This window comes from Rhipicephalus sanguineus, chromosome 4, assembly GCF_013339695.2.
Source record: "Rhipicephalus sanguineus isolate Rsan-2018 chromosome 4, BIME_Rsan_1.4, whole genome shotgun sequence".
Classification (NCBI taxonomy): Eukaryota; Metazoa; Arthropoda; class Arachnida; order Ixodida; family Ixodidae; genus Rhipicephalus; species Rhipicephalus sanguineus.
Window position 1 is genome coordinate 156,783,992 of NC_051179.1, and position 135,890 is coordinate 156,919,881.

Below are 135,890 nucleotides of genomic sequence, written 5' to 3' on the forward strand. Positions count from 1 at the left end.
AGTCGCGCAACGAGGCTAACAGCAGCATGACTGTTACCAACACCAAACGCGGTAAGCTGATATGTAGTGCTTATATTCTTCAATACTTGATAGCGCGAATCCGAACAGGACAAAGAAGGAACACAGATGCACAGTACAGGCGTTACTCGCAGCTAAGCTTCATTCAGGAAAGTTTCCCTAGATATATACACAGCCGAGGGGCACGCGCAGGCGCACTGCACGTACGTTAAAGTTACAGGTACAGTTGTTATGCTTATACTTGTCCGTTATGACGAAGAACGCACGCACGTTTCACGAATCCGCGTGTATGTTGTGGGAACCACGCCCACCGGAGGCGGTGCGCGTGGCCCAGCTGCGCGGCTTAAAAGGGGCAGCCTGCGCGCTGCCCAGGGTATAGGTGCCTTGGCTGCCAGGAAGGACGGATGCTGCCACCCGCGCTGGCCGATTGCTGTTGCCGGTGATCATGGTCGCCGCCTCGCTGTCTCGTGTCCCTGGCCCGACCCCGTGGTATGCAGCGTAGAGTTAAATAAATTATTGCTGTTTGTTGTGAGTTGAAGCCTCCGTCGTCCTTGCTTTAACAACGGACGGAAAGCAGCAAGCCCAGTATTTACAGTTGGCGCCCAACGTGGTTTTTGCTCCCGCCTGTAAGAATAGCACGGTGGACGTAGGTCCGGTCCCTTGTCTTGTTCTTTGAGTCTTCGTGTAGCACATTCTCGTGTGTGGGCTTTTGCGGCGCGGGTATTTTTTTCTCTTCATGGCGCAGGCAGACGGAATGCATCTCCGGTCCGGGACAATCTTGCCTACCGGCGGTGAGCAGGATTCTTCGCACGAGCAGGCTGACCAGCTGCTGGCACAGCAGCTGAACACATTTCAGCGTTTCGCTGAGTTGTGCAACACTGTCATGGACCGCATGGGCACTCAGGCCGGCGAACCACAGCTCCTACCTCCGGCCACGCTACCCACGTACACGGGTTACGACGACCCAAAATCAGTGGCTGACTTCCTAGAGGGAATAGACAGGTACGTCAGAGCGACCGGTGCCTCGGGAGCGCACGTGATGGCTCGAATCCTGCCGTTGGCTTTACAGGATGCCGCAGGACGGTGGTGGAGGCTGCAAACGCCTTTCACCACATGGGCAGAATTTGAACAGCACTTCCGAGAGGAATTTCTGCCCCCTGGCTACGAGGTGCGAGTCCAGCGTGAGCTCGAGCTGAGAACCCAGCATCCGCACGAAAGTTTCCTCGAGTACGCCCGGACGATGCAGGAACCGTATCGCCGAGCAGCACCGACTGCCTCGGAAGGGGACCAAGTAGCTCGGGTCATTCGACAGTCATCCCAGATTCAGGCCATTCCTTTATGGGCGCATGTTCGAAACCCTTGAGTATCTCGCACGGGAGGCCCGCGGTGTACAAGACGCCCTGTTAGCTGAGAGCACTTACCTGCCACCGCCAGCGCCGCAATCTGCTCTTGAGCCGTCACTGGCGTGACGCGCCCCCGCTGTTGAATATTCAGGAATTTAACTGGCCTTGAATAGGTTGTAATGCATGATATTGCATTTGTAGCGCGTGATCTGTTCGTTTAGTTTTTATTGTGTTAACCGTCTGAGTTATATTGTGAAGTTGTAACTGGTACCAGCCGAGTGTGCATGTTTGTGATATTTGCTTAACTGAGAATATATTTCGTTTTCGTTGTGTTTTCAACTCTCGGCTCTGACTCGATCTTTGGACCACAACCGGCGTTCGCTGGCGCACCAAAAGGACCAACTCTAAGTTGTCCGCGCTTTCGTGGTGCGTTTCGCGGGAGGGAGGGCGGTACGTCCGCCTTTGGAATCCGCCCGGCGGTTGCCAACAAAGACCTAAAGCTGAAAATCAAAGAAAAACAAAGAAAGAATTGTGGCTCACCAACGCATTCCGTGCTCGCGCAGTAGAAGCTGGCAAAGTCAAGCATTAGTTACCTCGAATTTTGCTATTGGAGGAAAAATGGGGGAAAGCGAAGCTCGGCGTGTGCTTGTCTGATGTTTTCTTTCTTTCTTTGTTTCTTTCTTTCCTTGGCGCCGCCGCTGGTAAGTCCGGCGACAAACCGACTTCCGCAGCAGCGTCTGCTTCCAGTAACGCATAGCTCAGCCGCGAGAGCGTCGCGCCCAAACTTGAGCTTGGGTTCCCTATACAGGCAGCAACTAGCTCATGCGTGAGACAATGAAGTACAAGAATAAAGTACAACGATTAAATGCAGGAACATGAAATGACAAGTGTCTTTGATAAGACATCAGATTATCGTATCTGCAATGGCTGAGCGCCGAGAAGCCCACGATTGAGAGAGCATCAATATTTGAAAAACGGCGCATAGAAATGCGCATGTGACCGGCGTACCTTCGATGGCATTATGTGTACGCCCGCATTTCTGTACACTCGCCAGCGCCGCGTTTTTCGTGAATTATCCTGCCGCCGCCGCCAGCAAAATCTGACTAAGAGTTTCGCTTATATAAACGCTGCGTTTCTCGGGAATAGCCACAGGCCCACCAGTGGGCTAGAGGGGAGACGCGCACGTTCCTGCGCATCAAACTTCCCCTCTAGCCCGGACCTGGTAGCTCATCAGCAGTGACCCCATATACCGAGGCCCGGCGCTGCCATAGACTTTCTCGAGTTGAGGTTTAAGTGAAGGGATGTTCTAAAACACGGGGCTTTAGCAGGTCGAAATGCCGCTCGTCGCAACCGCCGTCGAGAGGGATCGGCTATGGATGAAGCTGCCGCACAGGCCCGGCAATAGTAACATGCGGCCCTGTGGCGAGGGTATGGGAATGTAGTATTGGTGTAGTATTGGCTTTGGGAATGTAGTATTGGTGGAGAGAGGGGCAGGATCTGCCGGATCGACAAGAACTTCAAATGGAAGTCCCACCAGCGCCTGCTCTATTATAACAGAGGCGGCGGTGGTTCTACACTATTCTACACATTTCATGGCACCATTTAAGATATAACAGATTCGTAACAGTCACTTAAACGGCACCATTTCACAAATTTTGAATAACTCGCCGTCGTTTGGTGAAAGGATGAAATGGAAACGCGGTTTCTAAATTACAGAAACTGTTGTTGTGCAGGCTGTAGTAAAGCTTTATTTCGTAGGCAGTAGAAGTCCGCAATGTAACCAGGTCGAGCTTGGAGGTTTTTCAGGATGGCTTAAGCTGGCGTTCCCCTGTACGTTCGGCTCCGTGCACGGTTGCTGCACTGATGTACGTAGTGCGGTCAGTTCACCAAGAAACTCGGTATACATACATGGTTATAGTGCGAGAGCATTGCAAGTATGAAGCAGTGATGCCAAGCCTAGGGATGTCTTCTGGGCCCTAGGCAAGCTGTTTCATTACAGCGTTGAGCCCAGGAGACCTTCCAGAATGTAATGTTTTCCTTTTATTCTGGAAAATAAAGAGAATGAATGAATGAATGAAAAAGTGTGAAGCAGTGATGCCAAACCTAGGGATTTATCCCTAGATGTAGAGGTTTTCGGTGTCTTTCAGGGATTTGGCTTCATTTTATTGAACACATGGATTTTTTAAGGGTCTAGAAACGTTAAATTACACGGCCTAATGTCAGGTGTTAATGAGTAATTGCGCTTTTCCAACTGGAAAGGCTATAAAAAACGATCATTCTCGCTATTTCCTGTTTTTCATTTAAGAGAGCTTTGTTGTTTTGCTGGGCCGAAAGGGCGCTATAGCAGCTCTGGGAAGCGACATTATCGTAGGCTGAATAGTTGGGGGGAAATGAAACCTTGTAGTCGTAAGCGTTTAGCATGCACGCGCATACGACTACCGTGAGCGCTCTGAGTGATTAGCGAGTTTTAGTATAACGGAAAACAGCAAACGCAAGGATTTAGCGTTAGCATTAGCGTTACGTGCTCCTAACCGCGCATGAGCAGAACGTAAACGTACCCCGAGCACTTACGTACAAACTCTATTTTTGGAATATAGCGTTCAACGCTAACGCACGCAAGAGATCCCGTACGTAGGGCAAGATGGTGGCGCCAGCTGAAGCGAGAGCCGTCCACTTGGAATCTTTCTAGTCGTCGTCCTGCATTATTAAACTCATTCATTCCCAAATAATGTTCGTATTTGATTTAGATTTGAGTAATGAGGCTTCGCCAACCGTGTACTGCCGCTAAAATAGCTCCGTTTTTCAAATGCAAAGTGGATATGCTGTACAGAATCCTTAACAAAATTTGTTTACAAGGACCGCTCGTGTTTTCTGTAGCCGCGCAGAGATGGCGACGCTGTCTTCAGTCGCCTCTTTCCAAGATACGGCCACAAGTCAAGCCGAGACATGTCAAGATTCGTTTCCCTTCATGTTTTTCGCGGCAGTGCATGAATCTAATGCGTGATGCGTGTGCGTTTCACTTCTGCAAACGCGACATGGAGGCGCAACAACGGTGAATTTGGATCAGCGCAACTTAGTGGCGCGTCTAGATGTTTTATGTCTATACTCGCCGACAACTTTTCTTGGCACTGAAGGGAAAGCTACGAGGCGGAGCGTCTGCACATGTACTGCTGCGCGAAGTAGTCCGGTTTGGCGCGCGTCTCGTAACGCCGCGGAGTGTGATGGCTAGCGTTGCACTTCGACGCAAGCGCTGCTTAGCGTCTTAGGTGCGGGTAAAAGGCGCGACTTTTTCACGCACGCAAAAACGCGAAGTGACAACGTGTAAAGTAAAAGAAATGCAGATATCTCGCTTGTGTGCGCTGTGTTCCGTCACAAAAAGCTACATGTAGAAAATGAAGGAGCATTTTATATATCTCACGCAGAAAATACGGACGCAATTGTGGGACTACATTCATTAGCGGTAGGATACGTGCATTGTGGCTCTGTAGCCTTCGCTTCAATGCCAAGAAAAGTTGTCGGCGAGTATAGATGACGCCGTGTGTGCTTGCGTTAGCGTTAGCGGGAATGCCTTCCACTGTACTAAAGGACCACCAGTTGGCACGCAGCGCGTTCCGTTTTAGCGTGTGCGTTGAGACGCACGCTAACGCTAGCGTAAGCGTTTCCCGCTATCCGCCTTGTGCATCGGTATGGTGGCGCCACCGCTCGGCCAAGCCGGTGGCATGATGCAAGCTTCGCGTCCGGGCCTTCAGGTGTCGCCTCCATCGAAACGACGGCAGCGCACCGCCGGCAGCGGTAATGGAAATGCCATCTAAGCCTTTTTTTTCACCGATTTTATTTGTAAGACTTCAGGTCAATATGCACAAAATACCGTTTCTCATTTAGTTTTATGCTGTCAGAAGCGTGTATAGCGCGAAGGCTAAAAAGATTTGAAAGTGACGCACTTTTGTGGCAGCGCAAACCAGAAAACAGAAGTCACGCCGCGCTGGTGGCCGTGAAAGGGACGCGGATATGTTCATATCAGTTACAGACAGTTTGCTGAATACTGTGAACGAAGTGGTGCGACATCTTGAGCAGCAGAAGTGCAGGGACTTTAGCGGTATACCTTTCTTATACCAGTGAAGGCTTCGTGCAGTTGGATCTATTTATCATCCAACGCTGGACAGCATCTGTGCTCCGGACATCTGTGGTGGGGCTATGCGTAGTACGTACCTTCTTTGCATATAAACAATTATGCATGCATGTTATTCGCTGGTATACATGCTAAAACGCTACTTACATGTCCTTCATTTTGTGTAACCATCGATGCAGTCGCAATAAAATAATTTATTGCAGCAAGTTTGTGTGATCAGCGTTGTCATTTCGCTCGGCCTGTATGCGGCAGCACTGCCCTACTAAAGTAAGTATGCAAGATACTTGTGAGTACCTAATGAGTAACTGACTATAGTGTACATTACGGAAACGAGAAAAATTCAGGTAGGGTGGAAAGGGGCTGCCGGAGCGAGCGTGGGACAACGGCGACGCAGAAGCAGACGACGACGGCATCGTCTGCTATGCGGAACGCCAGCCGCCATATCAAAGTGCCCTTGCGCGTTTCAAACATATATCATTTTATACACAGCTATAAAATCTACAAACAATATTCGTAGTTCTTAAAACTAAATTGCATGTGAAAAATAATAAAAGCTTTTTCTGTTGAGAGCAAGAGAACATTTTTAATTGTTTTTGCAACTACCGTTAAAATCCAGACGGCGCTACCACCGCGTCCAAATTCGTCCCCATTGGCTCTATGGACATGTCACTCGCTTGGCTCGGCTCAGGCGGTTGCACCCTCTCCCAACCCCCCATAGGATCCCATGCATTTTGAATGAAGTTTGCGATTCCGTTGCGCAAAAACAAACTAGCGCCATCTCTCGACAATACGCCACACCGACGACGCAACACTTCCTCTTGCTTCCACGGATATGCCGTGCTCTAAGGTAACCCCTCTCTCCACTTTCTTTTATTTCTTTCGGCGGCCGTGAGAGCACGCGCTCTGCACTGCGCAGTAGGGCACCCGACAAGACCGGCTGGGCTCGTCGCTTTCGTCGCGTCTTCCTTGAACGTGGCAACGTTAATATTGTGTTAAGGCGGTGGCCACACGTCGGACGATGAGCCCTGATTTCGTTCAGCTGCCATCTCATCAACGGCAATGTTTCAGACGCCTCAGTTGTGGACTTTTGTCCGTTGGTTGCGGGACAAGATGGCCTCCTGCAAGACCGCGTTTTTCCAAGTCAGCTGTGTGTGTAGTTCGCGGCGTCGTAGCAGTTTGATGACGCGAGGACGTCAACTGGAGCTACATTGTGGGAACCGCTGAAGTGAGTGCAAGCTTGACGACATTGTGCCAGAATATTCTAGCATACTGTACGCGCACGATTGTGCTACACTTAAAATACCATCCTTGACCTCGCGCGTCAACCTGATACGCCTGTGTGCAACAAGTGTGTTGTTATCGTTGTTGCGTCGGTTAATATTGAATTGTAATTGGAATACCGTTTCTACAAAGGTAAGTGCAGCTGTAAGTAGTTGCCCTTCTATATGCTCGCTACTCCACGAACACTACTTCTAGAATCGCATTTTATGTTGAACTGCACGTACCAAAGGAGAATCTAGCATACGAGATGCATTACACGCGTGCGCATTTCCTATATAAGTCTGAGTAATGCCATGCTCAATTTAAAGCGCATGTGTTAGAGGATTGTCGCGTCAATGGTGAAAGTGATTAGATATTCCGAAATATGTGATTGCAATGCAGTTAGAACTTTCTCATATGCCAACACGGTCTGCAAACAAAAAAAAACGCTGTGTGGATGTTTGTTGGTTATTTGCTAAAGTACTTTCACGCATTATTATGCAGCTGTGTGACGGCTGTTAAAACGTTCAGCAAGTTAGATTTTGGTTTTCTTGGCCTAGTTGAGTGCTACGAGTGTTGGGCGAAGATAAAAACGCGTGTCTTTTGTGCGTTTCTTAAGCAGGCATACAGCCATAATAGTCATTGTTGTTGTACTGTTTGGGGTGTTCAATAAAACAAGAATACTGTCTTGTACTGCAACATTTTTTATTTCATCTGTGTTAACATATCACGCAAACAACTTGGACACATGCACGTAAGAAACGTACGCAGTGCATCGCGCGCACGCATAAAGAAACGGGCCTGTCATTTTAAAACAAATAATATAGAACAATCGACGTAACAAACGGCTGGCATGGTTGTCTAGTGGAGCAGCGTCGGCAGTACAAATATCAAACCAGAATGAAAAATGAATAGAAAAACGGCGAGTAACGGGCGCTTTGCCCACGGCTTCGATGAGCCGCGCATATCCACCTATCGCCACCGTTCGCCGTTGGTGGCGCCACCAGTACAACTCAAAGCAGCAGCGCACGAGGCGGATACTAAAACTCGCTAATATCGCTGCTCTGTGAAACAACGAACAATATTGTCTCGTAGTGCACAGGTGAGCGTGCTAAGTTCCCGCGTGCCTTCGCCGAGCTAAGTTCTTCCATGTCGAGGGGGCGCCACTGTCTCGGCAGCCGAGTAGGTCGTGCTCTACATGGGCTCCGTACGTTTTCACGCGCATCCCCGGAAATTCTCATCTTAGCGAATTTGCACCAATACCAGTGGATTCCTGACGTCTCCGGGAATCTCTGGACGCCTTCCTCGACGTGAGTCGACCGTTTTCAAGTCTTTTACGGCAAGTTTTCCGTCCCGCCACGCCCCCGGCCAGTTAAGCCTAACGCGCCGTGTCGCGCTCGTCATCTGTCGACGCGGCCTCGCCGCCCGCTTCGTTGGGCGTCGAGCGCGCTCGCGGGCTGCCGGCGTACCATGAAGGAGATCGTCGCGGGCACGGAAATTACCCCAGAAGAATTTGAAGCCAGCGAATGGCTCACGCAAGTCAACAAGAGCCGTGAAGCCCGCACATCGAAAGGGACCACCATCCCCCCGGCTTCCGACACCCAGGACGGACGATCTACGTCCCATAAGACCTCAAATGCCTCGAATGATGATACAGCAGCGACCGATCGTTCGCTCACACCACGCCAACGTGGGCGGCGACTAGCTCTCAACTCGGTGGCTTCAAAGCAGCCTCGACTGCCCAGCGATGCCCTCAAGCTCATCGTCCGCCCCAGGGGAGGACTCCTACTCTCCAAGACATAGGCGGAGAGTTTTCATTTTACCGGAGGGGGCGGGGGCCCGACTTGCTCTTCCACATTTCTCTCTCACTCTCCCTATATATATATATATATATATATATATAGGGAATGAAGAAAGAAACTACGACTTTCGTTGGTTTGGCACTGTATATTTTCACTAACGTTTCGTCTGGTGGACCAGACTTTGTCAAAGAGTGCCAAACCAACGAAAGTCGTAGTTTCTTTCTTCATTCCTTATTCTATCGGGGTCCGCGTGATTCTTTTCCCACTACTATATATATATATATATATATATATATATATATATATATATATATATATATATATATATATATATAAGTATGAGAGGTGGCACTTCAAGAAAACTTCATTTATTACGTCGACGTTTCGGTCAGAGCCTGACCTTCTCAAGACGAAATGTTCGTGCATATTTCCGTGTTTATATGGACATCAAATGAGAGGGGAAGGAGGTGGACAGAGAGAGAGAAGGAGCGGGAGGGAGAAAAAGGTTGCTTAGGGTCCATCAGGAGCGAGGAGTACCACGCCACCGCCGACAGCGGAGTGCTTCGCGACAGAGCTTATACTTATGCGGCGGCTATTACTCATCGTTAAAATTCGTCGCTCTATTCTGTCCCGTAGGGCTGGACGAAGAGCCGGCTCGAGTTAAAAACAGCCGGTGTGCGATTCAAACAGGCTGACCGGAGAAAAAAAAAAGAAGCAAAAAAAAGGGGGGGGGGGGGTTAAGTGGGTGTCGGTGAGCACTGTTGACGCCGCCGCGTATTGTACTTTTGGGCCATGCCGAGGAGTCTTGTATACCATCTGACGTGTTGCCGAGCCACCTCCTTCCCCTCTCATTTGATGTCCATATAAACACGGAAATATGCACGAACATTTCGTCTTGAGAAAGGTCAGGCTCTGACCGAAACGTCGACGTAATAAATGAAGTTTTCTTGAAGTGCCACCTCTCATACTTATACTTATACGGCAACCAAAGGCAACCACTCCTTCAACTAATATATATATATATATATATATATATATATATATATATATATATATATATATATATATATGGGTCATTCCATGCCAAATCACCCAGCTTTTTTCCGACCATCACAAATATGGCTGAAAAAATTTCCACGCTTTTCTTGAAGTTCAAAACTCGTTCTGCTCGTTTATTTCCGTTGCCAAAAATTTTCCCGCCTGTTTGTGAGAGTCTGTAGTTTTGTGCCGACTGAGCTAAAAGACATCAAACAACAATTTTTTTCAAAGGGTGTTTATAGGATGCACTCAATAAAATGGTATTTCCGGCAAGCTAATGAAGTGATGTAACTGTTAAAATAATGACTTATTTATGTATATCGATTCTTCGAGGGCTTTTCGCACGAGCAAAATTGAATAAAGTTGCAAAGTTTGATATTTTTTTCCAGGAACAAGGCAAACTCAAAGGGTAGAAATTAATTATATACTGGAAGCCTGTTCGACATACTACAAAAGAAAAATAATTTAGTCGCTGAAGGTGTAGCAAAGCGTCTGCAAAAAAATTGCGAATTTCACTTTTTTTGTGAAAAGCTCTGTATTCATCCTCAAAAAACTTGCCTTGGTGGTCGCACTAAAAATATGCAGGATACTTCATTTGAAAGCTCTATGTATTAGCTAAACATAGACAATGTTGCAAAAGGGTATTATTTTTTTAACTTGAGAAATATTTTTTTGAAATTTTGTATCTCCACCAGCTTTTCGCTGACGTAACTCAAGCGGCATGAAGCAATCGCAAAGGCAATCTTCAGCCCATGCCCACTGACCTGGGATGCAGACGTCAAACATGGTGCTGTCTATAAAGCAACCCCATTTCCTTTTCCATTACTTTCGTGTCTCGGCAACACTGTCGCTGCGCAAGCACTGGTATTGGACGGAGTGCCCTATGAATTACTCCTTTCACGTCCAGCCATCAGTGACCTTCACCTTAACATCTACTGGACTGGAGAAGTTACTACAGAAGAAAAGCGCCACAGCCTCAACGCTTCAACTTCAACTTCACCTTCGAGGACTCTAAGGAAGCCATCGTCAGGTGAAGATGTGAAGACGCTTTACCCGGAATTGATATGCTTGAAAGGATATCCTACGGCAACTACAAAGTTTGAGGTACCATTCAAGCTAGGTGATACGACGGTGGTGAGAAAAAAGCCCTACAATATGTCAAGGGAGAAAATAATGTGGCTTCAGAACGAGATCCAAAAGATGTTGGATGCACAGATCATTCATCCATCCACATCTCCATTCGCGTCGCCCATCACCATTGCACCTATGGAAGATGGAAGTCTTCGACTCTGCACAGACTATAGACAAATTAATAAGCAGACAGAGCTTTTTCCGTTTCCTATGCCACGTATAGACTATCATAGATGAAACGGGTGGATGCAGAGTGTTTTCGCGCATTGACTTATGCAAAGGTTTTTGGCAAGTTCCGCTATCTGAAAAATACAAGAAATATTCTGCATTCATAACGCCCTTTGAAATCTACGTGTATAATCGACTCCCATTTGGATGGAAGAACTCACCCGCTTGGTTCCAGAAGATGATGAATGACGTTTTGCGACCGTTTCTTGGGAAGTTTTGTAACGTCTACATTGACGATATAATTGTTTATTCCCGCAACGAGGACGAACATTTGAACCATCTTGCTAGAATACTTCAAGCACTTTGTGATGCCGAGCTCAAGATTAACGAGAAGAAGAGTGAGTTTTTCCAAAGAAAAGTTGTGTTTCTGGGTAGAGTATTTGATGGCCAAACCAAGACAACGAAACAGGAATCCGTAGAACGAATAGCAAAAATGCAGAAGCCGTATGACTTACACTCTTTGCGGGTATTTCTGGGTTTGGCCGGGCATTTTCGGTCGTTCATTAGAGATTATGCGACAAAAACTAAATGCCTCACAGAAATGACTAAGAAGAATGTTCCATTTCAGTGGACAGCAGAGTGTGAATCCGTTTGTCACAGCCTTGTGAGCATCATTTCATCTGATCCAGTTCTCACTCCTCCAGACTTCAAGTTGCCCTTCGAGCTGAACACCGACGCTTCTTATTGTGGCACAGGTGCAGTGCTTTACGAAAGAGATGCCGACTCTCCGCGGAGCCGGCAACAGAGGGTCGTCGGATACTATTCGTACACCTTCTCGAAAGCGCAACTTAACTACACGACTACAGAGAAAGAAGCCTTGGCAGTCCTAATGGCCGTACGCTATTTTAGACCTTACCTGGATGGCAGGAGCTTCACGCTCTTCACGGATCATCAAGCCTTGACTTACATCCTTAACCTCGCAGAGCCTAGAGGAAAGATCGCTAGGTGGGTGGCCGAACTCCAGCAGTTTACATTCGTGGTCCATCACAGGCCTGGGGAGCACCTAAAGGATGCAGATGCACTTTCGAGACTTGCGGTCATTCCTGATCAAGAAAACACCAACGCAAACCTGTTGTGGGAGGGAACTGAAGAACTACAGTTCCTCAACGGAAATTTCGCAGTCCCTGAAACAATGGTGCCTCGAATCTTGGAACTTTATCACGACTCCCCGCACTCCGGCGGACATGATGGCTTTTGGAGGACTTATCGCAAGATCCGTCAACGTTTCCAGTCGAAACACATGAAAGATGACGTCCAGCGGTATGTTCAGTCTTGTTATCAATGGCAAGTTCACAAAGCCAAGTACCTTCAGAGAACGGACGAGATGGTCTTGCCTCAACACTCCGGCATACCGTTTGAAGTTGTCCACGTCGATTTTGCAGAGCTCAAGAAAAAGGCTGCTGGAGTAGGAAGAACACAGTCTTTCCTAGTGGCAATAGACCAGTGCACAAGAACAGTGGCTGCACGGCTGGGAAGAGAAGACGCGAATAGTGTGATTGCTCTCTTGAGCCGTGAGATGTTTAAGAGTACAAAAGTAGTGATATCAGACAATGGACCAGCGTTTCTAAGCCAGCGTTTGCAAGAGTGGGCGAAGCAACGTGGAGTTACTTTGCGACGCTGCGCGCCGTACCATCCTGCGGGAAATGGCATGGCTGAAAGAATAATGCGAGATTTGAAGCAGTTCATTTCAATGTGCCCAAGCTTTCAAGGCGAATGGAAATGCTGCTTGGAGGCAGCTGTTGCTCATCACAACCGATCGCACACTGCGAGCATCGGCTGTAGCCCGTATTTTGCGGCATTCGGAAAGGCACCACTGATTCCTGCTGATCAACAGCTTCGCATTGCTGACCGCCTGCAATTGTGCGAAAAGCGAAAAACTTCGGAAGCATACCAGCGATATCGGGAAGATATGAAGAGAAACTTCGACCGCCGCCACAACACGCGGATACCTAAGATACAGCTGAACGATCTCATACTCGTCAGAAAGGGCCTTCCCGGCACGAAGCAGGTGCATTTGGGACCTTATCGAGTGGTGCAGACTGCAGTGCAACAAGGCGTTCTCAAGAGGGTTGGTTACGTAAACGGTGACGGTGTGTTGGAGTTTGCGACTGTTGGAAACGTCTTCATGTATCATCCCAGGAAGGATGAGTCTTCAAAGAGGGGGAGTGTACGTGGACGTGGTGAAGAAGTTAGAGAAGTGCTGAGGGAAGACGAGGAAGATGAGGGTGTTCTAAATAAAGAACATGGCTGACACCATAGCCTAGCCCAACGTGTATTATTACAATATATATATATAGAGAGAGAGAGTGAGAGAGGAGTCCAACTTCCAAACTAAAGAATTTAATGTAACTTTAGTCTCTTAGGTGCCCTTAGGTGTAATGCCCTCTTAGGTGCCCTCCTAGGTGCCCTCTTAGGTGTAATGAAGATCTGTAAGTGGAAGACCCTAGATTTATTTTTCAATTTACACAAAGACATCGATCCACATCGTAACTCTTGGCTCGAAGCGAAAAAGGTCGCCTTCGTTGACTGCGTCGCGTAAAATCGATTCACGCAATGCGTGGGGTTAGGCTTTACTTTGTTAAAACATGCGCCACACATTATATGCCAGTGAGTTCAATTCAAGATGGCCGAAAGTAATTCTGAGATGGTAGCAAATACCATTTGCTACCACTACACCTTGTGCGAAGCTGCGGTTATGAATCTGGACGAGTAATGGAGTTGCTCATTGGTGGCCGAACATTTAGTAAAACCCTTTACTGATAAATCAAAAGTGCGTACAATCTTTTCTCGGCACTTTTATAACCAGGCATGTCGAAGGGTACCAATATGTAGGCAACCAAGAAATTACCCGTTTTTTTTTATTGGCGAGTAAGCTTGTGCCAAAGCGTTCACTGACTGGCTGTGTCGTGATTGCTTTGTATTCTCAGTATCATTTTAGGGGCGAAGCTCCTTAAGGCGGCACCCGTTCGTCCGTCGTAGTCGTCGTAGTAGTCGTAGTGCGTAACCAGTCTTACAGTTTGACCTCCAAGGTGGTGCCGGTGGGAGATTTTTCCTGTCCGTTGTTGAACAATAAAAAATTCGCTGCGTGCGCGTTAACTAAAAGCCGAATTCTTCTGTCTCTCATTCCCCATTAGCAGCCATTGGCATGTTCCAGTAGGAAACGTTAGTAGAAGTAGAAGTGTAAGTGTTAGCTAAAAGCCGACTTCTTCTGTCTCTCATTCCCATTAGCAGCAATTGTTTACCTCCAAGGTAGTGCCTGGTGAGATTTCTCCTGTGCGTGATTAAACAATAAAAATTTTGTTCAAAACGCCGTTGATTGATGAAATAAACCAACGAAAGACGCCAGATGTTTTGTAAAAGCAAAACGAAAGAACGCCAGATGTTTCTAAAGCAAAACGAAAAGACGCCAGCTGCTTAACAAAGACGCGAGATGTTTTCTTAAGCAATGGTTTTCTAAACAATGAAAATTGACAGCGTACGTGTAAAATTAAAGTGAGCTGCAAGTCGTCATAACTCATCGAACCTTTAGTATAAACGCGCCCGATCTCACGTCGGTGATGATGTACTGGGCAGAATTCACGGAAGATTCACGGTTTACCGATGAACCTTCGCAGCTTCGCCCACTCATCATCATTCACTCCGTGGATATGCTGTGATTTTTTTGTGTTCTCAGAACCACTCACTACGGGGTTCAAGACAATTAGAGCGCAGCTCTTAGGCGTCCGTTCCTGCGTTGAGCGTCATCGCCGTTGGCGTCGGCGGCGTAACCGATAGCGCGAACGACGACGAAAGAGAGCGAACGCGGAGTTTGTCGATATCACGGGATACTGGCCTCTAACCTTGCTTTCTTCCTCTGTCGCGCGCGCTGGCCCCTCGGTCGGAGCTCGTGCGCATGCAGGGCTGGCACGTGCACTGCGGCTGGCTTCGCTTGTCGTAACGGGGCTGTGGGCGTTTCACTTGTTTCGCGACAGCTGCAATGCACAGAGTATAGAGTGTGCACAGCACTCGAGCGCTGGCAGTTTCTGTGGCAATATGTAACGAATGTTGTAACGAACTGCGGATAGTCAAAACTTCAAACAAATCTGGTGTTGCCCGAACACGAGGCTGCGCTCAGCGAATTAGGCAGTATCGTGATCGCCGGTGAATTTTTTAATTTGTCGTAGGTTAAATCGTCGCTTCAGTTGTTCATTAGCACAACATATTCTGCACGTAAAAATCCGTTTGAGGGGCATTTTTCCACTGAATGTTTGACTTGTCACTGGCCCATGTGCCGAACTTTAAATGGCTGAAATGAAAAAGAAGCGGGCATAAACAGCCTCCTGTGAAATAGCTGCCAGACAGGACGACCCGGGGACCTAAGCCAAGCTCTTAAAAAATACCCTGGGCCGGCGCCAGGGGGGGCTCAGCCCCCCATGAGGCAGTCTGGGGGGGGCCCAAGCCCCCCAGCCCCCCCGTACTCTCCGCCTATGCTCCAAGATTAGCAACTTTATACTATTCGAAGCGGTTTGCACTGCAGCAAACTTCCCCAAGTCCTCAGTTCGCGGCGAAGACCTCATTCAAGTAAACCCCAAGCAGAACACGTTCGCCTATTGCACCCCGTCCGTCGAACGAGCCGAACGGGTGCTGCGACTTAAGGAATTGGTGATTGGCACCCACACGTACGAAATTTCAGTGTACTGCGCACCCGATGAAAGTCAAGGATGCGGTGTGATCCGGGGCGTTGACCTCCGCCTAGACCGCCAAGGTATCCAAGAAGAATTAGAAGACCCCCGTAACCCTCCCATCGTTGACTTTCGCCTCTGGGGAACACCACCGCCGTGCTGTTGACCTTCAAGGAACCTCGTGTTCCCATGTGCATCTACCTCTGCAATGCCCGTCACCGTTGCAACCTGTACAAGAAGTTCGAAGTATGTTACCGGTGCAGTGAACTTGGCCACAGAGCTGACGTGTGTGCCAGTACAGTGATCAAGTGTAGGGGCTGCGCCATCCCCGACCCACCCAGTGATCACGTGTGCGTCCCGACGTGCCGCCTTTGCGGAAAACAGCATATCACCGGCGACAGCCGTTGTAAGGAAATCTACAGGACCCCGTATATCATAAAGCGGCGCCAATGGGAGGCCCTCCAGCAGGAAGAAGACTCCAAGCAACAAGATCAAGCGAACCAACGGCGGGTCACCCTTAAACGCTCCAGTCGCTGGGACCGTCAACGGTCTGGTAGTACCCAGCGCAAGCACAGGGACCGTTCTGCCTCGTTCCCACCACTTGAGGCCGACTCTTCCCACAAGTCATCACGGCCATCGTCCAGCTCGAGGGCGCCTACCTCTGCTACTGCTCCGCCAGGTCTACCGGCGGGGAAGCCACATGGATCCACAGTACCCGGAACTCCTTCTGCGGCGCCGCCGGTGAGTACGCAGGGAGGGACTACCAACACTACACTTGAAAAAGCCATTACTCACCTCACTGCGGTAGTCACACAGCTAGTGCACAGGGTTACAACAATAGAACAGCGCATAGGGTCATGTGCTTTTTCACATCCACCTTCCATGACAAAAACATCCACATCCACCCCCATGGACACTGAATCGTTTGCAGGCACAGCTACAAAACGAAAGGCCTACGAGGTGGGCGGTTCACAACCGGGTGACACTCAGGCCCAAATTGAACGCCTTACGTCAGCTCTGACTATGAGTGAAACACGCACAGACCAACGCTTCGCGGCTCTGGAAGCCACTATGGAGAAATATTTCGAAACACTCACAGCGCAGTTCACCCAGCAACTTGACTCGTTGAGTAAAGCACTAGACGCTCGGTGCAAATCTTATGACGCTGCCCTTGGCCCCGCTTCGTCCTCGGTGACAGGCGGCACAAACTCTCATCCTAATCATGGCGGGCCGCTCGCGTAACACCACCATCTGGCAGTGGAACTGTCGGGGCTTCGCGCGTAAGCGTCCTGTTCTCCAGCAGTTTCTTGCCTCCCGCGATCGTCCAGAAATCATAGCGCTTCAAGAGGGTGGCAAGCACGCTCAGTTAGCCGGATACAAGACGTACACGTCGGGGCGCGCCAACTCTCAGGTGGCAACTCTAGTGAAACGCAACATGAATGTCATCCCCCATGACATTGGCTCTAATTTCCCAGATCACGTACTTTTAGAAATTTTGCCCCGCCCTTCTCGTAAACCTGGTCACTGTCTTTTTGTGCTCAATGTCTATAGTCCTCCCCGGGACCACCGTGTCGAATTCGGCCCCCTATTTCTCCGTGTTCAACAACTAGCCCAGCACCAGCCGCATATCATAATGGGGGACTTCAATGCTCCCCACCCATCGTGGGGTTACCACTACGACTCTCCCAAAGGCCGTTCTCTATGGGAAGAGTGGCACTCGCTACACCTAAATCTTCTTACCGACCCAGCACATCCCACGCGTAGAGGGGTGGGAGTGGCCCGTGACACCACACCGAATCTCACCTTCGTGGGGCCCGGAGTAAATGCCACCTGGTGCAATACACTAGAAACTTTCGGCAGTGACCATTATGTTCTGGAAATAGTCATCCAGGAGCCCACGCGTGAGCGTCTTCGTTCAGCTAGACTGACCGACTGGGACCGCTTTCGTACCCAACGACAAGCATCGGGGACCTCTCAGCGTATTACTGATATTTCCAGCTGGTCCGCTACCCTCCTTCAGCACGTCGCGGACGCCACAACGGACATCGAAGTCGAGAAGTCGGTGCCTAGCTGTGACCGACACTACGCCAAGCTTTGGGCGAGGAAACGCAAACTTGAGACCCTTCTGCAGACCCGAAAATGGGATAAAGACATCCGCCGCCGGTTGGCTCGAGTGCACACAGACATTGAAAACTATGCCATAGACCTCACCCGTCAGAACTGGAATGATATTTGTTCCCAAATGGATAAGGCTCCTAACTCTAAGAACACATGGCAACTGCTCCGTCACTTGCTGGATCCTGATGGTGGCAAGCTGCAAGCTAAATATCAACTTGAACGTATCTTTCGTGAATATTCCGGCTCGACCGCTTCCCTGCGTCAAGAGCTCATCAACACCTACATCCGTCCTGGACCCGTCATCCCTCTTCCTGCATATCAGGGGGTAGCTAACCCGCTCCTTGATGCCCCTATAACTAGAGCAGAGGTGCGGGCGGAACTAAATCGCCTCAAGACAAATTCTGCAGCTGGCCCCGATCGAGTCACCAATCGCATGCTCCGAAACCTGGACGATTTTTCTATCCAAGCCCTCACGGACTATATACAGCAATGTTGGGAGCAAGGCACCATTCCCCAGAGCTGGAAACTTGCCAACCTCATTCTGATTCCCAAACCGGGAAAGAGCCCCACGCTAGCCAATTTGCGTCCCATCTCCCTCACATCTTGTGTGGGCAAACTGATGGAACATGTTGTCCAGACCCGTCTTATCCGCTACTTGGAGGATCATCATCTACTTCCCGATACCATGTTCGGCTTCCGCCCACACCTGGCGGCGCCGGATATTATGCTCCTACTCAAACACCAGGTGCTCTACAACCGCACTCTAGACACCCAAGTCATTGTTGGTCTTGATGTTTCCAAAGCCTTTGATAATGTACATCACACCGCCATCCTGCAGAATTTACAGGCTTTGGGAGTGGGGAACAGGACGTATACATATGTGAGGGATTTCCTTACCAATCGCCAAGTGCAACTTGACACCGGTGAAGGAGAGCTTTCCACCATCACGCCCGGCAGTCGTGGAACACCTCAAGGCTCCGTGCTATCCCCACTCCTCTTCAATGTTGCACTGTTAGGACTTCCCGAACTTCTGGCTGACATCCCAAATCTGCATCACACACTCTATGCAGATGACCTCACGCTGTGGGTTACACGAGGTAGCGACGGCCAAATCGAAGAAACCCTACAAACAGCCATCGACCGCGTGGGCAGCTATCTCTCTACGGTTGGCCTGTCCTGCTCGGCAACCAAATCCGAGTACATTGTTATTCCATCACAGGGACGCAAACCTAAACAGGTCTCTTTCCATCTCCAAGTACAGGGGATGCAAATCCCTCAAACAGATCACATCCGCATCCTAGGACTGCACCTACAGGCCAATGGTGGCAACTCCACCGCTCTTCAGCGAATCGACCAATCTGCCATCCAAATTGGTCGCCTTCTCAAGCGGGTTGCCAACAAGCACGCAGGCATGCGCGAATCCAACCTTCTTCGGCTGGTTCAGGCATTTGTCTGCACAGGCGTCACCTACGTGGCCCCCTACCTCCGCCTTACGCGCGCTGATCTCGATCGCCTCGATGCTTCGCTTCGCAAGGCATACAAGACCGCCTTAGGACTCCCAATGTCCACTTCTACCTCCAAACTTATGGCCCTTGGGGTGTCGAACACGGTCAACGAGCTTATCGAAGCTACCCTCACGTCCCAGTACCAGCGACTCTCACTCACGCATGCGGGACGCGCTGTATTGCACCAAATTGGACTCATCCCCACGCGGGCGGCCACCACTTACCAAGACATACCGACAGCCCAACGACTCAGCCTCTGTATTCCTCCACTCCCCAAACACATGCACCCCGAACATCACGCGGATCGCAGGGCCGACCGTGCGCGCCAACTACAGAAACGTTTCGCAAGTCGCCCCGATGTCACCTACACAGACGCCTCTCGGCACCCACATCGTTCAACAATGGTGGCTGTCGCCCTGGCCCCACACCGCGGTTGGAGCACGGCATGCAGTGTAATTCACTCCACCGATATAACAGTTGCTGAAGAGGTTGCCATTGCTTTGGCAATGACTGACCGTACAACCAAGGTGATCGTAAGCGATTCCCAACTCGCCATCCGAAATTTTGACGCGGGCCGTATCTCTACACAGGCATACTCAATCATAAAGGACCACACCCCACCTACCTCACCTCGCCTTCTTATCTGGGCCCCGGCCCATGAATCTCTTAGTGGAAATTTGCAGGCACACACTCTCGCCCGAGATCTCAACTACCGGGTGGAGTTCCTTACGCCTCACACTTCCCATTCTTCGCCCTCGCAGGCCTGCGAAAAACAAACTCCTTTGTTTACTTACACAGACATTTTACAGCACTACAGACTAGGCCGTCTCCACTACCCTCCAGCTCATAAAGACCTCCCCCGACGTGATGCCGTCCTGTGGCGCAAGCTTCAGACGGGTGTCTTTCCCAACCCCTGGCTTTGTAGCAAGGTATACTCACACCTCGTGACACCACACTGCAGATACTGCTCACAATCAGCCACCCTCATACACATCGCGTGGACGTGCCCACAGTACGCTGACGCTTCACACACAGAAGATACGTGGGAGTCCCTTCTGCGTACCACCGACTCGGCACAGCAACGCCGGGTAATCTCACGCGCATTGGAGGCCGCGGCGTCCCAAGGCATTCCCGCTGACCTCCTCTAAGCAGCGTAACCGATCTTTGAGTCGGTCCCCTCTTTTGGGTGAAATAAAGTTTTGATCATCATCATCATCCTCCATGTCGAATAACTTCTGGGCCAGTAGACGTTGACAGAATGAGAATGAAAGTAGGTGCGACAATCGGGCAAGCTGGTGCGGATGTGTTATGATGAAAACTACGCGACAAAAACAGACGAATATTTTCAAGTGTTTTCAGTATTTCTGCCACGCCGTTTACGTAAGAGCGAAAACAGTGGCAAAAATATGTGGCCAAGTGGGAATCTGATCGAAAGTGCACAGGACAGCTATCGGCCTGTAAAAACAGGTAAACAACCCTACCAGCAGTGGCCGATGGCCGATGATTGCACACACATTGGATTCCCATCGGCTTCCGTTATCATTGGCCAATGCCCTGACTGCGTGATAGAAAAGGGCATGGCCTACGTCCAAATTATGGGCAAGATGGTGGCGACAGAGGCGAACGTGTTTTTTAAGTGTGTTTTTCTCTTAGTTGTTGGCATTCGCCACATATCAGAATGAACAAAGAGGTTTCGGAGATATCTGCAAAATTTTATATGGTAGCCAAGGGCTTTCCTTTAACATACCATCGTCGCGAGCCATTGTTCTCGGAATGATTAAATTTGGCCATCAAGTACACTCACTTCTGCGTGTTAGTGTGGAAATTCGTAGCACAGGAACATATATTAATGGTAAAAAAAAAGTGATGAGGAAGCGCGGCTGTACCTGTCTGTGGTACATTTGTCATGATGTAGTACAAAAGCTGTACCGGTATGACCAGAAATGTGTGTTTTTGCGGTCATTAATTAAGTTCGCCCTGGTTGCTGTACGAAATACTCCACTTTTTTTTTTACCAAGAGAGTCAGAGCTGTAAGTGCGCGCATAACGTTTGCGATGTTTGAATTCTGCGCCTTTTCCCGCGCACCGTACACGTCGGCCGCTGTACAGAAGTACTGCGCTAAATAAAATAGTTCACAAAAGCAGCCGAACAGGTATTTTTCACGAACTAACAAAGTGCAGCAGTTCTTAAGCGCTTAAAGGCCAACTCCGGCGATTTTTCGAGGTCGATGGATCTCAGTGAAATTCGCTGGGTACGTTCCTTTGCACGTTTCCGTCATTTATGCCAAATTACAGGCTTGAGACATGCGCAGATTGTTTGCAAATGAATTTTAAAGATTGTCTGCAAACGCCCTCCTGGCTTCCCACAATTATTGGCAACATTGCGTCTGTGACGTCAGTATTGGCAAGGCGGCGGAAGTGACGCAGCCGAGGGCACCACTAACTTCGGTGCTTAGGCCGCTACAGCGAGCGTCTGCTGCGCACAAGGCGATAGACAGCGTTGGTTTGGCCGGCGCTTCGCTGGTCGTCCCGGCTGTCACAGTTTTCACACTCCGCGCCGGCGTGACCGGCATGCCTTGCACGACTTCCGGTTCGTTCGTAACAACGTCTACATCACACGTAGACAGTACACTCGGTTGGGCTTCGGTTTCGGTGTTGCGCTTTTTTGCTTATTTAAAATTATTCTCCAATTTGCCGAGTATTTCTGCTATCGGGCCCGTAACAGGAGCGTCTCAGGAACATAAAAGCACCATTACTTTGACGTGGCCAAAAAATCGCCGGAGTTGGCCTTTAAGTAATCGCACATAAATCGTCAAGTATATTGCATTTGATCTTGTTTTAAACATGTATTGGCCTGCACATATTTGTATGATAGCACGCGGGTTTTTTTCCCGACTTCCCCCACGACTCCTACCACGTTCACCTTTCTTCTTCAAGCGTTGCTCGCACGATCTCATGTTGTACAGCGACAAGCTTCCGCTGATATATAAGGTGAGTATACTTGAGTGGTCTTTTTCATTGCTCTTTTCGCTCAATGGAATGTGCGATTTGATGACGAGGTGCTAAGACAGAAATCGCGGACGTTTTTGTGTATTCCTAGCGCCTTTTATTGCACATGCCGTCATGTTACCGGCAGACACGTGCGAAATGTTCTTAGATACGGCGTTCGAGCACCGATTCAATTGGCCTTAGGTTTTAGTGAGCGATCCACGTACCGTTTTCGGGAAAAACAATGTGCGATATGAAATAATCTCGACGGACAATCTTCTGTTCGCGCCATGCAGATGTACGTATACATGCAGTGGAATGCATCGGCTACGCGCGATGTCATCGCTCCTGTACACTCTTGCTATTTTTTAACAATATCGCGCAAATGTTGACTCTGTTGACCACGGGGTATGGTAACGTCCAATATAGGCGAGAAGTAATAACGATCGAGATTTGCTCTACGATGCACAAATGCTGAAAACACACTTGCGTGCGATGCACTCTCTGTCACGCTATTTACTTAGCGATGAATGCACTTTGTCAGCGTTATCTGTGCGATCGTGCATATATAAAGCCGGTGTGAAGCTGATCGTCGTATCGCTGATCTCGTTGATTCTCGCCGATATTAGAAACTACCGTACCGTGACCTCCACGCCCTCACATTAAAAAAATTGCAAGGTTGTGCCTGCATTTATGTGCATGTGTATTAAATGATGCTTTGGCACGGTTTGCAGTGATCTTTTGACCGTGAGCTCTATCGAATACCTTTTTAATGTAATAAAGTTAACATTAGTAGCAGCAAATAGACCAACAAGTCTAGACAAACTGTGGTTTGACGCGAAGTAGGTGCATTCCTGCTGATGTGTCTGCAGTTCACTAAATGCCCACGGATAACTTTAAATAGCGTGCAGGGGATAAAAATAAAACCAGTATTTGCCCACCTCAAGCAACCACCTTTTAATGGCTTCAAGCTGAGAAGTGTAACCATTCGCTTATTTCAGTTAAAGTGCAGTCCATGTTTTGTACTGTCGCTGTTGGTGCACCTTGGCTATCGTTTTTAATAGTGACTCCTGTTTTCAGGTTGAGAATGAGCCTGGAGCCACCTTCCCAAGACTGCCGGAGGTGATATTCAATTCTATTGTTATAGCGCTGCCATAATTAGGTGTACTGAAGCTGAGAGAACACGTCGCAAGGAGCAGAGGAAAATTGTTGATGATGCAAGCGCAAGCATTTCCCGCATTGATCATTTTGTGCACACTGTGTCCAGCAGCAGGCATGATGACTTTACTGACAAGTCAGGCCCGTATTCACAAACCAACCTTATCCTTACCTTTTGCCCTCCTTACCTTTTCGGCTCCTTAACGCGTTTCATAAACAAACCTTATGCCTCAATCCAACCTTTCCTTAACCTTATCACCGTGATAAGGTGGCGTTTCATAAGGTAGCCTGACAGGTACCTTAAGGCGGCACTTATGCGACGCAATATGGCGGGTCATGCAAGGAGTTTTTCCGATGTGATCGACTTCGTCGCGCTATTAGGAGAGGTTGAAGCTCGCAGTGCGCGTCCGTACTCGCAAATACCGCTGCGTGTGCTGAGGGACCGCGAAAATCCCATGGAAATCTTCAATGAGGACGAGTTCCTAAGCAGATACCGCTTCTCGAAGAGAGCGGTTCTCGAGCTTCTCTCCGTGCTGCCGCTGGAACCGAGCCTCGACCGTCGCGGTTGCCCTGTGCCGCCACTTCTGCAGGTTCTGGTGGCCCTCCGATTCTACGGCGCCGGCACTTTTCAAGTTGTGAGTGCGGACTTGGTTAACATATCGCAGCCGACAGTGTCCCGCATCGTTAAACGAGTGACGAAAGTTATTGCGGGTACGTTGTTCCCTGCGCTCGTCAAGTTGCCGGATGTCACACAAGCAGGGCAAGTGATGGAAGAATTTTATCGCATTGCCAATTTTCCTGGCGTGACGGGATGCATCGACTGCACTCATGTCAAGATCAAGAGCCCGGGAGGCGACGATGCGGAGGTCTTCCGCTGCCGGAAGGGATATTTTTCCATCAACGTGCAGGTTTGTAAAAAGTGCATATAGTGTTTGCTGCTTTAAAATAATTTGATGAAATATATATGTGCGGCTTCTAAAGCTATGTACGATATATACGCTACACTATACGCTATACAGTATACACATAACAAACCATTCGCAGCACGCTTTGCCGTACTCGCCGTGTTTACTTAAACCCTTTGTTTTCCTCTCGCCATTACAACTGAAGTGGGGCCTAATGATCCGATCGAGTGACGTATGCACTAAGGATATAATTTTAGTGTCGAAGCAAGGGTGGTTTTTCACAATTGTAAAAGCTATGACATGTATTGAAACTGAAAATTAAGTTTATTTTTAACATATTAGCTCCATTTGAACCGTGATTCGCAGTAAGTTCAATGGCCTTACAGCATTGTTTATCGCCAGGGCTCACCAGCTAAATGAGTGACGTTATGGTTGCGCATTTATACGTCACCGCGAGAGTAGTTTACCTGATTGCTGTGATGAATGTGCGCAAATGAAAAAAAAATACATATTAGGATCGGCTTACAAGCAGACATCACGCCTGGCTTTTGCAGGCTATCACGGGACCTCGGCTGCAGTTTTTTGATGTTGTGGCCAGCTGGCCCGGCTCGAACCACGACAGCCGAATATTTGACAACAGCCACGCTCGAGTTCGCTATGAGCAGGGTGATGTTCCTGGCCTGCTTTTGGGAGACATGGGTTATGCGTGCCGTCGCTACCTGATGACTCCACTTAAGGACCCTGAAAACGCCGCAGAGTTCAGGTAAGTATACTGGCGGTAGTAGTGCAAAGCATTCACTAAAATTTATCTGTAATACTTCAATTAAAAGTGCATATGTTTCAGGTACAACCGCTCCCACAAGAAAACGAGATGCTTGGTGGAGAGGGCTTTTGGCATTTGGAAGAGGAGATTTCCGTGCCTCGACATGAGAATGCAGATCAAAGCAACTACATCTGCTCTGGTTGTAACAGCGTGTGCTGCGCTACGCAATTTCAGCCGGCACATGCATGACCCTCTTCCCCAAGACGACCAGGTCGTGCAGCCGCAGTCGTCTTCATCGCCCGCCCCTGCTGCAGCTCATGGCTCTGCCGCACAGCCGAGCGATGCATTGCCGCCAGGCGAGCCAGTGGACACGGAAGACGGATTCAGAGCCCGCAGGCGCATTATTCGGGACTACTACTCTCGCTAAGGACACATCGAAAGCAAGCAGTTGACCCTGTCATAAATGAATGACGGAATAAACTTTATTCTATGTCACTCCGGCAGTTTCTTTCGGGCGGGGTGGGGGGAGAGTATGTAATTTATTGTAGCTGCTTCTTCAGCAGCTCCACTTTTAACTTCAAGAGAAGGGACTTTGCTTCTGCATTCTTCAATTTTTGGTCATTAATTGCCTTTCTTTCTTTTCCATCTGCTCGCATCATGCGCATGCGAAACAAGTGTTCCTTCCGCCTTTGCCTTCTTTCTTCCGCAACAGCCTCTAGACGTGCATCGAGTTCTTCCTCCAGCTTTGATGCTCGAGCTGTCTTTCGTCCTGTGCGTGTTGTCTCACCAGAAGCACAGAGAGTACTGTGGGAAATTTTTCTGCTTTGTTGAAGTGCGTTCGAATCATTCGAGGCTGGCTCAAGCATTGGTGCTGGATGTGAAAATACGACTTCATTTGCTGGTTCGTCTTGTACATCCGGGTCGAACATATCCAGGTCCCTTGGGGTGTCTGCAAGGCTGCCCAAATCTTCGGCGTGGTTAGAAGCTGGAAAGAAATAAACAATTCTTATTTTAGACACATTTTTCTTTGCAATAAGCGTTCGCGTTCATTAATATTTACACAAAAATTGAAGTTGACATTAGCAAGGTAGCACCTCTTTGCAAGCATCACTAGACAACATTACTGCAGCAGGCACTGGCCATATATATGGAACATGATTACGATGAGAGAAATATTTATGATTTCTTTCTGTGACGAGAACAGGTAGCAAATTGATACGGAGCGTGGATATGATTGCCTGCTGCATGAACACTCTTTGTCTTTATACGCTTCCCAAAAGTGCACAGGTGTAATGATTTCAAACAGCTATCGGGCAGTTTGTGGCAAACACACGAAATTCAACTAAAAAAATTAAAGCGAGGTATTTTGCGTCACAATATTTTTTTTCAACTTCACATCATTTTGCAGAACGAATTTTAGCTGATCGGTTGAAAATATGACCAGCAGCACACTGCTATTTTCCAAGAGAAAATACAAGATGTCACCTGTGAGCTGAGCGACTGGAACCGCCTGCATGGGTGCCAGCAGTGCTGCCACAGCTGGAGTGCAGCTATGGTCGTGAGTAGCCTTGTGCCGCGCCCGGTCGCTGTCGAATGGATTGTCGAGGCGGACTGACATATGTGAAGCCACAGCGCCGACTCTTTGCAGCTCGTCTGTCAGCGCACTCTCTGATGCTTGGCCGCCACCTGAAAAGCAGGAAGCGAGTGTCATCGTTACCGTGTTATCAAATTATTCAAGCCGCGATAGTCAACGCCTTGCTAGTACGTGTGGCACAAGTTGATTTATGCATAAACAAAATTGTGTACGTGGCTCAGCACCTTTCTCATATCGTATACTCGTTACGCTACGCCAGATCAATTGCGACCACTCGATCACTTTCCGATAGCCGGGGCTTAGCCAGGGGGATGGCAGTGGGGGGGGGGGGGGGGGGGGGGTTCAGACCCCCGAAAATTTTCAATTTTGCTTGCATATATATGCACGCACACATACGAATGCGCCCCCGAACATAGATAAAGTATGGTTGAGCTCCCCCCCCCCCTCCCCTCCGAAAAAAATTTCTGGCTGCAGCTCTGTCCGAAAGCATAAACGTGCATAACTACTGGTATCCGACGTGCAGTGCAATTACAGAGATTGCTTATTTATACATTTATTTATTTATTTATTTATTTATTTATATCCTACACGCCCGTGACGCACTACGTGAGTAAAATTTCTTCAAATTTATTGTATAACACAATATGACTATAAGTGCATCCAATGATCCAAATGTACGTAAATAAAATCAAGTGAAACAATTATAATTTTATAAGATCAAAAATCCCATTTCGTACGTTTGCTGTGGCATACGTATATACCCGATTTTAACGCATTTAGGCTCTAGAGAACGGATGTCGGAGGGCTTGCCTCGAACTCGGTGTCGTGTGATGCTCGCTTGTACTTGCGAGTTGCAGCGCGCGGGAATAACTAAAACTTATTTTGCATTGTACTAGCAGTTCGCTTTGATCAGCTTCCTTTGTTTCTGAAGCGTGGATTGGCGGAAGAAGCTTTCCAGGTCCTTGATTTTCAGGAAACCGCGCCTCGACACCAACGAAAGAGGAGGGTTATATTGCGGCCTATGCACATTCGCTCGTGGGCGGCTCTCTTTGCACTACCCAGTTAGTGCCAGGGCTACGATGAGGGCGCTGGTGGCGGTGTTTTTCGCAGCGCCGCCTGGGCAGAGTCTGACGTCTATAACAAAACGGAGAGAGAGAGAAATGTACGCGCGCAACACACACGCACGCTTGCCGGGTGCTATAAATAACCGCGCGTCCGTCGGTTGCCATGGAAACCGGCGGTTCGAGACGCAGGCGCGCGTCCGCATGGAGCAGACGGCATGGCGAGACGCGGCGCGTGGAATTAAGGTTGGCAGCTTTTTCGGTACTCGCACGGGCATGCTTTCCTGTATTTATTTTATTGTTTAGAGGAACATGCAGCTATTGTTTTTTGCTAATAAGCCTGCAAAAGTTCATAGCCTCGCTCCCATGCTCGTTCCTTATCACGACAAGGCCGCCTTCCGTAAGGCTACCTTAAAACCGAATAAGGCGAGTTTCTGAAATGCACTGCGGCCTTTTCTCATCCTTACACTTTTCCCTTCCTTATCAAAGGGAGCCTTATAGCGTTAAGTTAAGGTTGGTTTGTGAATACGGGCCAATTTAAGAGACTTTGCAACGGTTCAGATGGTGTTCATATCGAGGACACGTCCCTTAGTGCACATGAGGATATTGCATATGAGGACATTGCACATCACGACACTGCACAAGAACAATTGCCTATTGAACCAAACAACCTTGCAAGTGCCAACACAAGTGGAGAATTGTGCACATTGAATTCGAGTTCATGTGCAAGTTCATCTGATGATGAATTGATGGTTGTTGACAGGCACCATAGTATTGTTTCATCACTCAGAGGCTGGGAACTTAGTGGAAATAAAACGCATGGAAGTCTTGATAGCCTTCTCCATAAACTAAAACCCCATTTGTCACAGTTGCCAAGTTACACTTAGTAAATTGAGCACTGGACAGTATTATCACTTTGGATTAAAAAGGAGCCTTAGTGCTCTGCTTGAAAGTATGCATCGCTTGCCTTGTTTAGCTTTTCAAGTGAGCTTCAATGTTGATGGCCTTCCGCTCTTCAAAAGCAGTGGAACAGAGTTTTGGCGCATACTTGCCGAGCTTCATCACCCACAGCATCCTAGAGAGGACAGTGTGCACATCGTTGGTGCTTACTGTGGCAACTCCAAGCCTCTTCTAGATGAATTTATTAATCCCTTTGTAGCTGAACTGGCCGAAATCTTGAGGGATGGATTTGTCCACAGGGGAGAGCGCTTCGTTTTGTCAGTACGAGCTTTCATATGTGATGCCCCCGCCAGATCATTCATAAAGGCAGTGAAAGGCAGTACAACTGAAGGAGTTTATCACGGACGAATAACGCTTCCCGACAGCACAGCTCCTTGCCGTACTAACTCCGGCTTTGCTCAGCAGACTGATGATGGCCATCACAAAGGCCATTCACCACTTACGTCTCTTGGACTAGGGATGGTTTCATTGTTTCCACTTGAGTATATGCACCTTGTGTGCTTAGGGGTAACAAAGAAACTTGTGCTAACCTGGCTGCATGGCAGCCTTTCAGTGAGAATGCAGTCTGCTAATGTACAACGGCTGTCAGGCCTTCTTTGTGGACTGAGGCTTCAGATTCTTAGGACAGACTTTCCCAGAAGGTGTCGTGGGGTTGATGAAGTCAACAGATGGAAGGCAGCTGAGTTTCGCTTTTTTTTCTTTATGCTGGTCCTGTTGTTCTCAAAGCTGTTTTATCCAAGCAGTTGTATGAGCATTTCCTCACATTACATGTTGCAGCTTCCATTCTTGTGAGACATTCCTCCAAAGAACATATTAAGTATGCTGAGCTGTTGTTGAAGTTCTTCGTGGAATGTGCAGTCGTGTTATATGGAAAAGAATTCTTAGTCTGCAATGTACATTGCCTGGTACACCTTTCTAAGGACTGCATCACATCTTTTAAGGTGCCTGCCATCACAGATATTTCACAATGCCATGTAGACCCACTGTCACAGCACTCAAATGGTCCTACTTGTGGGCTGCTTGGAAAGCACAGTACCGTAAAGTTCACTTTGGGACCACAGTATTGCGTACAGAGTGCCAGGACAGGTTTGTACTCCTGAAATGTGGTCGTGTGCTGTGCATCAACAACTTCCTACTTTGTGACAACGAGTTTTTGTTGTGGGCCAGGAACTGGAACAAACTGAAGACCTATACTCTCATCCCTGTCATTCATCACTTGTTTCTGTGTTTTCTGCTCATGGTGCTAAGCGGCAGTTATCCAGTTTCAGTGCTTCTGACATTGCTTGCAAAGGCATGCTTTTCAATGGTGAACGCAAAGTTGCTTTCTTTCTGCTTTTGCACATGCGTTGTGTTTAGTGGTGTAAAAGCACATATAGCTACATTTTTATATAAGTGCTGATAGTAAAAGTAGACATATGACCGTTTCATGTTATTAAAGTAGTGCAAAAAGGAATATGGATTAGGCTAACAATTTGATAAAACGAAGTTGTTTTTGTGAAAGCAACAACCACTTGTAATCGTGCCAACGCTCCATTTTCCTGTGATTCTCCTGTTTTAAATATTTAGTGTGAGGTAAAAACAGTACGCTGAAGCATACCCTTGTATAACTTTGAGCTTATATCTTGTTTAGATTTACCATGACTTTTGCCACCATCTCATTGATATTGTAAAATTTATCGTTGCCAGGAACATCTTTATGGATTACAACCTCTACGCCATACTCCGTTCTAAGGCCCACTCTGGAGCGAATGATGTGCTCATTAATTAACAGTCTGTTCTTCTCCTGTTTTTCAAATCTCACTATGGCTAATGATATCCCACTTTGTGCCTCAACTAGCCTGGCGAGTCCAGCTTTAATTTGAGAGTTAGTACATCAAATGTCGCCTGGTTCAGTTTCCAATGGCAGCCTGTTCGTTTCCAATTATTGTAAGCATCCTCTGCTGCTTTGCGAACCTGACAGCCACTGGTCAGATGCTCCACAGTTTTCGGAGGTTAAGGGCCAGGGTTTGATGTTGAATGTGATCTTCATTTTTTAGGTATTTAATAGTTGAGTTTCTCAGCGAAAACACCCGCTATGTCGTGCCATCAACATGGATTATTGAGAAGACAGCAGAACGTATGCCTTCTGGCGTCCAGCGTCCACAAAGTTGGACATTGTGAAGGCTATGACATCAAAAAAAGCTGTTGATGCTTCATGAACACTTCAGGAGGTGATGATTATTGGGCATCGAGGTATGAAGCAGTGTTTAATGGGGCCCTTCATGCCCTAACACTTCACTATTTCATCATGTGAAAATATGCCTTTACATTATGTGTTATTTCTTTGCAGATACCTTAAAGGAAGCTTTTGATAAGCTGAATTAATCAGCAGACACGTCAGACATTCAGAAATCTGATCCAGATGAAAAACGAAGAACGAGAAAGTATCGAAAACGCAAATCAAAATGTGACTCCTCAGATTCTGACGCAGTTGACGAGCCAACAAGTAAGGACTCACGGTCATCGCGTTGCGCCAAAGGTACAATTTTTTCCATTTAGCGTTTGACAAAATATGCGACTCATCATTTGAATTATTATAGCCCATCACACTGCTTATTTAATGCAGCTGTTTTTTAAAATCACATATGCAGTGACTACAGCATATCCACTGAATAGAGGGTATCTGTATGTTTTGGTCAGGCATTTTTTGGCAACTTTTTTATGGAACCAGGTTTGTCGACAGCTTCCAAGTTGCCACCTACACCAAAACCCCCATCAGTCATCTGTAGCTCAACTATAGTTGTGCCACCCAGTCCATTTGAGCTGGCGCAGAGCCAGTGACCAGTGGACAACTGCAGCTGTCTGCCTCCTCTGCTGTTGAATTGCACCCAGGTATGGTAGAAAGCAGTTATTTACAATGCGTCTGCAAGTTTTCACCATTTTTCACCCAGTGTAATTTAAGCGATTCTGCTGAGAGAATAATTTTGAATATATTGCGGTTAATACCTTGACCCACACAGATCATACAAAACGAAGATAATTCTGACAGGGAGAAAATGAGCTTTATTAAATGCTTGCATTCATTGAATTGATGTTGGATAGTTGGCAACATTTAACCAGTCATTCACATGGTATTAGTCTGTATTCACCCTTTTCAATACTGTACGGCACCTTTGTGTTTGCTGCACCAGTTTGTGCTAAAAACGTATTCGAAGTATTATTTAATTGCCAGCTTAGCTGTTGCACTGAAATGGACTGGCCAGCATAAAACGAGTAGACGAGGGATGTACTTTACAGCGAAAGGTGTTATGAGATCATTTCACCGGCCGTTTTTGGCGCCGTAGTTGTCCGCCGCCGCCGCCGGTGTCCGTAACCAGTATCGCTCGAAATAAGAAAAAAAATTCCAGGATGGAACGAGGTTCGAACCTGGGCCCTCTGCGTGGGAGTCCAGTATTCAACCTCTGAGCCATGCCGGTGCTTGAAACTGCTTTGTATAAGGGTCCTATACAGGCTTCATGTCGGGAAGGAACCACATTAGCATATGAAATATAGCGTGGTCGCAGAGTAAAATAAGCACCAAGCGTCGCACAACGCGAATTCTGTAACCAGGCTTCACACAATGCGAATTGCGCAACGTGTAGGTTGTTGAATGCTTCCAACCCATTACAAAAGGATCTGCCATAATTCTTCATCGTCATCATGCACAGCATCAACAAAGTGCGCATTATGCCTTACATGCGTTTAGCAGGTACCAACGCTCTCCGTAGAATGACGAAAAATGGCACAGTGCCTGCTGCCCTACTTCTCAAAAATTACAATAATTTATAGCGTAGTGGGTTCCTCGCAAGTGCACTTGTATTGGTTGCCAAGGAAGCCCATAAGCGCATGTTCCATTTCCTCGGGATCTCAGTAAAATTACAATGATTTAGAGCGTAGTGGGTTCCTCGCAAGTGCACTTGTATTGGTTGCCAAGGAATCCCATAAGCGCATGATCCATTTCCTCGGGGTCTCAGTAAAGTTCTTCGCCCCCCCCCCCGTCTCTTTCCCACGTCAACGTATGTTATACAGCATGACGGGAGAGGGAAATAGCGACCGGGCGTCAGCCAATGCAAATTACATAACTGCTGGGCCGTTTAAAGATTCCAACCCATTACAAATGGCTGAGCCATAATTCTTCATCGTCATCAGTCGTCGCGTCAACAAAGTGCACATAATGCCTTACAGATGTGTAGCTGGTGCCTCGCTTCTCCGCAGAATGACGAATAATGGCTTAGTAGGTGCTTCCCAACTTCACAAAAATTGTGATTTATGGCGTAGTGGGTACCTTTCTAATGTACTTGTATTGTAGCCCCAAGAGAGCTTAAAGGGGCCCTGCAACACTTTTTGAGCAGGGTCAAAAAGCGCTGCCAATCGGTAGTCGAGGCTCCCGAGAACACGCGAGCCAAATATTATAGCGAAGCGAGCGGCCTGGAATTTACAATAAATTCTCAAAGTCAGCTGAAAATCGCTCCATCTTCTGTCGACAAATGATGTATTAGTCCGGAATATATGACGCGATTGTCGGCAGTTCCACCAGTGGCTGATGTTTTAATCACGATAACACCCTCATTATTACCTTAGTTGTTAATTTTGAGTTCAATAAGTAGATAATATGTATGTTTATATTGTGTTATGCCGTTAAAACACCGAACAAACATTAATATTAGCACTTCCGGTCTCACCGACAGCTCGTCTGCTCGTAGTTGCGTGGTTGCGTTTTCTTCACCATGTGCAGTGCCGAAATCGTGAATATTTCTGTGCTTTTGACCATCGCCGGTTGCCGTTGAGAGTGGCAGCCGTTCGAGTGTTGCCTCGTCAGCTGGAAACTGCATCGTCGGCACGTTCTCACGACCGACCGAGGCAGCGGTGCAGCATTTCTCCGATAACAATGCTGGCGCCGGCTAGCTTAGGATACCTGTCTTCGCTGTATGGCGAGAGTCCCGTTCGCTGTCTGTTCAGTATGTCATCGAGCCGTACCTCGGCGTATCCTCCCCGTAGTCTCAGGTTCCCGAGAAACCGCGACACAGCAACCAAGCAGATTCGCATTTTCACGGTAGCTGCAGACAGCCGGTGGATGGGTCCGCGCCGGCCCGATGCCCCACGATCCTTTCTTCTAGTCTGTAGTTCTTTGTTGTCAGCCCGCACTCGCTGTGCGCCCGCATTCGAAGAGCAAACAGCATCGAAGTACCGCCACTGGGAGAAGGGTGCACGCAGCTTTGCCGTGTTGAATACGATTCAAGCGCGAGCAGTGTGAAGAGGCGGTGTATCGGAGTGTGGGTCGAAACCCATGTCAGCTGTCATTCGTTCCAAACGCGCACGCAAGTTTGCGTCCATGCTTGGCAGAGCGATGAAAACACTACGGCAGTTCGAGGTGCACACCCAACGTTACCAAACCGACTCGCAGTTTTCAAGCACGCGCGATACACGGTGCCATGGGCTCCGCCGCTCGACGACGACCGCGCGAGCCGACCGGAAGTGGCGCCACAGACCACGTGGTTGCGCCGAGACGCCAGAGAGGAAAAAATGAAAAAAATTCCGCCGGCGCTGACGTCGCCTCCTTGCACCTCCGCCCTCCCCCCCTCCCTTCACGCCGCGCGCAGCTTTCCGCGCGCTCGCTGCGTTGAGTTGAGGGAGAAAGCTGCGGAACGTGATCTCTGTAATTTGGTAACACCACTTAGACTTGACGGATTCGAAAAATTTTTGCGGCATATGACTCGTGAAGAGTCGTACGTCAATAATGAGACTATTCCAATGTAACTAAGAAAGGTGTTGCAGGGCCCCTTTAACGGGCTCTAGAAACGCCGCTCTTCCAGCTTTCGCTGTGACTGTGCTGCGGTTTCAGCGAAGGCCTGGCGTTTTTTATCTTAAACTACACTAAATCAGTCAGGCCGACTCGCAGTTCTACTCAACTTGCATCAATGAGCGTCCTATGCAACATTGCTGTCTTTTGCAATTTCCAGGTGCGGACACCATCCCAAAGTTCTCTTGCTGGACCCTCACAGGAGCAAACGCGTTCTGGTGCGTGGTCACCTAGCATCATGGAACCTCCAAGCCCCACACGGGGTTATACACCAGCTCCATGCGAAACTCCCAGTGCAAGTCCCTCTCAGCAGCAAACAGGTACTTCCAACATGATTGGCTATCTGATTATTCTAAATTTCTTGGTATGATTAGAAGAAACAGTGCGAAAACCACAGGAACCACAGAACGCACACAGCACTGTGTGCGTTACCTTTCTGTGTGTCCTGTGGTTTTCGCGCTGTTTTTTCTAATCATGTACAACCAACAAGCCAAGCTCTCCCCACAATTCTTGGTATGGCACAGTATGTCTGTCACCTCTGTTTGGTTGCTTGAAATCCTTAGTGTTTGGATCGTCGAAACAAACTTTTTTTTCTTCCATTGCTGTGCACAACTAGGCTCTGTGGTCACATTACTAGGGGTTTGAAAATATTTATTATTTGTGATACAATTCAAGTCCTCTTTGCTTTTTGATCTGTAACTCATTATTAGAAATATACTTGTTCAAGAGAATGGAAAATTTAGCGAGTTTGTTAAGATTCATAGCAATCAGTGGAGTGAATGACTGGAATGAAAATAAATCACACAGCAGAGGCACTAACTTCAAATAAAGATTGCTTCACAAAATTCATTTTCTGGAAAACTAAGCCCACTTATCACACATGACAACCGACAAAAGAAGGGCGATAAAGACTAAATTTCATCACAAGAAAACCTATATTAAACCTATTATGCGCATGCAACACTGTGGTGACAGGTTCATCATAGTTAATTTGTGTGACACTGCACGTTCTTAGCCTTTATTCAACAGGATTATTTCACAGTCTAAAAAATGCATTCACTCCCTCTTTTCCTAATATGGCGTGCCCCTACCATCTTCCATGCCTTTCAATTGACATGCTGAAAATGTCCACTTCTTTAAAAACTTCTGCACAATGAGTCAGCGCAATGATTACAGTTTATTTTTACCATGGAACCTCACCAACACGCCCAATTTGCATGTCTTCTACAGTTAGTGCTTGTGATGTGAGTAATACAAAGCGGTTCGCTCGGCTAGGCAGTGCTCTGAACAGTAAGAAGAAGCATTCTTCCTGTCTTGTGTTCTTTCTACCTTTTCCTATTCCATTCACGTGCTCGAAATATAGACCAAAACGTCCCGCGAGATTTGTTTCTCTTCACATATAGCACATACAATTCAAACGACAGGAAGAAAGACAAGTATATGTGGACTGCTGAGTGACATTTATTATGTTGTAAATAGTTTTTTCACAACCATGATTACAGCCTATTGTTGTGCAGTTGCTTGGTGAAAATTTGTTACATAAATATAAGGTAGATGAACAATTTTATTCTTAGTTTTGCAACATTGCTTGCCACTATATAGAAAATTTCACATGACACAGATCAGCTGTCACTTGCTTATTGAAGTTACATTTGCAAGTACGCTGTACTGCATTTCCCTGTTGTCAAAGTTAATATTATCACACAGTACTTTTGTCCTGTATCACTTTTCTTGATTACAGGGCGCTCCAGCCGGCCCCCTGTTGGTCAGCACGCTTCTGCCTCAGGAAACCAACTTCAATCTGGCAGAGGTAAGAAGAAACTTGCATTTATGCACAAGGAAAGCCTGGGCGCTGACAGTAAAGTAGCGTCATCTTCTGTATTTTTACATAACGTTGCGTCTCTACCAGTGGCCTGATGCCTGGACTACAAGTGGTACTAGCTCATATACTTCCAACCTCCGATCTTTAGATTAAAAAAATCTTGAAACCAGTGCACCAAGCATTTTTTGCAATTTAGCTAGTCCTAGCCATCAGCATTGGCATAGTTTAGAGAAGAGTAGCATGTAAGTTTTAATATGGAAACAGGAAAAGATTTAGGTTTTATGTCACATTTTCTGCATGTATACTTTTAATGCATATTATACAAATATATAATACTTAATTTTTTTAGTTTTGCAGCAGCAACAAATGGTGCTATTCCATTAATATACGCGTCTATGTAAATTAGCTTGACAGGACATCCATAGCAGCTGAGGTCTTTAGTAATTGTCTTAGGTTTACACATGCTGGTAACAATTGGTCTGAACTGCTCTGATATTGTAACTTAGAAGAATAGACTGTAGGGGAGTTGGTAATTGACGATGAATAAAAGTAGAAAAAACGTGTGACAAGACGAAGGTTACAGGACAGTGCGCTTGTCCTGTAACCTTCTCCGCGTCGTCATACATTGTTTCGTGCTATTTTATTTATCTCATATTGTTGCTTACAGATGGAAGCAACCCGTGCCCCACCCTACAAGAAATATTTGATCTTGTAAAATGGCTTCATGCAAGACAGCTTGGTAAGAAGCACATATAATTTGCAATACTTCATGAAAGAGACGCTGATAAGTACTTTGTGAAAATAAATGTTTTTGAATAGGGGTGTGCAAATAATTCAACCTTCAAATATTTTTAATAGTGTTTGCTACTCAAATTGATTGGAACCGCATTTTTAATATTTGAAGTATTTGAAGTTCTTGCAAATTAATACATTGGTCACACTCTTGAAATATCACATTGCAGTGCTTCTAAATGATGCACTCCTCATTAACTTAGGCATATTGGAAGGGGTTAATGATCGTCACCGCGCCCTGACACTTCAAACAAGGCAGCTCAATCAGTGTGCACAGACTAGAAACATAATTGGGCAGATGACCAGTACCTTTGCTTTGAAAATTTTGATGTTAAACCTCTTTCAGGGTTCGAAAAGCAGGTATTAAGAACCCTTGGCGACATCCTTGTAAATGTGAGAAGCATTCGCAAGAAGAATTCCTGCGGCAGTAACGTTGTGATGCAGCTACCAAAGGACTGCCCAGCACTCCCTGTCAGCACATAGATGAACTGGTGGAATTTGACAAGTATTTGTCAGATCAAGCACACATGGAGTCATTGGTAAGCCAATGTACAAAAGGAAATCGGCTTCATTTCAGCTGCATGATTATGTCGTCTACATTTTTGTGCATTATGGACATTGTTAAGAAAAACGGCTCGACAGAAAGACTTTTACCACAAGAAATTGGGGTAAAAGTCTTCTCGTCTTTCTGCCGTGCCACCTCACCCAACCTCGTCCTACCTAACATTATGAAATGTAAATTTTCGATGCATTATGAAGGCAGTACATGTTGTTTAGAAAATTGGCTCTGTTTGAATGTTGTAGTCAATAAGTACGCAGAGTTCGTAAGCCATGCCATACTGGCTGCAATGCATTTCTTCTGAATTTGCATCACACGACTCATACTTTGAATTTCCTGTGGACCAAATTTGAAAGGAATGTAGTAAATTCAGCAATATTAAAACTGAAGCTCAATGAGATTTCAATGTAAATGAGCTATCAGCTGAATGAATAATTGGTTGTCCTATTTGCTCAATTATACACTTTCTGTATCCATTTTCTTGGATGGAGTGAATGCCATTTGTCCAAACTCAGTTATGATTTGCACAAACACACAATTCTTACCATTGCGCGAAAGAAACTTCTATAAATTTACAAAAAAGTGCTGTTCATCAGAGTTGAACGAGGCCTAAATGCTTAATAAGTTTTGGCTTTTGATCGCAATTTTCCACCACGAAGGCATTGCTTTTGTGAGGCCATGGAAGTATCCATTAAAATCTTTAATGCATTTTTCAGGTGATAAAATAGCGTTCTTTTCTATCACTGCAAGATTATCTTTCCGTTGGCGCCACAGCCTCAGGATATAGTGCAGACATTTAAGTGCGTTTAGGCATGATGTAACTATGTTGAACTTATTTATGTATGACTTTGTTACAGACTAGCTACTTCTCCCTGAAAGGGGGCAGCGACTCGAAAGATGCTGTGCGAAGACTCCTTCGGCACATAACTTCGAAGGCAGCTGCAGTGCAGTGCAGCTGGGCTAGATTTTCCGGAAACAAGTTTCCGTTTAAGAGCCTCTCAAATGTTCTGTTGCTTCTGCTTGGTAAGCGTAATTAAAATAAATAGTACTTTTGTCTTCTTCTGCGGCTTTCGCTGGCAACATCTTCATTATGAGCTTTAGCGTTATCTAGAATTCTCTATGCTGTGATAATGTGGTTTTAGTTGTTTAGAAAATGCTTCATCGTGATCTTGTACTGTATTAGGGATGTTTGTTTGGCAGCTGTGAATCAATTTAGTGATACTGAATCAATGTTTTCTTAGTTTGATGTACGCTGGCGTCATGAATAATGCTGACCTCTGCCGACTGGAGGTAGAGTCAGCAATGAAAAACGTTCCCTGGCACCATGTAATTCACCAGTTCAGTGTTTGATCTCCTTAGTTTTTGCTTTAATCAGTTTTCCTATCTTTAGAAGTTGAAAACTGGAGCTCATAAACAATTTCATGGTTTACTATTCTGCTGCACAGCTGAGCAACACAACTGTCGACTGCCTAAAGCGCTTGCTTTCAACATTAAACATTTTTAAATGAAAACTGGCTCACGGTATTTTGTGTAATTGTATTTTACAGGTGCAACACACATATTCTTCAGTACTACTGATGCTGTTGTTGCAGACACTACAAAAAGGTGGCTGATGTTTGCCGCCGATCAGGAAGGTGGACGCACAAAAAGACGGCGTGCTGCCATGAGTAAAGAATGGAGTGACAGCTGAAGAAACATTACGTAATCTCTAGAAGAATCTCTGGAGGTGTATTTAATTGTGTAAATAAACACGTACCAAAAATACTCGCCTTGTGATTTGTCTGGGCGCGACTGACAAAAACTTAGCAAAAAGCTGGGCATGAAACTGAGCCAGGATGAAAAACTAAATAAAGTACTAGAAATTGCATTGGCCAGAATGCTTGAACCCCATATCAACATGTTAGCTATGTGTAGTATTCCACTAAAAAACCTACAAAAATCTAGCTGGGCATGAAATTGTAGCCAAGATAAAAAAGTAAAATAAAAGTACTAAAAATTGCATTGGCCAACATGCTTGGCCCCCATATTAAGAACATGCTTGGCTAGTGCATGGTACTTCATTTCCAATCATGGCAAGGGGTGTTTCCAATCATTTGCCAAGCACGGCCTTCCTTTGCTTGGCCAATGGCAGGCTTGTCGCATTTTCCAAGCACATACCTCACTTGGCCTCCAATACCTTTCCAATGATGGACAGCTTGGCCACTGATGATTTGCCATGCTTGGCCCAAGCAAATTTTGCTGGTAGGGAAGAGCCCCTGTATTTCTACTGCAATTCATGCAACGCTGATTGCAAATGTGGTAAATTAGAAATTGACCGTCGCCTCGAAATCTGCAAGTGCAAGAAAGGACCTACAGACTTGCAATCGACCAGGACGATCACATCTAGCTTTCAATGAGAGGGTAAAGGGAACCTGACAAATCTGTACTGTCTGTCTCTGTAGCAACTGCAGCCATCTGCAAACACTTTATGTGCAATCACTCTACAGAAAATGTCGGGAAAAAAGAAAACACGGCTGATCCCCCCGTCATAAGAATCGGTACAACACGAAAGTGAAACGTGTCTTCACAGAAGTAGTTAACTGTTTATTGTGCACTAATCTAGAAGAGCTTGTACAATGTGTGCTGGTATTTAGTGGCTACAGCACAGTTTGACGCGGATGCACCAACGTTGACGGCTAGTGGCACATGTCACATTTTAGTGACTGCAGCAAGCGGGCATGTCCGTACTGAAAAGTTGGAAACAGTCGCGTTTCTACAGTTCCACTTCGAAGTATTCTACTACGATTTCAAATGCAATTTCAATTTGCATCATTACGCGTGCAAGGCGGTGAGGATCGACGTAAAATTCCTCCCTGATGTGACGAGCAGTCGTTGGTTCTTATCGGCAGCTGGTAGTAAAAGGGCGACCGTAATCAGCTTTGGCTATACCTTCGACCTGTTTTTGAAGACAGTGGTGCGATTTCGTAAGTCACGTAAGTGGCTTAGTGGCATACACGGTATGGACCGGTGGAAGGTAATAACAGCTTTTGGGAAAGCCTGACACGACATGCTAGTGACCAAAGGAGGGCAAGAGATCCAGGAAGAAATTGGGTGTTTCTGTGACGGATGTCATAACAAGATTGTTGGCACGCATGCGACTTGGTTAACAGAACGCGCTTAAATGGACGTGCGTGGCCGGCACGGACATTAGCTACTTAGTAGGTAGGAACGTGGAAGAAGGCACCGTCGTGTCCATAAGCAAAGTTGGATTTCGGGCGAATATTAGAAAGAAAGCTGAATAAGCAGCGGTCTCGTACCGCGACGTGTTATACGCGAATGTGACAATGTTGTGTCCGAATCTTGGTGGTCGGTCCATATTTACATTACCGGCATGTCGGTAGGGTTCAGTTCATCTATTCCGTCAAGCTATTGGTCTGTGGATGGTAGGCCGTAGACAGCTTATGTTAGGTCGAGGGAGACGTCAGGATGTAATTGATGATCCTCGAAAGAAACTGTCTGCCCCGGTCTGTTAAGAGCTGCCGTAATGCCACGGTTCGAAGGATGGCGTTGTGAAGCAAGAAGTCTGCTACGTCAGGCGCGCCGCTAGTTGGAAGTGGGCACGTAATCGTAAACCATGTGGCTGTCACGAAGCTAAAACGCTTCGGTTTTGTGAGAGAAAGTGATGACGTAACAGTCATCGAAAGAAACGAGGCCGTTTGTTTAAGAATGAGACGAACAGATTATATTTACAAAGCACAAATACAATAAAGATAGCATAACAGCAAACAAAGGAAAATAATACTCGCATAATAAAGGGCGACAAGTTTTCAAAGAAAGAGTTTCGCCGTTCTGTGTAAACAAGCACAGACGCCTCAGGGGACAGGCTCAAGTGCCCGTGGTGGTGGCTTACGACGTGCGAGCACTGCAGATGCAAGCGACGACTGTAGACGCCGGACCCGGTAGACGGCAATGGCCAGATGCCCTTTCGACGTTCGCCAGCCAAAGCTCCGTCGTCGTCGTGGAGACGCAGTGTGGCAGGGATCGCGTGTCCTTGCGACGATCCGCAAACGCCAGGCACCGGGAGGAAGCTTGACGCGGTGCCAGGTGGGAGCCTGCAGCGGCCTTCAGCCAGAAACTCGGCAGACCGCTATTCCCGCACCCTGGGCACTGTCTTCTCCCAACCCCGTCAGCCTTGCTTCTCCGTTCTTTGGAATCGTTTCCACCGTGGCGGGCGCTCATTCGTTGAGCTTCTCTCTTGCACCGTTACGTACCGCAGGTGCAGCGTGTCATTAGGCTCTTTTAGCTGAGCGTCGCTTACGCTAAGCCCCTCGCAGATGTAGCGTCCCGAGAGAGTGCAGGAACTGCAAAGATTTCGTGTTTTTGACGAGCGCGTCTTGCCGAGACGCGGTGAGCTTGGCTGCAAAACGACGGCAAAACCATGTGGACGCACCTTCACGCTCCGGTCAGTTGGCTGACCTTAGGCTGGACGAGCGGAGCGAGAGATGCATTCTACGTTCCGCCGGTCACACGATCGTTCTGCGCACGCGAACTACAGTTCCTTCAACGTGTTTGTGTGTTAATTGAGTCACGCACACTACAGTTCCTTCTACGCGTTCGTGTGCATTCGCCGGTCTGACCGGAGCGGATCGTAAATGCCCAGCTAAAAGTGCCTATTTTCGTCTTCTTCTAATTACAGTTGTCGTTCCTCTCGCGCACCACATCACAGTGGCATAGTCTGCGGCAACGGCGATCCATCTATTTCCAGATACAAACGTAGCAAGCGGACCAAGTAAGTTGATCCCGACACGATGAAACGGCTCATATGGAACGTCTTACCGACCAATACATTCCTGGCCGGTAGAAACGACGGCGTGCACGATCACAGGTGCAGGAAACTCCGAGGTGCCCCGATGTTGGCGCATGGTGAATCTGGGCCCGCACAGACGAACAGGCGTGCCGGAATCACATGCAGGAGGTAAGGACCGTCAGGTAGCAAAGTGAGACGAAGCAAGGTGTCATTGTGTGAGCACGAAGCGACGAAAGCAAGGATCAGGAGTCGGTGAGCTGAGGCGATGGATGATCTTGCGTAAAGTGGGGTCACGACGTTGCACAGCAGAAATCAGTATTTTTGTTGAAGTGAATTGCGCAGGACAAAAAAAGACACTTTAATAGCGTACTCCGCGAGTGACAGAAGTGCGGTCGCGAGCGAAAGGTGAGAGACTAACTTGTTGCAGGCATATTTTGTTTGTTTTCTCTGCAGCCTCTGTATGTTGGTTAAAATTAGTTCTGCATCCTGAGTGCACATTTATGACTGGCTTTGCAACACACACAAGGGCAAGGATACTTTACTTCACTTACTACTATTTTACGCCGCTGTACTGAAAAAATTACACATCATCTCCCCCTACGGACAAGCATGGTGGGATGCAAAAGCATCGCGGGGTTGCGCATCGAGTTTCAGTTTCTCTTATGTGACTTATGAGACGGTGGTTGTCGAGGCGTTTGAATTACCGCTTGCAGACGCTGACGTTTACGTTCGGCTACCCGAGCCTTCCTCTGCTCCGCAGCGGTGGCGCTGCCGCTGCAACTAGCGCCGACGTTGTTCATGGCGTTTCACACACCATTGCAGAGAGAGAGAGAATGACGGAAGCACAGCGATCGCGCGCTTTCACTGCTGGTCACCAAGCTGCATGCCCTCCTCGCCAGTGGCGTCGATGTCTCCCTGCATTGGGTCCCATCTCATATGGGTATTCAGGGAAATGAGCAAGTAGACGCACTGGCCACGGAGGCGCATCACTCTACCGTCGCTGTCTGCCGTGCTGTGGTCGACTCAGACTATTCGAGGCTGACCTTGGGGCGGCTGTTGCTACGCTGCCACCCCGACGAACGTGTGGCCAGACTGGAACCTCCGACCCGGCTGCCTGACAGGGGCCTCTCTAGGAGGGAGCGGTCCCTTCTACTGCGTCTACTCATCGGCTGCTCCTGGCCTGCGGGACGATGTCATCGGCTATGCAGAGCTTCGTCACCTGCGCGCAGTGTGTGTGGGGCAGACGAAACAATAGCTCACCTGTTGTATTGTCGTGTGTCTGCCCAGCGCTTCAAGCACAACGAGCTGCCTTGCTCGCCGCACTCCGTCGCCAGGGTATTCCCGCGGCTACACAGAGGGACCTCCTATTCCCTGCACAGCACCACACCCAGTTTTTCAGGGCAGTTCTTCGCTCCTTGAGGACACTGTCTGGCCAACCGGTTATAGTAGCCGCCCGCCGCGTCCTCGGTCATGGACACCATTCCTCCTCTACTTGTCCTCCCTCTTCTCATCTTTCTCATCTTCTCATGATGCAAGAGAGAAAAAAGAGAGAAATTTGGCACAAATTTTCGCAGTTCCGAAGATTCTTTTGCGTATTTCTATTTTTCATATTTCTTCAGAGTGCAATCCTGTCTACATTTAGTTAAATTTTTGTGTTTAATGACATTTCTCATTGTGCCACTTTAAACTATGTATTTGGGTTCGTTTACATGTTTAGATGACTTCATGAATGCTGTCACTTTTCTGCCTTGTATTGCTGGGATGTGGGGCTAGTCAAGCTGCGTTTGTATCACAGCTTTTTTCCCACGTTCCACACTACACATTCTATCTTTGTTTCATGAATGACTGCAAAAATGGAAAAAAATTATGTAACACTCTGGTGAAATAAACTTAAACTTCAACTTTGACGACCGCCCTTGACGTAACGCCGTGTTCCATCGTAACCAATGGAATTCAGCACGCACTGAGGCACGGATTTTAGCTTTTTCTACTGTTAGCTCGTTCAAAAGGGGGCGTCGCCAGAGCTCGGAAAAATTTTGAGTCGCCAAACTCGGGCCATCCTGTATAGCACCGCAGCCTGTGCTCTCGCGCTTATCTCGTTTATCGCAATGTTTGCGTTAGACCACACGAAGGTCACTTCGGTTGCTGCAGCGGCCAGTTTGCTAAAGGAGGGAGCCGCTACCCATTCATCGTGTGATCTTCAGATTCATTGCTATCGCATTTATTGCTTCGGTCTTCCGGCGAAACTCTGACTTTTTAACAGCGAAGCTGTTCTTGCTCGAACCTTTAATGTCCGGGATCCGTGGTAACGCTTGTGGGCATCATAAACGGGTATGCTCCACAGACATTGGGTAAATCCCACTACTCACCACTGGTCCGCGAAAAATGAAGACAACAGTTAGCCCAACAAACGGGTATGTGCCACAGAAATCTCTGCAGCCTATCAGAAAACTATCATCATCCTAAACGCGTGTGCGCCACAGATATTGGGTAAATTTCACAACCCACAACCCCAACTAAAAAAGAAGTAAGCAGCAGTCAGCCCAACAAGTGGCGTGCGCGTCACCACAGTCACACCACTGCCAAGTGACACTTTGTGATTATAAAAGGTGGTGGCTGTACTACCACCCCAAAGCTTACCAAATAGTTTTTTTAAGAAATAGCAGTGGTACAACTTATCGGAGCATCTTGAGCGAAGGCTTCTTTGTAAACCTGCGTATAAGAGTGGTATGGTCACGATGCAATGAAACTATACTACCACCTCAAAGCGTAGCAAAGAGTGTTTAATAAAGAGCAGTGATGGAACACATCTGAAAGACTTGCAAAACATAGAAATGCGTTAGCCAGACGAAGGGAAGGTCGCCAGCTTCGCAGTTTCATCGGTGCCCGCGAAGCGCAGCTGACTGAATTTTTCGCTCACGCGTGACGTCCCAAAACACAATGTGGAGGCAGTAGAAGCGTAGATGGCGCGCTAGCGCAATTTTTCTTATTTTTTTCATGTATGTGACACCGCTCAGACGACGTCGACGAAGTACGCGCGCAGCTCGCTCGCTCAGATAGGTGTTCTTTTTCACAATAATTCGTGGACGTGAAACTACCTTGGAAGACGTAGACATTTGTTATAGGTTTTCGTTTTTAGAACCAGATGATTTTTTGCACAGATGTTTAATTCGGAACCGCCGCACCGGTCACAAACACCGTTGTTTGGGTCTCAACAAATCTTTAGCACTTACATCAAGCTCCGTCACCTTTCATCAATGTGGCCAGTGCGAAGGGATGAAAATGAACATGACAGCAAACCAACCGGCAACATGAGTGATAACACAGTCACAGCGCGAGAACAGCCGCTCGGACGCTGCAGACATCGCTGCGATCGACCATCACTTTGTTTTGAGTATAGATGTGCGCACTGGAAGGGACGATGAAGGAGGGACATGAATCTTCTTTTCGACTTGGTGTATGCTTGTGCAAGCAGCATATGGCAGGCCATATATCACCGTGTAAATGACCTCAGTGAGCCCTCTGACCATGCACCCTGCGTATAACAACAGACTATCTACCCCTTCGTTAGAATCCTAAGAGCTCTTAGAAAGTGGAACTCATGCTTGCCTCATGGAACCCATGTTTGCCTAATGACCCCTGCTAACTGTTTCCTTCACCCGCCACGGTGCTCTCGTGGTTATGATGCACGACTGCTGACCCGCAGGTCGCGGGATCGAATCCCGGCTGCGGCGGCCGCATTTTCTATGGAGGCGCAAATGCTTAACGTCCGTGTGCTTAGATTTACGAGGACGTTAATGAAACCCAGGTGGTATGAATTTCCAGAGCCCTCCGCTACAGCGTCTTTCATAATCGTATCGCGGTTGTACGACGTTCAACCCCAACAATTATTATTATCAACAATTATTATTATAACTGTTTCCTTCCTCCATGATGGGAATCAGACCTTCATGCAGGTGCTTGGTGTCGCGCAACACTTCAGTTGGTGCAGGCAACAACGACGGCCGTGCATTCATATCCAAGCAACAGTGAAATGTGGCAAGTGAAATGCCAAGTCACCTCAATAAAATATGACATTTCATTATGAGAAATGGCTGATCGCCTAAAAGGCCACGATTAAGAGCGCATATATTATTATAAAACGGCACATACAAATAGGCTGGTTACCGGCACACCTCCGAGAGGCGCATTTTTGTACGCTCGCCAGCACAGCGTTTTAAATGCGAAGCATTTCTTAGCGAACCTCTGGCACTTTGAGCGTTTCTATCTACGTATCTATCTATCTATCTATCTATCTATCTAGCCGCCTACGTCTGGGTGCTCTCATGATCGCCTCCTTAACTTGGTGTAGACCAAAATTTGCACGGGAGGGTAAGAGGATTTGACGAACACGATTGCCGGGTTATGACACGAATAACGTTAAAATACTGTCGCGTACGTCGTCACACCCTTTCCACTAGACACGTGTGGCACATACTCGTTTACCACGGGCCGCGGTGTACGGGTATGCGCCAGGAACGCCGAGAACAGACATTGGTAACTTAAATGCTAGAGAGTTAAGGAAAACCAACATCGGCAGCGTTGACTCAACGAATGGAAAGAACGAAAACTAGGATCCCAGCAGGAATCGAACCCAAGCATTCTGTGTGGCAATCAGGTATTCTACCACTGATCCACGCCAGGTCTATAAACTGTTTTGTAAAAACAGCCTACGCAGGCGTAATATCGGTGCAACATCAATTGTGGTTGTGGTGCTGGCTATCTAATTTTACAAGAAAGCAATAAACACTACATGGTACTCCTACGATGTGTACTCCTACGATACAGACGTCATATCATATTAACGTCTGTAGTTCCAGCGTTGGCTCCGCTTTTATAGCCGTCTAATAAACATTATGTTTGTATTTCTATGATTCAGCAAGCTATATTGAAGCATTGCTCGACCCCGGAGGAATATATTAACGAAAGTTACATATGATATACACATCACCGCAGCGTAAGGTGCATTTCGTGCACCAGAAGGACGCAGTGTCCTCTTCAATTCTTACGAGGCTGGGCGATGGCCTCATGCTGACCGAGGAAGATGCCAGACTGATAGACAGCCGCTTTGTAGACTAGGCTACGTAGGCCACATACGCCCAGATAGTCTACGAATACGACAAACACCATCCACTAATGTTGATCTACGTAGCACTATCCAGGCCTACCACCTCGACGGCCTATACCTCACCAACGCGAAGGGTGGCTTCAGGTTCCGACATGTCGCTGGCTCTGTCGACAGACAATTTGTCGACGAAATGACTGAGGCATCCACAAATTCCAACAGCTCTATTGTACCACATACTTCCCTACACATAGACCCCTCGTCACCATGATCACGACCGGATCTATATATAACAAGTCATGACCAGCTGCTGGTGCTCACTGATCACGGTGATGATGCCCGTGTTCAAGAACTGTCAAGAACGTCTTGCACACATGCACACGGGTTGGTCAAATGTGCATGCGTTCTCGGGACACGTATAAGCACTACATATCAGCTTACCGCTTCTGGTGTTGGTAATACCCACGTTGCCATTGGCAGCTTTACCCAACCGTAAACTACTCGTTATATAACACATATGCGGCTCTTCAACATATATATATATATATATATATATATATATATATATATATATATATATATATATATATATATATATATATATATATATATATATGTGTGCGTATAAAATATATAGAAATCTTTAGCGTCATTTTGTAACGTGTCGCTAAGTAAAAAAAGTTACGCCACAGTCACCTATCCGCCGCATGCTTCGCATAACATGACTCCCACGGTACGTGGGATCTGCCGAATTTTTTCGCGTACGACGCCGCCACTGAAATCTGTGCGTTCGCTTAGTAGTGATTTTCCCCGAACACGCTCCAGCTCTGCATGCAAAATTGCACGGAAGTTCATTTTTACAATAATACGTCTATTAAAAACTAGCCCATACCAACGCTTTCTCTCTGTAAATCGTTAATCAAATAGCTCGTTCGATAAAGGAAGCGCGGAAAACGACTGCATTTTATCTTGCTGCATTTTAAAGTTGCTGCGTCTTGCTGCATTTTAAAAGGCTCAAAACACCTGAAAATCGCGCTCAAACCTGCGTTGTGTGCCGAAAACAATGAAATTTGAAAATCGCCTGTTCTCTAAAAAAAGGCCGCTTTTATTTTGTTTTTATCTTTATTGTTGAAATCATGCGCATTATGTACCATTCTAAGTAAAAACAAAAAAAGAAAGAAAACATTGCATTATTTGAGTGCCTAACATGTTATAATGCGATAAATGTGGCCAATGCAGCCTAGTGGCTATGCCGTTGATTTTTCTTTGCAAACCGGATACAGTTTGTGTAAAAGTACGTGCACACCACATCGTCACCGAAGAAGCTGTAAAAAAAGGAACAGATGCGCAGCCAGGTTGCATGGGTACTTGAGTGGACGATGCTTAGAGGCGGCGCTCGTATCATATGAGTGCCGCTTCTATGGGGCACGAACTCCACTTGCACGTGATAACAACGTTCAGGGGGTGAAGGAGATAAGGAATGCGTCAATGCAACAGGAACTCTGCCGGTAGTTTAAGCGAGCGGATTTGCACTACAACAGGCAAGTGTTTCTCGCTCAGCCATGACAGCCTAAAACTTATTAGGTACACTTTATCAGCAGCAGATGACCCTGAAAGCCAGCCTATGCTGCAATACTTGTTCAAGCTCTTCGAATAACACAAAGTGCAGTTGTTCCGCATCTCGCGCTGGCACACATGCATGGTTTCAGGCAGGCGTGGCCTTGACAGAACAGTATTTGGGTCCTTCTGTACGTTATAAAGTACAATTGATACTGCAACGGGCAATCAACAAGACAGCACTGTGCGCAAATACCTTCCGAATTATTTCACTGCTCCAAGGAAGCTCTGAACGTCTTTCTTGGTCTTTGGCACAGGTTGGTTTAAGAGGCATTTTATCAGGTCGGGATTAAGCTCAATACCTTTAGAGCAAATTTTATCGCTCAAGAAGGTGATTTCATTTGGTCCAAAAATGCACTTTTCCGCATTCAAACTAAGGGCCTCATTAGAGAAGCGAGTTGGGCTAGTTGTTGCGTATTAACTGCGAACATATCTACTAGCGCGAAAAACACACAAAGGACGAGGTAAAGACGGCAGAACGCCTGTACAAAGCGCTAGCGAGCGCACGGGCCTCAGCCTGTGCCCTCGCTAGCGCTTTGTGCAGGCGTTCATCGTGTTCCTTTTCGCTAGAACCCCACACAAGCACGTCATCGATGTACTACACACGCGTTCCTGGGAGGTCATCGAATATCTGGCTCATGGTACGCTGGAAAACTTCGGGTGCAGGTGCAATACCGAACGGCGATCTGTGATACCGATAACGACCGAACGGCGAACTGAATGTGCAGACTTCTGTGGTCTTTTTATCTGGAGCAATTCGATGGAAACCGCTATTTGCATCAAGTCTGCTGACATACTTTGCTTGCGCTAGCTCACCATTGATTTCTTCCCGGCATGACAACTGATAGTGTTCTCTTTTCACTGCCTTTTTAATTGCCCTCGATTCCATGCAAACACTTTATGTCTCCATTTTTCTTACGCACGATAACCAAGGGACTTACCCAGTCTGACGGCTCTTCCACTTTCTCAATTATGTTCGCGGCACACATCCGGTCGAGCTCTGTCTTGGGTGGCTTTCTGAGCGCGTAAGGCACACGCCGGGTTGTCTGTACTAGGGGACAGCGTCCTCTCGAAGCACCATTTTGTAATCGCGCCGCGTCCTTCCAGTGCCGCTGAATAGCTTTGGGAATGTACGCTTTAGGCTTGCGTATCCGTCATTGTTTTCCACCGCGTTGACTCTGTTGACCAGACCATGTTGCTCACTAGCCTCTAGGCCCAAAATTTCTTGCTTCCTCTTTACTATGAAGAACTCAGCCGGAATATGGCGCTTGTCTAACTGCACGGCGAGACGAACCTTCCGACAATGAAGCGACATGCAAAACATTGCAGCTTTCTGCTTCTTACTGCGTAGTTTGACGGGCTCCGTAGCTATCAGGTACATCGGCCACGGTGGTATAGTGGTTATGGTGCTCGATTGCTGACCCACAGGTCGCTGGATCGAATCCCGGCCGCGGCGGCTGCATATTTTGATGGAGGCAAAAATGCTTGAGGGCCGTGTACTTAGGTTTATGTGCACGTTAAAGAACACCAGATGGTCAAAATTTCCGGAACCCTCCACTAAGGCGTCTCTCATAATCAAATCGTGGTTTTGGGACATTAACCCCCCCCCCCCCCAAAAAAAAAAAAAAACTATCAGGTACAGCTCGATGCGTTGCTTGAATGTCTGCCAGGACGCCGCTGCGTTGTCGCCCAGTTGCAGTGGCTCGGGCGGCCGTAGTCACGGTGGCGTCTCGCTTCCACAGGTCGGCAAACTCACTCATGAGTCGACTCACTCAGACTCAGATCAAGCCATGAGTCTCAGTCCGAGTTAGTCCAGATGAGTAATATTTCGGTGAGCTTGAGTCCGAGTGAGTCCAGTTGAGAAACATTTTAGTGAGTACGAGTGAGCCCTAAGTGTAAAATATATTTCTTGAGTGAGTCTGAGTGAGCTCCGTACTTGTTTGCCGACCTATGGTTCTATCTACTCAACTTCATCATTACTATCAGCCGTATGTGAGCTCACGTTTATACTCCCGCCGACTCACACATACTTCAAAGCACTGGCGTTGATACACCAGCGCTATATTTATTATTCAGAGGCGCGAGTTACGTAGAAGGGGGGAGGGGTGCAGGTTGACCTCCCCCCACAAACTCTTTCACAGGAAGTTCTTGATAAAAATATCTCGTGTGAGTCACCATTTTCAATAAAAATATCCTTAATGGATTGCGACTGATAACTCATATTTGAAGGTTCGAGATCAAAAGCCGCCAAGTAGAGCACCAAATATGCGAGATATTGGTGTTAAATAGCATAAACAGCATGATCAAAAATCCAATTATACGCTAATGTACTCATAAGTCGACTCAAAGTCACTCAGGCTCAGATAGAGGCGTGGGTCTGAGTCTGAGTGAATTATTTTCGGTGAGATTGAGTCCGAGTGAGTCCAGCTGAGACAAATTTCAGTGAGTCTGAGTCCCAGTGAGTCGAGCTGAGTAAAATATTGGCGAGTTCAAGTCCGAGTGAGCTCTAAGGGCAAAATATACTTCATGAGTGAGTCTGAGTGAGCTCCGCATTTTTTGCCAACCTATGGCCACTTCTGACAGCATGCGTTCAGTGTGTTCTGCGTATGGTATGGTATGGTAAACTTTATTGAGGTCCTGCAGGACGCGTCTCAACACGTAGCGGGCCGCTCCCACGTAGGGACCGGAAGGCCAAGCCTCTCGGCCGCATCGTGGGCCTGCTGGACAGCCCAGAGTTGTTCAGCCAGAAGGGGGCTACGGAGGGCCACATCCCACCTGGCCGAGTTATTATCGACTGTAGAGTGTGACCGGGCACACCGCCAGAGCATGTGTTCTAAAGTGGAGTTTTCTCCGCACGAGGGACAAGAACTGTCGGTATAAATATCGGGATAGATCCTGTGTAGGAGACACGGGTTCGGATATGTATTCGTTTGCAAAAGCCGTAGTGTGAGGGCCTGAGCTCTGTTGAGCCGCGGATGTGGAAGAGAGTAAATTCTGCGAGCGAGGTAGAAATATTTTGTAATCTCGTTGTAGGTAGAAGGAGTGTCCCTGTTCTCGGTGGAGTCGTCTCCAAGCTGTCCGGGGGAAGCGCGGTAGGTTAGGTCGCGCGCAGCCCCATGAGCCGACTCATTGAGGTTGGGGGGAACACCCTCTATCTGACCCTGATGTGCGGGGAACCAACAAATGAAGTGGTGTGTGATTTCCTTACCCTCGAGGAGCCGAAGGGCCTGCTTAGAAATAACGCCTTTTTCAAATGCTCTTACTGCTGACCTCGAGTCGCTATAAATAGCGTCTCGCGTGTCATCAAGCAAGGCTAGTGCAATTGCCATTTGTTCCGCAATTTCCGAGTTCCTGGCCCGAACCGAGGCAGCATTGGTAATTTGTTGGTTAGAATCAATGGTTACAATTGAGAAGGCTTGGCGTCCTCTATAGGAGGCGGCGTCCACAAAGCTGACCTGTCGCTGATCACTGTATATTTGCTTAAGGATGTTAGCAGCTCTTGCTTTTCTTCTACCACTGTTATAATCGGGGTGCATGTTTCTAGGGATAGGCGCCACCGTAATGCTTTCGCGAACAGAATGAGGAATGTTGGAAAAGTCTCCTGCGATCACATCGGGGCAATGACCGAGATCCCGTAGGATGCATCTACCCGCTTTGGTAGTAGTGAGACGAGCTAGTTGTGCGCGTTCCTGAGCTTCCGCGATCTCCTCTAGGGTGTTGTGAATGCCGAGCTGAAGTAAACGCTCTGTGTGAGCAAAAATCGGTATTCCAAGAACTCGCTTGGTGACTTTTCTAAGCAGTGTGTTCAGTTTGTCTCTCTCTGCCCGCTTCCAGCGGTGCATAGCTGCTACGTACGTGATGTAGCAGAGTACAAAGGCATGCATTAAACGAAGGAGATTGTCCTCCTTGAGTCCACAATGTCGATTGGAAACCCTCCGAATAAGATGAACGGCGTTATCTGTTTTGGCAACACGCTTGGCTATAGTCTTACAGTTCGAGCCGCCCGACTCAATGGTCATGCCTAAGATATTGATTGAATCAACTCTGGGTATGTGGCCGCCACTCTTAGTGAATAGCTTAATGTTGCTATTCTCGAGGGGTACCCAGCCCTTAGGCCGCCGACCGCATTTTTTGGGTCGATATAAAAGGAGCTCTGATTTCGACGGAGAGCATCTAAGGCCTGAGGGTTCGAGATAGGCTTCGATGACGTCTATGGCTTCCTGAAGAGCACTCTCTACCTGACCATCGCTACCACCGGTGGACCATATAGTGATGTCATCAGCATACATCGTATGTCCGATGCCCTCAATTCTGAGAAGCTTTCTGCAAAGACCAATCATGGCAATGTTGAATAATGAGGGTGAGATAACGGCACCCTGTGGTGTACCTTTCTCCCCCAGATCTAGCGGTTGCGATACAAGTTCAGCAACTTTGAGAGTAGCTTTCCTGTCAGTGAGGAAGGACCTAACGTAGTTATAAAAGCGTTTGCCTAGATTAAGGGAAGATATTGAGGCTAAAATATGCGAGTGAAGTATGTTATCAAAAGCTTTTTCAAGATCGAGGCCTAGAATGGCTCGTGTGTCACTGGAGTTGCTATCAATAATCTGATGTTTAATTAATTTCATGGCGTCCTGTGTAGATAGACCTGCTCTAAATCCGATCATAGTATAGGGGTAAATGTCATTATCCTCCAAAAACCGCGAGAGTCGGTTGAGAACCACATGCTCTGCAATTTTGCCCACGCAGGATGTTAGCGAGATGGGTCGCAGACTGTCAATGCTGGGCGTTTTTCCCGGCTTGGGGATGAGGACTGTAACAGCAGTCTTCCAAGCTAAAGGGACGTTTCCGTTCTTCCAAATTTCATTTATTTCATCCGTGAGGTATTCCACTGACTTATCATCTAAGTTGCGCAATGTTTTATTTGAAATACCATCCGCGCCTGATGCAGATCGGCCATTGAGTCCGTGCAGGGCCCGACGGATTTCCTCTACTCCAAACTCCGCATCAAGAAAGGTGTTATCCTGACCTTGGTAGTCAGGATGCGCTGGAGACTGACCTGATTTGACTGGTAGGTATTTGCTAGCCAAATTACGTATCAACTCCTCCTCAGAAGTTTCTCGTACGGCTTTGTGTATGGTTCTGGCTATAACATGCCTCTGATTGGATTTAGTATTAGTTTCATTGAGTAAGTGCTTGAGTAAGTTCCAATTTCTGCCGTTACGCATTTGACCATCTACGGAATTGCAGACCGCATCCCACTGTTGTTTCGAGAGGATCCTGCAATGCTCTTCAATGTGTCTGTTAATCTCAGATACCTTTTTGCGAAGCCTACGATTGAGACGCTGTCTCTTCCACCTCTTAAGAAGGGACTGTTTGGCCTCTAGTAGGTGAGCTAATCGACTGTCCATTGTTTCGACGGGGAGGTCGGTGCATATCTTTGAGGTAGCGCGCCTGACGTCCTCTCGAACCTGAGTCATCCATTGTTCTAGGGTGGGCCTAGAGTCGGAAGGAGGTCTGTCGTCCCGCAGCTTACGAAATTTGTCCCAATCAGTGTAAAAGAGATCGCGCAGTTTTCTTCCTGCGATGGAAAACTGGGTCGCATTGATATAATGATCGCTGCCAAGGTCCTCAGCCAAATTATGCCATTTAGCTTCGGCAATGTTTTTTACAAAAGTGAGATCAGGGGTAGAGTCCCTACATGAGGACGCACCGATTCTGGTAGGAAATTTAGCATCAGTGATCAGTGTCAGATCGAGATCCGTAGCATTCTGCCAGAGCTCCTTGCCCTTATTAGTATCGTACCTGTAGCCCCAGGTGTGAAACGGGGCGTTAAAGTCCCCGGCAACAATGAGGGGGTTGGAGCCTGCTAGGTTCACAGCTTTACGAAGTAGGGCCTTGAAGCGCTGTCTCCTATCATTTGGGCTACTGTAGATATTGAGAATATATATGCTGCGTCGGAAGATGCGGCCAGGAATAATCTCTGTCATGACGTATTCAATATTGCTAGTGGTCATATTGAGATCATGAGTTATATGAGTGAGCTTATTGCGAACAAAGGTGCAAACCCCCCTACCTCCACTTTGACTAGGGGCCGGGCGAAACCCGGTTAGCGAGACACTAGGTGACATGGTTTCCTGTAAGAGAATAACGTGAGGTGGTTTTTCACAGCTACGCAAATATTGCTGTAGAGGAGCTTTCTTCTTAGTGAAGCCTCTACAGTTCCATTGCCAAATACAAAATGTTTCAAGGGGCGCTGCCATCATGTATGGGCTGTGGGGTGCTCCTAGTTGGAGTAAGGAGCGTGGCTATAGAGCCAGCATCGATATGAGTAGAGCGTACGGGCGGTACCGGTGGGAGAGCCGGTGCCACCACATTCTCGAGAAAAGATTCCATTTTGGCTAAGCGCTTGTTGGTACCCTCGTCTAAGGCGGTTACGTTATTCTGCAGTGCAGAGAATTTGTCACCAAGCTGCTTCAAACCCTCGCTAAGCGCGGTTAGCATTTCGCGTATCTCAGATTTCGCTCTGCCTGACGCATTTTCCTGCTCGCGAGCAATTGCCCTCTTTTTCTGCGGTCGACACTCGTCACTGCTCTCGGCCATAGGGACCTCCATAGCTTCTATGGTGACAGTAGCAGGTGGTTGCGCGTTCCTAGCGTTCTTAATCTCGGCTATTTCGGCCATTAGTTTAGCAATGGTATCCTTCATACGTGCGTTTTCTTGCTCTAATTTTTTTATCTTTGAGAAATTATCATCATGCTCCGGCAGTGAACCCGAAGTCACCTCTATCGGTCCTCCACGCACCCGATCGGCCCAGCTGGAGAGATCCCCCTTGTAGGCAGCCGACGACTGTTGATGCAGCTGGCGGCCCTTGGACCTGGAGCGGGATCTGGAGTGACTCCTAGACTCGAAACGAACCGAGGAGGTGGATCGCCCTTTAGAACGACCTTGGGAGTGACGCTTGGAGGGGCCTCTGGAACGACGTCGGCCCCTGGATCGTGATCTGGAACCACGGCGCCCCCTCGAGCTGGGACGGCATTCCTTGTCTGGTCGTCCATCAGGGCCGGCTTGTCCAGCATTAGAGGCATCCCTGTTGCGTTGGTCAGGCGAAGGGCTTCTTGTACGGCTTCTTTCGGCTCGGGCTCGTTCTCGTCGACGGCGTCGAACGACGTATGGGATTTGGAAGCGTTGTTTGCATTCCTTTCCTGCCGTGAGGTGGCGCTCACCACACAGTTTGCATTTGGGCGTGCATTGATGCTCTTCATCGGGGCTTGAAGCTCCACATCCCCTGCATATGGCTTCACTGGGCGACGGGCATACATCGGCACGATGGCCGAGTCTACCACACACGTAGCAGATATCAATCTGTTTCCGATACAGTGTGCATCTGACTAGTGCATTTTCGTATCTGACGTAGTTAGGCACCCGGTAACCGTCGAAGGCGACTATGACGGTGCCGGTCTCCTTGATTCTTTTGGCCGCCAAGGCCAGGGGGTTCCTTGAGTTAACGATCTTGCGTTGCAAAACCTCGGGTCCGTCACAGCGGGGGATGTCCTTGATTATGCCTTTACACGTGGCGTATGGTGCCGTGCGGTAGGCCGCTACCTCGTGCATGCGACCCGCCACCAAAATGCTTCTGATTCTGACATACTTGGTAGCATTCTCCTCTTCGGGAGTGCTAACCACGATGATATTCTGTTGGAAATTAGGGCAAATCGTGTCCAACTCACGTTTCGATGTCTCAATACAGGCGGCTGTGGTGACAGCATCAGCCACCATAGTCGGGCCTACTTTGGAGATATTCAGGCCTCCTCTGATTCTAAGCACAATCTTGATATCCTCTCTGGGAAGCGGCGGCATCCTGCTACGGCGAATAATGCGATTCTTGATGCTTGCTCCATTCTTGGTGCGCTCACTTTGCTCGGACGTGGCGTTAGCTCCAGTCCTATGGTTCGCTCCGGCGACAGCGGCGTCTTGCCCAGCTTGCGAGGATTTGGGTGAAGGACGTCTCTGACTAGCCAAATGCCAGCCAGAATCTTCTGAGAAGTCTTCGGGGTGGAGTTCTTCTCCTTCCACGACGTATTGCATGGTAACAGAGTCCACCAAACGGCCCAAGGGCCGGGAACGACCTCCCGTTGAAAGATCCAGCGGTGAGGCTTAGCTCCGCCGGTGGCGGAGTCGAAGTGAAAATAGGTCGTAAAACTTGAAAAAGTCCACTTACTGCTAAAAGTCTGGTATCCAGTTGTAGCTCACAACATCACGGAACCGATTATAGCAAAATCGGACGCACACAAGCAAAAATCCGTTGGAAGCGTCCCATAAAGCGAGAGCCGACGCGGAGGCGTCTTTACACATCGGCGCACCCAGCGTCTCCTCTGTGTTCTGCGTGTTCAGTGTTTTTTGTGTGTTTCGTCTTCAATGAAAAGAGGATGCAACGGGCAATCAACTGGACAACACAGTGCGCTGTACGCAAGCGTTCTTTTTGTTATCAATAAACTAGTCTTGTTGTGTCCACCACTCTATGCAGACGCTTTCTAGAAGACGCTCGATACAGATACATAATTGTATTCCTGCGTATCTAGAGATATTAAACAAAATGCACACGCTTCTGTCACCACAGCACAAAAAGGAGAACATGTCAGCTGTACTAGAGGCGCTCACTCTAAATCGCCGACGCGGTTTTCGTAGCCTAAAGTGACACTCCTAGCAAAATGAAACTTATCCTCAGAGACTGAAGAATGAAATCAATTTCTTTGATTGGGTATTGCACACCTGGCAGCTGGTAGTTCACGTCACCACGCAGAATGCTCCCACTCTAACCCTTGTCTATGTCTTTTGTTGTCATTGCCTGGGTGATCAGTTGTTGATCTCCTAAGCGATCAGCAGATTCTCTAGCACCGTTGCTTTCGCACTGTGATAGAACCTTAGCATTGTCCCGCTGCACATCCTTCACGCGCGACACGGTACATGAATGTACTACATTCCACGCATTTTAGCTGAGACCCCCCTGGCTACCACAGCCGGGATATGCGCAGCTAACAATGTGGTACAAGCAGTGGACGCTGGTGAGCACCCGATGTCCGCCGCGGTAATGTTCGAGACCTATGGAACTGCACCCGCCCACGGTAAACAATACGCCACACCATGTAACCATAAGAACCATAGGCGTCCGCAGGATTCCCCATCAGGGAAGGGGGGGGGGGCAAAGGTTCATCGCAGCGCCCCCCACCCTACTAAGTCAATGTATGGGGCGGATTTTGCGCACCCCCTCTTAGTTGACTAGAAGGGGCATCAGATTTCGCGCCCCCCCGCTTAGGTGATTAGGGGGGGGGCGGTCACCCCCTGCCCCCCCACCGCCTGTGCGCACGCCTATGATAAGAACGCCACCATTGTTCTTAGAAAATATGGCCGCTATGACGTCATTTTCCCGATATGTATTTCCGAGCGTGTAGGCAGGGCAGTAGCATAAGGCTAGGCTGGCCCTCTGTCAAATTTTTTCTTCTTCATTGGGATAATGAGAGTCACTGGAAATAATTGTTTCAGTAATTACAGGGCTAGCCCGCCGCCAGATCCGCCCGGGTAATAGCTGCGTTCACGCGGCATAGTCTAATTGCATCTGAAAAGATCAGGGTCGCACGACACGAGCACAAATTCCACATGTCATGTCATTGGTAGAGCATAGTGTTGTTGTATATTAACGCGATAGCGTTAAAGAGCTCGTTTCGCAGAAATTCCTGTGTCGGCGTCGGTGTCGGTGTCGGCGTCGTTGGTTGTGAGCGAAAAATCAGCGCTGTCCGTGACCGAGAAATTCAGTGAGATGTAAATAAGATAAATAATAAAAATCTTTGGTCCGAGTGAGAATCCAACCCTCACATTCTGCGTGGCAAACAGGTGTTCTACTGCAGAGCCACGCCGTTGCTTGAAACAGCTTCGACAAAAAAACACTATATGAATGTAATGTTGTGGGAGGAGCATGCTTAACGCCTGTAATATTGCGTGGTAGAAGCGTACAATCACGCCAGGCGTCAAAACATGTGAATTGCGCAACGAGTGGTTGTTTAAAAGGCCTACCCATTACAAAAGCGCTGAGACATATTTAATCATCATCCTGAGAAAAAGCATCCGCAAAGTGTGCAGCTGTGTAGGCTCACGTGTTTTCTTATGGACGCGTACAGTAGGCCGTTTCGCTGATTCCAAAAAGGAAAAATTGCGGTGTAGTGGGCGCTGCGCAACTGTACTTGCAGTAGACGTTCTAGGATAGTTTGAAACGGTCAATATTACACGCACAGGCATTTGTTTCCTTGCGGTGCGGTTCAGGCATACATCGAGAACTCAAGCCCGGCTAGCAATTGAGAAGGCGCCGCGCACGGGTCCCGATTACGCTATCGCGTCCTACTCTTGAAGGCGAAGCTCAAGCGTCCTCCAAGTTTGTTTCTTTCTTCATTACGCGTGCATCACGGTCACGATGAGCTATTCTACATTTATGAAAAGACGACCTATTCGGATTGCTCAGGTAGCTCGTCCGAAATAGTGCAAGATGCATGACTCTTTTAACTAAAGTCGCTAATCGTGTTGAAGCAGAACAACTGTCACCTAAATGACGCCTTTTTCTCGAGACAAGTGTACGGTTATAGGTTTATTACCTATTTGAGCGGCAAAATCAGTTTTCTCATACACCATTAAATGCAGAGGCACGTGGATGTTCCTGCTCGGTCGAATGTATTGAAATAATGAATTGTATCGCCCACGATCAGCTGAACAGGGTTAAGGCAGAATTAACTGCCTGGAGCGCCGTCATAAATCAATACAGTTGACCGCAGCGCATTCTGTCGATATTTCAAGCAGCCTTGCAACTGTGCAGCTATCGGATAATACAAGTACGCCCTAGCACGTACCTGTACACACTGCTGTGAGATAAGACCTAGGGTGCCCACTGTCCTCCACAGCACAATGTGCCTTGTTCTCGCTTTTATTCCGTGGAATCGTAGCTTCCTTGTGCGTGAAATCGCTTCTTGCGCGGGAGGAACTGAACATCAACTATCTGTATCAGCTCCTGCGCTTAGTAAACTGCCGCATTTCGAGATGCAGGTACATTTACACTAAAAAGCTCATCAAGTTGATTTTTTGGAGAAGCGAAGGTCTCTTTATGGTCGATAGAGGATCAGGTCACGCTGCGTGGAATTTATGGACAAACATTATCGCGCACTGTTGTGATAACGTCAGTGCATACATACATACATACATACATACATACATACATACATACATACATACATACATACATACATACATACATACATACATACATACATACATACATACATACATACATGGGCTTACTGTCCAGAATCGCATCGTAATCAACTTACGCAGAAAATAGAAATTACGAAAATATAACGTCCATAGATATATTCCGTGACGCCTTTACAGAATATAGACCACAGGTGCGATATTACATGGAAGTGTACAGAACGGAGACCAAAGTGATCGTGTTGGCTAGACAACATTCAGTGACACCCTCTCGTGTGAAACGTCGCTTCTTAAATTCTGCGAATGCGCAAAAATTGTGCACACTATTGCTAAACACTAAAAAAACCAAGCACATTGTTATTTTAGGTTATTCTATAACACTGCCGAGGAACAACGAATCATAATTGTACCGATCGATTCGCTGTAAGAATTGCGTTATTCGTTTCAGACTTAAGTACTATAAAACAACATACCGGCTCCTATACTGTGCTGTTAATACTGACAGAGTCATTGCGTTGACTTCGGTTAGATATTGCGGTTAGATATCTAAGCCGGCATCTGCATCAACTGGAGTAAATAGCAGTCTCCACGTATTCATTCTCACAAAAGCCATTTCTATAGTAGCATAACCAGAGGGGAGGTATAAAATAACGTGAAAGATAAGGTATTGATCCGGCCTCTTGGGTTTCCGCGTCGACTCTTGTTATTCCAAAGAAGCTTTCACGGGCGCTTTTCTCCTCTGTGAGGAAATGTTATTGTTTACGAAATTATAATTGGTTTAAACCTCTTCAGTTTGTTTCCACAGAACCCAGTTTATATGAGACATGTATATAATGTCGTGAAAGTACTTCCAAATCAACGCAGAGAATTTTTTAAAGGAAGGTTCCCAATTTGCTATCGTGGGCTTCATCACATGAAGTCTACAAATTAACGAGGTGAACTCTTAGTCCAACCTCTGAAATTGAAAGCGCACCCGCCGTGCATTCAAGACGTTGCATGCAATAACACACAAGAAACATAAAAAAAATAGATGTCAGCCTTTGTACCCCCGTGTTTTGCGCTTTTCGCTCAGAGCAGTCCGTGTGAAATGGCATTGCCTAGGCAAGATTTACTTGGCTTACTTATTTTTACCGCTAAACCCACTGCGTTCCTGAGTAGCACATAGAGACAAGCCTCGAAGCGCTGAACACGCACAAACGTCAATAGCATGAAATATGACAATGACATTGGGTGGAATGTATTTGTACCAACTGTATGATTGGAGCCGCAGTGTAACCTCGATTAGAATTTCTCGAACAAAAGAAGCCACGTTTGTTTTGCGAAGTGATACCCTCTGTACTCAGAATTTCACGCCGACGTGGCTCGCAATGAAATCAGCCGGCAGACGTGATTAAACATCCGCCTGCCAAAGCCCTCTGAATAAGTAATTGAAATGTGGGAGGCGTCATGCTCCAGTGCAAATGCGCGCGTGGCCGTGGTGGTTTCAGGATATGTTATCTATTGCAACAAGTGCAACAATTGCACCCGCTATAGACAAGGGCTACTTCAAATATAAAAAGGCCACGGCCACCTGATCAGCTCCAGTTAACACACTGACGAAGCAGTGTCAGCAATGAGGTTTCAATTAGCAGTCGCCCTTCTTGTCACAGTCTTCGCTTGCCTTGTTGCGTCCTCAACAGGTATGATTACATGTGTTCAGTGTATCAGCACATCATTTGCTGGTTCTATGTTTACGTTATATAGCTTTTTCGCCGGGCGGTGCTTAATTCCACTGAAGATTGATGCTCCCTGGGCGTATCGCACTAAAACGGGGTGTGTGAAGCAATTGGGCATGCGGGTTTGGCAGAGTAAATGTGTGGACACCGTCCGTTTGGAAAAAGGCGGGGAACAAACTTAAGAGTTGCGTACCCTATTTCCGAATTTTTCGAACCGGCTTTGGAAAAACAGACATGTGATTATTATTTGATTATTATTTAGATTTCAGAATTTCCACGGCAAAAATTTTGTTTTTCGTTCAACCTGAAATTTTCCCCTTCAAAATAAAAAGCTCTGAGAAGTCTTCAAAATTCAGGGATCCCATTTTTGCATTTGTCCTCTCATGTCCCACACGTCTATTATTTCACACTATTGGTATGCATTGACCTAATGTATTACGGAAAATGTGAGCAATTTTAGCGGGACACCACAGTGCTATCTACATATTCTTTGCTGATTCATTTGATGCATCATTTCCGTTGCATGCATTTTAGAATAGACTTCTTAATCTGTAACTTGTTTTTTCTTTAGAACACAGGGTATTTTTTGTGTATACACTCAGCGAGGTGTGAAGTTTAATATACCTGTATACTCAGTGGCTTTTTAGTGTACTGTAGTTTATTCACTACCGATTTACAATGGTCCTTGGTGTACACGCCAAACAGGACAATATCAAACTTGTCTACATTACATTGCCTGCTTATGTCGATGTCGCGAACCCGTCATTCAGCTTGTTGCCGGTAAAGTCCCCGCACGTACTAAGTGCCTCTAAAATATGTGACACCGTGTACCGCAAAACAGGTCATATAAGCATTTATACATTCCGTTAATGTATTCGCGTGAGCCTGAACAGAGAATTTTCTTTCGATTTGATGGCACGTGTTTCGCATACACTGGATGGTCGCCGTGAGTTCTGATAACCTAGGATGCAGTAGTCAGTAGTGTCTCACACTGTGCAAATTAGGAAGACAGCTTGTCGTATTGAGCAAGAATCAAGGTGCACGACGTAAAAGAACACCACATGGTTAAAATTTCTGCAGCCCTCAGCTACGGCATCCCTCATAATCATGTCGTGGTTTTGGGACACAAAATGCCAACAAAAATTGTTATGTATTGAGCAAATAATATTGTCGCATTTTTTATTGTAGGTCGCGTAATGTGTCATCTACTTCTAGTATTTTTCTTTCTTCTGATGTTTCATTGCAAGTTCTGAGCGATATTTTTTTGGTCGCATTGAAAAAAAGAAAGGTAACGATGTCGTTCCCCATGTCGTTCCCCTTAACTACGGCGCCACTGCGGTTAACCTCACTAATCAAGAAGCTCGCGTCAATATGTGGCCTATACTTATAATCGTCGAATCATTATTGAACGTCGCGGAGTCTGTGATAATGAGACACCCAAAAGTTGCATATTATTAAAAGAGGCAGAAGAACATTTTCTTACCCTACTTTTCGGTAACATTTGAACATGCGGTCATATATTCGTCGGCACCCAATGGTGCCAGCAGAAAATGTATGCATCGCCGCCCAGATAAGGTAAAAATTTTACCTTCAAACTCTGTTGTTCAGCACAAATATGTCACTATGTAGAACACTTTAAGGTACTGCTCTATTAACTGAAAGTTTCGGTTTTTCATTCAGGTCAAGGAGACGAAAGGAAATGTGCCCGAGCATTTCCGCTGCCACCGGTAAGGGAGGAATATTTGTCACCATGGACGACTCATTAACTAACGTGAAGCAATGAATAGCAACTTTATTGTTCTAAGGCCCAGTAGTTTTTTTTTCCCTTGTAGTTGGTTGATATCGCCATTATTTTCAAAGGATTATATTCTAATATCGATCATTCCTGACATTTTTATTGTGTGGACGATAGTTATGGCTGTTCTAAGAGTGCAAATACGCATTCAAGTCGAATGGTAGTAATCACGCAGTAGGGGCTGTAAATATCACATCAAATATAAAATCTTTCCAAATTTCCAATAAAAAAAGAGATGAAGTGTCTGCAAATGTCACATTGCAATGAAATTGGGGCAGCTAACGTGGTTATGTTTGCGCGCACGTAAGCAGCAATTTTCACTTAAATGTACGGAGAGCGGAAAACCAATAAATAAGGAGCATCTGCTTTTTGCTACCTGTGCAGCGAAAGTTTTACAAACTAAAAACTGGGCGAGAACACGTGAATCTAAACGTGTGAAATATTCATTACTGGAAAGATATTCGAAAGTAGACCTAGCGAGATATTTGAAATACAGTCAACCCTGCATACAACGATGTCTTACTCGTAGCCAAAAATTTCGTTAAATGTCGAGTTTCGTCTGCTTCTGAAGTGCAAATAAAGATGATAACGCTTCTGGCATATGGCACCTCGTAGTGAATACAATCGAGCTATAACAGCGATTATGTCGCCTGCGTGTCCTTTTCATCACCACAATCGTGGAAAGATAAAAAAAAAACATCAGAGTTTAGCCGCAAGAGCGACGCAATAAATGCGATGGCAGCAAATTCTAATGCCACACGAAGAACAGCAAGCAGTTCAAAACTTCCGGCGCGCTGCTCAAGCACGAAGGATGCACGGAAAAAACGCGCAGATTTACACAGGGCGAGCACCAACTAACAACTGTCACACTTCTTTGTGTTTGAGCAGCGCGCTGGAAGTGTCGACTATGCACAACCAACTAGCCCCTACTTTGGCTCTTCTAGCTAGCAGCTCACTCATTTCGCAAACGCGGACTCTCGTACGAGTGAAGTGACCTTCGTGCGCTATATAACTTCAAGTTTAAGGTGAAAGCACAAGACGTATGTACAAACGGCCCCCCTCACGAAATAAGCGTGCGCGCACGGGTGAACACGCCCTGTAGGGCCAAGTACAGGTGGTCCAGGTAGTAGGCGCGCGCATCGCGATTCCGGCGGAAAACGAGCGGGGTAACGACCTTTATAACGCGTCCTTCGTGCCACCTCGCTGGTGAAGAAGAGTAGGCTGAAGCGCCTCCGAGCTCTGCGTAGCGCCAGCGGTAAATGGTGTATATATTTAGCTCGCCGTTATTATGCTGAAGGACGTATGCTCCGTGGCCAATTTGTTTAACGTGGAGCACTGCCGAGCGAGGGTCGAAGCTGGAAATTGAAAAAAAAGGTTACTCGATGGTTTCGTTAAATCGCAGTTCCTTATATGGAGCTTAGACTGCGTATTAAAAAAGTGACTTCATAGCACTGGTACCAAATCGAAATAAACGCGATTATACAAAACTAATTTATGAAGGGCCGCCTAAAAGCAATTCATTTACTTGCATTGAGCAACTTACAGAAAATAATTCAGCTGTTATCATCCACCCCTTGGAGAAGCTCAAATTATAATTCCTAGGTAGTGACAGCTCAGCTGCTGAGAACATTAATTACTCAAAACAGTACGTGGCATCATAGAGAGCGATCCCCTTGTTCAAACGCATGATTGGAACAGGGAAGATGAATTTCCTGCATATGCACACATCAGCATGGTTACAAGCGCTGCAAAGTAACAAGTGAAACTCGTTCGAACTATTTTCATACATTTCGTTATCGCGTGTCGAGGTGCACCTATTACTAAGTCTACATCGCAAATGAAACAAGCACAAGAAATAGTGGGCACGAAATACGCTATTCGCGCTGTAGTATTGATCGTGTTGAACCAACCAGCCCAACCTTGAACCTAACTAACTGTGCATGTTGTTAAGCAGAGCTTAGTAAGCCTACTTAACATGATGAGAAACAGCACCACGAACCAAGTGAGGTCGACTCGCTTCTTGCATCTCGTGGTGAAATGAATGAAAAACAACTTAATTAGGTCCTGCAGAATGCAAATGATGAACAATTCTTGAACGTGGTGTGTCGCTGCTGCCGAGGTTCGGACAAGCGGTCTTCTCTTCTTCGAGACCGCAGCGTTGTGGAAGAAACGTTGACTCCAGCGACCCACCGTGTCCACTAATTTGTCATCCCTTCCAGCTTCCATCTGAGCTCCTCCCTTGTTGTGGATATCATGTTAGTGTATCATATGCGAGCCAAAGCCCTGTGTACGTTTTGTGGATTACGCTTCGTTTTTCATCCATGAATTACAGTGGCAGTTCTTGTGTCATCCGTGGTAATTTTACCTCTCTGCGCGTGCAGTGGAAATCGTCTTACAGGACGGGGTGCACGTACCTATGCCGAGAGTGGCCATTCCGGTATGAAAACGAGCCCGATGGAATTCATTGTGGGGTGAGTGGTGTTCTTCTTACCTTGTGAATCCTAGAATGCCGCAGCATCTATATATACACACACACACACAGACACACACACACACACACACACACACACACACACACACACATATATATATATATATATATATATATATATAACTGAATGAGATGCTCTTGGAAAACACGAGCAGCTGAAAGTTTTCTTCCCGTCCCGGAGCCTTTACCAGAAATGACGAAGGCCGGAGCCCGTAAGAGGATTGCCTTCGTTGTATTACTACGCCCACGGCCACTTCACCACGTCGCCTGCCTTACAATATATATATATATATATATATATATATATATATATATATATATATATATATATATATATTTATATATATATATATATATAGACATATACGAGGGTTATGCAAAACGTAAGGGCTGTTTAGTCCCCCAAAAGTAAATATGCCTTTGTAAACGTTTTCATTGGATGGTTTAGTTTAGCACAAGACTACTTCATTTTCTGCATAATCACCGTTAAATTCTAAGCCCTTTTTGTACCGCTGCACCAGTTTCTTTAGTCCCTCTGCATAGAAGTTCGCCTCCTGGGAATCCTTTGGTGTTTGAGTTGGTCTGTCAGCATTTTTGAATCCACCTTTCACACACTGTGATACCTGCGCTTTTCAGTCACAATCGTCCAAACTGTAGTGCCGCTGACAAGAGGAAATTTAATGCACGGTCCGCTTGCTGAACAGTTTCATTGGTCTGGATTCTGGCCCTTCCGCTCCGCCCTTAGTCGTGCACATTTGTGCGGCCATTTGTGAAGTCTCGACACGATTTTATTACCTTTCCTTGACTCAGCACTTCATGTCCATGAACTGGGCACAATTCCGCATAAATTTGAGAAGCTGATGATCCTTTTGCAAGCAAAAATTGAAAACGGCTCGCACTTCACAACAGGTGCAACCAACAATTTTCGCAGACGTTGTCGTTTGCATTTCCCGACAAGCAGACGAGTACTGACTCAGAACAATGAGTTCATTACCTTCGCTAATAATTAAGAGACGGCGCTGCACAATTAAATCTTCATTTTAATGTATAAATATATAAATATTTGCAAACGGCCCTTACTTTTTAAATAGCCCTCGTGTAAATATATGCGCCCGGTGATTCTTCGACCATATCCACTCATGCTGAAAAAAAAGTAGTAGGCTATAGGATTAGGAGTACTAGTTACTCGGGCGCAAATGTTGGCAACCTCAGTCATGATAAGTCCGCGCACTCAGACTCACATAGAGCCGTGAATCTGAGTCTGCATGAGTCCGGGTGAGTAATAGTTGGATGAGTTTGAGTCCGAGTCCGAGGAAGTCCGGTATAGCAAAATTTTAGCGAGTTTGTGTCCGAGCGAGTCCGTTTGAAGAAAATTTTGGTCAGTCTGGGCTTCTATCACAGAGCCACGTGCAGACTCACCAAAAGTTTCGGGCCTACGACCAGGGGCGACGGAGCAGGTAGATTTTCTCCTGACGTGCATTGACTGTCTTTCTAATAAAGTTTTTTTCTCTTTCTCTCGTGGTGAGTCTAAGTCCGAGTGAGCCGAAGGCCAAAATATATGTCATGAGTGATCCTGAGTAAGCATCCTATTTCTGCCGCTCTATTCTGGGGCGTGATGTCTCGGGAAAAAAATTTTCTGACGCTTGAGGGCGCTTCGAACTTTGTACAAGGAAGTTAAACTTTTTCACGCAAAATAATTTCCACAAAATTACTTTGGGTCTTTACAAGAAAACAGTCTTTTTTTCTTATTCTGAAGGCTCCGACCTTTCCAGACAAAGATAGTTTATTCATTTTTATGTCAGTTTTTATTTTTTTTTGCCCATGACGAAACAACGCAAAATGCTCGAGGTTTAGCGTTTTTTAAACAAAGCACAATTTGTTTATAAGTTCATTATAAGTTCATATAACACATTATAAATGTACTCTGGGAAAGAATGGCGCAGAAACATTGTCACACATCATACATAGTTGGGAAAAATACCATTTTGACGCATACTACGGCTTCATATTCGCAGTGTAGCCTTCCGGGTAAAAATAAGACTTTTGCATCGTTGCGTACTATGCTTTATTTGTATTATATAGAGACATTTTGAAAAGGGTAATTTTTGTTTGGAGCGAAAAAAGCATGTTTTGAACTGAACTACCACAAGGTTGTGCAACTACCACAAGGTTGTGCGCGTTCTCACAGCGACTAAAGCAAGTGCTAGAACCGCTTGTCACTTATTTGAGTAACATCTCGGTACACAAAATAAAAACGGCAATGACACTTCAAAAACACGCCAAGCGCCTCAGCGCGCGGGCTGGCATAGCTGGCTTTCACGTGGGTCATTTTCAAATATCGTTTATTTAACTTTAAAGCACCTGCGGCGTTGTGGTTACAGCATTGGGCCTCGTCACTGTAGACTATAAATCTAAAGGTGATTGTTGAAAGACTTCGATTTACCTATTTATTTATTTATTTAGGAGATCTATGTCACCGGTGCTCCCTTTCATCTTCTCGAATCTATGTTTTAGTGCACGGCTGTACGTTTCAAGTTTGCTTAAAATGTACTGATGGGCTACTTGGTGAGCCATGATTTTCGAATAGGCAGCGCACATGAGGGCAAGGAATACGTACACATAAAAAACAGCGCTTGTGTTTGCGTCTTTTTATGAGTACGTATTCGTTGCCCTTTTGTGCACTGCCCATTCGGAGAGTACGTTTTAAGTATTCGTGTTTCTTTTTTCTTTGTGAGATCGAACCGAAAGGCCATACGAAGCCTTTGACTTAACTGACATCAGATTTATTGATAAGTACTCAAATGTACCTAAGTACTATTCGAAATACTTTTGAAACAGCAGTTGCCCTTATTAATATTATCAATACGCACGTCGGCGGCTTGTACTTTATTCGTATCTTTGTAGAAAAGCAAGAAATAAACAATGCCCTTAACATCTCTGTGTCCACCCAATTTATCAGGTTTTCATTATAATTCTGCGGCAAAGTCGATTGGCCGTCCCATTGGACTACGCCTTACTTAGTTCTTTTGCGTGTCCTATCGACTGTTTTAACGCGAGGTGCCTTCGCCATTTTATTTCCATGCAGGCCTTGGCAGGCTTTATTAAAACACATGTCTGCCGTGGCGGAAAATGCGTGAAGGCTGAATACGTTCAAACCACGGCTGCTGTTGAAGAATACTTCCGCACTAGGCCTTCGACCAGCACTGAGGCACCCCAAGAAACCGAGTTACCCCAAGAAAGCGAGGTACGCCAAGACACCGAGGCGCCCCGAGACACCGAGGAGCCGCAAGAAACCGAGGCACCCCAAGAAACCGAGGTGCCGCACATCACTGAGAAGGTTACCGTTATTCATAGTGACACTACCACCAACGAGCCCACTGAAGATCTGCAGTTCTCAGAGTGGTCTACGTCTCAAAGCAGCGATCTTGAATAGGATTATCGACACCTACTTCCGGCGCCACTATGCTAAAAATTACTTAATATTACTTAAATTTCCGGTCAAGAAACCTCTAGAAAACGTTTTGAATAAACGCAAGCTTGCTCCTTAAAGATATTCTATATATGTCATTATTTTGCTTTACACATAATATGCACCTACAATGTCCACCTTTTTTCTGTTTTCTACATCAAGATTTACTTTGCGCAGGCTCCGCATCCCCGAGTTTTCCTTAAAGCTAAATATATCACCCGACTTCGAGTTAAGTGCCCATAAATAGACACGTTTCTTTCTCTTGAACAGGCCTCGAATGAATCAGTTGAAGAACTTATCTATATTATCTACTTACGTGCCGCAGCATGCTCGGCAGGAGGTAAAGTAGTCTTTGCAATAAATGCAACCACCCTTGAAGCACACGGAATGTTTATGGTCCAGAAACAGTTTTAGAATGGTCCAGTGGTCCGCCACGCTCATATTTCCTGCATTGCTCTTGTCAGCTGTTCGCGCGTGGGCTGTATTCAAGGCATGTTCACATGACAAGGAATTTATGAGAACCACGCGTAAAAAAATTCGGCAGATCCCACGTACCGTGGGAATCGATGTTATGCGAAGCATGCACGTGATGGTGAATGGCGCAATTTTTCACACTGAGCGAAACGTTACGGAATGAGGCTAGACAAATGTGGAAGTGGTGTACGTACACTCATATGTTGAAAAGTATATGTATTAGATAACCAGTTTACTGTTGCATAACGATGCCAACATGGGTGTTACCAACACCGGAAGCGGTAAGCTGATATGTAGTGCTTATAATCTTCAATACTGGATAGCGGGAATCCGAACAGGACAAAGAAGGAAGAGAGATGCACAGGACAGCCGTTACTCGCAACTAAGCTTCATTCAGGAAAGCTTCCCTAGATATACCCACAGCCAAGTGGCACGCGCAGGCGCACTGAACGTACGTTACAGTCGCAGTTACAATTGTTATGCTTGTACTTGTCCGTTATGACGGACGCACACGGACGTTTCACGAACCCGTGTGTATATGTAGATGGTGTTGTTGGCATTTGTTGAACGAGGTCATCAGCGTGATCAGTGAGCATCAGCAGCTGGAACGCACTTGTAATCGGATCCGTTTGTGATCGTGGCTACTATGGGTCTAAGTGTAGTGAAGTGCGAGGTATAGAACCGCTGGCGGAATTCCTGGGTGGCTCTTACGATGAAATAATCTATGATGCCCCCTGTCCTGGACGTGGCAGCAAGGTTTCTCGATGCCCTGTCCACATTCAAGCCGTCATTCACGCAGTATAAAGACAAGGCGTTGTTGGGTCTTGATAAATCAATGTTGAAATCACTGGTAATGATAGAGGCCTGGTTCTCTCGGCAGATTTATTGTAGGAAGCACTGACCCCGGTTTTGCGTAATCAACGTGGTCCGTGTTGCAAACCACGTGAACAAGTGCATGGTAGTTGAGCGTCTTCCAGATGTGTTATGTCTTCAGCTTCCTCACTTTGCTTGCGTCCGCCGCGGTGGTGTAGCGGTTACGGTGCTCGACTGCTGACCCGAAGGTCGTGGGTTCGATCCCGGCCGCGGCGGTCGCACTTCGATAGGGGCAGAATGCTAGATGCCCGTGTACTGTGCGATCTCGGTGCACTTTAAGGAATACCAGATGGTCAAAATTTCCGCAGCCCTTCGCTATAGCGTCTCTCACAATCATATTGTGGTTTTGGGACCAAAAACCCCAACAATTATTAATATTATCACTTCCCTTGCATGTCAATGTGTGTGTGTGTTCGCGGTTACTGTCTTGGTTGAGACTTTGTATCACCTGTGGCACACACCCGTATAACATGAACTCTGGTATGCGGGTATGAGCCACACGTGACTGAGAGAAAGGGTTTCATGACGTACGCGACAGGTATTTTGCGTTATTCATGTCATGACCAGTGAATGGTGTTCGTCATACACTGATCCCCTGCTGTGCCAATTTCGGTATATTACAAGTCATGGAGACGACCAGGAGAGTGCCCAGACGTAGGCGGCTAGATAGATAGATAGGTAGATAGATACGTAGATAGAAACGCCCAAAGTGCCTGAGGTTCGCTAAGAAATGCTTCGCATTTAATAACACTTATGACATGTGCCAGCACATGTGAAAGTCTTTGTAGAAATAAGATACCTTGCATAGCTGAAATCTAATATTGACGTCCCTCTTAGAGCATTTAAAACTTTTGTTATACAGTGTGCTTGAGTTTTTAAAAAAAACTCATAAGGTTTTACAGGGGTCACGTGCCAAAGTTAGCGCTATATTTCATAACGTGTTTGCGAAATCATACTTGTGTATTTCCTATACCCTAAAATGAAATGCGTAAAATTACAACACCTCTGTTAATTTCTCAGGTGCACTGTTGGAAACTTGATAGCATGCTTAAAACCTTCGAAAAAGTTAACATATGTAATACTAAATATACCGCTTAAAACTGGACTTGCTAGAGTCAATATATCTTGATTTTCACCTTTTAATGTAATAGACATCCCATTTTATAATGTGCTTGCCGGAGAAGAGGAAATCACATAAGGCCGACATCTTCGATATGAGTAGACAAGCCGCATGTAATTAAACATTATTGAACTAGTTCCACTCTTTATGTTCCATAGTGATGGATGGCTCACTATTGCGATCATGTGCATGCGTATACACCTAACATGCTTGAGCCACTCCGCATGTATATCTATCTTTATACCTCATGGCATTAGGGAGTTTTAGCTTGAACGTATAGTTCTTTACGTTGCCGTGTTACCGGATTACGTTTATCGTGTTACCGGAACTCGAGTTTCAGTAACGTTTTTAGCTACCCAAATGTAAACCTTTACGTACGTACGTAAACATTTTCATTTGCGCAAACCACTGAATGGTGATGATAACTGCATTTAAACTACATTTAATTTAGATAATATTGAATTGCCGTTGCGGCAAAATCATAAAAGAGGTTTTTAGCGTTTGCAGTATCCCAGTATACGCAAAGGGGTGTAGCAATAGCGGGTTACCGCACGATTGTGTCGACATCTTGTGACGCTTCGTGCCACCAGAGTCGTGGGCACGTTTGTTTTCACCTACTGTTCTTGAGGGAAAAAATGAATAAAAAGGCAACTCATTCGTAATTATGCCGCTACAAGGCATTTACATTGGAAGTAGAATGCCCGATGTTTCTGCAATAAAATCTTGTGTTTGCCTGGTTCACCTTGGCCCCGCTAAATAGCGCCACCTATCCAGCCTGTAGGGGCTTTAGGCCTCTTACGTTTACGGATTCGGTATTCTAGATAGCTCTAGCCTCGGTAATCCGGCTGAAACAAGGTGATCGTAAGTGGCGCTCGCACTTCGGCTTCTTTTGACTCGGCGGCTGGAGTCTCCGCAAAGCGGATATCGCGAGTAGCCACGAACGAAGGTGGATTCGCGAGATAGGGCCGTAAACGTAAAGCCTAAAAGGCGAGTAGTTTACGTTCCGTAAAAGTTCGCGCATGCGCAGAGTTCATCCGGTATCCGGTAACACGGTAACGTAAAGAAGTATACGTACAAGCTAAAACTTTCTATTATAGGTACAACTAAAAAAACATGGATGATCCCTCTGTCATAGGAATCGGTATAACACAAAAGTGAAACGTGTCTTCACAGACGTAGTTGAGCGTTTCTTGCGCATTCTTTCGCACCAAGGGCGATGGAATGAATGCTATAGCAACAAATTGTAATGTCACGCGAAGAACGGCAAGCAGCTCGAAACTTGCAACGCGCTGCTCAAGCAGAAATGACGCACGGAACGAACATACACAGGATGAGAGCGAACTAACTGTCACATATGTAACTCATTTCTGCGTGAGCACCGCGCTCCTTTCGCAAAAGCAGCCGCTGCAGTGGGCCAAGTGACCTTCGTGCTCTCAACGCGAGACGTACAAACCAACGCGATCACGAGATAAGCGCCCGCACAAGCGACCACGCCCTGTAGACGCGGTCGCTCGTCGCAGCGGCGACAACCTTTCGAGAGCGCTCTTCTACGCTCTTCGAGCCCGTCGCGCCATCTCGCCAGTGATAACGAAAACACTGTAACACAGATCTCTGAGTACAGCCACCCGCTAATGGTGTATATAAATAGCTCGCCGTTAACATTGCATAGAACGTGCCGTCCGTGGCCGAATCGTTTCGCGCTACGCGCTGCGGAACGAGCGGTCGTGAGTTCGATTCCCGGTGACGGAACTTTTTCTTCTGGTTTTTTCTTTGCCCACTGTCAGTCTTTATATTTTACAACGTCATATTCGTGACGGAAATACGTCAGCGGAGCCGTGGTGGACCCCGGCATAAACACTTTCGTGTTAAAAAGTCACAGTTTCACCGCAAGGGCGAAGCAATGAATGCAATAGCAACAAGTTGTAGTGTTACACAAAGTGAGGCTGGCAGCTAAATGTTTTGTATACGATCTCGCGTAACTACGAAACGATGGTGTAAGAAAATACGGCCGCTCCACGGAGCGATGCTCTCCGCATAGTCACTTCGCTTTGAGAGCACAGAACGTAGAAGGGTATACGAGCCGCCCGCCCCACTGTGATGGCTTTCGAGAAAGCGCGCGCCAGTGATCGCGACCGCGCCCCTAGATTCACAGTTTAAAGTTGCTTATCGCGCCCCGACCGAAAGAAACTGCCCGACTAATCATAATTAAAGTTTATTCATTCATTGATTCATTTCCTGCAGCTTGAGTATGTTGGTTGAAATCGAGTGGTGCAGCGTAAGTGCACATGTTTGGCCAATGCAATCTACTACATCAATCCTACGCGGTGGAGCTATACAAGGAGAAGTTTTAATCTTCTTCTGTATAGTGGTCCCTAAACTATTGCTCGCGACTGCAACGTTGGTTGCTTTTCGTGAAATTTCTTGACCGTATACGTACAACTGCGTTAGATGTCAGATTGCTGAACCGCTTAGCTGCTGTTCTTCTACATATAGCTCTGGAAGAGGAGTAATAATGGTGGCAGTGCAGTAATTAATAGTCATATGCGGAGTCTTGCGTACTCGCGTACGTTGATATTAAAATGAATTATTCAAACCTACATTGTCTTCAGCGGGCTGGGATTGCTGCTACAGTTAACGAGTAAACTGTACGCATAGAACTGTGAAAGAATCGGATACTTTATTATTGCGATAGCAATTATATGGACAGTGTCAGCTGGTTTTCGCCGTCGCCGGCGTCATGCACCGTATATGTATAAGTATGTATATATATATATAAAAGTCCCAAAGAAAAATAATTCAGAAAAATGCTTCCGAATCGCGGAATCGCAGCGCGCGGCGCTAACCACTACGCCACAAAACGCAGATCCTTCAGGAAGCTAACGGCGAGCGTTATATACACACCCTTTACCGCAGTACTCAGAGAAGCCTGTTCCTTCATTACCAGCGAGATCGCGCGAGGAGCGCAACGGGCGCATTTAAAAGTCGTCGGCCAGCTCGCTCGCTTCTTCTAATATTTGCGCAGGGAGAACCTTGCCCTTCCGCTGTCAGCTCGCGCGGTAGTTGCTGCCGGTGGGGGGGGGGGGGGGCAGATGTTTCTGCAGCGTAGCAGCGTGGTAGTACTCAGAGACGGCAGGCACTTATAAGCGTTTCTTCATTACCAGCGAGATGCCGTGAGGAGCGCAACGGGCGCATTTAAAGGTCGTCGGCCGGCTCGCTCGCTTCTTCTAATATTTGCGCAGGGTGAACCTTGTCCTTCCGCTGTGTGCTCGCGCGTTAGTTGCTGCCGGGTAGCAGATGTTTCGGCAGCGTAGCAGCGCGTCCATCACGGGCCGCTTTTCTTTCTATCGCATTCATTGCTTCGGCCTTCCGGTGAAACTGTGACATTTTCTAATATACCAGCCCAATTACGGCGATGTAAAATTTGCAAAGGGAATTGCGCTGCCCAATTCAAAAAATAGGAGTAGAAAAAATCCAGGAGCTCTGCCCTACCGGGAAAATGGTGGCAAGCGACCCTGTTGTACTATGCTTCTTTCTTTCTTTCTTTCTTTCTTTCTTTCTTTCTTTCTTTCTTTCTTTCTTTCTTTCTTTCTTTCTTTCTTTCTTTCTTTCTTTCTTTTCTATCGCACTGAGCAACGATCACTGCCAACTGTTTCGTTCCTCCATACCGGGAATTGGACCTTCATCCACGTGCTTAATAGCGGAACACATCAGTTCCTACAGGCAACAACGACGGTCATGCATTCATATCCAGGCAACAGTGAAATGTGGCAAGTGAAATGACAAGTCATCTCAACAAACTATCACACGGCCATATCAGAAATGGCTGATCGCCTAAACGGCCGCAATAAATTTAGAGAGCATATATTGTTATAAAGCGGCACATGCAAATACGCATGTGCCCGGCGCACCTTCGAGAGCCTCATTTCTGTACGACCGCCGTGTGGAGGGTATTTCGCGTACGATAGCGCCACTGAAATCAATAAGTTATAAAAGCCTCGCTTAATACAGCCGGCCCTGCACACGCTTCAGCTCTGCATTAAAAATTTTATGCAATCACAGCCTCCTAAGTGAATATCTATTAAAGACTACCCCATATTAACGCTTTCTTTAAGGTGGGGTGAGACTCGTTTCGTCAAAAAAACTTGATTTTGAAATTTTGCAATCATGTTATAGAGAATTTCTTTATATTGCAGAAAACTTATCGCACTTGGGTACTCGCGCTTTCAACGATAATTCTTGGTCCTTTTTGAAAGTTTGTGAAGTTTCTTCTCGGAAACTATAGTGCACAAAGCAACAAAAATACTCGCATATGTTAAGTAACGGCATTTGCATGAATGGAACTAGAATGAGTAGCCTTGGCTCATTTGTATTTTTAGTTTGAAAAAAGAAACTTTGCTATGTGGCGATGTTCATATATTTACCAACCTAAAAAACATAGCAAATTTAGTTTTTGCTGTAGGCTCACTATTTTAGTTCCAGTTTTGTAAACTATTAGTAGCTACCTTCGTAGAAACTTACAATGATTTGCAGGTGATCGTAACAAAAACTACACATGTACAAAAAATAAAAAATAAAAACGCTTAACCGAAATTAAAATTAATTTTCAGCTGCAATGCAACCTACGTAAATGTTTAAAATTCGTTGCAAATGTTGTAGCCATAGCTTTTATTACCACTGCTGTACAGCCACATTTTGAAATTCACTTTAATAGTATCACCCCACCCTAAGTATTAAAGGTATGGACTTATAAAACAAGGTAACATTGACAGAAAATGCTTCCACGAAGAGTCAGCTCGCTAAGCATGCGTGAGGTAATGCATGTGCAGTATGGTGGGTGAGAGGGAAAGCGCTTGGCTTCCACGGCTGAATCATTACTTAGGACTCCAGAAAACTGCCGGCGCAAGAGCGGCGCTCTCATTTGCCCACCATGCACCTGCCGTAGCATCGAAGCCTCGGCACTTTCTCAGAATTCTAGAAGGACATCACAATGTTCGTGTCCCACTTGTCACTGTCTGTAAACCGATTAAATGAAACAGCTCGTTTGATTATGTAGGTTAAATGAAACGCGGAAATCGGTGATGACTAATCACTTTGCATTTGAAACGGCTCAAAACACCTGCAAATCGCGCTGAAGTTTGCGTTTATCGAAAACATTGAAGTTTGAAAATCACCTTTTTAACCGCGAAGCTCTTCAAATTCGCAGAACTACTTCATTGCTTCGCAAAAGGTTATCATCATCATGAACGGATATCTGCCACAGAATTTGGGCAAATCCCACTACTCAAAGCTCCGGCGTGGCCTGTAGTAACCTGATGGGTGTGAGAACAAGTATATAGAGAGATGAAGAAACAGAGAGACAGAAAGAAAGAATGATTAAAGAAAGAGAGAGAGATAAATTCTTGCCGAAAAAAATTCTTCACGAGGCGGGATTCGAACCCGTGTACCCTCGATCCGAAGGCGAGCGTCCTAACCATTCAGATGCCCAAGCACGCTAGCACAGCATAGCACAGCATAGCCTTCTATAGCATAGTGTAGCAAGGGGGTGGGAAAGGGAAGTGAGCGTGAGAAGGAGGGATGTGACGTCGAGGAAGAGGAAAAGGAGGAAGGGAGGGAGTAAAGCGTAGCACAGAAAGAATGAGAAAGTGAGAAACAGAGAGAGAAAAAATGCAGAGAGGGAGAAGATCAACGAAAGCGAGAGAAAGAAATAGAGAGAGAGAAAATAAGAATGAAACGGGGAGCAATCGTCGCGTCGTCTAGCGAACAGATACCACACCACCTGGCTAAGCCACGTCTACCGACGGAGACATTGCTCGCAACCTCCGCTCTACAGTCCATAGCCTGGCCGCGCCCGATCGTGTCGAGACAGTCATGGGGCGTCCTGAGAAAGTGCGTACTCACGAGCAGGAAGCCGTGCCTCTCAAAACTACACGTGTGCATCGAAGGGGAGTACGAGCGGCGACGGGCCCATGCATCGCTGTGCCAAGCTTTGCGCGACCTAGTGTGAACCTTAAAAAAAGGCCATTTCTTTTTTAAATCTCCATGGTTGAAGTCCAGGACTCACGCAACGTCCCGCGTAAAAATTGCATTGGATTACTTGAGTACCTAGCAGGTTCTTGTTTTCTGTTTTCAGCTATATATTTCCAGGTGTAATAAATTTACACACAGTTGTTCGTCAGCGCTTGTGTCGTGTGTTTAATCTTTCTCAGTCCCGTTTTTTGCGCTGTTCCCCTCAGCATCATGTACCAACTGGCCCTTCAAGAAACCCTTCTAGCAGGTTGTGAAGAGTGAAATGGCCAATGCTGCCTCGTGACGACGCCGTTGATTTTTCATTAAAAATCGGATGCCGGTTGCGCAACAATACTTGTACAACACATTTTCTTCAAGAAACTGCTAAATGGGAACAAATGCGCAGCCACGTTGCATGGGTACTTCAGTAGACGATGCTTAGAGGCGGCCGCTCATATCATATGAGTGCCGCTTCTGTTTGCACGCGATAAGAGCGCTCAGAAGGTGAATGAGATAGGGGGTGTATCACTGTAAAAAGTGAAAGCCGCTTATCGCCAACAAGGTCAATATCATGCAACAGGAACTCTGCCGGCCGTTTCAAGCGAGCTCCTTCATAATACAGCAGGGATGTGTTTGTTCCTCACCCAGGAGAGCCTAAAGATAATAAGGTACACTTTAGCAGCTGCAGATGACCCAGAAAGTCGGCCTGTGACATTAATAGAATGCTACAATACATGTTCAAGCTTGTCGAACAACTCAGAGTGCAGTGTTTCCGCCACTCGTGCTTGCACACATGCATGGACTCGGGCAAGTGTCACTTTGAAAGAACAGTGTTTAGCTCCTTTACGTTATAAAAGTACCATTGTTTAGCTCCTTTACGTTATAAAAGTACCATTGACACAAAATTGTATTCCTGTATGTTTTAAAATATTCAGCACGAGATTCACGTTTCTCGCTGTATTTTGTGGCTTCTGTCATTACAGCAGAAAAAAAGACAACGCGCGTGCTGTACCAGAGGCGCTCACTGCAAATTACCGGCAGTGGTTTCTTAGCCTAAACTCATGCTACTAGGTAAATGAAACTTATCTCCAGAGACTGAAGAGGCAAATCTATTTCTTTGAATCGGGATTGCACACCCGGCAGGTCGGACTCCACGTCATCACCCAGAATGTTCCCATTCACTCTTGTTTATATCTTCTGCTGTCATTCCCTTGGTGATCAGTTGCTAACCTCCTTGGTGATCAGCAGGTTCTCTAGCACCATTGCTTTCGCTGTGTGATAAAACCTCAGCATTGTCCCGCTGCGCGCCTTTCACGCGCGCCACGATTCATGAATGTACTACATTCCACGCATTTTAGTTAAGACCCCCTGGCTACCACCCCGGGAAGCGGCGTGGCTAGCAATGTGGTACAAGAAATAGATACTGGCGAACATCTGATGTCCGCCGCGGTACGGCTCGTATACTATGGAGCCGCATTCGCCTACGGTACACAATACGCCGCACCACGTAACCATAATAACGCCACCATTGAGCTCAGAAAATATGGCCGCTATGACGTCATTTTCTCTACATGTTTCTCGGAGCGTGCCGACAGGGCCTTAGCGTATAAGGCTGGGCCCTCTGTTCAGTTTTTCCTTCTTCGTTGGGCTAACTAAATTCACTGGTAAAAAAGTTGTGCCAATAGCTCTAGGGCTAGCCCCGACGCCAGCTCCTCCCGCATGCGAGCTGCGTAAACAAGCGGCGTACGTGTAGGAGAGTCATTTGAATCTTAAAATATCAAGGTCACTTGAGGCGGGCGGTAATACCACGTATTGCGTCATTGCTAGAGCATAGTGACTTGTATACTTCATTGCGTGTGTCTCACAGTCACCATCAACTCTTCAGCATTTATGGAAATAGGACTTATTTTCATTGCTCAGGCATGACCTCGTTCGAAAGAGCGCAAGACCTTTGATTGCTCTAACTAACGTAGCTAATCGTTGAAGCAGAACAACTGCCACCTAAATAGCGCTTTTCTCTAGAGACATGTGTGCGGTTATAGGCTTATTACCTGTGTTGAGCGGCAAAATATGTTTTATGATACATCATTAAATACAGAAGGACGTGGAGGTTCCCTGCTTGGATGAATATTTTGAAAAATATGAAATGCATCGTTCACGCTCTGCAGAATACGGTTAACGAAGAATGCATTGCATGCAGTGCCGTATTCAAGCAATAAAACTGAGCCCATCGCATTTTGTCGAGGTTTAAAGGAGTCTTGCAACTGTACAGCTATCAAATAATGACAAGCCTGCCCTGGCACATACCTGCATAGACTACTGTGAGATAAGACCCAGGGTGTCCTCCACAGCCCAAAGTGCATTAATCTTCGTTTCATTCTGTGAAAACGTAGTATCTTTGTGCGTGCAATCGCTTCATGCGCTCGAGGCACTGAACATCAACTAACTGTAGCAGCTCTTGCACTTATTAAATTTCCGCATTTCGAGATACAGGTAGATTTCCATTGAAAAGTTTATCAAAGTGTTTGCTTGGAGAAGTGAAGGTGTTTTTTTTTGGTCTACAGAGCATGAGGTAAAACCAGGTTGTCAGAACGGAGCGAAAAACGAAAAACAGACAAAACGATATTTTCTACCGGAACGAAAACGTAACCGAAACTTTATCTACTATTTCGTTCCGGAGTGAAACCGAAATTTTTTCAATCGTTTTTCGGTTCACGAGAAAACTTCGCAATCCGGAGCAACTGAGCTTATGCAATGAGAGCATATCTCAGGGTACGGTATTAGCACGTGCCTCAGGCAGGAATTCCAAAGCAAAGATATGTTGAAATTGTGCGAAAAACGAAAACAGTGCCAACCAGAGATGTTTATGTTAACGCAAATTGATTTTTGCGCGTCACGCAGGCCAGCGTAGAGAGGGCATTCTCGGCGCTGAAGTTTGTTACAGCGAAAGCAGTTATGAGATCACAACAGCTGATTTTGGCGCCATAGTTGTCCACCACACTGGTGTCCGTGACCGCTATCGCGTGAGATGAGAAAAAATTACACCATCTTTCGCTAAAGGGGACCATGAGGGCTGCACGAAGGCCGGAGCCTTGCACGATGCCTTTCCGTGTGGCGTTTCGTTGGGCACGATCTACCGTACCTCGTTCGGTGGAACGCGAAGAGGGACGCTACGGCGTCGTGGCTCACCCGTCTAGCCTGTGCCGTTAGTTTCTGCGCCAGGTGCGGAAGCGGGGAACGCAGTCGGACAGGCGGGCCGAGGAGGGGGCAGCGTAGAAGAGGAGAGAGGAAGGGGAGGGGACGCGCATGCTCTCGAGCTCATCCGCGGCGTTGCGCAGGAGAGAATTTCGGCATGTCTAGCCCGCGTTTCAGAGGAAGAGTGGAAAGGGAGAGGGGAGAGGGAAAGTGGAGAAGGGAAGGGGAGAGGGAAAGTGGAGAGGAGGTGTGTGGAGAGGGTATGCGCATGCGCAGTAAGGGTGGTCACGCCGCACACCACCACCACCACCACCGGATTGAGCTCCGCCTTAAGATACTTCGCATCTAAAAACATGGTTGATCCCTCTGTCATAGGAATCGGTATAACACGAAAGTAAAACGTGTCTTCAGAGATGTAGTTGAGCGTTTGTTGTGCAATGTTTCGCCCCGAGGGCGAAGGAATTAATGCTATAGCAACAAGTTGTAATGTCACGCGAAGAACGGCAAGCAGCTCGAAACTTCCAACGCGTTGCTCAAGCAGAAAGGATGCACGGAACGAACATACACAGGATGAGCGCGAATTAACAACTGTCACAGCTCGAAATTTAAAGCGCGTTCGTCAAATACAAAGGAGGACGCACGAAACGAATGCACAAGTATACACAGGATGAGCGCGAACTGTCACAGTTGTAACTTATTTGTTTGTGAGCAGCGCGCTCCTTTCGCAAAAGCAGCCGCTGCAGTGAGCGAAATGACCTTCGTGCTCTCTGTAACTTCAACGCAAACTTGCGGTGAGAGCGCAAGACGTACAAGATAAGCGCGCGCGCAGGAGGGACCACGCCCCGTAGAGGCACATACTCATCTCAACGCGGGGGGCGACGACATTTAAAGCGCGCTCTTCTAGTGTGCCTCGATGTGTGCTCCCCCCTTAGGGTGTTGCCATTCTTTGAAGGGGCTGATGCCGCCACGACGCCATTTTTTGCCCCGCGTCTCGTGCCTCTCAGCGCAGCTGCCGTAGAGGGGTGAGACGCCGGTAAGAAGCCGTGGGCTAAAATATGGCAGCCGCGCCGCAGTAGACGCCGCAGATGTCCTCACCCTGGACAAAACGCGCAACAAAACGCGCATCAAGGCACCCTACGCTCTTCGAGCCCTTCGCGCCATCTCGCAAGTGAAAACGAAAACACGCGGATGTACCCTGATCTCTGAGTACCGCCACTGGCAAATGGTGTATATAAATAGCACGCCGTTAGTATGCCGAAGAACGTGACGTTTGTGGCGTAGTCGTTTCGAGCTGCGCGCTGGGGATCGAGACGTCGTAAGTTCGATTCCAGGGTGACAGAACTTTTTCTAGTTTTTTTCTGTGCCATATGTTAGTCTTTATATTTTACAACGTAATATCCGTGACGGAAATGTGTCAGTGGAGCCGTGGTGGACCCCGGCATAAAACACTTTCGTGTTAAAAATTAATTGAGGAACAAATTTGTAGTATCACATGGCATTTCAACCCGCACCCACTGCGTGGCAGTCGGGTCTTCCACCACAGTGCCACGCTGGTGCTTGTAACTCCTTCGCAAAAATAATCTATACAGGCGTCATGTCGGGCAAGGAATCATGTTAATATATGTAAATGTAGCGTGGCAGAAGAGTAGAATAACAACGAGTCATCACACAATGCTAATAGCGCAAAGAGTGTGTTGTTTAATGATTCCCACCAGTGTTGCGGAGTTGCAAGACCAGAATTGGAATGACTCCGGGATCATTCCTCATTTTCGCGACCCAAGAATGGAATGGGGACAACGCTTGGATGAATGGAATGGGAATGCAATTAAGTTGTACAGAATGAAGTGGGAATGAAATTACGTCTTTTTCCCAAAATACAGCACGTTTTCTTCTACGTGCTGTTTTTCAAACTTCAAACATTAGTAAGTCAGAGCCTCAAAAAATCAAAACTAACAATAACACAGTATTTTTAGAATGGCTTGGCTGATTACAAGCTTGGTACATTTATAAGCAACGCGCCTACTAGAAGCTGAGCCGTATGTTAGTGCACAAACAAATGCATTATCCCATCAGATACCGAAGGGAGAAGCAAGTTACCCCTGCGCGTTGGTTCCCATTGATACCCCCCCACGTAAGAGGCGAATACTGTATGCACAGCCTGACCTTTATCTCACGTGCAGTTTAGTACCTGACACACATAAATACCCTTTGTTATAAGGAAGTCATTGCATACCTGCGCACAGGCGAACACAGAATGTTCTCCTCACCCCATCCATGATTGCCAGGAGCGCTGGACAAGCGTGAGTGCTGACGAGCATTGAGGCCCAGTGTTCCGTATTCGATACAAAGGCACAAGGTGCCCGAGTGGTGCACTGTTCCAACTAATACCAGCAAATCTAGAGATTGTTATTCTCTATTAACCAGATCTTAGTTTTCTCCATACTCACGACCGCTCCAGACGCGTGGCAAAACTTCTTAGTCTTCTTGAACACTACTTTTGTCAGCATAAAAATACGCTATGTCATCATTTTAGCATTAGCATATTTAAGCTTAAACAATATAAAAACATCACCATTCGTTCGAACGTGCTGACCATGAAAATACTATTGGTAGCGGGAGAACTGCCCCTATGTGAATTAGTAGGGTGGTTGTACTGCACGAGATATGTCACCAAGCTACTATCCCTCGATCATGGTAACGTGTTTTGCGTACTTTTGCAGTTCTTAATGCATCTGATGACATCAGATTTATGGGGCGTTCATTCTTAACTCGATAAAACTATCAGGATGCAATTGCTGCGTTGAGGAATTAGAGAAAAGGAATTGAACTGCGCGGCCATTCCCGGAGGGGGAATGGGCTGTTTTTCTCATGCTGAGAAATTGAAAGGAATGGAATTGCGGCAAGTTGCAATTCCCCGGAATGGAACTGGAATGGAATGGAGGCGCCCATTCCTCAACACTGCTTCCCACCCACTGGAAAGTGCTCAGCCATAATTCTTTATCATCATCAGTCACAGCAGAAAGTGCACATAATGCCTTCAGATGTGAAGTGTCTACCAGGATACTTCTAAGAATGACAAAAAATGGCATAGTGGGAACTTCTTTACTTCAGAAAAATTGTGATGATTTATGGCGTAGTGGGTACCTTGCAGTGTTGCGGAATCGGTGCCTTCATTCCATTCTAATTTCATTCCGGGGAATTAGATTGCCGAATTCCATTCCTTTCAATTCCTCAGAATGAAAAAAAACTTAGCTCATTCCCACTCCGGGGAATGGCCGGGCAGTTCAATTCCATTCCTGTAATTCCTCAATGTAGAAAAGGCACCGCGATAGTTTTATCGAGTCAAGAATGAACGTAAGCAGCTGTCATCAGATGCATTAAGAACTGCAAAGATGCGCAAAACACGTTACCAAGGTCGAGGGATAGTAGCTTGGTGACATATCTCCTGCAGTGTAACCACCCTACTAATTCCCATAGGGGCAGTTCTCCCGCTACCTGTAGCATTTGTATGGCCAGCAAGTTTGAACGAATGTTGATATTGAGAATATTGTTTAAGCTTAAATGTGTCAATGCTAAAATGACGACATAGCGCATTTTTATGCTCAAAAAAGTAGTGTTCAAGAAGACTAAGCAGTTTTGTCACGCGTTTGGAGCTGTCGTGAATATGGAGAAAACTATGATTTGGTAAATGGGGAACGAAGCCCTCTAGATCTGCTGGTAATAGTTGGAACAGTGCACCGCTCGAGCAACTTGTGCCTTTACATCGAATACGGAACACTGGGCAGCATAGAGTTTCATATAGATACACTAGAGGAAACTCTGACGCTGGTATCTATGGGAGCTGCAACGCATGCCGCTTCAGCCCAGCATGGGAATGATGGGTACTACGCGGATATGTCTAAACTTCGTTCTTTCGGCTCCGTTTCGCTCCGCGTCGCCTGCATCCGCTTTGTCGCAAAACAAAGTTCAGCAAAAGTCAGCAGTTCCACTTCACCACTTTAACTTTTTTAGGCTCACCAATTCAAATCTGGTCACGAAGTTCACAACGGTATATCCTTTTATCGGAAACGAACGCGAAAACACAGCAATAAATAAAGCCACAAGTCCGTTTGAAGCCGTAAGCACGAAGATTAGGCACATCCATGTACTACCCATCATTCCCATGGTGTCTGAACGATCTCAGCGCCAGAGTCCCCTCTAGTTAATTTTAGGAAAGTCTATGCTGGGCCACACTGCTCGTCAGCACTCACGCTTGCCAAGCGTGCCTCGCAAGCATAGAGGGGGTGAGGATAACTTCCTGTGTTCGCCTGTGCGCAGGTACGCAATGTCTTCCTTGTCCTTGTCGCAAAGGGTATTTACGTGTGTCAGGTACTAAACTGCTCGCGAGGTAAAGATCAGGCTGTGCATTGAGTATTCGCCATTTTCATGTGGGGTTATCAATGGGAGCCAACGCGCAGCGATAATTGCGCAGTGAAAATACTGCTTTATTGTTAAATTTGAGGCTCTGACTAACTAACAGCGCGTAGACGGAAACGTTGTCTATTTTCGGAAAAAGACATAATTCCATTCCCATTCCATTCCGTGCAAAAGGCGCTCAGTTCCATTCCGATTCCATTCCTCCGAGCGTTGTCCCCATTCCATTCCGGGGTTGCGAAAACGTGGAATGATTCCGGAGTGATTCCAATACAGGAGTGGCAACTCCGCAACACTGGTACCTTGCATGTGTACATGTATTATTGCCCGAAGAGGCTCTCCAGCGGGCTCTACAAAGTCCGCTCTTCTAGCTTTCGTTGTGACTGTGCTACGTGTTCCGCGCAGGCCTGGCGAGCTCTTTAATCAGAACAGCGTTCTTGCATATCAGCGAGTACACTCAATGACGTGCTGCTTTTGAGATCGTGCTCACTCCCTTACACAAAGCATTGCGCCCACTAAAAAAATCGTGTTTGGCTTTTGAGAAAATAAATACTATGACTTTGAAATTAATACTGGTTTGTGTTAGTAGGAATTCGTGGCACAGTTACTTCCGCTCCTCTGAAGAACGTGTTTTACCTTTGTCCCACTCTCCTAAGCGGAGGGCAAGCCACTACATCACAAATCCAAAGTTCTTTATGATTAACTTAACTTCAAAGTTTTCCATAAAAAAACCGTTACGAAACATGACGGAACTTTCTTTTCTTTCCGGAACAGAAACAGAACGGAACTTTTTGCGGTGGAACGAAACTAAAACTGAAAGGAAAAATTCGGCAGATCCCACGTACCGTGGGAATCGATGTTATGCGAAGCATGCACGTGATGGTGAATGGCGCAATTTTTCACACTGAGCGAAACGTTACGGAATGAGGCAAGACAAATGTGGAAGTGGTGACACTTGCCCCGGTGTCGAAGAGGAGCCATCCTGGCGACTCAAGGCGAAGCAAGCACAAGCGGATCATAATAGGGCTTTAAGCGGCTGACGTGGACTGTTTCACGACCACGACATCGTCTGTCGGTGGGAGGTGTCACCGGTTCGACGACGTAGTTGACCGGCGACGTGCATTGAACGATGCGGTACGGACCAGTGTACTTGGGTGCGAACTTTCGGGAGAGGCCAGGAGACTGGAACAGAATAGAAAGCCACACGAACGAGCCGACGGGGAAGGCGTGGGCAGGCTTGTCCTGGTCAAGTCGTTCTTTTTGAATACCTTGTGCGACGGATGTAAATGACCCGTGCTAATTGCGGCACTCTTCGGCACATTGAACGAGTTCGGAGGCCGGGCGGTATTCAGAAGCATCCGGCCGGTATGTGAGGATTGTGTCAAGCATCGAAGAGGGCTCACGTCCGTATAGTAGAAAGAAGGGCGAAAACCCAGTAGTGGCTTGTGTGGCCGTGTTATATGCGTACGTCCACGAACGGAAGCACCAAGTCCCAGTTGGAATGGTCGGATGATATGTACATGGAGAGCATATCACCGAGAGTGCGGTTAAAGCGCTCCGTCAAACCGTTCGTCTGCGGGTGATAGTGTCGTAGTGGAGCGATGAATAATATTGCACTCAGTGAGAAGCTCCTGGACGACTTGCGAAGAAAGACACGTCCTCGATCGCTAAGCAGCTCACGTGGCGCGCCATGGCGAAGGACGAAGCTGCGCAAGATGAACAAGGGCAACATCACGAGCTGCAGCGGCTGGCAGAGCGGCGGTTTCGGCATAACGGGTAAGGTGGTCACGGCCACAATAATCCATCGATTGCCAGCAGGTGTGCAAGGAAGGGGGCTGTAGAGGTCTATGCCAATTCTATCAAACGGGCGAGCTGGATACGGCAAAGGTTGCAATTCGCCAGACGCATGGCAAGTTGACTTCCGCCGCTGACACTCAGTGCAGGAACGTATGTACTTGCGAACGTATGTGTACATTCCACGCCAGAAATCGCTGGCGAAGTCGGTCGTAAGTTTTCAAAACGCCAGCGTGGGGCGCTTTGTGGGTCTGCGTTGAAGTACGTGCACAGGTCGGAGCGCAAATGGCGAGGTATAACAAGAAGCCACTTTCTACCATCTGGCTGATAGTTGCGGCGATACAACATGGCATCCCGTATCGCATAATGAAGGGCTTGTCGGCGTAGTGCACGAGGTAGCCGTTGGCGTGGTGTCGCCGAAGACGTGGAGAGAACGTCTATGAGCGACGCTATACAAGGGTCTTTGCGCTGTTCCGAAGGCATGTCAGCGAGATCAGTGCTGGCGATAGTAGCGTCGGCAATGGAAACGGGTGCAACGGAAGGCAGGGGCGAACGAGAAAGTGCGTCGGCGTCGGTATGCTTGCGTCCTGAGCGGTAAATGACGCGAATATCAAATTCCTGTAACGTAGCGCCCAACGCCCAAGCCGGCCGAAGGATCTTTCAATGAAGCAAGCCAACAAAGGGAATGATGATCGGTAACGACATCAAACTGATGGCCGTACACATACGGGCCAAATTTTTGTAATGCCCAAACAATGGCCAAACATTCCTTTTCGGTAACCGAGCATTTGCACTCTGTCTTGGTGAGGGCGCGACTAGCATATGCAACGACATACTCGGAGAAGCCTGGCTTGCGTTGAGCAAGGACAGCGCCAAGGCCTATGCCACTGGCATCCGTGTGCACTTCGGTGGAGCAGTAGGGTCGAAGTGGCGTAAAATGGGTGGCGAAGTCAGGAGATGGCGTAATGTCGCGAAAGCTTCATCGCATGCTGGCGACCAATCAGAGAGGTGTCCATCACAGGTGAGCAGCTTTGTGAGCGGTGCGATGACAGAAGCGAAGTTCTTCACAAAGCGGCGAAAGTATGAGCAGAGACCGACGAAGCTGCGAAGCGCTTTCACGTTCGTAGGCTTCGGGAACTCAGCAACTGCCCGAAGCTTCTCCGGGTCAGGGAGGACGCCCTCCTTTGAGACAACGTGGCCCAGTAGTGTAAGCTTGCGAGCTCCAAAGCGGCACTTCTTGATGTTGAGCTGAAGGCCTGCACGCGTGAGGCAGCTCAAGACTTCTTTGAGACGACGCAGGTGACTGTCGAAATCGGGGGAGAAGACAACGACATCATCCAAGTAACAAAGGCATGTCTTCCATTTTAACCCACGGGCCGTAGCCAGAAATTTTTTTCGGGGGGGGTTCAACCATACTTTATGTATGTTCGTGCGTGCGTTTCTATGTGTGCGTGCCTATATACGCAAGCAAAACTGAAAAATTTCGGGGGGGGGTTTGAATCCCCCAACCCCCCCCCCCCCTTGGCTACGCCCCTGCCACGCAAGACGCTATCCATCATCCTTTCGAATGTTGCTGGCGCATTACAAAGACCGAAGGGCATAACATTGAATTCGTATAGGCCATCAGGTGTCACAAAAGCAGTTTTCGGGCGATCTGAGGGTGCCATGGGGACCTGCCAATAGCCGGACCGTAAGTCTAGTGATGAGAAGAATTCGGTGCCTTGCAAGCAGTCCAGGGCGTCATCGATGCGTGGCAAAGGGTACACATCTTTGCGCGTAACTTTGTTTAAACGGCGGTAATCGACGCAGAAGCAAATCGAGCCGTCTTTCTTCTTCACGAGGACAACAGGTGACGACCAGGGACTGCTGGACGGTCGAATGACGCCGCGTTGAAGCATGTCGTCTACTTGGTCGGTGATCACACGTCGCTCAGCAGGAGACACGCGGTAGGGGCGCTGTCGCAGAGGCGCTTGTGAGCCGGTGTTAATGTGATGGACAACGGTGTGTGTTCGACCTAACGACGTCTGCTGGCAGTCAAACGAGCCGCGAAACTGGTGCAGAAGTTCGAGGAGTTGCTCTCGGTGGTCCCCTTCAAGGTCGCCATCAACTGAGGGTCCAAACGCATTAATAGTCGGGCGATCAGGCGTACAGGCAGATGGTGTCAGTGCATTAAGGAGCAAATCACTCGCGCCGCCAAGGCCAAAGATGGAGGAAGCGTCCAACTCTTGATATGTGCCAATGCATTCTCCGCGGAGTAAGGTTGATGTAGACGGCAAGGGATTCGTGACAAATAGGTTCGTAACGCCGGTGGCTACGTCGAGAATAGCGAATGGCAACGCGAGGCTCCTGCGACGTTGGAAAGTTTGGGAGGGAGTAAACAAAACTGGAGACTCAGACACATCGGCACAGGACACGGGAACAAAGGCTGCGCTATTGGGTGGTATGTTGATATCGTCGGTGACAAAGAGCTTGTTCAACGCAGCTTCAGGCGACGAGGAACACAACGCAGAGAAGGCAACTTCGGCGCGAGCACAGTCGATAACCGCATGATTACGAGAGAGAAAATCCCAGCCGAGGATCACATCATGCGAACACGCAGGGAGCACAAGAAATTGAGTTGAGTTGAGTTGAGTTGAGTTTATTTACCACGTACAGTTGTACAGTAAGTGGCAGGGACAGGGGAAAAAAGCTGTATAAAAACAGCTTGACAAAGCCCCACATCCACATGTTCACTGTGACAACAAAACGGCAAAAGCAAAGTAAACCACAAAACAGCTTAAACCAGCAATGCACATGCTTTGCATCGGAACAAAGAAGTTATACAAACTTATACAACCCAGCAACGCACATGCTATAAATCGGAAGAAAGAAGTATACAAAACAGCAAATATACTACACACATAAACTAATAAAGCATATTTAAAATTGAAGTATTAGAGAGCGTACGAACATTTTCACAATTAATTCCTAATTTATTTAGTGTACTCGGCAAGCAATACTGCAATGTCTCAAAACCATAATTTGTGCGCGGTCTCGGCACATGCCAATGTTCGGAATGTCGGTTTAGACGCGTCGAAGGATTTAATTGTAAGTTAGCTAAACTACGTATATAGCCGCGACCTTTTATGGTATCCGATCTAAAAGAGATTACTAAGGAATATTCATAGAGCAGGTTTAGTTTGATTATTTTATATTTAACGAATATTTGTGAAGTATGGGCATTAAAAGGCAGGTTAGCAACAGAACGTAGCGCTTTTTTCTGTAAGATAATAGAATTACTAATAGATTGCTTTGTTCCATTACCCCAAATTAAGTTGCAATAACTCAAATGTGATGTAAAGAGCGCATTAAATATCAGAAGTTTTGAGGAACTGGCAATAGACCCTGACATTTTCTCAAGATACCTAAGACTTTGCAAAGCTTGTTGCATAAAAATTCTGTATGATAATCCCATTTCATGTGCTCATGGAAAACAACGCCCAAAGACTTCGCGATGGAGGAGAATTCGATTATGCTGTTATTTAACATGAGATTGTAGGATTCAGTGACTTCGTTTAGGGGGGATTTGGAGCGAAAAAGAACAGCTTTTGTTTTGGAACAATTTATAAGTAAAGAATTTTTTAGGGTCCAGCTGTGTATCTTTTGTAATGTTGAGTTAGCTGTATTTACGAGATGACTAACATTCGTTCCTGAAAAAAATAAGCTTGTGTCGTCTGCGTAGATTATGTATTGGGCTGAAGGGTCACATGTACAATATCGTTTATAAATATGATGAACAAAAGGGGACCCAATATGCTGCCTTGGGGAACACCATCTTTAACAGTGTGCACAGACGAAATTTCCCTGTTTATAGATACACACTGGTGTCTGTCTGTTAGGTAGTTTTCGATCAGATTTAGGGCTACACCACGAATTCCATAACACTGCAGTTTTCCTAATAATGTCTTGTGGTTTATTTTGTCAAATGCTTTCGACATATCTAAAAATATCCCGAGTGTGAATTTTTTGGCCTCGATATTTTTGAGAATCAATTCCTTTTGAAACAATAGAGCTCTTTCGGTTGAGAAGCCTGATCTAAAGCCATATTGTGATGGTGTTATAACGGAATGTTGTCGAAAAAATTTCGATAGTCTAGCATGAATAATTTTTTCAAGTCCTTTGGAAAAAAGGCGGAGAATTGAATCGGCCTGTAATTAGTTAAAGTGTTTTTATCTCCATTTTTGTGGATCACCGTCACCTTAGCATCCTTCATATCTGTGGAAAAATGCCGCTTTTTAAGGAAACGTGTGTAAATGTGTGTCCAGACATGGACTAAGCAGATCAATAACATGTTTTATCGCTTCCATTTTAGACCATTTAAATCCTCACTCTTAGACGTCTTAAAACTTTAAACACTCTTATTACCTCATCTTCATCCGTTGGACAAAAAAAAATATTGATTCCTTGAGCGGCGCTGGTAAGTACTCAAAAGCACTTGTTTGATGCGTGCTTTCAGTTATAGATGTGAAATATTCATTGAATTTATCCGCTAACTCTTTGCCTTTAATAACCTTATTATCAATTACAAGTTCTAAACAATTTATAGCTCTGCCTGGAGATATGATAGAGTTTAACTTATTCCACATTTGCTTGCTGTCGGAGACGCCTTCAAACATAGAATGCTAATAATTTCGTTTTGCTTGCCGTTGTACTTTACTAAGCTGCATTTCTGTATCCCCTAAACGCCTTCAATCATCTGGATTTCGGGGAACTAGAATTACGTGAAAATAATTTGTCTTTTTCCTTCATCATTTTAGTATCTCAGTAGTTCATCCAAGGTTTGCGAGCACGCTTTGGCTTTTTCAAAGCCCTAAGAGGAAACCATTTATTGTAAAGTGGAATGACACGTTTGCATGAAATAGTCATAAGCTAAATCAGCCGAGGACAGGGAAAACAACTTGTCCACTTTGTTCGCTCAATTTCGACCCGAAAGGTCGAACGAGATTTTTAAATTCACCGGTCGATTAAAATATACCAGAAGCGGACTGTCTGGGCTGATAACGTGTATTGGGGCGCAATAATAATATACAGGATGGTGCTTCACTAATCGCCGGAGTAGATATAGGCCTGAAAGTATGGAATCTGAGGGAAAAGTTTTTGTACAACAGGTCTAATATGTTGCACTCGATTGTGTAATACGAGTAGGAGTGACAACTGACATTTGATAAAAAGTGGGAATCAAAGAAGTGTGTGGAACGATCCTTTTGCTTTTTTGTGTTTGCTAACATATCGACATTCAGGTCGCCTCCCAATACAATGCCTATAATATGGTCTATTAACAAAAGAAAACATCTGATCCAAGAAAGCTGCATAAAGTTGTTAATGTTGCCATCGGGAGGTCTGTACACTGCCACAAATACACAGTTGTCCACTTTTAACAGATACAATTTCACAGTCATCCGAGCACTGACACCATCATTTAACCGTTCACATCTCATTTCATGTCTAAGGTACATATCATACACCACATCCTGCTCTTGTTTTTCTATTTAAGTACACTGGATTGTAACCTTCGATGGTGATAACATCCAAGTCATCACGACTACCACGTTTTCTGTAAGCATTAATACAGAAAAATTAAATTTAAACTGTTCAAGAAGAGCAAAAGAGGTCGTCGTCTTTACAACGTGCGGACTGCATATTATTATGAAGTAACAGCTAGGGGTGACCCGCCCAGATTCTCAAAAAGTGGTTTACTTGACAGGGAGTAGAAGCCATTCATATTAGTGTCCATTTGCAGGTTAATGGTGATAAATACGGTATAAACAGTTAGTAAGTAATAACAAGCAGCAGACTCTTGAATAGGAGTATATAACAAGTCAGCAGCGAGTATAACAAAGTCAGGCCGCTCTTGAACAGGATTCATACAGTAAAGTAATGAAAATACGCAGTTTAATGATGGTTTGTCATTATTTACAGTACCACACTTTGGTTCCACAAACGCTTGATAACCAATCATGAGATAACAAAACAAGCGAGGCTAATATTTAGAGGAAAAAGCTATTATTTGAGTGGCAGCAATATTACACGGTATGAAACAGTATTTTAAGTTTAGTAGTACCAATTAAAGTATAGAGTGCAGTGGTTAGCACAAGATAGCCGGGTTGTAGCATGCAAAAACTCCATGAAAAGGCATTAGGATTACATTTTCCTGTTTAGTAAAAAAATGAAAGATCCAAAGAAAAATAGTATACAGGATCACAACTAAGAAGATCATTATAACGACTGTTACACTACCCGCACCAAGTCCTCCTCGCAGGTATGCACAGAACTGCTGTGTTCTCTAACTTCCGCATCAGAATCTTCCCTGTGACACCCAGATGAATTTCCATTTCTTTTCTTTCCTCGCTTGCCTCGCTTTAGCTAGCAGAATTTTGTTTTCGCGGCAGAGGTGCTCATTGACGTAGATGAAGCCATCTATGTCGAAACCTAAATCTCTTGCATTCAGTTTTCTTTTCTTTGTCGCCGAAAGCATTCTGTCTCTGGCGGCTCTCGAACGAAACCTCACGATCACATGCGGCTTACTCTTATCTTTAGATGGCACACGATGTACAACGTCTATGTCTTTGTCAGTTATGTCGGCCTTTAGACATCCCGCAAGCTTTCCAACTTCTCTCAGAAGATTCTCCTCTGGCAAACTGGAAGCCCCTGAATTTCCACATTCATATTTCTTGAGTATTGTTTAAGCTCAGTTATCTCACTCCTAGCCTGCTTCAGCTCTTTTTTTAGGAGTTCGTTCTCATCGCGGCACTGCTTGATTTCGACCCTAATCATAGCGAGCTCATCCCTGACAGCCTGAACATCAAGCTTGAATTTTTCAAAACCATCACTCAGGAATTGTACAGATTTTTGAAGACCAGCGATTTCCGATTGAATTTCTCCATTCGAGGTAGTGATGCGAGCAACGTCAGATTTAATGTCTGTCGAGAATGAATCTAACTTAGTTACCAACTCAGTCAATACTTTAACAACCTATTTTATGCTTCCTGGTTGCTTTTCAGCCATGGCCTTTGCAACATCGTGTAAGCCACATGGATTCATTTCACTGGTCGTTTCAAGCTTAGCAATATCGGACAACAATTCAGCAGGAGACAGAAACACAGTCACAAAATAAAACTTGGCGCAAGTGACATTTCACATCTCTACATTAGCTTATATATATATATAAAAATATAACGCTCAAGTAGCACTCGTGGCAGCAACAGCGACGGGATGGCATGGTACGCGAAAGCGCGTTATGTAAAAAATACACCACCTGCAAAGTTGTAGAAGAGTAGCTTAGTATGCGTCCACCCACCGTCGCCGTCGCTGCCACAATGAAAAAGATGGCGCTCCCGGGAAAACACCGCCCCCAAGATGAGAGCGATAATCCAAGTTGCGGCAGCCTTAACCAGATGGCAGTTCCTGTGACGAAGTCTGGCCCTGGTGCAAAGCAGCAAAATATGGATAGCGATGAATATAGCTGGTATTTCAGCAGCCCGGTAGACCGGTAGACCACTGCACCGGGTTCCTTACGGTCAGATTTGGGCAGCCGCAGGCAGCTGCAAAGTTGTAGAAGAGTAGCTTAGTATGCGTCCACCCACCGTCGCCGTCGCTGCCACAATGAAAAAGATGCGCTCCCGGGAAAAACACCGCCCCCAAGATGAGAGCGATAATCCAAGTTGCGGCAGCCTTAACCAGATGGCAGTTCCTGTGACGAAGTCTGGCCGGTCAGATTTGGGCAGCCGCAGGCAGCTGCAAAGTTGTAGAAGAGTAGCTTAGTATGCGTCCACCCACCGTCGCCGTCGCTGCCACAACAGTATACAAAACACCTTGGATTAGAACGCGGGCTGTGCAGGCGGCTGATGGCTGAATATGGTGAGCACTGGCGGTACGGAGCGACAATCCCTCTTACGTCGTGGTGACCTTCCGAAGTAATCGGCAAAGTTTTAGACCTATCACTGAAACGGCAGCACCAGTGTCCACAAGCGCAAGGGTACGAAAGCCATCCACAAAAACTTCGATGAGGTTTGCCGGAGAAATGCGAGGACTTGATTCTTTCGACGACGACGCAGTTCGTGCCTCGGGAACTGCGGCATCTAGTTTTCCGTGTCTGAAGGGTAGGGTCGACGGCGCATATTTGACAAGGAGCGACGTCGGGGCGATGGAGATCAGCGGCTAACTGAGGGGAGGCGGTCGGGTGAAGAAGATTCTTGTGGCCTGGATGTGCCGTTAAACCGTCGAGGGTCGTGCGAATATCGTGGCGTGGTATCTGTGTGGACGAGAGGGCGGCGGCGGCAGAAACGTGCCACATGTCCGGCATAGCCGCAAGAATAGCAGATAGGGAGGTTGTCTGCGGTGCGACACGGGTTAGGAAATGTAGCGACTGGTCGGCCGAACTGAACTGGTGACGACGGAACAGGCACCGGCGAGGGTGAATGAGTTGGCTGACGGTGCGCTCTGGCTGCGACGACCTGTGCGTACGTCAAGGGCGCAGCCTCCAGAGGTGGTGAACGAGGGAAAGGCAAAGCGTCAGTTACCTCCTCTTGGATAGCTTGTCGTATGGCTGGGGTCAGATGATGTGTCTGTGCTGGTTCGGGAGTACTTGATAATATGGAGAGCTGCCGAGCGACCTGGTATGTAGCCAACCACTCCTCAACGTCTTGGTCGTCAGTGCCGCTGAAGATCGGCGGGTGACGCAGTGGCAACACGCCAGGACATGCAGTGGCTGGGATCTGAGAGGTACCTTGGTTGGCGGATTCTTCCGGCATTGCTGACACTGGAGGTAAGGTGCGGCTTCGTAGATCCAGCTTCGAAGACTACCCAGCACCTCCACCAAATTATAAGGGGGTTTATTCACAGAACCAAAGGCCTGGGTTCAGCGGCTGAAAAACTGTCACGCGCGCTCTCAATCGGCTCTTCGTCTTGGTCTTCTTCCACTCCTACTCGATGCTGTCTCGCTGTCTCTCTTCCCCACTACAATACATACATACATACATACACACACATACATACATACATACATACATACATACATACATACATACATACATACATACATACATACATACATACATACATACATACATACATACATACATACATACATACATGCGGCTTACTGTCCAGAATCGTATTGTAATGAACTTACTCAGAAAATAAAAATTTCGAAAATACACTGGGTAAAGATATATCAGCGACGCCTTTAGAGAATACAGACTGCAGGTGCGATATTACATAGAAGTGCACAGAACGGAGACCAAAGGGATTGTGCTGGCTAGACAACATTCAGTGACACCCTCTCGTGTGTGACGTCGCTTCGTCACGAATGTGCAATAAATTCGTGCACACTATTTGTAAACACCGAAAAAAAAACAAACACACCGTTATTTTAGCGGACTCTGTAAGACTGCTGGACAACAATGAATCATAATTGCTTTGATCAATTCACTGGAAGAATAATGTTATGCGTTCAAGACCTAGGTGCTATAAATTAATATACCAGCTCTTATACAGTGCTGTTAATACAGACCAAGTCAGTACGTTGGTTTCGGTTAGATATTACGATTATATACTAAGCCGGCATCTGCAAAAGTGTAGTAAGTAGCAGTATCTTCGTATTCATTTTCATAAAATCCATTTGTTTAGCAGCATATTCAGAGGGGAAGGCTCGACTCCCCCTCGACTCTTGTTATTCCAAAACTTTGACGAGCTCTTTCCTGATATGCGAGGAAATGTTCGTCTTTACGAAATTATCATTGGTTTAAACCTCTTACATTTATTTCCACACACCGGGGTATATCAGAGACATGTATACAATCAAGCGGAAATACTTGCAAATCAGTGCACGAAATTCCTCAAATGAAGGTACCCGATTTCCTATCGTGGGCTTCATCACGTCAAGTCTGCTATAACTAGGTGACCTCTTAGTCGAAGCTCGGAATTCGAAAGCACACACAGCGTGAATTCAAGACAGTGCACGCAATTGCACACAACGCATAAAAAAAGATGCTAGCCTTTCTATCCGAATGTTTTGCGCTCTCCGCTCAGGGTAGTCCGCGTGTAACGGCGCTTCCCAGGCCACACTTCAGAGGCCATTGAGCGCAGAATAGGATAGTCTTTCTATTTGCTTGCTTGTTTACTAAACTGACTGCGTGTCTGAATAGCACACAACGACAAGCCTCCAAGCACTGACCGCGCACACGCGTCGATAACATGTAATATGCCAATGACATCGCGTGGAATATGTTTGTAGCAACTATAGGATTGGAGCCGCAGTAAAAACTGAATGACAACTTCTCGAACAAAAGCAGCGTTCGTTTCGCGAAGTGCTATGCCGTGAACTCGGGATTTCGCGCCCATATGGCTGACGATGAGGTGAATTGGCAGACCCGATGAAACATCCGCTTGCGAAAGCACGCAGAGCGAGTAACCAGGATGGGGAGGCGTCATGGTCCAGTGCAAATGCGCGCGTGGCCATGGCGATTTCAGGATAGGTTATCTGTTGTAACATGTGTAACAATATCACCTGGCTATAGACAATGGATACTTCAGATATAAGAAGGCCACGGCTACCTGATCAGCTTCAGTTAACCCGCTGACGAAGCAGTGTCAGCAATGAGGTTTCAAGAAGCATTCGCCCTTCTTGCTACAGCCTTCGCTTGCCTCGCTGCGTCCTCAACAGGTATGATTATATGGTTTCAATGTATCCGCAGATGGTTTGCTTGTAACACATATCGCTTTTTCGCCGTGCGGTGCTTGGTTCTGTTGAAGACTGATTTTGCCTGGGCCTATTGCACTAAAACTAGACGTGGGAATTATTTGGGCATGAGGGTTTGGCGGAGTCTCGACAGCTTCTGTTTGGAAAAGGTCGGGGAACAAAACTATCAAAGGTGCGTGTCTTATTTGCGAATTTGTTCAACCGACTATTTTAAAACATAATTTGTTGGGATTTAACGTCCCAAAACCACGATGTGATTATAAGAGATTTAGAAAAAGAGGCAAGTGATTGTTAATTAGATTTCAGAATTTCTACGGCAGGAATCTTGTTTTTCGTTCCACCTGAAATTTTTCCTCTTCAGAATAAAAAGCCGCGATCGTCCTAAAATTTCAGGGATTCTAATTTCGCATTAGGCTTGTGATCTACGACATATCTAATATTTCACAACAATGATATGTATTGATGTAATGTATTACGTGACGTCGGAACAACATTTCCGCGACACCGCCGTCTTATCTACATATTCATGTCAGCGTTTTTTTATGTGCCATTTTTACAACACATGTTTTAGAGTATGCTTCACAATGTGTAACTTTTCTTTCTCTTTAGAAAAAGGGCATTCTTCGTGCATACACTCAGCGAGGTGTGAAGTCTAATATATTTGTTCACTTAGTGCCTTTTTGGCGTATTCAAGCTTATTCGCTACCGATTTAAAATGGTCATTCGTATACGCGACAAAAAGGACATTATCCAACTGTTCTACATTACATTGTGTGCTTATGTCAATGTCGCGAATCCGTCATTCAGCTTGTTGCCGACAAAGTCGCCGCATTTATAAGTGGCGCCAAAATCTCCAACAACGTGTACTAAAATACAGGTCCTGTACCTATCTATATCTTCCATTAATGTATTTGCGTAAGCGTGAGCATAGAATTTTGTTCCGATATGATGGCGCGTGTTTCGCATACACTAAATGGTTGCCGTGAACCCTGTTAACCTAGCATGCAGCAGTCGCCAGTGCCTGACTTTGTGCAAGAGGAAGATATCTTGTCGTATTGAGCAAGTATTTAGGTGCACGTTAAAGAACACCAGATGGCCATAATTTCCGGAGCCCTGAACTACGGCGTCGTTCATAATCATGTCGTGGTTTTGGGGTACAAAATGCTAAGAATTATTGTTATGTATTGAGCAACTGCTATTAACGCATATTTTTTATATCGTAGGTCACGTGATGTGTTACCTGTTTCAAGTGTGTTCCTTTCTTGTGACATTTCGTTGGATGTTCTGAACGATATTTTTTTTTGTTTTATTGGTCGTATTAAAAAAATAACGATGTCGCTCCACTGAACTACCGGGCCACTACAGTTAACCTCACTGAGTAAGACTCTCACGTCAATATGTAGCCGAGACTTATAATGTACCAACCATCATTGAACGACGCGGATTCTGTGACAGAAAAATGAGAAAACCAAAGTTGCATAACATTAAAGGAAGCACAACATTTTCTCAGCCTACGTTTCGGTAGAAATTTGAACATGCGGTCATATAGTCGTCCACACCCAATGATGCCAGCAGAAACTGTGTGCATCGCTGCGCAGATAAGGCAAAAATTTTAGCTTCGAGCCATGTTGTTCCGCACAAACATTTCAATATGTTGAACACTTCAATGTCCTGCTATATTAATTGAATGTTTCTGTTTTTTGTTCAGGTCAAGGAGACGAAGGGAAATGTGCCCGAGCATTTCCGCTACCACCGGTAAGGACAACAATATTTATCACAGTGAACGACTCATTAGCAAATGTGAAGCAACGAATAGAAATTTTAATGTTGTAAGGTCCAGTAGCTTTTTCCTTGTAGTGGGATCAGATAACCATTGTTTTCAAAGGATGAATTTATACACTATTTAGTAATTTTGACCAATTATACCCTAATATTAATCATTTTGGACGTTTTATGTGCGTGGGCAATAGTTAGGGCTCTTCGGCGAGTCAAAATACACATTCAAGTGTAATGGTGGTAATCGCGCAGTACGGGCTGTATTGCGCGATACGGGCTTTATTGCGGGCTGTGTTGCGTTTTGTTTGACCAACTTCTCAAACAAAACGTGCTCAGTGAACGTTGCTCGTAAATCTCCTTCCATTTGACGCTTTCACGTTGCGACAGGCCGATGACGGGATAGCTCGACGCGTTGCGGAGCTTTCGAGGCACTCTGGCAAGCACAAGAGCAGCGTGCGTGCTGCAGCTTTAATATGTAGCAGATGGTCAGTGGTACGAACTTGTGCATTTAGGACGTATATGAAGCGCTGCTTGTTCCACCTAATTTTTTTTTTCATTTTTTTCTGCTTCTCAAGAAGGCTCCTAGTATATACATGCGTGTGATGCGTGAGGATTCCGTTTAATTGGGAGCGCAGTATAAATTTACTTCGTTGAACCGCAAGAAAATATATCTGGTTTTCAAAGAGGCGTTGATTGGTAATTGAAAAAAAGTTACTCCGAGATTTACGTGAAATATACGCTCGTTATATGGAGGTTCCACTGCATAATAAAAAAGGGTTACGTAGTGGTGGTTCCAAATAAAAATAAACGCCATTATACAAAAGCAAATCTAGTTTATGAGGGGCCGTCAAAAGAAATTTATTTACTTGAATTGAACAACTTTTTGAAAATAATTCAGCAGATATAGCTACCCCATCGGGTGGCTGAGATACAATTCCTCTGCACTGCCACTTCAGAGTCTGGGAAAATGATTTATTGAAAACAGTACATGACATCCTGGAGAGCGATCCCATTGTTAAAACTCGTGATTGGAGCAGGCAAGGTGAACTTGCTGCTTATGCACACACCAGCATAATTACAAGCACTGGAACGTGTGGGCACGAAACACGCTATTTCCGCTGTTGTCTTGATCCTTTTGTATCAATTAGCCCAATCTTGAACCTTACTAAATGTACCTATTATTAACCCATTCAGGGTCAAAGACGTACATGTACGTCCTACGCAAGCATCTTCAAAATGATCAAAAACGTACATGTCTGTCATCGGTCGTCTGTTTGAGACGCACGCCTTTTTCGACCATTTATATTACTTGGCATATGCTGCCAAATTGCGGGAATACACGGAATTTTTTTTCTTGTGCCGATGTCTCTCCGTTTGGTTTTAATGTTTTACTACAGAGGTTCGCCTGCTAGTTTCGCTTGCGTCCTTCGGGTCGTTCCCGCTTCTCGCGCCCGCAAAACTGATGGCTGTCTAGTTTAGAATCTCTCTGAGGGTGACCGCTTTGTTACTGTCTCGTTTATTGCTCGCCGGAGCGCGATTACGCCTGTTTCCGTGTAGGCGCTGACTGACACATACGATGCTGCTGTGGTTGCGTTTCCTGTTTTAGGGACTCGCAGAAAGATTTGGAGAGGGGCGAAGCATTTAGGGAAGGGCTTTTCAGCTCCACTAACGAGAAACCTGTGGAGGAGCGAAGCATGCAATGTGCGCCGGTGTTTCCCATAGCAAAATCACTGCTAATGGGCATAGAGAAATCTCCCGCCGGCAGTATATTGCAGCTCAGGATCCTGTAACTATATATCCGTGGTGGCAGGTGAAGGTTTGTTTAGCGCGAGCAGACGGCTTTTTCAATCAAGAAACTCGCTAGCAGATGCTGCCTGCGTCGGCGTTGTCTCTCGCGGGCGAGGGCACGTTCTCGTCCTTTGCGAGTTGGTTGCGAGTTGCGAGTTGATAGTTCAGCGTTCATCACATAAAGAGTGTTTCCATAGTCAGCGCGCGCCGTTCGCTCTCTCTAGCCACACGGTGAGCGCTGAGGCGGTGGCACCCTCTCTTGCGCTCAAGCAAATGGGCCGTCCCGACAACAGACGACGATGCACGCCGCGACAGCAGACGTCGCACAATGCACGCCGATACGCCGAGACCTTAAGGTGGTTCGCATCTTAAACCGCTTCCGTCTCGTTGGCGATAAAACGAAGGGTGGACAAACAGCGCGAACACACGACGAAGGAAAAGGACACGAGGACCGGCGCTATCCTCGTGTCATCTTCCTTCGTCCTGTGTTTCGCGCTGTTTTTCGACTTTTGAATTATACAGCAACTAGCGCGCCTTTCGTCGCGTGTCCATTTTGTAAGACCAAGGATGATTGTAGGTTTCTGACTTGTTTTTGTTTTCCGTACGCGCGTACAACCATACAGTTTTCTTCAGTGAGCTCACCAGCGCAGTTCGCTTGAGCAATGGAAGGGCAGTGTGAAAACACACAGCGCGAAACACCGACGGGGACACAGAAAGGAAACACACACAGCGCTGACTTACAACAGTTCTTTCCTTTCTGTGTCCCCGTCGGTGTTTCGCGCTGTGTGTTTTCACTATGCTACATCAACATGCCCAAATTCGCTCTATTGCAAATGGAAGTGCGCGCTGGTTTCTTTGATGCAAGCGAGTCTAGCTGCGAATCCTCCGAGTCGCAGTTCGACTGCCGAATAAGAATCGCATTACTTGGATGTCAGCCCGTCATACGAGGTGTCATTGACAAGTTCAGACTCAAATTTCGTTGAGCGAGCGTCATGTTAAAAGCATGCGCAGCGAAACGATGCTGACTTTATCAAAGGTGACTTTTCCTCCTCCGTGTTTCCACTTGACGGCCCTTCATGCACTTATTTTCTATTTCCGTGAACTGCACAAACGTTTATTGCAAATGATAATTTTTAAACAGTCATATACGCTTTTTTAGAACGTATCTTGCTGTTACTCATGCATAAACCATGTGCATGTAACAACACAACAATTTTTTGTGACTTTATGGTAACCCCGAAAGAATTACGAAAACGTTTTCTAAAATTTCTGAACAATTTAAATCAGCAATAAGAAATTCGACACTGGCGAGTCGCGTTTGGCGCAAACATTCGACCCTCAAAGGGTTAAGCAGCGCCCTATAGGCCTACTTAGCGTAACGAGAAAGAGCAACACGAACCAAGTGAAGCCGACTGGCTTCTTACATATCGTGTTAGTGGTGACAGATTCTTGAGCACCGTATGTCGCTTGAGCCACCATTTTGACAAGCGGCCGTGTCTTTTTCAAGGCTGCAGCTTTGAAGAAGAGGAGACCGCTTGTCGAAACGGTGGCTCCAGCAACACACCACGTTAAAGCATTTTCATTTCTTTTAGCTTCAATCATTCCCTGAACTTCTGCCTTTTTTGGGTCTCGTTTTTCTGCATGATATATGTGCTAAAGCGTTCCTTGCTTGCTTGCTAGTTCCATGTATTTGCCTCACACCCACAACAGGGGATTGGCCAAGAAGCCGGCGGTAATGTAAATTGGAACATTAAATGTATAATTCAGGGAACATGCCTTTTTTCAAATATAATAAGGTGATTGTCGTGATACGGAAAAATGAAATAGAGGAATAAATAAGATCCTTTTTTTATGGAATGAGAAAAGCCCTGCGTGTGCTTTATGAATTACGCTTCGTCTTTCATTCATGCGGTTTGGTGGCAGTTTATGTGTCATTTGTACTATTCTTATTTCTTTCCGCGTACAGTGGAGGTCGTCCTACAGGACGAAGTGCACATACCTATGCCAAGACTGGCCATTCCGGTTTGAAAATGAGCCCGATGGAATTCCTTGTGGGGTGAGTGTTACGTTTACCTTATGAATATCATTTTACAGCAGGCCTGTAATGGGCGAGCTTTGTCGGGTGTCGTAGATAGAAAATGACCCTCATCATGAACCGGCGGCCCCTCCCTTCGTCCTCTTTATCGCCCTCCTCTTCTTCCTCTTGTGTTTCGTTCGCAGAAAACGAGCGCCAATTTCTCTCGCGTGGGATGCGATCACTCTGGTGCGTGAGACAACAAGTACAGGGAGAGAGAAAGAAAGAGAGATTAAAAAATACTGTAGATCCCACGCACTGTGGGAATCGATGTAATGCGAAGCAGCCGGCAGAGAGCTGCTATATCACCTTTTTTTGTCTTCGAGACAAGTGAAATATTTCATGCCATGGCATCTAGTTCACTATATATCGCATGTTTGACATGCATACATGCATATATAATCCAGTATATGCCATGTTGATGAAACGTATAATACAATGCAATGCATACAATATACAATGTATATACAATGCATAACCTGTCATTTCATGACGCACTAGTGTCATACCATACCAGTTTTGGTATATATCCATTTAACAAAACGGCCGGAAGCACACTATGACAGTGTCATGTAAATCATGTCGTACATGACATGCATGTCATGGTATTCATGTCACCACCTCTCATTTAGGTTGGCCATACGATCCCGTCACGCCATACCAATTTTGGTGTATATCAAGCGAGCGAAATGGCCCCCGGGGGCACCATGAGCGTAGCATGTAAATCATGTCGTACATGACTTGCATCGATGATTTTCAAGTTTGCACCTCTCATTTACGTTCATCATGCAGTCGCGTTGCACAATACCGATTTTGATGCATATCACGTGAGTGAAACGGCAGCGATCGGCGAATGCGCATAGCATGCATATCATGTCATCTTGCATGTCACGATTTTTACGTTACCACCTCTGATTAACCTTCGTCATACAGTATCATCATGCAATGCCAATCTTGGCGTATATCAAGCGAGCGAAATGGCCGCGAGGGCACTGAGTGTGGCATGTAAATCATGTCATCTATGACTTGCATGTCATGACGTTCACGTTACCACCTCTGATGTATGTTCATCATACAGTCTCGTCACGCAGTAGCAATTTTGGTCTATATCAAGCGAGTGAAATGGCCGCGAGGGCACATTGAGCGTGGCATGTAAATAATGTCGTACATGACTTGCATGCCATGATTTTCAAGATTCCACCTCTCATTTACGTTCACCATGCAGTCGCGTCGCACAATACCAATTTTGATGCATATCACACGAGCGAACGGCAGCGTTCGGACAATGAGCGCGGCATGTAAATCATGTCGTACATGACTTGCGTGTCTCCATGTTCACGTTACCACCTCTGATTAACGTTCATCATACAGTCTCATCACGCAATAGCAATTTTGGCGTGTACAAAGCGAGTGAAATGGCCGCGAGGGCACCATGAGCGTGGCATGCAAATCATGTCGTACATGACTTGCATGTCATGATTTTCACGTTACCACCTCTGATTTACGTTTATCATACAGTCTCGTCGCGCAATACCAATTTTGGTGTACATCAAGCGAGCGAAATGGCCGCTAGGGTACCATGAGCGTGGCATGTAAAAGCATGTCGTACATGACTTGTGTTTCATAATTTTCATGTTACGATATGTCAGTTATGTTCGTCATACAGAAAATGTCTTATCATGCCAGTTTTGGTAGGCGTCCATTCATTTAAACAGCCACGAGCACCCTGAGACCATATAATGTAAATCATGCCATACATGGCTTGGTTATCATGATTTGCACATTAGGACCTGTCAGTTGTGTTCGTCATACACTATTGTCACGCCATACCAGTTTTGGTATACATCAAATTAACGAAACGGCCGCAAGAGCCCGAAGACTGTGGCATGTAATTTATGCTGTTCATGACATGCATATCAAGATTTTCATGTTATCACCCGTCATTTATGTTCGTAATACGCTCATGTTATGTTATACAAGTTTTGGTATACATCCCATTAACGAAACGGCCAGGAGAGCTCAAAGTCGTAGGCGGCTAGATAGATAGATAATAGATAGATAGATAGATAGATAGATAGATAGATAGATAGATAGATAGATAGATAGATAGATAGATAGATAGATAGATAGATAGATTAGATAGATAGATAGATAGATAGATACGCTCAAAGTCGCAGAAGTTCACTATGAAATGCTTAGCATTAAAAAATAAATTCGTGACTAGAAAAGTTGGTTGCCGAGGTGGGACTCGAATCCGCGTCCCGACAATCCGAGGGCGAGCTTCGTAACCACTCGGCTGTCACGCACGCTAGCAGAGCCCAGCATAGCCTTGTACAGTATAGTACAGCAATGGGTTGTGAAAGGGAAGTGAGGGCAAATAGATCAGATGTGAGGGCGAGGAAGCGGGAAAGCAGGAAGGGAAATTGAGTAGAGAGAGAGAGAGAGAGAAAGAATGCGGAAGAGAGCAATATATTGAAATAAAGGTAAGAAAAGTAAAAAAAAAAGATAGAACGCGAGAGAACAGCTACAGAGGGATAGAGAGAAAGAAGATATAGGAAGAACAGAAAGAGAGAACAAAAATAATTGAAAGAATGACAGAGAGAGAAAATAAGGAGAAACGAAAGGCACGTTCATATCTTAAAGCAAATAGGCGCGCTATGGGAACAAGGACAAAAGGGAGGAACCGACGACACAAAGCGCACACTCGCAACTGAAGTTTTATTGAAAGAGTACACATAAATACGTTACAAAAAAAGGGCACGTGGTGCAATTTCCCTCGCCGAAACAAAACAAAACGAGATGGGTATCCCCTTAACAGATCATGAAGGCGCATGCGTCTATACACAAAGGAAGTTCGAAGAAAACTGGACTAAAGAAAATTCAAACTGCGTGGGGGGGGGGGGGAGAGGGGAGAGAGGAGGGCAGACAAGTTTAATGCAGTGTGTTGATCAAATATGAATATTCTATCTCTGTTAGGGCGATAGAAGGGTAGCTGACGCATCTATCCCCGCATCTCTTTAACAGGGGATGGGTATCCCCTGTTAAGGGGATACCCATCTCGTTTTGGTTTGTTTCGGCGAGGGAAATTGCACCACGTGCCCTTTTTTGTAACGTATTTAGTGTACTCGTTCAATAAAACTTCAGTTGCGAGTGTGCGCTTTGTGTCGTCGGTTCCTCCCTTTTGTCCTTGTTCCCATAGTGCGCCTATTTGCTTTAAGATATGAACCGTAACCAACTAGCCCAAATGGCTCTTTTGCTAGAAAGGCAGGTAGGTTAACCAGGGCTGAGCCCGGTAGGCTACACTGCACTGGGGAAGGGGGAGTTAGAGAGGAGTTCACAAACGTCACTGTTGCCGTCGACCTAACAGCAGTTCCGTGCTTGACATCACAGACGGTGAGTCAGCCCCGCGGCTGAAATTCGAGGTGCGCAGTCGTTGCTTCATGCAGCTTGTATGCAACTTGTACCAGTGGTTCCGTGCCCCAAAATTGTTTCGAGGGTTAAAACGGCGAAAAACACAGACAAAAAAAATTGGCCGCGTATCTGCGTGCTTCGCTGCAAATGTAGTCTAAAGACGATAGAAGAGGCGCTGCGTGAGATATGGACGCCATCTGGCAATACGTCGGGAACCATGAGTGCTGTGATGCGGGCTCGTAGTCCCGGCGCAGCAGCAGGCGAGGACCGGCGGGGACGCCCGCCAGCCCGAACACGCGGTGTGGCGCGAAGCGCCGAAGCAGGAGAAACATCCGCACTCAACGAGTGCTCTCCACACGCTCTTTTATTTACACGTCGCCTGGGTAAAACAGGAATGCCAGACCGGCGCCCCATGGCATTCGTACATTGCAATACTGAACCGTAACCGAAACACAACAATGAGCTCGTGCAGAGGGCACGGAGGAAGGCGGGTTTCAGCGCAGTCGCAGTTTTAGCGCAGCTTAAGAAACTAGGGTCTCTAGAATTACGTATCTATGAATTTTCTATTAAAGGAACACACCACCTAATACTTACCTAGTGATGTTGCGCCTCAGATATGCGTAAGGTTTGCTTTTTGATCAACAATGTACACAAGTATGGACCTAGTCAGCCGTTCAAGATGACTGGCCCTTGAGCAAGTGGTTCAACTTTGGCCGGGTGGCTGAATCGAGTGACGTGCCGACAAACAGAAAGACAGACAGACAGACCAAAAATTCTCAGTTTAAGTTCCCCAAGAAAGACTATCGTCTTTAAAACCTGGTTGATCCATCCCTCATAGGAGTCGGTATAACACGAAAGTGGAACGTGTTCTTACAAAGGTAGATCTATGTTCATTGTACATTGATAAATGAGAGCTTGTACAATCTGAACTTGAACTGATGGCGCAAGTGTTAGACAGGGACGATGAAGACACGCAAGACACGGAAAAGCGCACCGTGCGCTTTTCCGTGTCTTACTTGACTTCTTCGTCCCTGTCTAACATTTCCGCCATCAGTTCAAGTTCAGCTACGCAGCAACGAGCCCGACAGCAGACGTTTTAAAGATTGTACAGTGTGTGTTGGTGATTGGCGGCTATAGCACCTTTTGATGTGGACGCGCCTTGGTTGACCCTAATGGCACATCTCCACCCGGACGGCTAATGTAAATGATCATGATTACGCTTTTGTGGTAGCTGACGTGGCTGACGTAAACCGGACAGGGCGTATGGTGAGTCCCGTGCAAAGATGGTTTCAACAGGGACATCATCACTAGTACTCGATATGCACTCATGGAAAGCGTCGTCATTTGAAGAGAAAAAGGGCAAGGTGTGCGCTCTCCTACAATTGGGTAACCTACCCTTCTGCTCATGCATACACTACCACACAACGCTTCTGGAACGCGACAGGCAGAGCGTTCCGCTACCTGCTCGCGTCTCTCGCTGCAACGAAGCGTTAACTAAAACTATTGAAACGAAACGGAGTTGCAATCGGGGAGCCAGCCTCCACTGCGCTGAGACTACCAAAGCGCGTCCTGTCGGCGCTCGTTAGTGTGACGACACAGTACTTCACTTCACCTCTCTAAGATGGCGACACCGCCCCACACTAGTGAAGGTCACGGTGGAAGGAAGGTGTGGAAAATATGAACCGCGTTTGAAAAGACTCGTGAATGAGTGTCGGCAGCGCAGTAGCCAAAGCGCCTGGGTCTCATCGTCGAGGGCCGTGAGGTTGTCGGTCCGACTCTCAGGTCATCCAAATCAACAAAATATTTTATTCTTGTTTTTCTTTGTTATCTTATTTCGTCATCTGTATATTGATGTATGATATGTCGGTGAAGTTTTGGTGGACCCCAGCATACAACACTTTCGTGTTACAGAAAGATAAAAAAGGTGAGCAAGCCGTGTATGGTACGTATAGTCATGTGTAGTATAGTATAGGATTTACTCAATTACATGGTAATGTAAATGTTTCCTTGTTCGGTCTCGAATTATAGAAAATTTCGTACATTTGTAATTGCGACCGCTTATACTCACGTGTTAGCACAACGGTACCCTTATTGCTGTGTGAAGTTGTATATGTATGCGTGTTGGTATAGGTGTACATAATTAGGTATGTGCATATACTTATTCTGAGGATGAATTGCTATTGAATTATGCGTAAATTTTGCTACTGACTATCAAGTGCTATATGTACGCGTGTATGCATAAGTGTTTTAGTTACGTACGTGTGTATATGTGTGCCTATGCTTATTTTGGTCATGAACGCTTATTTTTCTGTTTGTACAAGCGATTGTGATTAACTCTTGATATGATTCCTGCATAGGCGCTATCCTGAGCCTGCAGTATCCTGTAGATAATAATAATAATAATAATAATATTAATAATAATAATAATAATAATAATAATAATAATAATACTAGGAAGGGGTGAGGAAGATACAGGTGAGAGATAGAAGCCTAACCAAGCGAGGACCAGCTAGGTAGCCACCAACTCTGCTGTGTCCCAGTCTTCCGCGACATTGTGCAAGCTGCGCTAATCTTTTTTTGTGCTGTAGACAGAATATGCTCGTATACGTCATCTCACAGATAAAGATAGATAGATGCGCCCGGTGGTTTTTAGACCATATCCAATCATGCTGAAAAAAAAATCATGGTAGCATATATGTGTGTAAGTATTGTTGAGGCGTTATTTTTCGGGAAAAAGCATTTCGGGCGCCTAGCGGCCGCTTAGTATTTTGCGCACGTATGTTAAACTGCGTTGCGAAAAATAATTTATAGGAAAGCGCTGATTTGAGCCTTTACTAAGAAACATTTTTTTTCTTAATCTGAAGGTGGCAGTCCTTCATGGTAGTGATAGTTTATTCATTTTTGTATCACCTTTTCTTATTTTGGACATGACAAAGCATCTCAAAGTGCTCCACGTTTAGCGTTTTTTAGAGAAAGCACAGATTTTTTTCGCGAGTAATATATTCTCATTTCCGGCATTATGAGTTCATCAAATACACAATAAATATGCTGTGGTAAGACATGAAGCAGGAATATTTGTCATAAATTGTGACGAAGTTGGGAAAAAACTTCAATTTTGACACAATTTGCGGCTTCAGTTTCGCAGTGTAGCCGTCCGTCTCAAAATATGGCTTTTTACATCGTTGCGTACTATGCTTTATTGGTATTATATGCAGACACTTTCAAAAAAAAATTCTTTTAACCGAAAAAAAGTTTTTCCAACTCGCCTTCCATAAGGCTCTGCAAAAGTCTCCCTTTGCCTCGCCTTTAGTGCATAGCACGTCAGCGCAGGATTCCATCGAGCAACTTCTCGCAGCGACTAAAGCAAGTCCTACAACAGCATGGAACTTATTTAAGCAACAGCGCCATATACCATGCCAAAAACGGCAATGATGCAGTGAAACGCACCAAGCGCATCAGCGGGAAAGCTGGCTTTCACGTGTGGCATTGTCAAACGCCTTCTATTTCACTTTAAAACACATGCGCGTGCGGCGTTGTAGTTACAGCTAGGTGTGTGCTAATATCAAATTTTTCGTATACGAATCGAATACGAATGTCCACCTTCGAATATCGAATCGAATATCGAATATCAAAGGAAAAATGCCTCCACAGTAACAATATGTTATTTAACATGTGGCTATTTGAAAAAAAAAAACACACATTAACAGCCTGACTGGCAACACAACATACACTGCTATCTCCAGAACACAATGTCCAGGCTAGCACAATGCACAACACAAGCAAATATCACGGCACAATGAAAGTAATGACTAGATGTTATCATGAAGAAATATGAGCTGCTCCACATCAGGCAGCAGGCGCTGCCTTCTCACAGAGACAACCCCCCCTGCCACTGAAAAGGCACGCTCGCTTGGAACAGAAGTGGCTAGTATAGGGAGGTACATGGGGCAAAGCTTTGCCAGACTGGTGTATCTGAAGGTGACTACAGTACGCCACCAGTCACATGGGTCACTGTCTTTCTTCAGAAGTGGTCCCGCATAGTGAACGAGTGGTAGAGCGGCACGTTGCAGCCGCATAATATTGAAAATATACGGTTACATGATCGCCAACAGTGCTGCACGACGGAGATGCACCAGCAATAAATCATACATATTGGGGCACTCGTCGCAGGTAAATATCGTGCCTCCGTGTACTTACGATGTTTATTGCTCCTCTCGGCAACGTTTTTAGCTATACGAACGTAGCATAAATGTGGAAGACGAGTTATTTTATGCATGATTATTGAATCGCATATTCGAATTTTTCGAATATTCGAAGTTATTCGATTATTCGAAACTTTTCAAATACACGAATTTCGAATCGAATACGAATACTTCGAATGTAATATACGACGAATATTCTAAACTTTCGAATTTTCACACACCCCTAGTTACAGCATTCGGCCTCGTCGCTATAGAATATGAACTCAAAAAGTGTCGCAGATCGGTTTTATTTTCTGATTTCTTTATTTTTAAAAAGACACTAAAGAGGAAAACGATTTTTCTCGCATTAGTAAAGTAGTCTTCCACGATACCAAAAACACCACGCTTTCTTCGCGAACACGCTTAATCAGCGAGGAAAACGCGCAAAAAGAAAATACAGGTGGCGACGCCACCTGGAATTCCCGCACCATTTGTCGTGACGTCACATATCTTTGACGGCGCCTGCTTGGGCCTACGTAGTTCCTAATCGGTTAAATCGAAGTACATTGTCCTCTGAGGGGGCCAGAGCCTTGACATAACGACTTTGTGGAAATTTCGTCGAGCCAGTGGCGCCAAAATACGTTAAATGCTCTTTGAAGTCTTTTCGTCACGAATTACAAAGTTCGGCGCCAAATTTAAAAATGAAACTTTGAACTTGGTTTATCCTCTAATAATAAACCTATGGTGGTCAAATAAACTACACAAGAGTTGTCCGAGCACAGTTTATCAATCTAAACCAATTGATTGTTTCTCTTTAGTGTCCCTTTAAGGAGCGCTACGCCACTACCGATGCCCTTGCCCTCTGACCAATTTTTCCTTCGAATCACCATTCTAAGCTACAGTGAAGGCATCATCTTATGATCGACATTGCTGATATTTTCTCCCATTGCCATGATCCCACAGCTAAAGCAATAATATTTTGCCTATAGTTGGTACCACGTACGTCGGTTCATTTCGTGATGCTCAGTGTGTGCCAAATTTATGAGTTTGTGCATTTGTTTAGGCGTGTACGTTTTAAGTGTTCGTGTTTTTGTTACATTGAAATCGAAGGACATATCCAGCCCTTAACTAACATCTTCTTTAACGTTAAATATTCTTGCGCTGGTGCACTCAAATATGTTTAAATACTAAGTGTAAAATACCAAATATCAGTATGAAATATTTGAGCATGTAACTTGTTTGCAGTTTGGATTTCATTCGTCTCTTTGTACAAAAGCAAGATATGAACAATGCCATTAATAATGCCGTGGCCGCCCAAATTATCAGGCTTTTCATTACCATTCTTTGGCAATATCGATCCGTCGTCCCATTGGAATGCGCCTTTCTTGTTTTTGTGTGCCCTTTTTATTGCCAATTTTTATCTCGCCATTTCATTTCCATGCAGGCCTTGGCAGCCTTTATTAAAACACATGTCTGCCGTGACGGAAAATGCGTGAAGGCTGAAAACGTTCAAACCACTGCTGCTGATGAAGAATACTTCAGCACTAGCCCTTCCACCAGCACTGAGGCACCCCAAGAAACCGAGGCACCCCAAGAAACCGAGGCGCCCCGAGAAACCGAGGCGCCGTACATCACTGAGAAAGTTACCGTTAATCTGAGAGACACTACCACCAATGAGCCCACTGAAGATCTGCGGTTCGCAGAGTGGTCTCCGGCTGAAAGCGGCGATCTTGAGTAGGATTATCGACAGCTACATAGGCGCCACAACGCTGGATATCACTTAATGTTATGTAAAGTTCCGGTCAAGAAACCTCTAGAAAACGGTTTGAATAAACGCAAGCTTGCTCCTTAAAGATGTTCTATATCTGTTATTATTGCTTTGCACACAATATGACTCCACTATGTCCGCCTTGTTTTAGTTTCGACATCAAGATTAACATTGCGTAAGCTCAGCATACCCGACTTTCAATAAAGCTAAATATATGACCTGATTTCAAGTCCACCTATTGACGCGTTTCTTTTAAAAGCGAAGCTGTTCTTAGTCGAGGCTTTCATGTCCGGGGTCGGCGTAGAACTGATCACGTAGCCTTTGGCCTTGCACTATCGCGATAGTCAGGCTCGCTAAGAAGGGGAGCGCTGCGCCGTGCTGCGAGATGTGATGGTGAGGGCGGATGATTTCGAGGAGTGAACCTTCGAGAGACGGCGCCAAGTTGGGTGACGGTGAAGCGCAGTGGAGTGTAAGATAGCGGGTCAGTGTTCAGAAGTTCGCGTTTTCAAAATGGCGAACATTTCTCGTTTGCCCGACGTGAGCGTCAGCGAGAGCTGACGCGAGAACGGACATGTCGCCGAGCCAAATGCAATTTTCGCGCAAGGCAGGCTAAAGCTAAGCACCCGCGAAGAGAAGACCTGAAAAAGAGCGAGGTACGATATCCTGATGTATGACGGGCATAACCTTCGCTTTTTCGAAAGTGTTCGCGAAGTGGAGCTGGCTGGATTTTTTTTGTTTGTTTAAGTGGTCTCGAGTGAAGCAGATGTTGAACTTTTCTATATTGTCTACATACGCGCCACTCCATGATAGGCAGGAGGGAAAGTATTCTTCGCAATAAATGCAACCACCCTTAAAGCACAGATAATGCTTATGGTCCAGAAACAGTTACAGAATTGTCCAGTGGTCCGCCATGCTGATATTTGATGTATTGCTCTAGTTACCTCTTGTTGGCGCTTGGACTACATTCAAGGCACGTTCATATGTCATGGAATTGTGAGAAACATGCGTTACATCAACGTTATGTCATATGTTGGAGCGTATTAAAGACTTTCGTAGAAGGAAAACACCATGGATAGCTGAAGTGTCATTTTAAATCCTCTCAGAACATTTAAAACGTTTGTTATCGGAATATGCAACCTGCTTCAGTTATTACAGCGGAAGCTGTTATGAGGTCACAAGCCGCCGGCGCCGTAACGGCTATCGCGCAAAATGAAAAAAAAAAAAAAAAACTGCAGAAGCTTGCACCAAGTTCCGCAAGTCTAGAAACAGAGGAACTGGACGATTCTGAATACAAATCTGGTTTCTGGTTTCTTCTAGGTTGTTCCTATGACTTGGCTATGTGATGCAGGTGTTTATAGGTTGCTTCTAGGTCGTAGCAAGACTTTATTTAGGTGCTGCTAGGTTGTTTCGACGTTGATTATCAGCCAGAGCAGAGAGGTTCCAGTTAAACCGCAGTCACCCACAGTCACGACAAGGGCACGTCGTCGTTGGCGTAGGCCTTCCATCGCTTTGGGGTCTTATCTCAACCGCCATTGCCTTTCCCGTTCGCTAGTATTCTCTCGTTGTGCGTACTCGGGGTGTTCGGCTCGCCGCCGTCGCTCCACAGCCATTTGTTGGGCTAACTGTTGCCTTTTTCATTTTCAGTGGACCAGTGGTGAGTAGTGCGATTTACCCAATCTCTGTGGCACATACCCGTTTATGACGATGATCGTTGTTTTTTTTTGGAACGGGATGAACAAGGAACAATTTGCTAAACAGATTCTCCGTTAAAATTTGGCAGATCCCAGGCCTTGTGGGAATGAGCTTCGTGTGAAGCAGTCAGCAAGTAGTTCTATGCTTCCTTTTTTGTCGTTGAGCCAAGCGTTACGATGTGGGTCGATGTCTCTTTGTAAGTGTAGTAGTTATGTGCACATCGGCGGCCTACCAGGCAGTAGATAACACTGGCGTTTTAAGGAAAATTTATTCTCCGACGTAACTGAACACTCACGTTAGAACACGAACGTATTATCAAAACGAAGTGCACCTTACAGTGCGACGATGTGAATATCATACGTAACTTTCGTTAGCGTATTACTCCGGGGTCGAGCAACGCTTGAATAAAGCATGCTGAATCATAAGAATACAGCTGTAATGTTTATTAGGCTGCTATAAAAGCGCAGCCAACACTGGAACCACATACGTCAACCTGACATGACGCATGTGTCGTAGGAGTACATACGTAGTGTTTATTGCTCTGTTGTAAAATTAAATAGCCGGCACCACAACCGCAATTGACGTCGCAGCGACATTACGCCTGCATATGGTGTTTTTCCAAAGCAGTTTCTACACCTCGCGCGGATCTGGTGGCACACGCCGATGCTTGGGTTCGATTCCTGCTTCGATCCTAATTTTTATTTTTACATTCGTCGGTTCAGGACTGCCGATGTCGTTTTTTTAAACGCTCTCGCATTTAAATTGCCAATGTTGTTCTCGCCGCTCCTGGTAGATATAAACTGTCATTCAGCTGTGGCGCGCATACGCGTACACCGCGGCCCGTGGTATACGGGTATGTGCCACACCTGTCTGGAGGAAAGGGTTTCAGACGTGCGCGACAGGATTTCATGTTATTCATGTCATAACCAGGCAGTCATATCAGTCAAATCATCTTACCCTCCCATACCAATTTTGGTCTACATCAACTTAATGAGGCGATCATGAGAGCACCCAGACGTAGGCGGATAGATAGATAGATAGATAGATAGATAGATAGATAGATAGATAGATAGATAGATAGATAGATAGATAGATAGATAGATAGATAGATAGATAGATAGATAGATAGATAGATAGATAGATAGATAGATAGATAGATAGATAGATAGATAGAAACGGCCAAAGTGCCTTGGGTTCGCTAAGAAATGCTTTGCATTTCAAGATAAACTTTTCGATAGGATGTGAACCCGGGCCTTACGCGTGGCAGTCGAGTATTCTACCACGCAGCCATCGAGGTACTTGACACTCCTTTGCAAAAATATATTACACAGACGTTAGGTCGGGCAACAAATCGCGCATCTGTAACATATGTTATAACATATGTAATGTAGCGTGTTTGAAGAGTAAAATAAGAACTAGGCGTCACCCAATGTGAATTGCGCAACGAGTGTGTGGTTTAAAGCTTCCCATCCACTACCAGGTGCTCAGCCATAAATCTTCATCAGCCACATCATCCAGAAAGTGCGCATAATGCCTTACATATGTGTAGCGGGTACTCCACTTTTCCGCAAAATGACGAATGATGGCATAGTCGGTGCTTCCCTGCTTCATAAAAATTACGATGGTTTATGGCGTAGTGGGTACCTCGCATGTTTACTTGTATTGGTTGCCCCAAGAGAGTCTACAACTGGCTCTAGAAATGCCGCGCTCAGTAACAGCCGTTGGGCAAATAAATTTTATTCAAGTGAACTCCAGCTTTCGCCGTAACTGTGCTGCGTGTTCTGATCAGTTTGTGACATAGTACTTGTGTATTTGGTATACCTTGAAATTAAATGCGTAAAACTATAATACCACTTTTAATTTCTTAGCTGCACTGTTGGAAACTTGATAGTATCACACTTTAAACCCTCGCAAAAGGAAAAAAATTCGGCAGATCCCACGCACCGTGGGAGTCGATGTTATGCGAAGCATGCGGCGGGTAGCCGACTGTGGCGTAACTTTTTTAATTAAGCGACACGTTACAAAATGACGCTAAAGATTTGTATAAATTTTACACGCACACATATATATGTTGAAGAACCGCATAACCAGTTGTTTACGGTTGGGTAACGCTGCCAATGGCAACGTCGGTATTACCAACACCAGAAGCGGTAAGCTGATACGTAGTGCTGATACGTGTCCTGAGAACGCACGCACGTTTCACGAACCCGTGTGCATGTGTGCAAGACGTTCTTGACAATTCTTGAACAAGGGAATCATCACCGTGATCAGTGAGCACCAGGAGCTGGTCATGACTTAATTGTTATAGGATCCGGTCGTGATCATGGTGACGAGGGGTCCATGTGTAGTGAAGTATGTGGTATAGTAGAGCTGTTAATATTCGTGGATGCCTCGGTCATTTCGTCGACAATTGTCTGTCGACAGAGCCGGCGACATGTCGGAACCTGAAGCCACCCTTCGTGTTGGTGAGGTTTAGGCCGTCGAGGGCTGGTAGGCCTGGATAGTGCTACGTAGACCAACATCAGTGGATGGTGTTTGTGGTATTCGTCGAATACCTGGGCGTATGTGGCCTACGTAGCCTAGTCTACGAAGCGGCTGTCAATCAATCTGGCATCATCCTCGGTCAGCATGAGGCCATTGCCCAGCCTCGTAAGAAATGAAGAGGACACTGCGTCGTTCTCGTGGACGAAGTGCACTTTACGGTGTGGTGGTCTGGATATCACATGTAACGTTCGTTAACGTATTCCTCCGGGGTCGAGCAATGCTTCAATATAGCTTGCTGAATCATAGGAATACAAACGTAATGTTTATTAGACTGCTATAAAAGCGGAGCCAACACTAGAACTACAGATGTTAATCTGATATGGCGCCTGTATCGTAGGAGTACACATCGTAGGGAGCATCATGTAGTGTTTATTGCTTTCTTGTAAAATTAGATAGCCAGCACCGCAACTCCAATTGACGTCGCACCGATATTACACCTGCGTAGGCTGTTTTTCCAAACCAGTTTATAGACCTGGCGTGGTTCAGTGGTAGAATGCCTGATAGGCACGCAGAATGCTTGGGTTCGATTCCTGCTGGGATCCTAATTTTCATTCTTTCCATTCGTTGAGTCAACGCTGCCGATGTTGGTTTTCCTTACCGCTCTAGCATTTAAGTTACAATGTCGGTTCGCGCCCTTCCTGGGTAAAGATAAACTGTCAATCACCTGTGGCGCATACCCGTACCCCGCGGCCCGTGGTAAACGGGTATGTGCAACACGTGTCTAGTGGAAAGGGTTTGACGACGTACGCGACAGGACTTTAAAGTTATTCATGTCATGACCCGGCACTCATATTCGTCAAATCCTCTTACCCTCCCATGCAAATTTTGGTCTACACCAAGTTAAGGAGGCGATCATGAGAGCACCCAGACGTAGGCGGCTAGATAGATAGATAGATAGATAGATAGATAGATAATACGTAGATAGAAACGCTCAAAGTGCCAGAGGTTCGCTAAGAAATGCTTCGCATTTAATATACCTTGAACTAAATTGACCGCATAAAACTCGACACGCTAGAGTCACTGTATCATGATATTCCTCCCTAATTGTAATGGACGACATCAAATTTTAAAATCTGGTTGCCAGTAAAGACAAGAGCACAAAAGGCCGACGCATTAGACATGAGGAGTAAAGCTATGTGTAATTAAAGATTATCGAACAAGTCCAACTCTTTCTGTTATATCATAATGGAGGGCTGACTATTGCGTTCATGTGCATGCGTTTACACCAAACGTGCTTGAGCCATTTCACATGTGTATCTATCTTTATACCTCATAATACTATCGGTACAACTGAAACATAGTCACAGTTTCACAGCAAGGGCGAAGCAATGAATGCGACAGCAAGAAAAGCGGCCCGTGATGGACGCGCTGCTACGCTGCAAAAACATCTGCCCCCCGGCAGCAACTACCGCGCGAGCAGACAGCGGAAGGGCAAGGTTCTCCCTGCGCAATATTAGAAGAAGTGAGCGAGCTGGCTGACAATCTTAAATGCGCCCGTTGCACTCCTCGCGCCATATGAGCGCCTGCCGCCTCTGAGTCCTGCCAGCGGTAAAGGGTGTGTATATAACGCTAGCCGTTAGCTACCTGAAGGATCTGCGCTTTGTGACGTAGTGGTTAGCGCCACGCGCTGCGCAGGGAGAGGTCGCTGGTTCGATTCTGCGCTTCGCAGGAATTTTCTGATTTATTTTTCTTTGGGACTTTTATATTATATACATACATACATACATATTATTATATATATAATATATATATATATATTTATATGTGAGAACTAGCAGGCAATAATGCCAAGGAAAGTATAGGGGATGTTTTTAGTAATAAATGTAAGGTAATTGTGAAGAAAGAAAAGTGGACGAAAAGATAGCTTGCCGCGGACAGGGACCGAACCTGCGACCTTCGAATAACGCGTCCGATGCTCTACCAACTGAGCTACCGCGCCGGCCATCCCCCCGTCCACTTTATAGGGTATGTGCATTTAAACGTGGGAGCGTCAGTCAGCGCCGCCAGTAGCCATGGGGCGAGCGTGGAACACTCTTTTTCTGCCTTGTTGGCGTCACGTAGCACGTGAACTTATTACGAGCTGGCAGCTGACCAATAATCCCTCCCATACTACCTGAAAGCATCAAGTCTGCCAGAACGAGACCCTCGCTATGAATGAAGGAAAGAAGTGTTAATTTCAAGGGCTCGTTTTTCTTTGTTATACACAATATTAATGAGAACTAACAGACAATAATGCCAAGGAAAGTATAGGGATGTTTTTAGTAATAAATGTAAGGTAATTGTGAAGAAAGAAAACTGGACGAAAATAGCTTGCCGCGGGCAGGGACCGAACCTGCGACCTTCGAATAACGCGTCCGATGCGAGAGAGTATTGGTCAGCTGCCAGCTCGTAATAAGTTCACGTGCTACGTGACACCAACAAGGCAGAAAAAGAGTGTTCCACACTCGCCGTCATGGCTACTGGCGGCGCTGACTGACGCTCCCACGTTTAAATGCACATACCCTATAAAGTGGACGGGGGGATGGCCGGCGCGGTAGCTCAGTTGGTAGCATCGGACGCGTTATTCGAAGGTCGCAGGTTCGGTCCCTGTCCGCGGCAAGCTATCTTTTCGTCCACTTTTCTTTCTTCAGAATTACCTTACATTTATTACTAAAAACATCCCCTATCTTTCCTTGGCATTATTGTCTGTTAGTTCTCATTAATATTGTGTATAACAAAGAAAAACGAGCCCTTGAAATTAACACTTCTTTCCTTCTATATATATATATATACATATATATATATATATATATATATATATATATATATATATATATATACTGTGCATGACGGCAGCGACAAAAACCAGCCGAAACTGTCCATATAATTGCTACCGCAATGAAAGGGCACGTAACCAGATGTATCACTGTATTTGATACATGCGTGTCTCCGCTGAAGAAGTGTGGTGTTTCGACAGGCGAATGTGGCTGCAATGCAGTCCACGCGATTCAGAATTTGAAAACGAAAAAAAAATATTCTACTTCGCACGCACTAATTGTGTCAAGAGGAATAAATCTCGAGTGCGCTTTGTCAAACAGCCGCATTCCCGTTTTGAAATCTGTCATACTAGCTCGCTGCGTAGACGCGTTTTGTCTCCAAACACACACACACACACACACACACGCATCAACTTCGTGAGTAATGCCAATGTTGATACGGTGCAACACCTCACGGACGTATACACTAAATTACTGTGCACTTACGCTTATTGTGCGGGTGGGTAGTTCACTAGGCCTCTTTTTTGCTGCGATCTTGCCCCGGGAAATGCCGTGAGGTATACTAACCTAAATTTTGGAACTTTAACCTGAAAATCGAAAATTCGCCTGAATGAACACCACACTTCCGTTAAAAGCACATGAATCTATCACCTGTGTAGCCAATGCGGAACGCGTGATAGCCTGCGTCTTTGCGGTACCAACGGCATTTTCGCGAAAGGACAATGAGGAGCGGAGATCTGCTCACGCGCTAGCAACCTGAAGCGTATCACACCGATAAACATATCACAATCGCTTGAGTAAGCCTTTTTACTTTGATTTTTAGAAAGGTTGAGCTTATGGTGAGTTCTGTTCGGACGACGACAAGGTAGAGCATCCTCAGCTTCGTGTGCTCGAGTCTAAGCACGCGGGACGAACATATGGCCATGAGCGCAGCGTCTTGAGGAGGAGGATACAACGTTTATTAATGAGAATAAGAATGAAAATTAAATAAAAATAAAATGAGGGGAAATTTCAAGGGTGGGTTCCCAGTTCCAGGACACCAGTGGCCGCCGCTGCTCGCCCGGCTTGATCCAGGAGACCCCTTTGGGTCTTCAGGTCAGTTCGGGCGAGGACGGCCTCCCAAGGCTCCCCCAGCATCGTGAGTATCAGAGGCGACTGTGCCTCCATAGGTTTGCTCTGACATTCCCATGTGACGTGCTGTAGCGTCGGTCGCGACTCGCACCACGGACATTGGTTCAGGTAGCCGGCGTTCAGCGGTACAAAACATCGACAAGACAGAACGCCTGTCTCACCTCAAAAGTTCAAGACTTGAATAATGTTTGAAGGGCCCTAAGCCAGACTGCCTGGCTTGACATCAAACGTCCTTTAGAAGTTGTGTGATATCCCTTAAAAATATTTCGTGAAAGATGTTTCCAACAATAGATTTAGCAGGAGCGAAGATATCGTGACTCGTACATTTCCATTTCGCATTCTCTCTAACGCGGTCTGGTGGGGTGCGTCATTGGATGTCCTCTGATATCTAAATTGCTTTCCCTGGCTTCATTCTTGTGTTCGCTTCCCGAGCAAAGTAGCAGTGAAGACGGGTGGTACTGGCTAGTCGCAACTCGGATTCCCTGCTTCTCGTCAGGCGGCTGTGCATGGTGGTGCGCAGTGCGTGCCGGCGCGATATCCGTGCACTGTTTCGTTCCTCCGCTTGTGACACGCGTACGGTCTTGAAGACGAGTCCGCTAACGTCTAACTAGACGCGTGAAGGGCCCTCAGTGTGGTTAGGTACGTTTACAAGAAGTGAAATTTGGGCTAGTTTGTGGAAATTTATACTTGAACACGTAGCGCAGAAGACGAGGATACACAAAGAAAAAGGAAGACCAGACGAGACTAAACCGACACGAAACCATACTTAAATTAGCGCTCGTCTGATCTTCCTGTTTCTCTTTGTGTTCTCGCCTTTTGCGCTACCACTTGAATTACGGACATGTTTTCGAGCGCGGCTTGTTCTAAATCATGAACGCGCAGCAGCAGCAGACGTTACGCAACACACCGATGATTCCCGCGCTCCGAGTAGGACTGAGCGTATGGCTCAAGATATAGGCTTGGACCCTTACGTTGACACACCACGAATATGTACAATTCAGGAATCACACTTCGGTGGGACAACGTTCCTTGTAATGAAATTGTTCCCGTCGCACGCCCATGTCGTGCAGCATTTCCGGATCATAACACCACGTGCAAATTATCTACAGCTAACACTTGTGTCTTTCCGCGCCTCCGTAGACGGAAGGCCGATGCGCTGTAGCCAAAGCAGACCGCAAAGAGTCATCTTAAGGAAGCTTACATCGGCACCTGACGTCCTTTTGAACTGACCTTCCACCCGTTGACAGCGCAAGGCTGCACTAGCGTGTGAACAACAGCGGTAGCAAAGCACAACCGCCAAAAGACGTTTTCTTTCGCTATGAAAGCTTGGGTTTTCATGCATTTGCGCATGCTCGTGGTATTCCCACGTTTCCTTTTCATAGATGACGTCAAAGGTGGGCGTAACAAATGACGTCAACGGTTCGCTTAGTCAAAGGTGGACCGATCCCAGAGGCACTGCAAAACCTCATGAAGTTCCGAAAGCTTCGAACGCCTCCGATCCCGGAGACAGTGTGAAACCACGTTGGGTGCAGAAAGGTTTCGGGGGACATCGGGAAATCAATAATAGATTGCGAAGAAAATAAGACGATGGATTTTGCCTTCACGTCGTTTCAGGCAAATGCATATGGGTCCGTCTGGTTTTTCATTGGGATGCAGGGCTTAGATATTTTTCTTCTTTTCATTTATGTTCTATTATTGTTAAATATATAGTGAACTTGTTTGCAAAAACCATCAAATAATTGTTTAGTTGGCTCTCTAGTAACCGGGTGCAACCGTTTATGCAGGGTGGTCGGCCATGAATTGGGCACTGCATTGGTTTCAAAATAAAGAGCCGAAAGGAAATCGACGGGAGTGGAATTGAAATAATAATTGCTAAATTGTAATTTGCAACGAAATCACTAGATGGCACCGGACGATTGCGTGCTATAATTACTCCTAATTGTTACAATCAAATATTGCGTTCCAAAAACGTAAGGTGAATTTTCACACGATCACCCCTGTGGCCAAGTACCAGTATGGTAGGGCCAATGTGATGAGCCATTGGAAGTGACAACTTCAAGCCCAGCTTTAAGAGAGGATTTTCTCGAAATTCAATTCTCCAAAGGTGCCATGCATAAAATATTGTTGCAGATATTCACTCTCATTGCAAAAGAGTCACAAAGGTGACTGAACCAGATGAGACCTATAAACATAAATGTTCAGGGGTGGGACACGGGAACCTTATCTTGAATTTGATACATCTCTTTTTTTCTTCTAGAATACAGGATGTCGTACCAAAGAAATTTTAGATCCGGTAAGCCAGATGCAGGCGAATACGATTTTTGCAGCATGACTAGAATGCGGCAGAATGAGTTGATCGCAACGGAATGAAAAAACGCCGGTGCCGGAACTGTCTAGAATTGCGTGATACTGCGAGTCCATACGCATGTACAGTAAGGATTCAACCTTTGTGGCGTGGTAAGAGCACCGAGCAAATGAGACCTAAATGTCTTTTAATGAGGGAATTGAAGGCCTCTATAATACTTCATGAAATAGGCGCGCATAATGCATAACAGATAAAAAACAATTTCTTCGAATCATGAGCGATGATGGTTCCGTTATGGCAAAAGCAGAGCAAACAACACGAACAAATGAGATACAACTAGCGCTCGTTGCGCCTCCTTCTTCGTCCGGGCAGTTTCTCTTGTTTTAACGATAATGGAACCATACCAACTAGCCCAGTTGTCGACATTGCGACTGATGATGGAGATGCTCCTAATCTGTGTAAAGCTGAGACAATTGTCAGTTTATCTGCTTTTGAAATAAAAACAGGAATAAATCAGGCAGTTCAATAGACGAAAAGAGCAATTCAGAGATTATGATTCAATGCTCATGCCTGTCTCATGTTCACAGATGGAAGCATCGGTTGATATAACGATATTTGCTTCTTCTAGATGTGACAAGTGGCTTTATGAAATATGATTTAGGCAACGATCGACGAATTGCGCTTTTGAAGGTGCCTGGGTCCAATGCGTCTTCGCTTGCTTTGTGCTCGTTATAAGAGCTCATATTGCGTTTAACTAGTACCTAACACTGTCTCAAGAGCACAGCTTTGTTAATGTCATTATGGCACAAGAACAGCTATAGGTAACAATAGTATCTGGGTTTCAACGTCCCGAAACCAAAGAGCGTATAGGAACTGACTGAATACACACAAACACAGAGCGCTCTGTGTTTGTGGTGTATTCAGTCAGTTCCTGTACGTTAAAAAAAGCGCGATTACCCCCAAAAGGTTAAGGTTATTATGTGCAGCTTTTTTTTTAAGTGAAAGGGGCGGCAGCATTGATCAGGTGCTGCTATTAAACACACACACACACACACACACACACACACACACCACACACACACACACACCACACACACACACACACACACACACACGCACACATTCTACTCCCTGACCTTCCATGCCTGCGCTACACTGAGGCACTGCTATATTGCCACAGCTGCTTGGTAAACAATTCAGCAGCGTCTGACTCTGTGCTCATGCGCAGAAACTGGGTCGTTTCAGCCTTTTCACTCCCAAGCAAACTACACGGCCGCCCTATGTCACATGAAACCACATAGTGCTCAAACAACTGCTGTTACAAGCGACGTTTTTGACGCTTGACATTTAATTGCGCGCCGTCAGGTTGCCAGACCTAATTTTTTATCATGGCCATGAAATGAGAATCCAATTAAGCGCACACAGATGTATGGTAGTTGGAAAAGGAAGTTTTTCGAGTCGACTACAAATATGTGAGATTAAGCGCGCTCATTTATGAAATAAAAGAGAAAATGGTTACTCAGTTCGAAGCAAAAGTGACTGAATGGCAGTGGTCCTTCTGGCGAATAAAAAAAGACAGAGCCAAGCGGTATTGTTAAGGTATTCCTACTCGTGACTGAAATTTTGCTTTAATGGAGATCTTCTACATAACACATGATCGAAAGACGCTGGCTCGTTATTCACTTCCAAGAACAGCAATGAAACGTGGGATCAACGAGTCAATGGACGCACTAAGAGTGTAAGATTGTTATAGGCACGAATCGAAATGAAAGAGTAACGAAGAAATGAAAGGTGCGAAAATGCGGTATATTCAAACAATGATTTCTTGCGCCCATTCGCATACGCATATGCAAAATTCGCATATGCTCATTGCAAACCAACGGCCAAGTGTGCAGACTGTTGCGACTTCATTAGTTTGCTAAGAGACGGTGTGTTTACGTGTAGAAACTGTTTTTCTTACCATGGAAAAAGCGAAACTTAATGATACTGTACGACGTATCACTCGTAGATTTTGTGCATGTTACCATCAGTGATACTTGAATGGAAACGAGTGTTCCAGAATATAAAGGAGTAAATATGCGAGTACAATGCGAACTCAACGGGAAGGACTGTTCGTTTTACGGATTAACACTGGTGACTGATGTAAACAATGCGCCTTGAAAATTTCGAATAATCAGACGCACCCATTTTTTCTAAATCAACTCAGAGTCATAAAACAACGCTCGCTTTTGCCTAAAGCAGGGGTCTCCAACTCACCGCAGCTAGCGGGCCGCAGTCACGAACTGTAGTCTCACAGGGGCAGGGACAGTTAAGATGGTGGGAGCGGAGGGGGGGGGGTTTAGTCACTAAGGTTTTCATTGGCAAGACTGTTTTTCTCACGTAACGTATGTGTGTTCTTTCGGTCCACTTCGGTGGAACAGTGGTTACGGTGCTCGGCTACTGACCCTAAGGTCGCGGGATCGATCCTGGCCGCGGCGGTCGTATTTTGGTGGAGGCGAAGTGATAGAGGCCTGTGTACTGTGCGGTGTCAGTGCACTTTACTGAACACCAGATGGTCGAAATTTACGGAGCCCTCCCCTACGGCGTGCCTCATATTCATATCATGGTGCTGGCACGCAAAAACTCCAGATCTTATTACATGTGTCCTTTCTGAAGCGGACTTCACGTCAGGTTTCAAAAAACACATCGATACTGATTTACACAATGACTAGAATCTGGACGCCGACTTTGAAATATAAAGTTTTCCCTCCACAGTGATGCTTCCACTCCTAGTGACCTCATGGGGTGCCTCTCGAAAATACTTGAGACAAGTCCCGTCTCTGTAGCTTACCTGAAGGAAGCGCTATTAATTTCAGTAGGCGAAAAAATATTGAGGGTGCTATTTAGCAGTCGCAACACTTCATTTCGTGTGAAGTCGTGCGCCGTGTGTTTGAGACCCCTGGTCTATAAGGACAGCAGTTATACAAAACACACAAAAACTATTAATAATGTAGAAGGACGTGTTGTTGGGCGAGTTGGTGTTTGCTGAGTGAAATAATGTAGCGCTAAAATATACACACCACAAAGTAAGGACCACAAACCGACGGGACAGGCGCTGCCCGTCGGTTTGTGTCCTTACTTTGAGGTGTGTGTTTTAACGCGATAGCGTTAGAGAGCTCGTATCGCAGAAATAGCGCCGTCGGCGTCGGTGCCGTTGGTTGTGAGCGAAAAATCATCATCTTGTTCGTGACCGAAAAATCGCAAAAGCTGCAAATAAAAATTGTAATGAAAATGGTCGGTCCGAGTGAGAATCGCACCCAGGCGTCTGCGTGGCAAGCAGGTGTTCTACCACACAGCCACGCCTCTGCTTGGAGCTGCACTAGAAGTAACTTTCATGCTTCCCAAAAATGCGCGTCCTGTATACAGGCGTCACAGTACGAGATGTAATATCGCAGTAATATTGCGTGGTACAAGCGTACATTGCCATCGGGCGTCACCATGTCAATATCATAACGACTTGGTGGTTTAAAGACAGCTACCCATTACAAAAGGCACATACATCACTGCGCGTGTTCCTTAAGACCACGTAGTGGGTGTTCGCAACTTCCAAAAAGTTTCTCGCGCATAATTGCTCCTGATTTAAAGCATGTTACCGATTACAAAGGCACGCACCTTAGTCCGCGCATTCTGTTAAACACTCGTAGTGTTGGAAGTACGCACTAGAAGCAGGATATCGCTATCGCGTTCAACTCTTAAAGGCGAAGCTTAAGCGTCCCCCAATTTTTTTAGCGCTGCATTGTCACTTATTAATAATGTGTGATGGTATATGCACACATAATGAAAAAAATATGCGTCCATAAAGGCGTACACAATGACCAAACAATGCGCATATAAGAATTAACTGTACGTAAAGAAAAACACTCGTTTCCAAAGGAGAAAAATTGGGAAGTTAGAAAAGCCGCAAAGAGGTGGTTACCTCATTTTTACATAAACGCACCAGGTAGACATTTAGAGGAAGCAAATAACGGCAAGGTTCACGCGCTCGTTGCGCATAATCTTTTAGCTGTGCGGACGCTAATAAACCGGGGATTTTTACTCCGAAATTCACCACAATTGCACTTTTCATGTAGTATGCCAGAACAGAGGCAATAAGCAGTAAAATGGAGCGATGTTCATTAACGGGGACTCGTGCGTTGCGTGCGGTGGACGTCTCGCGCGAGCTCCCATGCGACCTCAACTGCAGCGTCAAAGAAATTTCTTTTGTTTGAGCAGCTGTTTTTCTTCTTGCCTTTTTTATATGTCTCCTTCTTTGTATTTATTATCCCTGCGTGCAAATGCCCGACAGTCACTCTCATATGATCAGACTTATACTGCACGCAACTACGCCGACAATCTCAGTTGGGTACGGGAAGGCGAGCAGTCACATGTACTGTTCACCGTAGCAGGTTACCCTTAAAATAAGGACGACGCGGGTGTTCTCCGATGCACACACACATACGCACATTTTATAAATTCCGAAAACACTCGCGTTATACACAACACAATAAAAGGATGTTATCTCTACGCTCCACAGTCCACATAAAAGGAGGAAAAGTCAATAGACCCACATCACCCTGATCCCCGGCTGGTCATGAGAAGTGTTCCGGAATGAATGCGACAGATTCGTGGATGCTGTGCTCGACCTTTGAGAGTCCGGTGGAGAGGGTGCGTGTCATGAACGGGTGCCCTGGTTGCACCGCAGGACGACTGGAGTAGGTGCAGTGTTTGACTACTCAAGGACATGCTCCAACCGTTTAGAGCCATAGGCTCAAGAGCAGCCAGGATTCCTCGTCCTCATGGCTGCTTCTGCCCGTTCCTTTTCATCTCGCCCGCCGCTCCCACTTCCTTGCGCTGCTCCTGCGCTTCTTTTTCGTTTTGCAAGATGCTCGCGCCACGAGGGTTTCTCGCGTGGCTATTCTTTATTTTCCCCGTTGTTTGTATTACGGCGTCTCAAAAGCGCTCTCGTGACATCGTCATTGTCGTCTTCACTTTACCGTTGTCCTTATCGCACCACATGGCATCGTCGCACTCAGTGTAGCGGTCCTAGCGCTGTATCATGCGAAAATGACTATAAGGTTCACTCACAGCGCATGTTCGACCTTGCGCCGATTCCGGATTCATGCTAACAGCCATGACGAAGCACTGCTTAACCGGATAGCGGGTTCAGTTTACTCGAAGCACGTGGTCGCAGAATATATTGTAAATGCGTTCCTTGAGCTCATTAGCAATATTTATGTTATTCGAGTGGTTGACTGACTCGACCTAACTCTGCCATTTGCTAATATCTTAGCTCAATTAGTAGAGCGACCACCACGGAAAGCCGCTGGTCCCAGGTTTCGATATCTAGACCGCGATGAATTTTTATCAACTAAGAAGCTTTCCTTCCTGAGAAAATCCGTACGCATTTCCTTGTTTTTACATAGAGGAAGTTGTCAATTATCCTCTCCTAACCATTCCGCCACCTTTCGGGATTCCGCAGAACTCATTCGCAGTTCTACAGTGCTTGGAAGAACATATAAGACACGTAGTGCTGCTTACAAAAATTAATAGAGGGGTCTCTAGTACAAGTATCTACGGGAGATGGCGGTTCAACCCTCATGAGAATTGCGGGTAGTAGATAATTTTGCGTAAGCTTCGTTCTTCTTCCTTAGAACACATTCGTGGTTTTGCAAATTGGTCACTTTCAAAAGCATAACAGATTACAATCGGCGAAATCGGCACTGGTGGTGTCAGTACGCTGAGACTAACTGCCTTGTGCTTCAAAAACAACGTTTGCTTGGAAACTTGCAAAAAATAAAGTACGATAAGCAGCGTCATATGCACGTTTGGAAACACAAAGATGAACCATATGCTAACCATCATTTGGTGTGGACGACCGTGGCTTCGTGGTTCCCTCCAGTAATTTTTGTAAAGAACTCCATGACCTGACAGCACTGGTCGCGCATATCGTATAAATATGTAGTGTTTTCCGGAGGTATAAATCCAGAGTCACGTGCACTACTGTACAGAGGGATTTCGTGCGGTGGTAGAAATACTCGAAGGCGTGGTGACTGGCAGCGGTCAACCGAGTCACCACCACGTAAACCGGAAATGTTTCGAGCTAGCATTCGGACATATACACGTGGATTATCGGATGAACCACTTATAGAGCCGAAGGTTTAATGTTCACCGAATGAATGTTAACCCTCTAAGGTAAGAAGCAATTCAAGGGCAGTGACTTCCGGCAAAAGTGCGCGAGTGAAATAGCACCGCTCTAAACTAGTTCTACAGGTGATATACAAAGCACCAACCGTAGAATAAAGCGATGCTAATGACAGAAAGAAGTTGAAACAACATAACTGGTTCTTTTACGTCTACTGATTGCTAGCACTGGCAGATGCAGATGCTAAAGTAGAAGTGTGTGTGTGTGCGTGAGTGAGTGTCTAAGGAGGGGGGAAGGGGGGAGGGGTTATGTAGTCGTTTTCGGCTCCGGACATGCCATTGTACATCCTGTTGAGACAAAATTGTCTATGTGCATGGTGGGCAACTGATGAATAAATTGAAGGCAGGTAGATAGATAACTTCTTTGCACATTCATATTGAAGGAACAATAATAATATACCTGAAACCAAAGCAAAAGAGAAGAAGAAATGACCAGTGCGACTAACAATGAAATTGATGGGAAAAATAAAGACACTTTTCTCTGAACGACGTTCTTTTTTTGTATTCTTTAAACCCTTTTTAATGTTCTTGACTTGACCATTCAAGGGCACATAATAATGCGTCTTTTCAAGCAGTGAGTTTCTGACCATGATTGTATACGCACTTTGTTAATTAAGTAGTGTACCGGCTTGAGGGAGTTGATAACGATCTACAACGGCATGGCTTTTTTAACAGCGAAGTTGCTTAGCAGAAATAGAATAAAATGTTTAACCCTTTCAGCCCTGGATTTTTTATTTTGGTCGGGGACGTTTTTTGTGTTTGTTTTCCTAATAGTTATGTCCACAGAAGACCACAAACGAAAAATTGAGCCAGTGATGCAATTATTAATGGATTTACAGACATGACATCAAATTAGGTAATCAGGGCTCAGCGGTTGTGAAATGAGAAAAATGGCATCTTTTTTCCCGCTATTCACTAGAGTACACAAAATGTGAACCACGTCTCATTTTTCAATGTGATACTCATTGAAACAGCTTCGGTACGTCGACCCGAAAATTGCGCCTAGCCGCCTAAGCTGACCCGCCACGGCGTCACCCATGACTTCGGTCAAGCTTCTTCTTCACTACGGCTCTCAGCTCCACAAGCATGTCACCATTTTGGTGTCAAACGCAGTGGGGATCATTGAAGAAGTATTCCCCCAAGAATGGCGACTTTTGGTTTCATTTCCGAGGTGCTAGGGGAAATGTTGTGTCATGGTGTCAATTGACACCGCCAGGGCCGAAAGGGTTAATTGATGCTGCGTGTGAAGATCGGTGAATGGGAACCTTAGTACGGGATCCCATTATCGCGGGCCGCTGGCTTCGCACGTTTCAGCACGGGTCTTCGGATCCGAGCTGGACAGAGCATCCTCCCTCCCTTTTATGCTTAGTTGTGTCCTAGGTTGCATGGGTCGATTGTGTGGACACTCCTAGTAACATTGGTACAGAGTGGCTGTTGTATTGTCGCAAAACCTGCACTATGGTGCGTGTGTGTCGGGATCTATCTTAGTAGTATGTATAGGTTAGGATAGGACAGTGTCTGCAGGGACGCCACGCCACCTGCGATTCCTTACTGAGGTTTGGCCCCGAGGGCGGAACTTTCCGTCTTTCGAGTCTTTAGTGTTGTATAATTTGTGTATATGTGAGAAGCGGTCCATACGCATAGGCGAGGGTGGTTGCGATATGCCAGGGTCAGAGGTCCGGAAGAGTAATTCTCCACCGTCGCAGGTGGCGTGGCGTCCCCTGCAGACACTGTCCTATCCTAACCTATGCATACTTTTAAGATAGATTTATTATTTTATTTTTTATTTAAATAAAAATAAATAAATAAAATAAATAAATCTATCTTAAAAGTATGCATAGGTTAGGATAGGACAGTGTCTGCAGGGGACGCCACGCCACTGCGATTCCTTACTGAGGTTTGGCCCCGAGGGCGGAACTTTCCGTCTTTCGAGTCTTTAGTGTTGTATAATTGTGTATATGAGAAGCGGGTCCATACGCATAGGCGAGGGTGGTTGCGATATGCCAGGGTCAGAGGTCCGGAAGAGTAATTCTCGGGTCGAGGCGTGGGCGAGCTCATTGCCTCTAACTCCGCAGCGGCAGGGTGTCCCTATCAGCTATTTCCATTCTCCTCTGAGCGTGTGGACGATAGCTGTCTGAGGATTCGGCGCGCAATTCAATAGGCGGCTTGTGAGTTTGTCAGAACGAAGGTGGACTCGGTGTCTTAGGGCGAGGGCAATTCCTGCTTCTTCCATGCTGTTTGCGTCTCTGTCCTGGGCTGATATACAATCAATCTGTTTTCCTTGATCAATGGCGCTTGCCATGTATTCGCCGTTCATTGGCCAGCTGCATCGATGAATAGGGTGCCCTCAGTGTCTGAGTATTTGTCGCAATCGTTTCTTGTTCACCCGCACCAAAAAGCTATCATCATTATAAACGGGTATACGCCACAGAAATGGGGTAAATTCCACTCCTTCCCCTGTTGCACTGAAAACAAGAAGAAGCGGGTATCTGCCACTGTGCGGCCTATCAGAAAAATATTATAATCATAAACGGGGATGTGCCACAGAAATTGCGTGAATCTCACCACACAAAACTTCCACTAAAAAGGAAGGAGGCAACAGTTAGCACAACAAATGGCTGCGAAGCGACGGCGGCGAGCCGAAGACCCCGAATCGATGGATGACCTACGCCAACGACGATGTTCCCATAGATATATGACAAGTGTGAACGGTTGGTTTCAGCGCAAGGTTCTGTCTGGAGTTTCGACATCCGTGTCGTGTCGGTGACTGTCTGTGTTTAACTTGAACATCTCTCCGCTGAGAATTAACGTAGGAACAACCTATCATCACCTAGCTAAGCCTAGCTACGGCCTAGAAGCAACGTAGAAACAACCTGCATCACCTAACTAAGGCCTAGAATAACCTAGAAGCAACCAGATTATTCTTCAGAATCGTGCAGTTCCGCTGTTTCAAGCCTTGCACGGCTGAATGCAAGATTCGCCTGATTTTTCTTGCTCACAAGCAAGAGGATGAAGACCGTAGGCTAGGCAAACGCCACACAGCGTCTTTCTCATTTTCTGTTAGTCAACATGTATCATAGTTGCGGATTGCAGGGATGGTTAGGCTGGCAGCTAAAGCTCGCCCGCTTCACGACCAAGGATCTGTAGTGGGCTGGCGCCATTGCTCAGAGAGAAGAAGAATGAAGCAGTGGTTACAGTCATTCCAGAGTCACAATGCAAAAGCCGGTTGGAGCAATCTTCTGACGGACATTACCGAGTGTCGTGTGACGTCCGCGCTCCACTGGTCCGACGAAAGCCAGCTGGAGACGACAGGGTCAGTAACCTAGTCGCACAAGGGAAGTGCACACAGACACGAGCGGTTTGACGTTAGGCCTATTTCTCCAGGTCAGTACCGTGCCTCAGACTGCTTCGACATGTCTGGCGAACCATCGATTGCTTGCCGGACGTCAGCGAGACTCGTCGGGAAGCGGGCTGAGGTCACGCCCGTGGACGAAGACGGGGCGACCCCAAGCAGGCCCTTAGTCGAGGCCGACGCGCTCGCAACCACGACTGCGTGCCAGTCGGCCGTCAAGAAAGGCAACGTGACCTGCAAGTCCAAGATAGTTGCTCGGCCGCCAAAGAAACTCAAGACTGTGCAAGTAGACGAGGTCGGGGAGAAACACGCGAACGAACAGACAAGATCGCACCCAACGAGTCAGCCGTCACTTCGAAGACGTAGAAAAGCCTAAAAGAAGCAGAAAGAAGATTACTTTGGCCGAGACGTCCCCGAAGCGAGAAGAAGCCGTGGCGACGATGTCACCCGCGACCGCCAAGAGACAGAGAACCCGCGCTGAACTTGCGTCCAGTGAACCTTCTCGGCAAGCCAAGAGGATCCGTAGAAGCCGAGATCGACATCGCGTAGCAGCGAAGCGAGTCAAGGTGTGGCCTCTTCGAGCGGCAATTATCAGACTGCGGAGGAGATCGCCAGCGACACAGGTAGCAGGACGCCGGACCAGGAGGATGATACGCTACCGACGCCCCCTGTTGTGTCGAGACGACCAAGCTCCGCAGACTACGACGCGTGTGGTGTTGGCTAGTGACAAACGACGGCGTTCAAGGCGGTGTATGAAATGAGTGCTAACGGAAGAAAACATTTGTACATCGTGGGCAGCGCCAGTGCAATCTCTTCTCGTTCGACCACTGCCATTGGAATGCACGTGCAAGATAATGAAGGCGGTGTAGATGCGATGTAGCAGGATCGTCGTTTGCACCATCCATTCTAGGCTCAAGTCGGAAGCTTTGTTTCGGCTACTTTAAGTCTCTATGATTTGACTGCTTAAATCCGCGGGAAGTGTTTGAAACGTGCTCAAGTTCTTGTGCAGCCCTGAAACTATCTCACTTTAACGCTGAATTAAAACAAGAAAATACAGTTCTACGGTCTCTGTCGTTTGGAGTCAGAAATTTTCGTCCCGCAAATATTGCTGAGAATTATTGATTCACAGAATTGAACAAAGAACCTATAGATCCGTAACTTAGAACCACAGACAGAAATTTCGAAATTTCGAGTCTGGAAACTGCAGTAACTAAGGTACGTCTGGAGCAGACAAATTTGATATATCAGTTGGTCTACAGCAGTGGTTTCAAGCTCAGCTAAGGTAACGGGCCGCAGTCACGAAATGCAATCCCGCAAATGCGGGGACAGCGAAGAAGGTAGAAGCGGGGAGAGGGGAATTCGACACAATATTTGAAAGCAGTTAGGCTTCTCCCATATCTCATAATGGATTATATCTGAAAGAAATTTGGCGTCAGAGGATTCGAACAACATCGGTACCGATCTGCAAAGAACTGAAATCCAGGCGCCGATTCTGAACATAGCGTTTTAACGCGAGAGTGTTAAAGAGAGCTCGTCTCCCAGAAATTCCGGTGTCGGTGTCCGCGGCGGTGGCTTCGTTGGTTGTGAGTGAAAAATCGACGTTGTCCGTGACCAAGAATTCGATATTGATGCAAATAAAAATATTGATGAAAACAAGGCGTTTAGGAGTAGCATTAGTTATAAAACACAGGAACAGTCCCGACAAGTTCCGTGCTAATGGCGGATTTGGTTGGTGTCATGAGTAAAGGGGGCACGAGGCACGTGCAGAAGGGCAGAAGGTAGCGATGGTGTGCGGGGGATGGAAAAGTACCCGATGGTGTGCAACCATAGAGAAGGTGCAACCCCGCCACGTCCACGCACGCCATTGGCCGGAGAAAGGCGCGTGCCACGCGACCCGAGCCGAGGTGAGAGACCACGGAAGAACAAGGAAGCATTGTTCGGTGGAGTCGTCGAGGAGCAAGGTGGTGCAAGCCAGCGTCGCGCCCGCGACGGGAGCAGCAGGGCCCCGTTCTGAAGGCAGCGGCGAGAAGCTCGGGAGGGTGGCCGTCGACCTTGGCGTCATCCAAGTGAGGCTCCCCGAGCTTGCAGCAGCCTCATCCAGCAGTTCGCAGGGCACCTACGGCACTACCACAGCTCGACGAGACGGCAATCCACCGACAGTCACGGAGAGCCACGTCGACAGTTTGACCCGATGGCACCAAGAGGATAGGCCGAGGGTTAGGCCTAACCGGACGAGACGACGTTCTCGAAGAAAGACCGAAGGGTCAGCGACGAGGACGACTAGCGAGGCGGCAGCTTCGACGACGGCGACTCTCAGACGTCGAGTAGCAGCGCGACGGGACTGAGCGTCGACTTTGCCACGGAAGCGAGGCGACGGAATCACGCGAAGAACGTTCTATTCGCG

At 46.3% G+C, this 135,890-nt stretch overlaps 3 protein-coding genes and 1 long non-coding RNA gene across 5 annotated transcripts; all 4 read left to right on the top strand.

The window, feature by feature from the left end:
• Window positions 1-18,246: 18,246 nt before the first annotated feature.
• LOC125758131 (uncharacterized) lies at window positions 18,247-20,434 on the top strand. Its single transcript, XM_049414963.1, has one exon. It carries the CDS (start codon window positions 18,348-18,350, stop codon window positions 20,379-20,381), a length of 2,034 nt encoding a protein of 677 aa, XP_049270920.1. The 5' UTR covers window positions 18,247-18,347; the 3' UTR covers window positions 20,382-20,434.
• A 3,270-nt stretch (window positions 20,435-23,704) lies between these two features.
• LOC119391777 (putative nuclease HARBI1) lies at window positions 23,705-25,473 on the top strand. The gene is made up of 3 exons (XM_037659428.1): window positions 23,705-24,286; window positions 24,838-25,046; window positions 25,128-25,473. The coding sequence occupies exons 1-3, from the start codon at window positions 23,705-23,707 to the stop codon at window positions 25,471-25,473; spliced, it is 1,137 nt and encodes a 378-aa protein (XP_037515356.1).
• Window positions 25,474-61,965: 36,492 nt separating this feature from the next.
• On the top strand, window positions 61,966-113,529 carry LOC119390850 (uncharacterized). Of its 2 annotated transcripts, none has more exons than XM_049414965.1 (4): window positions 61,966-62,085; window positions 100,198-100,244; window positions 104,020-104,109; window positions 113,164-113,529. In XM_049414965.1, exons 1-4 carry the CDS (start codon window positions 62,019-62,021, stop codon window positions 113,455-113,457), a joined length of 498 nt encoding a protein of 165 aa, XP_049270922.1. In that variant the 5' UTR covers window positions 61,966-62,018; the 3' UTR covers window positions 113,458-113,529. The 2 variants fall into 2 exon arrangements, with proteins under 2 accessions (XP_049270922.1, XP_037514491.1); XM_037658563.2 differs by lacking the exon at window positions 61,966-62,085 and adding an exon at window positions 98,303-98,453.
• On the top strand, window positions 63,799-69,823 carry LOC119390849 (uncharacterized). Its single transcript, XR_007415891.1, has 3 exons — window positions 63,799-63,848; window positions 66,298-66,387; window positions 69,493-69,823. It is a non-coding gene; the product is annotated as an uncharacterized LOC119390849 (long non-coding RNA).
• Window positions 113,530-135,890: the final 22,361 nt, after the last annotated feature.

Bases quoted from the DNA above. Each gene is read 5' to 3' on its own strand.
- LOC125758131 (XM_049414963.1), top strand. From the start codon at position 18,348: ATGGAACATGTTGTCCAGACCCGTCTTATCCGCTACTTGGAGGATCAT.
- LOC119391777 (XM_037659428.1), top strand. From the start codon at position 23,705: ATGGCGGGTCATGCAAGGAGTTTTTCCGATGTGATCGACTTCGTCGCG. The intron at 24,287-24,837 runs GTTTGTAAAAAG...TGGCTTTTGCAG, and splicing joins ATTTTTCCATCAACGTGCAG to GCTATCACGGGACCTCGGCT. The intron at 25,047-25,127 runs GTAAGTATACTG...CATATGTTTCAG, and splicing joins GAAAACGCCGCAGAGTTCAG to GTACAACCGCTCCCACAAGA.
- LOC119390850 (XM_049414965.1), top strand. From the start codon at position 62,019: ATGAGGTTTCAATTAGCAGTCGCCCTTCTTGTCACAGTCTTCGCTTGC. The intron at 100,245-104,019 runs GTAAGGACAACA...TTCCGCGTACAG, and splicing joins GAGCATTTCCGCTACCACCG to TGGAGGTCGTCCTACAGGAC. The intron at 104,110-113,163 runs GTGAGTGTTACG...ATTTCCATGCAG, and splicing joins CCGATGGAATTCCTTGTGGG to GCCTTGGCAGCCTTTATTAA.